The 144,179-nt window shown below is 41.0% G+C and overlaps 3 protein-coding genes across 5 annotated transcripts in view; 1 reads left to right on the top strand and 2 right to left on the bottom strand.

The window, feature by feature from the left end:
• LOC147898170 (putative mannitol dehydrogenase 1) overlaps positions 1-1,165 on the top strand; it is a 2,362-nt gene extending 1,197 nt beyond the window's left edge. Inside the window, exons 4-6 of the mRNA XM_087379873.1 lie at positions 50-335; positions 598-751; positions 839-1,165. Of these exons, the coding sequence (XP_087235999.1) occupies positions 50-335; positions 598-751; positions 839-1,044 (646 nt within the window). The 3' untranslated portion in view covers positions 1,045-1,165. The remainder of the gene's footprint in view (positions 1-49; positions 336-597; positions 752-838) is intronic.
• A 44,245-nt stretch (positions 1,166-45,410) lies between these two features.
• LOC147898169 (ubiquitin family protein) lies at positions 45,411-50,189 on the bottom strand. 3 transcript variants are annotated; one of them, XM_087379289.1, is made up of 8 exons: positions 49,996-50,189; positions 49,779-49,911; positions 49,575-49,657; positions 49,372-49,450; positions 49,180-49,289; positions 46,178-46,242; positions 45,782-45,900; positions 45,411-45,661 (listed from the first exon to the last, which is right to left on the bottom strand). In XM_087379289.1, exons 1-7 carry the CDS (start codon positions 50,065-50,067, stop codon positions 45,807-45,809), a joined length of 636 nt encoding a protein of 211 aa, XP_087235415.1. In that variant the 5' UTR covers positions 50,068-50,189; the 3' UTR covers positions 45,411-45,661; positions 45,782-45,806. The 3 variants fall into 3 exon arrangements, with proteins under 3 accessions (XP_087235415.1, XP_087235416.1, XP_087235414.1); XM_087379290.1 differs by having other exon boundaries at positions 45,411-45,900; positions 49,180-49,258; positions 49,537-49,657; XM_087379288.1 differs by having other exon boundaries at positions 45,411-45,900.
• A 24,869-nt stretch (positions 50,190-75,058) lies between these two features.
• On the bottom strand, positions 75,059-76,897 carry LOC147898168 (putative mannitol dehydrogenase 1). The gene is made up of 6 exons (XM_087378793.1): positions 76,818-76,897; positions 76,501-76,614; positions 76,100-76,327; positions 75,689-75,974; positions 75,364-75,517; positions 75,059-75,270 (listed from the first exon to the last, which is right to left on the bottom strand). Exons 1-6 carry the CDS (start codon positions 76,895-76,897, stop codon positions 75,059-75,061), a joined length of 1,074 nt encoding a protein of 357 aa, XP_087234919.1.
• Positions 76,898-144,179: the final 67,282 nt, after the last annotated feature.

Raw genomic sequence — 144,179 nt, 5'->3', positions numbered from 1 at the left:
GTGCTGCTCTCTGACTACTGTTGTATACTCATATTCTTTGTCGAATCAGATATGCGTTCAGCATTCCAGATAATCTACCTCTCCATGCGGCGGCACCCCTTTTATGTGCCGGGATCACTGTTTACAGCCCCATGAAGTATTTCGGAATGACCGATAGTGGAAAGCAGTTTGGCGTTGTCGGTCTTGGAGGATTGGGTCATATGGCCGTGAAATTCGGTAAAGCTTTTGGAATGGAGGTAACTGTAATCAGTACCTCGCCACGCAAGGAGGAGGAAGCAACGACGCATTTGGGAGCTGATCATTTCTTGGTGAGCAGAGATGAGAACCAGATGAAGGTGAGATACTCCCTATACTTTTTTATGCTCGACTCAATCACGAGTATAGTTGGGTTGCTGCCGCTCAATTCAGTAGAACATGTGTTGCTTCAATCGCTATCCGTCACAAAGTTAACTTGCTGATTGTATCATTTGTAAGCTTTGCTTTTGTGAATTTGTTAGCTTTGTTTTTGTGAAATCAGCTGACTCTATTTGCTTCAATCTTTAGATGATTACTTCTAGTATAGAAATCCAAGGTTGACGCGCGTGCTTTGGATTGCAGAAAGCTACGAAATCACTGGACTATATTATTGATACCGTTTCTGCGGTTCATCCTCTCGAGCCATTGTTGAACTTGCTGAAAGTGAATGGGAAGATGGTGCTGGTGGGGGTACCAGAAAAGCCCCTGCAGCTCACTCCGGGGGACATAATCTTTGGTAGAGTGTTTTGCATAAGCCCTAGGACTATTGTGAGTTTCATGTACTCATAATTGTAAGCAAGGTGTTGGTGTGCGCATGTTGCAGGGCGTCGATTTCTGGGAGGGAGTCTGATCGGGGGCCTGGCTGAGACGCAAGAGATGTTGGATTTCTGCGGAAAGCACAACATCACCAGCGTTATCGAGAAGATCCCCATGGACTATGTCAACACTGCCATGGACAGACTTCACAATTCAGACGTAAAATACAGATTCGTCATAGATATAGGCGGCACTCTCGCACCAACGTTGTAGTTCATCATCTCTTGACGAATCAAAACTCGCACCAATCATTCAGCAGCTGAGTACTGGGTAGGTCACGAAGACGATGGAGAAGGAAACTCATTAATGGGTACGCACACGCATATTAGATATGTCTAGGCTTGCTACCTTAAAGAAGTGGACGATCATTAACGCCTCTCGTTGGAAGATTGTTGAGAACCTCCGAAAGTACGTCCGGACATTCTCGTCTTTCATTATTTTTCATTGTTTTGTAGTTTTGTAAACTCTACTACATCTCAAACGAGAAAAATAGAACTTTGCAGTTTGTCTACTCTCATGTGATATCACGTGAATGCTCTAGCATTAGGGAGAATTGGGGTCTCAAAAAGCCTCTAATTAGTGTTTCCTAATTTTAAGGGATTAGAGAGGGATTTGAGATGTACCAATGAGAATGCTCAAAGGTGTGGAACAATGTCATGTTGAGGTGGCATGTGCATTTACTCCATAGGTGGATTCAATTTGAAAAAGAGAGAAGAAATACCATGGAATTTAAAAAGAGAACCACTTGGATTGGGAGGGAGAATCCTGTGATGCCATGTACCCAAAAATCCAAAAGGGGAGAGGTGTGTATTTAATGTATGTGCAAGTGGGTTTCAAACAGTTGCAAGTGGCAACTGTACACAGGCAGGTTGACCAGAACAACTGTCTCATGCGCTCTTGGCACATGTCCAATGTGTCACTTCATGAAGGAGATGTCCATCAAAACTTTAAGGCCTCGTTTGGCGCCTAGCAAGAGTTGAACCTTCGACCACTTGGCTCAAGGTCCCACACTCTTACCACTACCCTATTGAGCCAATAGTAACACTCTATATTTCCACATTAAATATATTCTAATACTAAAATTGCATATCCATCATAATTGCATGCAAAACCATGTACACTCTACTAAAATTACCTTACCCTCCATTATGATCCCTCCACATAGGATTGTATTAGAAGAATTAATCTTTCACTAATCCATTTCTTACGAGGTTCTTTTGAGATCCCAATTCTTCCCTAATGCTCTTAATGCCAAGTTCCTTTAGCGCTCATTCCATAAAACTCTTATTGGCCCAAGAATGAAATGAAGGGATTTTAATTATGGAATTTGTAAGCATTGAAATGATGGTTCTCATTAAAATTCCCTTGAAACTTTTTATAATTTAATTGGGAGTTTGTGACTAGATGATTGGCTAATATCCTATCACAAGCTTACAAGCTCAATTGGACGGTATTATGAGCTACCATGGATGGTATTATGAGGTACTTCAGGTTATGCAAGAAGGTATTGACATATCACAAGCTACTCATGTTGTAGAAGATACTTTATAAGGTACCGTGGTCACATTAAAGAGGCATTATATGGTGCATGGAGGTTACCAGAAGGGACCTTTAAGGTACAAAGGGTACATTTTGGGGTACAATTATAAGATACATTTTGGAGGGCTAGTACTAAAGCCTATAAGTTTGAACCTTCTAGAAAGGACCTTTTAGATTACTTCATGCAACTTTATGAAAAGCATTAAGGAGCTACAATATAAAGATACCATAAAGTACATGACAAGGCTAGGTGGATTTTCTATAGGACTCTAAAGCTCAGTGCACATGCTAAGACGATGCGTAGTTGGTGCTCATAGAGCATTTTTTCACATGTCTAATTAGATCCACTCCATTGAAGTATTTAATGGAGGTTTGCTTGGTTGAAAGAGAGGCCAAAGTACATGCAAGGAGCTTTGCAATGAGTCTGCATGTGAGAGCTGGTCCACCCATCCTTGTCTTGAACATTGAAGGCACTATAGTCCATCACAGGAAAAGCTGGCAGCTCTGTGCAAAAATTGAGCACTAGTGGAACCGTCCATTTTTGAGTTGCAAATTACAGAATCAACGGTGTTTCATCCCACCCTCGAAAAATGTGCCAACGTAAAAAATCATCCACCAGTCATGTGCTATTGGCATCGTGTGCACTAAACCTAAGGGTGTCATAGGGTGCCTTCAAATTTACCATGATGAACTCTAAGGGAACCACATTTTGGTGGGTTTCTTGATTTCCTTAAGGGATATAGAACATTATATTTAATATTTTAAGACTTTCTTACTTAGTTTGGAGTTTTTTTCACATTGGTCCTCTCAACTTAATCTTCACCTAGTAAACTCTGAAATTCAACGAATTTGCAACACATCTCTGCACAAACATGGCCTAATGGAACTAAAAATTCAGCCAAGAACTCAACTAAATATTGACCTACTAAATTTCAAATTTGAGTTCATTGCAACACTATGAAAGTCACCTCCATACTTTTCTTCAGTGTTCGAAAATGAAAATAGATTGACATATTGCATGGAAGTATCATCGTAACTTAAATAAAGTAATAGAAGAGTTTATTGAATTCAACATATAGGTACCATGTAATGGTACACCATTTTTTTGGAATGAGAAAAAGGACTTGTTATGCTATGCTTCTAAATCTTGTTTAGAGTCATTAGACTGTAGTATAACATTTTGACTTGATAGATTTAAGTTTACTCAAATGATATTGAATGTGTATGCAAATCACATTACTGATTATAACCATGCATTTTCTCTCATAACAACATTGAAAATGGCACACTCATTGGACCAAGACTAAATATTTCTCCAAAGAACACCAATTCATTGCTCCCATACAACATTGTATCTAAAGTTAACCCTCTTTTAGACTAAATATCTATTTTAGAAAACTAGTTAGCAATTGGAAAAAAGGCACTTGTAACAAATCTCTACCTTGCATCTTTAAACCCTGGAAACCATTTGTATCAAATTGAAAAAAAAAATCTTGTAACTTGTTTTAGACATACTAACCTATTACTCAACACAACCTCTTGCTAAAGTGAAGCCTAACAAAAATTTGTTGATGTAAGCAATACATTGTGTTAAAATCAAAGGTTTTACTTGACCAACACATTGCATATATTAGCAATAGGTTTGTATTGTACAATACAACCTATTGATCAAGCCAAAGAAAGAAATTAAAGCAATAGCTTATATTATAGTGATTGTCTCTATGTTGTGTTGCATGCAACATGTTGTGCAAGCAACACATTGGCAACTTGCGGCATAAATTAACAAAGTCTCTTGATTTAAGCAAGAGGTTATATTTCATGCCAATCTATTTCTCAAGTAAAAGGACGGTGAAAGAGCCAATCTAAACATATCCTCTTCTACAAATTAATGCTAGCAAATTAAGGCTTAAAATTTAGGGTTTAGGATTTAGGATCCTTAGGGTTTAGAATGTAGGGTTTAGGTCTTAGGATTTAGGATTTAGGATCCTTAGGGTTTAGAATTTATGGTTCTTAGAGTTCTTAGGATTTTGGATAGAATTTAGGATTCTTAGGGTTCCTAAGGACTTGGATTTAAGGTTTTAAGAGTTTAGGAAGGGTTTGTAAGGTTTTAAAGGCTTTATCATTTCTAGGGTTTAGGGGTTGGATAGGATGTAGGATTCTTAGGGTTTACTCTCTCAAGCATTTAGGATTGAAGGTTTTGAGTTTTTAGGATTTAGGGTTTCCAAAGTTTATGGTTTATTACAAAAAATCATGATTGTATGCCCTGCCCAGTATCGAACTTGGTTATGGAATGTTTTCACACTTCACACTTCTCATAATTTCACCATGCCCATGGTTATATAAATATGAATAGAAAATAATGGATTCTTAAATTCATGATACTACCAAAAGGGTGAAAGGGATCTCTCTAAATAGGGAAAATAGAAAAATATAAAATGGATTGAATCATAAGTCAATTAAGCATAACATAAGCAAATTACCTAATGAGTAAGGCAAGCATAAAATTATATGGCAAATTTTTTCTAAATGAGTATAAAGATATTCAAGACAATTCTAAGATACTCCTTCCCTAAATATGGTTTCATTAAATTAAATGATTAGAGTATGGGTAATCAAATCACATACCATTGGATAGGAACCAAGGATACATTTTCACAATTGCATTCATGCATCATTCATGATCTAAATTTTTGGCCCAATATAGGGGGAAAGTGATGTCATCGCATTGGTAACCTTTAAAAAACACCAATGAACTGGATAAATACATTGTTGGTAATAGATATGATACTATTGATAATAGCCATAATACAAGTTGTAATAGCTATAATACTAGCGATCTATTTAGTATTACCAATGCTCAAGGGGTGCAACCCTATGTATCACATGCATTCAAGGGGCATTTTAAAAACACCTCACCTAAAACTTTTCCCCTAATAAAGTGATCCCTCTTTACTTATGAACTAATGGTTATTTTTCTTAAATTGAGTTTTTAAATCCCTCCTATTATTGCAATCCTATTAAATTTTCTTCAATTTGAATTTTTAAACCCCTCCTTTTGAATGGATGTGGTACACTAGCATTTTATGATAGACACCAGATCATATTATGGCATTTAACAACAATAATACTTACTAGGTTTACTACCTAATTTTTTCTTATGACAGACACAAGCACTCTTTATCTAGCAAGATTATAGTCACAGCTCTTGCACCAATCATGGTGGGCTAAGGTGTCATGAAAAAATTATGCTGAGCAACAGAGTGTTCATTGTGGTTATAGACATGGTCCAGTACTCCAATGTTTAGGATATCAGGGTAATGGTTTACCACCACTACAAGCCAAAGACCGCAATAGAGATTACATGAGATAATGAGATTTCCAAGAAGTTATTTTTCCCCAGTTTGGAATCCTAGTGGTACTTTCCTTTATATTCATGTGAGGTATTAATTGTATCTAGAGAGTTTATATCAACATGAGTCTATGCTTCTAGGCTTTTTCTTTAAAAAACTATAATTATGTAGATGAGAGATACAAGTAGAATGCATATCTAAAAACATAGAGGCCTCACTCCTCGGAGAGGTTAATAAAAATTGTGTAAGAAAGCACATGAGTTCAACAAAATGAGATTTTTAATTTTGTGGAGTTACATAAAATATACATACATAAGGGGTTTTTCTAATGGAAAAGTGAGAAATTCCATACTAAAGGGGTGTTTTAATTATTAAAAGGGATACATAACTGTGCATCTAAAACCAAAAAATGTGCAAGTAGGGGGTTTTATAAATTACCCTCGAATGCACGTGTTATCTAGAGTTTTCATAAACTGACCTCCTCGAGCCTCACTCATTCATAGTCATGATGCTTCTGCACATACTTGCCTACACCATAACTTGCATGATCAGGTCTTGCCTAGTGTCCATTTTTCTAGACAAAAGTTGTAGTCTTTGTTGATTCCACTGTTTTGCCCCTAGGCATTTCATTATTGCTCCAATTTCCTCTCTAGTTCCAGTTCTTTCTTTGCTGGTTCTAGTTATTCCTCTACTGAATTTGGGCCACATTTTGTGCTATGGCCGGATCAATCACCACCTAGTTTGCTCTTGTTGCTGGAGTGTGATGTGCTTGTTGTGTCGGATTCATTCTTGCATTTGGATTGTACCAACATACATCTATTATGTGGTTTTTGTGACAAATTTCATTGCAAATTTTAGTGGTCAATTTCACCACACCCATGCTCTTCAATTTTTCTTCGAGCAATTTCTCCATTTCACTTAGCTTCTTCTTAGACTTCTTTTTCTCCTTCCTTGATTTTTTGGAATCCTTTTTGGTTGACTTATGCTTCCATTGTTGTTTCTTCTTTTTAGACTTGTTGTCCTCCTCATCCAAGTCAGTATCAGACGTATCACTATCAATCTCTTTATTTTCAACAAATTCATCATTGGATTGCTCTGTATATTGGATTCAAATTCACAATCTGAAGCATATTTATCTTTATTGGTCATCTTCTCAGTGACCCACATCTTGTATATTGGATTCAAATTCACAATCTGAAGCATATTTATCTTTATTGGTCATCTTCTCAGTGACCCACATCTTCCTTCTAATCTTGTAGTAGCATCAATTAATTCATTGAATCTGTTTGGGCATGAAATCTCTAATCCACTCATGACACTTCGGATCTCTAGTTAGAGTCCTTGCACAAATACTTGACGAGTGTCTTGATTGTCAGTCCTTTCACCAAATCCAACCATGCAATAAGATTATGGACTTTCTGAGCATTATTTTCCACAAGTAGCTTTTGATGTTTGAGTTTCCTTTTTTTAATTCAAATGTCAATCAGTAATTTTTCTTTATGGAATCAATGTAAAAATGTTGTTCTTAGGGTGTTGTAATCATAAAAATGACCAACACTGTATGGATTGAACCATCTCATGGCCTTACCGATTAATGTTCATGCAAAATTTTGAATCTTTTCTGCATCATTTGAAATTTGCTCAATTGACACTACATTTCAAACTGCACGTCTTGGTTGTCCAGGTCACCTTTTTTGTAATCTTGAACTCCACAAACTTACATGTCAAACTATTGCATTAGGATTCATTAGACAGACTGGTGGAGGTGGAGGTGGATTAGGTGGTGGGGGCAGATTGGGTGGTGGGTTTTGTCATTAGGAAAAAGCGAGCTCATTTTGGGGCCCTGTAAGAAATTCGTGATTTTCTAATTTTTTTGGCCTAAAATCAAAAATTTCTAAAGTGAGAACCTAGTGAGAATCACAAATGTATATGGTCGAGCATTCAATTCGAGATATAAATTGTGAGACAAATAAGCTGACATTTTTGAAGTTGAAACCAAAAGGTAATTTTTTTCACACAAATTCACCACTTAATCAATTGGAGAAAAAGAACACAATCACACTATGAGAGCAACAGCAGGTTGGGTACAATCTCCCCCCCCTAGATGAGTGGCTCATGCTTCCTCATCTAGAGTATTTATGATATTCCATAAAAGCACCAAGGAGCCAAAATTATCCCTCTCAACCAAAAATGAGGGATTTGCTTTACATAGCCATCTTAGGGCCCAAAATGAATTATGTCCACAACAAAATATATTGCTCAAACTTGCAATAATAAAACAAATACAAAATTGGTGCATGGCCATATATAATGCGCTGTGCGACACCTCGATTGGTACCCTCGCACTAACTCCAATTCTTGCTATGAATTCCATCACCTGTACTCAAGCCGCCAATTACATTAGTTATTAACAATTGATTGAAAGAATCACTGAATCAACCGATCCCAACATAACCACGCTCAAAGCACAATAATCAAGCACAACACCAATAACACTAGTGACATCAGTATTAACATGGAATCACCCACAATACCGACCATCTAGCATGGGAAAACACAAGCTAGTCAGGCATCCCCAACTAACCACACAAAGTATCCACTAGGATCCCCGCCACGTCCGGTGCACTCCTATGGAGTACTTTGTCATAGTCTCACTCGACTAAAAATAATAATGTCCAAAGCAAGATATATTAGAAATATAATTTCCGTAACATCCCTCTTGCTTGGATTGCAACTGACCTCTGTTGCGTGTTTGATTAGAGGAACTAAGGAGGTTTGGAAAAGTTTGAAAGAACCGCTCAGGCATCCACTGAGCATCATCTCTTGGATGGTTCTTAAATTTGAGCAAGTATTTAGTATAGACATTTCCTTTTCGGGTCGAGGTCTATTGATGATCAACAATGCATTCGGGTTCTAGAATTTCTTCTTAATCAACAATCAATGGGGCCTCTTCATAGATAGGATGAATAGGTAAAGGTCCTTTGAAGGGCTTTAAGAGGCTAATATGGAAAGCATTATGTATTTTCCAATCAACAGGTAATACAAGCCTATAAGCTAGATCATTGATTTTCTGAATCACCTTGAATGGTCCATAAAAACGTGGTGACATCTTGATTACTGGCCATTTCTCAACACTCTTCAATCTTATGTTCTCAATCCGAAGAAGTACATAATCGCCTTCTTTAAAAAGCATGTTTTTCCGTTTCTTATTAGCCTTTTTTGTGTACTTCTCTTAAGCTATTGCAATCGCTTCTTGAACTTCTTTGAGAATATTTTGATAGTTATGGGTAAATGCATCTGCTGCCTCCACTCTATGGGTCAATCGTGTGATAGGAATAGGTAAAACCTTCCCATAGATAATCTCAAAGGGTGCTCTTCCAGTTGCAGAATGAGGAGTATTATTATAAGCAAACTACAAGAGATGAATGTATTTGTCCCAAGTCTTTGGTTGACTTCCCGCATAAGCTTTTATCATATCTAGAATAGTACTATTTGTAACCTCAGTTTGTCCATTCGATTATGGATGAAAAGCTGATGAGAAATCTAACTTAGTGCCTAGATTACGAAATAATGCAGTCCAGAAATTACTACAAAACTTCGAATCTCGATCAGACACTATAATCTTTGGCAAGCCATGATGAACAAAGATATGCTTGATGAATAAATGTGCAGCTTGCTGAGCTGTTAAAGTCTTCTTGCATGGGATAAAATAAGCTTGCTTACTAAAGCGATCTACTATCATCCAAATCATATCATTTTGATTCACTGTAGTAGGAAAACCTGTTATGAAATCCATACATATTTGTTCCCAAGGTTGCATAGGAATAGGCAAAGGCATTAGCAATTCTGGGGTCTTTCCTTTGTAACTCTTAATCTTTTGGCAAGTGATGCATTTGGCTAAAAACTTAGCCACATCTTTTCTTATAGTAGGCCAATGAAATTCTCTTGCTATCACTTGTAAAGTGGCAGTCACTCCCCTATGTCCCATATATGGTGGTTGGTGCATTTCCTCCATTACAATTTGTCTAAAGGGTCAAGTGATGCATAATTTCTTTTGATAAAAGAGGTATCCATCATTGCATGAATAGTCCAACATAGGATTCCAATTGTTATTCTCTAATTTGTTCCATATATCGGAAAAGTCTGGATCCCCTTGATAAGAATTCTTCATACCTTCGAAAGGCTGGGTCTCTATAGCAGTAATGTGATTAATACTTGACTTTCTACTAAGAGCATCAGCAACTACATTCTCTTTTCCAGGTTGATACTAAATCATGGGCTGAAAATTCTGTATAAATGATGCCCACTTGATGTTCCTATCGGATATAAGTGGTTGAGTCAACAAATGCTTGATACTTTGCTGATCGGTTTTGATAAGAAACTCAGATCCCATCAAATAATGTTTCCATATTCGTAAGGCATGCACAACAGTAGTTAATTCTTTATCATATGTACTATAATTGCATTCTACTGGTTTTAATTTTTGGCTCTCATATGCTATTGGATGTCCATCTTGCATAAGTACGGCTCCAATTCCATATCCACTAGCATCGGTTACAACTACAAAGAATGGTCTAGAGAAATCGGGTAATTGCAACACAGGAGCTTGTGTGAGGTTCTTTTAAAGCTGTAAAAGATTTATCTTGACGCTCATTCCATAAGAAATGCTTAGCTTTTCTAAGAAGGTATGTCAATGGATGTGCAATGTATGCGAAATTCTTGACAAACTTTCTATAAAAGCTACACAATCCCAAGAATGATCTCAATTCATGTATATCTCGAGGTTTAGGCCATGTGACTATGCACTCAATCTTCTTTGGATCTACTCGAATTCCATCGACGGATACAATGTGACCCAAATACTCTATCTGATCTTGAAAGAAACTGCTCTTTTCAGGATTTATGTACAATTGATTTTCTTTCAAGAGTGAAAAGACTAGCTTTAGATGTTCCTTATGCTCCTCAACATCTTTGCTAAACACCAGAATATCATCGAAAAATACTACCACACAATCTTGGTGTTTAAGAAAGATTCGGTTCATCACTTTACTAAAAGTAGCTGGAGCATTAGTTAGCCCAAAAGGCATAACTAGAAACTCATAATGTCCCATTTGACTTCTAAAGGCAGTCTTGTATATATCCTCTTCTACCATACAAACTTGATGATAGCCAAATTTGAGATCTATCTTACTGAAGACCTTGGCCCCTTTCAATTTGTCCAAAAGATCATCAATCCTAGGGATTGGATATTTGTTCTTCACTGTGATTTTGTTTAGTGCATGATAGTCTATGCACATCTGATAGGTTCCATTTTTCTTTTTGACTAATAAGACAGGTGCTCCATAAGGAGAACTGCTGGGTCTTATCAATCCTCTCTCTATCAGTTCCTCCACTTGCTTTTGTATTTCCTTTTGCTCTAGCTGGTTGACTCTATAAGGAGCTTTACAAGGTGGAGTATTGCCCGGTAAGATTTCTATCCTATGATCTTCAGGTCGAGAACATGGTAGTCTAGGCAGTAAATCCTTTAAGAAACAATCAAAAATTTGAGAAAGAAACTTTTGGTGTGTAGTCTTAGTGTTTGGCTGAGTAGCCGTTACCGTATTCGCCAAAATTAGATATGTCTTCTCACGTTTTCTAATTGCTCTTTTGGCTTGTGTGTGGTTGAGTAAAGGACTGATCTCAGATTTCATTGAGCTTTTCAGACATATTTCTTGTCTGTCCTTCTCAATCCACATCTGATGTGAATCATAATCTATCTTAGGATTATATTGATGCCTCCATGGCATTCCTAAGATGATGTCCACTCCTTGTAGGGGTGCCACTAGAAAGTCTCGTGTATCCTTGTAGGGTTTGATTGAGATTTCAAGATTCTTGACTTCTCTAGTGCAATTTTGTTTTGGTAAAAGCAGCTTTGACCTTATAGTTAGATGGGAAAGACTCTAGGTTTAGCTTTGCTAACGTTCTTTCCGAAATGAAATCATGTGTACTACCATCGTCATGCAAAATAACAACCTCTTTGCCATTAATGAAACCTTTCATCTTTAGAAGAGCATGACAATTATACTTACCTCCCTCTTGCTTGGCTGCTTCGTCGTCAATCATGTGCACCTTCGCTGTCAGGGTCTTCTTTCTTTCAGGACATTCAATGGCTATGTGTCCTAGCTTGTTGCATTTAAAACACCTTATTTCTTTCTGTAGAAAATTCCCACCGTTTGGCTTCAAAGAAGAATCTGTCTTCCATGGTACAAAACCATTTGTAGATTTAAAGAAGGAATTTTTATCAAATCTCTTTTTCTTATGGAAGGGCACATGCCGTTCTGAATCTTTTCCTTCTTTTGGGATTCCATTCTTCCTTTCACAATTCATTGCAAGAGAAATTGCAAAGCTCAATGAGCGAGGATGAAACATGTTAGTGTGAGCTCTCAACTTAGACTTTAGACCTGCCACATTACTCCCAATAGATTAGGCTTTTTTTTTGTGCAAGGTTTTTGCAACTATGCGGGCTAGCGAAAAATCTCGAAAGGCCAAAGGCATAGGGCTGCACGCGATCAACTTTCCTTGCAAGGTGGTTTTAATGCATGCCTACTCTGGAATTTGCACACTGAGAGCTCTGATGACTGGGAATCGATAGGTTGAATGTTTTTCAGTGCCTGAAGTAGAGAGAGAGAGAGAGAGGAAAATCATGGCCTTTTGAATTCTTCACAGGACTTCTCTTTCCAAGGTCTTTTCTTCTTGAATTCACACGAGGAAGCTTCAATCTTTCCTTTTCTTTCATAGGAGCATGACCTTAGCTCTGATACCACTGAAACTAGAAGGTAATTCTTTTCACACAAATTCACCACTTAATCAATTGGAGAAAAAGAACACAATCACACTATGAGAGCGATAGCAGGCTGGGTACAATCTCCCCCCCCCTAGATGAGTGGCTCACGCTTCCTCATCTAGAGTATTTATGATATTCCATAAAAGCACCAAGGAGCCAAAATTATCCCTCTCATCCAAAAATGAGGGATTTGCTTTACATAGCCATCTTAGGGCCCAAAATGAATTATGTCCACAACAAAATATATTGCTCAAACTTGCAATAATAAAACAAATACAAAATTGGCCCATGGCCATATATAATGCGTTATGTGACACCTCGATCGGTACCCTCGCACTAACTCCAATTCTCGCTATGAGTTCCATCACCTGTACTCAAGCCGCCAATTACATTAGTTATTAACAATCGATTAAACGAATCACCGAATCAACCGATCCCAATATAACCACACTCAAAGCACAATAATCAAGCACAACACCAATAACACTAGCAACATCAGTATTAACATGGAATCATCCACAATACCGACCATCTAGCATGGCAAAACACAAGCTAGTCAGGCGTCCCCAACTAACCACACAAAGTATCCACTAGGATCCCCGCCATGTCCAGTGTGAGAGTGCTCTTAGCGAAAGCAAGAACGGAAGAGGGAGAGAGAGAGATAGAGAGCCACACAAGTTTTCGTGGGTGTAGAACCACCCTAATCTTCTTTTTCATTCATTTATATATGTGTTTGAGTATTGTACATAACCGGGGTAAAGGCACAGTGACCTTTAACCCCCACAACCTCCCACTTAAAGGACAATGTGCCTTTAAGGGAGAACAACCAGTGAGCATACTATCCAATGCCCATCAATACACGACAATACTCAAACCGCTGACTAGGTATACTCTTCATCAGCATATCTGTAGGGTTATCATCTGTATGAACCTTGACAAGCTCTATGCGCTTGTCCTCAAGTACCTCCCTGATGAAATGGTACTTGACCTCAATGTGTTTGGTCTTTGCATGAAAGATCGGATTCTGTGCTAGCTGAATAGCACTCATGGAATCACTATGCAATGTCGGTACACCTGTATGAATCCCCAAATCTCCCACTAGCCGATCAAGCCATATAGCCTCCTTGCAACCCTCTGTGGCTGCAACATACTCAGCCTCTGTGGTAGACAAAGCAACGCACTTCTGTGCGCGAGACATCCACGACACTACACCACCTGCAAAGGTGAACACATAACCAGAAGTGGATCTCCTACTATCCACATGCCCTGCATAGTCTGAATCTGTGTACCCAAGTACACGCATGTCTCCTTTACCAAAGCAAATGCACATCTCCTTGGTACCCTTCATGTACCTCATGATGCACTTAACTGCCTCCCAATGCCTTTTTCTTGGATTAGCCATATACCGGCTAACAACTCCCACTGCAAATGCAATGTCTGGTCTAGTAGCTATCATAGCATACATAAGACTCCCAACTGCTGATGCATAAGGAACCTTGGCCATCATGGCCCTCTCCTCATCTGATTTGGGACTATCTGTATGACTCAGTTTCACATATGGAGGCAATGGAGTACTCACTGCCTTCCCCCCCTCCATATTGAAACGCTGTAATACTTTTGTAACATACTCTTTTTGTAAAAGCCAAAGGAGTTTCCTACTCCGATCACGCATGATGCGCATACCAAGAATATGACCTGCAAATCCCAAATCCTTCATATCAAAGGACTCATGCAACTTGGCCTTTAATGCATCTAGCTCATAAGTATTCTTGCTAGCCAATAGCATATCATCCACATATAGTGCCAGGATTATCAGGCTACTATCCTTAGCCCTTTTAGTGTAGAGGTAGTGATCAATTTCACTCCTTCTAAAACCCTGGGACCGAATGAAAGCATCAAACTTCTGATACCATTCTCTAGGCTCTTGCTTAAGACCATAGAGACTCTTCTTCAGCTTGCAAACTAAATGCTCTTTGCCCTTTTCTTCAAAGCCTTCCGGTTGCACCATGTAAATTTCCTCATGCAAATCCCCATGCAAGAAAGCTGTCTTGATATCCATATGCATAAGCTCCATATCCTCTACTGCCACTAGTCCAAGCATGCATCTAAGTGTGGTCATCTTCACAACGGGAGAGAATATCTCATCAAAGTCCACACCCTTCTCTTGCTTGAACCCTTTAGCAACCAAACGGGCCTTGTACCTAGGCACATCATCACCTGTGACCTTCATTTTATAGACCCATTTACATGGCAATGCTTTCTTTCCATGTGGCAAAGAAACCAAGTCCCAAGTCTTATTCTTCATAAGTGAACTCATCTCTGATTGCATAGCATACTCCCACTTGCATTGATCCTCACGCATCATAGCCTCTCTATAGCAAGAAGGCTCCCCGCAGTCAGTAAGCATCACATAGTCTACCCCTGGAACAAACCTATCAGGTGGTCTAGACACTCTACATGATCTTCTCAAGGGCATTTCAGCTTGCTGTCCCACTTGCATATCAGCCACATTTGGCTCATCATTTCCACCAATAGATGATCCATCATCTACCCTTGATTGTATACCTGTGGGAGTACTTGTTGGTACCATTTCTTGCACATTTGGTGCATGGACAGCTTGCTGTCTATCAACATATGCAGGTGGATTCACATCTTGGAAAGTGATTCTCCTCATTTCCACATCCCTCATGGGTGCCTTATGCATCTTCTTCTCATTGAAGACCACATCATGGCTGCGTATGATCTTCTTTGCTTCTAGATCCCAGAGAGGATAGCCCATCTCTCCACTTTCACCATAACCCAGAAAGATGCATTTCCTAGACTTAGGATCTAGCTTCTTTCGAAGCTCTTTTGGCACATGTGCATATGCCTCACACCCAAATATATGCAAATGAGAGTAAGAGGGCTTCTTGGCACTCCATGCCTCTTCAGGAATACCACCATCCAAACTCTTACTAGGTGATCTATTGATCACATGCACTGCAGTCTTCATTGCCTCAGCCCAAAAACCACTAGAAAGACTTGCATTGGAAAGCATGCATTGCAACCTTTCTTGAATGGTACGGTTCATATTTTCTGCAATTGGATTTTGCTCTGGAGTACGAGGGGATGTGAGCTCCCTCTTAATCCCACGTGTATCATAGAAATGCTGAAAGTCATGAGAGAGATACTCTCCACCATTGTCAGTCCGTAGGCATTTAAGCGTTCTACCTGACTGATTCACAACCAAGGCCAGCCATTTCTGAAATACCTGGAACACATCACTCTTCCGAGCTATAGCATAAGCCCACACTTTCCTAGTTGCATCATCAATGAATGTCACATAGTATTCAGCCCCGCCTAATGACCGTGTAGGCATGGGACCACATACATCTGAATGCACCAAATCAAGCATTTCAAACTCTTTCTTTCCCCTTCTTTTATGGGCTGATTTAGTCTGCTTCCCATAGAGACAATGCTCACAAAATTCAAAATCAGAGAAACTCAAATGCGGTACATAACCCAAACGGCATAAGAGTTTCATTCCATTCTGGCTCATGTGCCCCAACCTGCAATGCCACAAAGAAGTGCTTGGCTGCTCGGTTATTGCAACAACATGATCAAATACCCCTAATACATGTAAGGGATACAAAGTCCCACACTTGGCACCCCTGGCCAAAAGCATAGAGCCCTTCTGAATTTTCCAATTCTGAAAGCCAAAAGTGGTGTGAAAACCAGCATCATCTAGTTGACCCACTGAAATAAGACTCTTGGTCAACTTAGGCACATGTCTCACATGTTTCAAAATAAATGCAGACCCATTTAGAACCATTCCCTATGGGGAGTAACATGGAATGAAGCACCATAATCCAAAATCCAATCCTGGGAATATGCATCATCTGAAGTGGTAAGCAACTCTGTAGATAAACTAGACATGAAGAGAACGTCATTGTCACTATCGTGTGTGACTGCATTGATCTCCTCGATCTTCACTTTTCCTTTGTCCTCCCTTGGACTCTCTTCCTTTTGATTTGCACCCCAATTTGCATTCTTTTTCTTATCCTTTTGCTCTCTTTTCAGCTTGTAGCAATCCTTTTTCATATGGCCCTTCTTGCCACAATGGTAACACTGAATGTTCTGTGCCTTGGATTTGCTACGAGATTTCCCTCTTTCTTGGGACTTCCCCCTGAACTGTGATCTGCCCCTTTGCACATTTAAGGCTGCATCCTGCTTGTTGCCATCCATAGACTTCCGTCTAATCTCCTCGGCCAACAAGCTACCCACAACATCATTAAATTTCAGTACTCCACCAGGTGCAGAGTTACTGACAGCTGTATGGAAGGTATCCCATGAGGATGGCAATGAACATAAGAGAAATATTGCCTTAGTCTCCGCATCAAAATTCATCTTCTGAGCTTGAAGCTGGCTGAAAATAATATCGAATTCATTCAAGTGAGAAGCAATGGAGACCCCTTCCTTCATTTGCAGCTCAAACAACTCTTCATGAGGTAAACTTTATTAGAGGCAGTTTCCTTCTCATAAGTGGCACACAGTTTCTTCCATAAATCTTCCGTAGTCTGCTCATTTACTACTGTGAAATAAACTGACTCTACAAGATGAAGTCTAATAGTAGACTTTGCTAATGCATCCAACTCATTCCAATCATCCTCAGACATATTTGCAGGCTTAGCTTCAATCCCTGCCAAGGGTTTAATTTGCTTCTTTTGAATAAGCACATCCCTTATCTATTCTTTCCACAAAGAAAAGTTTGTCCCATCAAACTTTCTAATGTTGAAAAACTCCTTTTCAGACATGGAAGAGAATGCCATAATCCAAATAAAGCAAAATCCCAAATGCTAGTGCATACAAGAGAGAATCACACCAAATACCAGGTGCACCCAAATGTGTATGCCACAATAGAGTGAAATATCACCAAAACTCAAAGCTCAAAGCATCTGACTCATGTGCATATACTATGCATCCATATGAGCAAATCTGGCCCAAAAGAAAATGCCAATAAGTGCCAAATGACTCAAGCATAAACACTGTCCACTGGCATATGCATCAATAATATCTCATCCAAGAGAGCATAGCACTATCAATGCATCACTTGCAATGTGTCAAAGCTTTCCCTCACCATAAAATAGCATCCATGTGCAAAGCATCCATAAAAATAGCATCCCACAAGGCAATTTGGGCCTATCAGCGCATCCAATAAGGACCGCAATGCGTCCAAATGGCCTATAAATCATCCATTGCAACCCAATGCATACCACGAATGAGCGCACACTGCTCAAACTGCAACCAGAGTGATCTGCATAAGGTATGCTCAAGAAATCATAGTCCCACGGTAACGACCGCTACTGAAAATAGAGCCTGAGATGCCTCAAAACATGGGCGCCATTGCATAATCAGAATCAGCAAGAAAATCTGTAAATATCTCTCTTCTGCCAGAACTCCAAAATCCCAACCGATGAGTGAGAAATGGGAGTCAACACTTATCCATTACCATGTGGCATAAATCTAAGGTTTCAAAACCTTAGAATGAAAAATGCATAACACAAAGAGACAAAATCGAATACACAGAGATCTATAACTCTGAAAATCCTCCACCGAATCATGCAAGAACTGACAGGTAAGGGTTTTTGGGCGTCCGAAACACAATGGGACAGATGGTTTTGGAAACTGTGGTCTCAATCACTGGGTCCAACACACGGGCTAAAAAACGTTTTTTGAAACAGAGCTGTTTGTAAACTCCACCGGAGTGTGAATGATGAGCAACATAGAAGTTTTAGGACCTCTTGAGTCCACCAGAACTGACAGATCTGCAAATGGTTGCTCCAAACTTGAGTTCCAACACTCGGGCAAAAAATGCAGGAACTGACACAGTGAGTCAGAAATCCAATGAAATGACCCCAGATTCAAGAATGAAGGTGTTTCCAAGCTCCTGAAGTGAAGTGGACACCAAAAGCAAGCAATAATTGCCTCTACAAGTCAATACGGAGTCTCTGTCATCGAACGGAACAGGGAAAATCTCAAAAAACGACTTTTTCTTTGAAAACTCTTAACAGGCTCTCAAAACCACTTCGCAAAGCCAAAGTGACTTTTCCAAAGGTTCCTCCAAGGTCTCTGCACACTCGGATGCAAGTAAAGTCACCCATAAAGCTTCCCACAGAGCTTCTCCTTCCTCCCACAGAGTTGCTGAGCTTCAAGCATTCATGCACGCTCAGCTAGATCACTCGGGCTCTGATACCAGTTGAGAGTGCTCTTAATGGAAGCAAGAACGGAAGAGGGAGAGAGAGAGATAGAGAGCCACACAAGTTTTCGTGGGTGCAGAACCACCCTAATCTTCTTTTTCATTCATTTATATATGTGTTTGAGTATTGTACATAACCGGGGTAAAGGCACAGTGACCTTTAACCCCCACACAGTGTGCTCCTATGGAGTACTTTGTCATAGTCTCACTCGACTAAAAATAATAACGTCCAAAGCAAGATATATCAGAAATATAATTTTTGTAATAGAAGTTCTCACTCGAGTGTTCTTTAGTGTGTCATAAATGCTATATCCAAGGACCCAAATGGGTTTTTACAATTTTAGTACATAACTTGGTGGTTTTTGCATCACCATTGTGGCCAGAGCAGGAGAAAACCCCCAAATGACTTTTAAATCACAAAATTTGGCCTCCTGGAGGGGTCAAAATGACTAAAACAGGCACCTGACAAGATTGCCCAAATCGCTTACTTAAGCACATTCTTGTCAGGCACCTCATTCGGTCATTTAACCTCTCTGGGATGACTTTTATGACACAGTAAAAAATGCTCAAGCGGGAACTTCAAAATGTTAGTTAATTTGTTTCGGGATTTGGTGTAGCATTTATGATACAACAGAAAAACAGAGTGGGAACTTCAAATGTCAGTGTGACAAGCGTCTCTAGAGAGATAAAGCCCTTTTTTTATATAAGAAAAGCATTTTCAATGTAAGTTGGCCTCTCCCTCATTGGAGGATCTCTATTTTTTGTCTAACCTAAAAGGTCCCAAAATGAGCTCTGTCTTTTCCTAATGGGTGGATTGAATCAAACGCATTGATACAGTAATAAACAAAAACACAACAAGAACAAACAAAGAAAAAACAAGATTTGAAGCTAGAATTCAGAATTTTGAAGAATAGGGTTTTGACATTTTGCGAGTACATTTTCTTGCGAGTTTGTCATTTTTTCAAGTATTTTTATGTGTGAATTTTATAGCTAGTGGCTAGTTATAATTCTCGCATATCACCATGCAAGTATAAGTAATAATAAAACCAAGCAATACATTTCTTAAACATAGGAAACACTCAATGGAAACCACGGAGCTAGTTCTATTAGAGGACAAGATCTCATCATTAATACCTTGAATCAATAACTCACAAAGGCAAGCAATCATTAGCCAAGCATTGTTGCATTCATGCATTTGTTGATCCAAGCATAAATAGCTTGAAACAATAGCTTGCTGGTAGGCTATAAAGGCAGGGTGCCAAAAACCTTTTTCGTAGATGGCATTTTGGGGTTTCATCTAAAGGTACCCATGTTTGCAGCCATTTTCAAGTAGGCCTTCTGAGCTCAAATCTAGTGTCAAAGAGGTCAAATTGTGCATGTATCAAAAGTTTTGTTTTGTTCCAAGGAATTTATACACCTTTGGCAACATAGGTCAAGTTTGGTTTTGTTCCAAGGAATTTGTACCAATGGAGCAAAGTAACAATGGTCATCCATAGGTCAAATATTTGAACATCAATAATTTCTAGTTTTGTGGGAGATGTGTTTGTTTGTATTGGGTCCTTTGCATGTAAGAATACAAGTTATGCATATAACATTATCTTAATTTTCTCCCATGCTAAATTCATAGTTTTGCTTAAATTTTCCCCTTAGGAAAAACATTCTGGTTGAGTCAAATCAATTCTTGTAGCTAGAGATCAAGGTGGTTGTAATATTTCTACGCCATAAAATCTTTAATAACATGCCATGAGCTATAGAGAAAATTCAATAAAAACTCACAAAACTTGCAAAAATTTACTCGCAAAATGCCAAGACCCTAAAGAATACAATGCTCAAAGTACCCCTGCGGAGTGCTACGATGCAATCGATGGGTCCTAACTGAACAATATTAATTGTATTTGAGAAGTCTAGAGTCAACAACTGACAACCACTTACATAGAGGGGCAAGGTGCCCCTTTTAAAGTATGCTTCCTACCAATCAGCACTACCTACCCAATATTGCTTAGTAGGCTATGGCTACAAAAAGCACACATAAAGCAAGATTGGCATTATGACCGGATCATGATACAATAAGGCAAGAAGAAGATAAAGTTATCTGTGAAGTCTTGGAGGCCAATTCATACATGCATCTACCCACAGATAGCTGAAGGAGTAAACATGAGGGAAGGAATAAACGATGATGAAGAGGAGGAATTACTTTGGAACAATCCCGGTATCATGACTTCAAGGTAGACATAGTCTCCATCGTCGAAAAATACCATTCCCCTCAGGAAGACCACCGCTATGGTCGAAGATGATCCAAACCATTTACCTAAAGCAATCGATTATTCTTTGATAGATATCCTGCACCTCATTCAAGCCAAATAGAACTTTTAAAAGAAATGGCACCACTTGAAGTGAGTGACAAAAGATGCCTTGATGAACATGAGCCTTGGCATAGAGAATCACGTGTGGATGGTCCGCATCAGCACCATATTTAGTCTAGAGTTTCGAACAGAACTAAAGGAACTCCTCGGCATGTTTACAGATGTTTTTGCATGGCTACGAAGGGGATAGACCCCCTTTTTTACCAGAAAAAATTCTTGTTGAAGGATACAAAGCCCATCCAGCAACATCATTACTGAATGAACCCAAAAAATTATGCAAAGTAGGTGAAGGAAGAGATCGATAAACTGTCGCAAGTGGGATTCATCTACCACGCAACCTAGATCTCCCCAATTGTAATTTTCCCAAAAAATAATAACAAGTTGCGGGTGTACGTTTATTACCAAAATCTCAATGCACCAATCCTTTCCCTCTTCCTTTTATGGATTCCATGTTGGACGCTACTACTCGCCACAAATATTCATTCCTCGATGGGTTCAATGGATAGAATTAGGTCTAGATGGTCGAGGAAGATCAAGAAAATATGGCATTTATCATTAAATAGGGAGTCTTCACATCCAACATCATGACATTCAGCTTCAAGAACTCACCAGCGGCATTCCAACGCTTGGTCTAGGAAGTGTTTGACAATATCTCAATTCCTTCATGAGGATATTCTTGGATGATTTTATTGTTTTCGGGGAGCAGATCCTACATATCACCCACCTCCAAATGTGCCCTACCAAATGTTGTGTTGCACAACTCTCTCTCCATCCAACAAAGTGTGTGCCTTCATGTCCAATAATGGACATATGTTTTGCCACATCATCTCAAAGGATGGTATCACCTTGTATCCCGATAAGGTTCAACGTATTTGCAAGGTAAAACAACTTGCAATGAGCAAGCAATTAGTTTGATTCCTTGGTCAAGTGAGGTGGTGTAGCCACATGCTCCAATATTTTGTAGATGTGGCTATCCCTCTAATTGTGCACCTCAATACCAAACTGCCTACATGGACACCGAGATTTTCGATCCCTCAAGCTGATTCTATTGGTGCAATCTTAATGCAGGAAAGGATAAAGAATTGGTTTCATCCGGTGTACTACACAAGCCTCCAACTATCAAAGCTAGAGAAGAAATACTCCGACGACAGAGAAAGAAGTGCTCGAAATGAACTACTCCATTAATAGGTTTCAGCACTACCTACTCAAAAACCCATTCGTCTTCCCCTTTAGTGTTATTGTTTCTCATCTCGACAAGCCTAAGTTGGCAAGTAATATTGCTCAATGGATATCGCTATTGCAAGAATTTGACTTTAGTGTCATTCATACGCTAGGAAGTTCACTCGTGGTAGTTGATTACCTATCCCGGCTAGACGGCGGTGAGAACCCCGACTTCTTCATTGATGATTTCTCAAATGCGGACCTATTCAAGGCAGGATGCATGCCATCCAATGTGCTAGACAGAGCAAAACTACTTATTCAAGACTAGGGAGATGCGCCAGACACTACCCCACTATTCATATCGATGTGGTATGATGCTTTGTACCAATTTCTACAAACCAGCATACCAAGCCCCATTACCTAAGCGCAAATGACTAGCTTGACGGAGCCAAAATTTTGAAATCATCCACGGATCCTTATACCATCTTGGTCTAGACAAGGTGCTTCATAGATGTGTTCTAGATGTGTTCCCCCATGAATAGCAACCGGTGCTATCGGAAGCACACCAACTTCTAGCAAGAGGCCACTTTGCTGGAGATACTAGTTATATGTGACACCTTTGCCTATGGAAAGCAGTGTGATGCATGCCAGAGATTGGTACATCCCACTATAGAGACTACATGCCGCACAACCCAGTTCTCCCTTTGGAGCCATTCCAAAAGTGGGGCCTTGACTTTGTCAGCCCATTCAAGCCCACTACCCACCCATTTGGTAATCACTACATCATGATGGCAACAAACGAAAGACAATTCAACTGCATTGACTGCCAAATTTCTCTACGAGTAGATTATCATGATGTCCAATTGAGATCGTGAGCGACGACCAAGGAGGCCACTTCATCAATGAAGTGATGAAGAAGATGATGAGGTGGCACATGATTATCCACAAGTTATCCACCATCTAGTATGCCCAGGCAGAATCCTCCAACAAGATCATGATGACAATCATGAAGAAAATTGTTAATGAGAACCACACAGATTGGGACCAAAAGCCTTATTTGGTCCTATGGGCTTTTCAGACAGCTTATAAGGTGGCAACAAGCCTCACCCTTTTCAAGGTGGTCTAAAGCCTCCCCCTTTCAAGATGGTCTATGGAATTGAATCAGCGGTGCCCATGGAGTACTTGGTTCCAAGCCTCAGGATTATAATCACGGAATGACTAAGCCTAGACAATTCACTCACACCACATGGAACAATCGTAACAGCTCAAGGAGCCTGGATTCATTGCAACCCATATTGCCAACATAGTGCAGTGTTGCCAAAAGAAATGGGTCAACCGCCATGTGAAGAACCAAATCTTCAAAGAGAAAGATGCAGTGTTGCTATTCTGGTCATCTAGAAAGGGTCCCAACCCACCCAAAGTTCTAATGGGCAAGACCGTACTGACGGGTGCATCACTTTTGTCATGGCACATTTTCACTTAAGCATAAAAATTTCAAATTCCTACTTGATGGCTAGTGCCTTAGGCCTTACTTTGGCTCCATGCCACCATATCCATTGCTCAAGAAATCAAAATACGAGCCTGTCATAATGGTCGCACATGTGGATTTAATTTGGCCAAATGATGAGTCACAAAGTGACAAGACATGCTCCAACTTAACTACATTTCGTGGGGTATCACATTCCAAAAGCCATCATCATTTGACATAGATGCAAATGACTCCTTGCCCTTGCATGCCCATTTTTCTGCACCTTCACTCATTCGTTTGGTCATTTGCAACCCTATGCATCACACTTCTACTCTTCCTACTCTTTCTACTCTCCAGGTTCTCCTAGATACATGTGCATAATCACACATCTCTTTCCCAACTAGCACCACCATCTCCATTAGCCTCACCATAGTTGGTGCCTCCATTGCCCAACCAACAGCCTATTCCACCAGTAGCCTATCCCTATCCTAGCAAGCTGACAATGTAGAGTTAGAGATCACCCAATAACAGTTGCAACGGGCATTTCCATTGAGCCAGGTCGCCCTTCTTTCCTGACTGTCCTGGCTCCGTTTCTAAACAAAAATCTGATTGCCCTCAATTGCCTTTCCTTCGCCTTCAATGGCTCGGTAAGCTCCAGAACAATGCAGAGGGATATGCCAGAATGTGTAGTCAGAAGCTCCTCATCCCTCCCATGGACATACAATGATATGCAGTCCAAAAGGAACGGCATGACGGAGGAGCATCTTCTGAGTCATTAGGAGAATGGTGCAAAGGTGCTAGCTCACGAGCCTTATTGATAGGTTCTCCTTCACCAAGCATCTTTTGAGACATTATTTGGGTTCTCACAGCCCTGGCTATGCCATAAATTGATGCGATTTCTTTTTCTATCAGTATTTGGGTTCTCACAGCCCTGGTTGAAAAGCCTTGTCGATTCTAGGCTTTTCAACCATTCCCTTGGGGGTGCCAAAGTGTTAACCAATCTGACCCCCCCGACCGGGTAGGCAACTCGGTAACACCGACAGGTCTAACCGTCGGAGTCACGAAACTCAGACTTGCCTCTAACAGAACCTTTAAGGCACAGACAACAAGGTGGCTAATATTCAATGCACTGGAACCCTTGGTTATAATAGTGCTTCCCATGTGACCATAGTAGCTATTTTAGGATAAGGCAGTTAAGTCAAACCCCACAGCACCTTATGATTACCATTGGTGGGAAGTAGACTTTAAAAGAGGTACCATGCCCTCTGTGTAAGTGGTTGTAAGTTGTTGATTCTAGACTTCTGATATACAAGAAATATTTCTCAATCAGGAGTCATTGGTTGAGTCGTAGCACTCTGCGGGGGTACTTTGAGCATTATATTCTTCAAAGTTCTGCATTCTAGCTTCCTACCTTGTTTTTTATTTGTTTGTTCTTGCTGTGTTTCTATTAAGTATTGTATTGACGTGTTTGATTCAAGAAACCCATTTTGATTCTGTACCGCTTAACACCCCATTTGCTTGCTTTGTTTCTCGGCTTGCAGCTGTAGTTTAGATGCAACGTTGTATCGATACAATCAATTAGTGTGGTAGACAAACCCCCATGAACTCGACTACCAAAATTAGCATGCCTAGCTCATGTGAAGGAACCCAATGATCACCATGCCATGTTGAGGACAAGTGAAGGGTAGCCACATGGTAAGTCTTGAATTGATTGCCATTAAATAACGTGGGAATGATGAATCCCTACAAATTGGCCAGTTAGGTGATGCCTTTGTGGAGAAGGCTACGACCGTTAGCATGAAGCGCCCATTCCATCCCAATTTGAGATTGGGCTTAAGGGGACCAAGATTGGCATTATACAAGAGAACAAGTATGCCCTTCTTAAGATTCTTTTGTACAATTTGCATGTCATGCCTAGCTTTCCAGCACGATTGGATTACTTGGGGGGTCTACACTGCTCATTCTCAAAGCTTATTGAGCTTTGCGAGATGTTGGAGTTGTTTGACAATGGCTTCATCTTCTTTGATGTGATTCTCAATTTCCATTCAAAATATTGAGATTAGAAATGCAAAGGGTACCACCACCTCAAGCCAACACCATATTAGTAATTTTGGGAAAATTCCAATTCCCATTGTTTTAAAAATCTAAAACATCAAATGTAGTTTGTTTCAATTGGAAGTAAATTAATAGAAAAAATCATATATTCGAAGTTGTATTTGAGTTTTTATTTGGCTAAACATGATATCATTCCATTGAAATATTGAGAATATTATATCATTTTATTCAAATATTGAGAAGTTGCATGTGAATTACCAATTTTAGATCAATTTTAGGCAACACCTTTGATATTCAAAGCTGATTCACCAATCCTAAAATGTATTAAAGCGAAATATATTAAATTGGGAGTATGCCAACAACATGACAATGGTGTTACATCTTAAAACTCTTACTCACAAAAAAACTCCTCTCCTACATGGATATCTCTAAGAGATTGAACAACACTAAACCCGAACATATCAATATGTAAAACATTTTGTTTGTCTTCTATCCAAGGTGGTACTCTAGGTTCATATGCATACATAACATTTGTCCTATCTTTACAATGAACAGAGCTATTGATGTATCTAGTAACCACATCTCCCACGATGTATTGTGTATCCTCTTTTGGTGTAACATTTGGATCTTTGAGGAGTCAATAGGTCCTAAACCTCAAATGCGAAGGTACAAACAAGCCATAACCTACCCCTGAGATCGATGATGTCTTCACTTTAAATTGAACATCATTGAGCTTGAATACAGAAGCAATTGTTATTGGGAGATCTTGATCCCACAAGCCATCATCTTAGGATCAAATTGAAGAATTACTTTATTCTTCACTTCTTTCGGCAAGTCATCAAATTCTATGCGAAAAGAAAAGGATAATGAGTTATTGAATACTTAAACAAAACTGAGAAGTAGAGGAAATTACAAAAATGATGCATCACAAATAAGCAATTAATATCAGTAATTAACATTTTCAAAGATTTATTGCATGTTAAATCCATGTAAAGCTTGTAGTCTATTATGTACACTTTGGCAAAAGTTCTAGTGATATACAGCTAAAGGTAACCCAATTTTAGGGCATACAAATAAGCTTGCATATCACTCAAAGAATTTTGCCACTTTATCCTCTTCAAGAGGTACAGTTAGAAGACTCCAAAGTAGCTGGACCTATTTCAAGCTCCTACTCTTGGACTTTTGATGATTGTTCCTCATTTGGCTCACAAGCATCTCCACTATGATTTCTATGTTGGGTGATCTCAAAATGACTTGAACTGGTTGAACTAAACTTTGGGCTTGGAGCAGATTCCTCCAAGAAGTGTTTTATGTAGTTAGTAGTGAAATCCTCCCACTCCAAAATCACTTCTTAGAAATATGCAAACTGATGATGATTGGTATGTATTGGTTTATTGCCATAATGGTCAAGCTTGATATTGTTTCTTATATCTGACACATCTCTCAATTGAAGGAGATAAGGGAGAAGTTCAATATCCAATATGTCATTAGTCTCATCTAGGTCAAAAGTATCTGGATATATATAATTTTCTTTAGGGTTTATACATCCCTTAAACAGACAATCATCAATCAGCAAAGTGTTACTAAGATTGAATTCCTTATCGTTTGCCCAAATGGCAAGCAAGGGCTTAAACCTACATTTAAGATAGGGCTTGCCCGATCTATATAACATCTCTATATGTGTTATTTAGCATTGATCTTGGCCTTTTACAGAATGGAAATTGTTTCTGTGCAACCTTCTCCATCAAGTGGACCATGTAATTCACATTCTTGGTAAATGTAGTTGACCATATGCCCAAATGAAAGTGCTCAAAGAGTCTATCCAGGAATTGAGCACATCCATTTCGAATCACAATGTAGGTTTGCTTCCAAATCTATATGCTTCAGTAATTATCAAAAGGTTTATTGGACTTGAGGATCAAAATTCCATTCAAGACAAGCACAAGTAATTTCTTTGTTCTCATAGATGGAGAACACTGCACATGTTCCATTCACTCATCAAATGTTTCTCTGTGTGGAATTTATATATGAAAGGGATTTCCATCTGCCATGGCATGCAAAAGTATCAAAGTGTGAAGTTAGGATTCAATGCATGTTTGCTAGGCTTACATGTAAAAATGTGAGCTTAAATCCACATTATAATTTCTCATTCACATTGTCCATGGTCACCTAAGTATTTTTGTGTATTAGATTATATCCTACAATCTTCACAGGTGTCTCATAACCACATGATACAATTTATATTTTCTAATTCGAAAAGGCATTGATCATAACACAATAGCAAATCCCACATTAAATTTATGTACAAAACATAATAGATGCCACATAAAAATATGAAGATTACAACTCAAAAGTGAATTCTATGTTACATCTCCAAACAGAAGATTGGCTTCAAAACTGATCTCAACATCTCATAGTCCACCAAAAGCGAGATGTTAAGATCGATTTTAAAATCAATCTTAGTCTGTCATCTTGCTCTCATGCTCCATGGTGCAGGAGATCATAAAATTGATTTTATAATTAATCTTAGCCTCTCGTCCTTTACCGAGGTTGAAAGACCACGATCGGATTTAAAACCGATCATATCCTCTCATCGTTGACGCACGATGATGGACTAAGTTAAATGATAGTTCTTAGCTTTATAAAAATATAAGAACATGCAAAATTTACATGAACGATTCAACATTGAAGACTTAATTACTTTCAAAGACACACTGTAGAAATAGCCAAAGAATATTTATTTGCAATTAAAAATATATTTTTTTAAATGCCTTTGAAACCACTATAGATTTACGGCTTCTGACCTGATTTTTTGGATGCTAGCATTACTTGGGCCAATTTTTTCAATGTCCTCAAGGATTCGTTTGTCTTGTACAATTGTCGGTCCTACTAACTGCTACACATTTGAAGTCTTCATCGTTGCACTATGCAATTCCTCTTGATTTTCTATATTTTCTTCCTCTAGGTTTACCCATACTCTCAATTCTTTGGATGCAGAAACCAGATTTGAGCAGTTGCCATTCACTTCAATCTCATGTGGATTCCTACTTACAAATACAAGCATCTTTCTCTTTAACTTGTTTGACTCTATGATGGAAACTCACTCTGTGAATTCATCCACAACACATTGATCTGGCCGATAGAAGTATTCAATGAAAGAGGAGATAAATTTTGCATCTGCAAGTTTTTGGGAGCTTCCTCCTCGTCAGTATAATCACTGTCTAAGGAATCCTAATCAAATAAGCTAAAACTAACAAATGGCTTGGTTGGATTCTCCTTCAATTGGTTTATTATTGCATCACAAGATACTTTGGAAACCATGCTAGCCACAATCGAATCTCCAAGGGCATCTTTAAACAAAGCACCTTTTGAAGACTACGTGTCATATGTACCCACCTGATACTGGAATTGCAAGTCCAACCCTTAGATTGCTTCTACCAAATAGGAAACATTTTTTATGGAAACAAAGGTGAGTAATCCATATTTGGGTGCTTCGTGTGTTACTTCATTTATCATTCCAAAGAATATTTCAAAGAAAGACCCTTCCAATCCTGCTTCAAGGTGCCTGCATATCACGAACAACTATGCCAATTCTTTGTTGTTCTACGTATTTGTTCACACTCTCCAACCCCTCCAAGCAAATATTTATAGTCTTCCACGGTATCTCCTTCATGCCCTAACTAGAGGCACCAAATTTCGAGGTATGTATTCAAGAAAGGAATGTCAATGCAGTTTGAGGTAGCATCACATCTGTTGGCTTACTGGGATTTAAGTGGTCTTTCAACCACTCATTGCAATACCCAAATATAATCTGATACATGCCATCAGTGATATCATAAAACAGTTTCAGCTCCTCCCAACTCTTACCTACATAGTCTTGTGACTTTGTCTTGAGGAAAGTGACAATCTCTAGAGGGTTGAAGGACTTTAGCACTTTTCATTTTCCAACACCTATCATCCATGGTTTTGATGCTCGTCGACTTGGAACCAAATAAAATCACCTTTCTCTCTAAGATTTCACTCTGCAAAGCCAATGTCATGGAGTCCTCCTTGCCTAACAAATAGCGGAACATTGTCGGTCCAAATATTTTAGTGCCCTTTGCTTAATTGATTTCTCCCACTTTACTGAAAGTGGGAAGTTGCATTGTGCTCAACTCTTGGACTGATACCTAACACTTTTGATTTGGTAAATTTCCCTTGACATGTCTATGCATGATTTCCATCCATCTTGGAAGAGATCATCTAAACATATAATCATATGAACATCTTTTTGGTTGAAATTCTTCCCAAAAGACGCATGCATAGTATCAATAAAGTCCACAACAATAATATAGCATATATAACACACTCCTCTCAAGTTCGATTTTAAAACAAAGCTTACACAAGGAAGATAAAGCAAAAAAACAACATAGAATGACACTCTTTTTATATAGATCGGCGGTTTCAAAACCGATCTTGTATCTGACAAAATATGAAGAGGGGAGAGGAGAAGAGTGGAGATGAGGAGAGAGGGCACAGCTAGAGAGCACACCACAAATGACTAACTGTACACTAGAATTAGTTGAAAAAATAGAATATATACAAACCCTTTTAGGGTTAGGGTTAGGGGATCTAACCCTTTCCTTTATAGCACTCTATAAGGTTAGTGCTATGCACATATGATCACGTGATGGTGCTATGCACACATGATCACATGATGTTGAGCATGAACTCTCAACACCTTCCCTCAAGATCAACATCATGAAGTAGGCCTTCCCTCAAGATGATGATTCTGGGGAATCGAAGAAGGACTGAGCATTACATTCCATCACACCCCTTTAATGGGAATGTCCTTCCTCTGCATCAAACCAAGAGCTAGTCGGTGTTTCTCGAATAGCTCTTTACCGAGTGGTTTGGTAAAGATGTCTGCAACATTTTCTTTGCTATCACAATGCTGCAGTGTGATGTCACCAAGTAACACTCTTTCTCTGATGAAGTGCTCTCTGACATCAATGTGCTTTGTCCTGGAGTGATATACTGGATTTTTGGCCAATGCTTGAGCCGATTGATTATCACAGTATATTGTTGTTGGCTTTGACTCATCAAAGTAATCTGTTTCTGACAATAGTCTTCTGAGCCATATAGCCTCACATGCACCTGTAGTGAGTGCTCTATATTCTGCTTCAGTCGAAGACAAAGAAACAGTTGGCTGTTTGTTTGACAACCATGATATAGCACCTTGACCAAGGAAAAATGCATATCCCTGTGTCGATCTCCTGGTCTCATGATCTCCAGCATAGTCACTATCACAGTATCCATGCAACCGTGGATGACTTCCTCTGTATTTTATCCCAAATTGTCTTGTACCTCTGATGTATCTCAAGACTCTTTTGGCTGCATTCCAGTGAGACTGTTTTGGATTTGCCATAAACTGTGCTAGTGAGCTTACTGCATAACAAATATCTGGCCGTGTGATTGTCAGATATATAAGAGATCCAATGAGTTGCCTGTAGTATCTGTCATTGACTGTAGGCTTTTCTGAATCTTTAGTAAGTTTCAAACTCTGTTCCATGGGAGTGGCTGCAATCTTGCAATCTGCCATATGAAACTTCTTCAGGAGACTGTCAACATATTTGAGCTGACTCATGAATGTGCTATCTGAATCTCTCCAGAACTCAATTCCAAGACAATAGTGCATAAGTCCAAGATCTTTCATGTCGAACTCTGCAGATAAGTCTTGTTTTAGCTTTCTGATGAAGCTATCCTTGCTTCCTGTCACAATCAGATCATCTACGTACAAAAGTGCAATAGTAATATCTTCCCCTTGAACTTTGTAGTAGAGAGTATGATCTGCATTTGACTTCATGTATTCCAGATCAGCAAAATACTGGTCAATTCTGCTGTACCAACTTCTGGGTGCTTGCTTTAAGCCATAGAGACTTTTCTTGAGATGGCAAACCTTGTTCTCCTGTCCTGGTTCAACATAACCGGCTGGTTGTTGCATGTAGACTTCCTCGTCTAGATAACCATTGAGAAATGCATTCTTGACATCGAGCTGATACACATTCCATTGACTGAGTGTCGCTAGTGATATCAAGAACCGTATGGAATCCATCTTTGCTACTGGAGCATAAGTTTCATCATAATCTTGACCATATTGTTGTGCAAATCCTTTTGCAACTAATCTGGCTTTGTATCTTTGAATACTGCCATCTGGATTGTACTTCACTTTGTATACCCATTTGTTGGCTATGGCCTTCTTTCCTGGTGGAAGGTCGCATAATTCCCAAGTGTTATTTTTATACAAAGCATCCATTTCTTCATTCATTGCAGTTTGCCATGCTGGCTTATTTACTGCGTCTTCGAAGTACACAGGCTCTTCTGTAGCCATGATGGTAGTCATAAGAGCATAGTTGGTGGTTTCCACCTGAATTGCTTTGCCTTTCTGAGCATATGTCAATCTGGCTGGTGGTCTGCTTTCCCTAGTAGACCGTCTGAGCTGCTGTGACGCTGATTGGGGTGTTGCTGGCAATTCTTGCTCTTCTTCATCAACCTGTTCTGTAGATGACTGTGAAGTCGATGCTTCTATCTCCTGTGTAGGTGAGGTTTTCCATTCTGATTCCTCATCGAAGATTACATCTCTGGAGATAATGACTTTGCGGTTGATGGGATCATACAATTTGTATGCTTTACTCTCGTCACTGTAGCCAACCATGATGCATTTGCGTGACTTCGCATCCAATTTCCTGCGATGATCATCATGTATGTGGGCATATGCTATGCAACCAAATATGCGGAGATGCCCAATGCGTGGCTTGTGTCCAGTGAATGCTTCATAAGGAGTCATTCCTTGTATCGGTTCGGTAGGAAGCCGATTAAGCAAGTAGTTAGCTGTAGCTATTGCTTCTGCCCAATACTGATTCGGAAGATGCTTTTCACTAAGCATTGCTCTAGCACTGTCTGCTAAAGTCCCATTCTTCCTTTCAGCTATTGCATTTTGCTGAGGAGTATCTGCACATGTGAATTGTCTTCGAATGCCGTGAGTTTTGCAAAAGTTCATGAAGGCTGAAGACATGTATTCACCTCCTCTGTCTGATCTCATGACCTTGATCTTTCTGCCTGTTTGGTTCTCTACCATGGCCTTAAATTCTTGAAATCTGGCAAACACTTCAGATTTCTCTTTCAGAAAGTAGACCCAACAATATCTGCTGTAGTCGTCGATGAAGGTCAAGTAATAAAGTGAACCATTGATGCTGTGGGTCTGGGCATAACCCCATACATCTGTATGAATTAAATCAAGAATACCTCGTGCACGAGAGGTACTTCTGACAAAGTTGGTTCGCTTTTGTTTGCCGAAGCAGCATGCTTCACAAACCTTTCCAAGAAACTGTAGCTTCGGAATCCCAATTGCCATATTTTGATTCCTTAGATCTAACAAGTACTTGAAGTTGACATGACCATATCTCTTATGCCATTTTGCAGATAGTGGCATCTGTTGCATTTGAGCTGACATGGCATGCTTATCTGGTACTGTAGCTAGCATCCTGTACAAGCGTCCTTCCTTGACACCTTTTGCTACTAGCTGACCTCTTTTGGATTTGTCTCTGATAGTGCATTCATCACCGTCGAAGATGACTTTGTAGTTGTGTTCCGTCATTTGACCTACTGACAAAAGGTTCTTGCTGAGCTTCGGAAGATAGAGCACATCTTTGACTAATCCTTTTGTACCAGTGAAATTATTCATAGGGATAACACCTGTCCCTTGAACCGGATTCGGTGTATTGTCTGCTGTATAGATGACATTCTTTTGACCTTCTAATGGCTTCATTTCTGTGAACCATTCCTGATGATTTGTCATATGAGATGATGCACCGCTGTCGATGTACCAAGGATCCTGTTCCACTTGGTCGACTTGATAGCTGAAATCCTCTTTGGGATTGAAATCAGTGTCTTGGTGCATTATATCAGTCTGATGCAATTCCTCACTTGCAAGAAACATATTGCCATGTTCATTTGCAAAATGACTGTGACTAGAATGTCCACCACGATGATTTCCTCTTCCTCGAGAATTCCCTCGATTACTGCTGGATTGACCGCCTTGGTCATACTGCTTCTTGCGGCAATCTCTTTCATAGTGTCCAAACTTGTGACAATAGTTGCATTGAATGTTTGACACATTGGTGGATGCATTCCCTCGTCCTTGGAATCTTCCTCGATTGGAATGATTTCCTCTTTGCTGATTTTGATGTTGCTGAGGATGCTGCTGATGCTGATGCTGATTCTGACTTTGATTTTGACCACTTTTCTGATATGATCTACCTCTGTTTCTGCCTTTGCCTCTGCTTCTGTCTGAAGCTGTGAATGCCTGATCATTAGAATGACCTTTACGTGCTTGAATGGCCTGAGTCCTGAGTTCTTCACCAAGTAGAACTGACTGAAGTTCTTCAAGTGTTGGAATTTGCCGTTGGATGGCAATACTCTGGACTAGATTCTCATATCCTTCTCCTAGTCCATTCAGGATTACTTGAACCATTTCTGCGGGATTCATAGTCTCTCCTGCTGCTGCAAGTTGATTGTTGTAGTCTTTGATGCGGAGTACATAAGCATGACCGGTTTCATTGCTGTTGCGGAAACTCTGGTTGATCTGGTTTCTCAAGGTGAGAATCCTGGATGTGTTCTTGGACTCGTAGAGAGCTGCGAACATATCCCATGCTTCTTTTGATGTCTTGACTGTGTTGAGCTGTGCTAGCATGACATCTTGCACATTCTGCTTGATCAGGTGATAGGCATACTTGTCTTTCTTATCCCATTCTGCTTGAGCTCGGGCAATGGCAGGATCTGCTACTGGTGCGGAAACTGTTTGTGTAGATGTAGATCCCGATGTAGATCCCGTTGCTGGTGCTGTGACAACAGATGGAGTAGAGCTACTGGTGGCTGGATCGGCCAATGGTCTAGGTATGGATCCATCGACATACTCCCATTTGTCCTGAAGCACAAGAATGGTCTCCATTCGGTATTTCCATGTACCGTAATTGGAGTTGTCTAACTTAGCAGATGCCTCCAGATTGAGGTTGCTAGTCGACATGGTGCAAACAATGTACTCAAAAAGTGTCCTGGAAAAACTCTGTATGAATCAACTGCAAATACACTGAAGATGCCAAGTGAAATCTCTGTACCGTCGGTGAAGATAGAACTGCAATAAATAAGATCTGACCTGTATTACAAGGCTTGTGGCAATGATGCCGGGAATAGCCAAGAGGCTTTACAAGGCTGAAAAATGATGTGCACGATGCCGTGAGATAGCCAAATAGGCTTTACAATGGTGGCATGTGTGTGTGAAATCAAGTGCTATCTGCCCACTGAATCAATCTGCAATGCCTCTGAACTCTGAAGTCTGCTCACTGAACTGATGACGTAAGATTTCAGGTAATGTAATGATGTGAAATCGGATGTGAGCGTATGGACTGACTCCGAGTAGGTACTAGTCGGGAATTTCGGGCATGGCTTAGATTGGCAACTTGGGGAATTCAAAGCGTCCCCTCTATGGCGATCTAGTCTACTCTGATCTAGATCTAAACCAACCGTCGATCGATGAAAGAGCAGCAAATAATTCCTTTTCCTTTGTTCTTTTTAAGTGCTGGGTCAGATGCGTCGATGTAGAGGCAAATGTGCGTGAAGGAAGTGGTTTTGTCGGCGAAGCTCAAATGTGAGTGTAACTTGCGCCGAAATGTGCGCGTGATGTAACGAGCGCGTAGAGCACAAAAAATCGAGCGACTTTCCTTTTTGGAGCACCCTCAAATTCTTCCTGGATCAAGAGATATGACTTGATCTAGGTGGAGGGGCAAAAGGAGTGCAAATGGTGCTCAATGATGATGTGTCACTGTGAGTCACATGCAGTGATGATGTGGCACTGTGCTTAGCAAGAGGTGTGCCAGTGAAGCTCTGTGCTGAGGTGGCAGTGCTGAGGTGTCACTGATGACGTGGCACTGATGACGTGGCACAAGTGACGTGGCAAATGACGTGGCACAGATGACGTGGCAGTGATGACGTGTCACTGATGACGTGGCACGTGACGTGGCAGTCGGTGACGTGGCAGCTGACGTGGCAGTCGGTGACGTGGCAGTGTGGATAAGGATGCCACGTGGCTGATCCTTGACCACACCTGTGTGTGTGGTGACCCTGGGTGGATAGGGTTGGTGATAAGGTAGATGCCACGTGTCACAATGACGACGATCGGAATCTTGGAAGATACCGACGGAATCTTGGGATTCCGTCGTCTTCTACGATCAACTGGTCGTTGGAGAAGCCGCCGCTGCGTAGCCTTCTTCCACCCTGTGACCTCCTCTTACGAAAGGCTTTCTGTGTATTTTCCAAATGGGAGTTTGGATCTTTACGTTCAAAACTTCGAGCTCTTCTTCCGTCAAATCTTTACGTCGAAGCTCTTCGGGAGCTCTTCCGTCAATCTCTACGTTGAAGCCTGGAAACTCTCCTGTCAATCTTTACGTGCAGCTGGAAGCTCGTCCGTGGGTCGCTACGGCGAAGCTCTGCGAAGGTTGGAAGCTCGTTCTGTCGGTTGTAGGGCTTGTTGCTGCGGTCGTCGTCGGTGCACGGAGCTATTGGAGGTCGACCGTGGAGCTGCGAATGGCGTCGTTGTTTGTGGAGGTGCTACAGAGGCGCTGCTTGCTGCGCAACTGAGCAACCTTCGTCGAAGACAGCAATCGGAGTCATTTGCAAAAGAATCGTGGGGTGCGAAAATGCGACGGGAGGATATTGCTTGAGCCTTACAAGCAAAGTCTTCATAATTTATTTTGGAGAAATGAGAGCGCATAGCAGATCGAAAGCTCTATGTACATATTTTGTTTTTCTTAGAGCTGAGATCTCTGCAGACTGAGTCCACCTTTTACTGGCGCGTTGTCGTGAAGATCGCTCGTCCCTTGAGGAGTTGAGGAGCTCGTTGCTGCTTTTCTAGAGTGACTTTGTTGATGAAGGCACTTGAAGTACGTTTCTTTCGATGGAAGGCTAGGGAGCTTGGAGTGACTGGCTGACCATGCTATTGAGGCGTATCAGCAATCGTGCAGTCTGTCTGTAGAGTCTGTCTGTAGAGAGTCGTAGGTGCTGCTTCAGATTTGCTGCTCATGCAGCTCGTGGCGTCGCTCCCTATAGATCTCTCTCTCTCAAACCTTTCAAATCTCTCCTCACATGGATCCTCACAAAGAAACTACTCAAAGGACTCTCTTACGCTCTCAATGACGGAAATCTCTCAAGAACAAATGACGGAAATCTCCGATGGACGGAAGTTTCTCTCAACGGAAGAGAATGGAACACTCAATCTCTCAATCTCTCAATCACTCTCACAAGAAGGATGGCGCCTCAACGGAAGGCAGAACCATGCTCTGATACCATGACAAAATATGAAGAGGGGAGAGGAGAAGAGTGGAGATGAGGAGAGAGGGCACAGCTAGAGAGCACACCACAAATGACTAACTGTACACTAGAATTAGTTGAAAAAATAGAATATATACAAACCCTTTTAGGGTTAGGGTTAGGGGATCTAACCCTTTCCTTTATAGCACTCTATAAGGTTAGTGCTATGCACATATGATCACGTGATGGTGCTATGCACACATGATCACATGATGTTGAGCATGAACTCTCAACAGTATCATCAATGAAGAATGTCACGAAGATAACAACTTTTGAAAATAGAATGATAGAAGAAATGCTCACATCCCATTCTTTTTGTGATTAGTGTCCTTTAGCAGGTCTAGCTTTAGTCTTCTCAGGTCTCCCAAATGCAACCCACTGACTACACACCTCCTTCAGTTGTTATGTGTAAGGCACATCCTTCATGTTCTTTTGAAGTTCCTCATTGGCCTTTCGCGAAATTAGCCAGACACATTTTCTTTGTACAATTCACAACTATTCTTGCGGTTCTCTTCGCATAAACTCTTTGATGTCTTGAATCGCTAGAAAATCACTCCATTGCCAAATTTTCACTACTTCAACTAATTGTTGCCCGGATAGCACCCAATAAGAGTATGTGTATATGTCATTGGATGACACTTTGGTGAGTGGAAATTTGGTATTTGGATCATATGCCATCACATCTACTTTGTGGAGCAATCCCTTGGGTTCATACAGAATTCGTTAAACAAATTGCAAACATGTTGTTCCTCGAGGGGCCTGTTTACACAATCAATTAGTGCTCCTGTACGATTCAATACAATGATTGAGAACCCCTCTAATACGAGAGGATAGTACTCTTGAAGATGGTCTCCCCCCTCTCCTTTCTCCTTCCAACCAATAATGTCACCCTTTGATGGTGGTATCCTCAATGGCTCCACTCCATGGATAGTCACCAAGACTGTTTAAGGTACCTCCCTAATATCTCCCAGTGTTACAATACCCTCACTTGAATTATTTTGGCATTTTAATGGTCTGACCAATTTTGTTGATCACATCAACAATCATGTCAAGATTTATTTTATCATCAATCATAATATTCAATCCAAACCCATTGCTCAGATGGGCGGTCCTACATCTAGTTTGCTTTACACTTGGATGAAGATACATATAAACATTCAATTTCTACAACATTACAACATCCAAGAGTGTTTTTAAAACATAGTCTAGCAAATATACACACTAATCCTTTTGCACCACAACTTATAAGCTTGTGGAGATCGAATATGGACTCTCACTATGTTTTAGAGCCATATGCAACTGCATCATATTGTATATCGTACTCACAAAATGTGATAATATAATAATCGAAACATTCAAAAAAATTATAGAAAAGTGTAAGCACAATGATGCTAAACATGCAACAAATGTCTACATAGCAAGTAGTTTTCTTGATATTGTCATTACTATTGCATCATCCCTCCAAAGCTTTCCAATTTATTAACACACCATCTCCACAAGATTGAGCTTTGGTGTCGTTAACAAAGTGTGTTCCCTGATTACTTACAAATTGCAGTGGAGGCCAAAGTGGGATATTATGTTCTCATATTGGAATTTAGTGGTTTTCCTCGCATCCACTTTTCTTGTGGCCTTGTCTTCTACCAACTTGGTAAAATAATCTATGACCACTATAATATAACAGAGGCCTAGGAGCATTTAGCAACTGGAATAATTGATCCCATAAAGTCAATATCCCACTTTTTGAAGGGTTTATATTAAAGGACTCCAGTTAGGGGCATGTAATATTGACTGTGGGGTATGGAGACTCGCTTAAGGGATCATAGCATTAACAAAATCGACAGCATTTGCAAAGAGCATGGGCCACCATAGTCTGACTTGCAATACCTTTCACGCTGTAAGCTCTGTAGAGAAGTGAACATTGACATTTCCCAAATGTGCTTCATGTAAGACCTCCACAAATTCATCCTCCCAAACATAGCGGTGCATTATGACATCCTTCCCCATCCGATAAAGCTATCCAGCTACTATTAATTGATATAGGACCGCATCCTTCATAAGTTTCCTGGCCCTATCGTTATAAAGGGCCTTGTCTTGGGGGAATCCATCGGCTCAGAACTGTCCAATCTCCTATGACCATTTTGGAACTAGACCGACCAAGAATAGTGGGGTATCTGAGAATCATCCTCCACTCTTATCATCACTGGTTCTCCATTGGAAATACGGGACATATGATCAACCATAAAATGCATGTGTCCCATCCTTATAGTGATGGTGAAATCAAACTCTAACAGGATGAGCATCCATCGCATGATACACCCAATCATACATGGCTTATTAACGAGATAGAGAAGAGCCTGGTGATCTACAAACAAGAAAAACTTGTTTGCTAAGAAGTAATTCCTAAACATTTTTATTGCATACATCATTGCAAGTCCTTCTCACTCAGTCATAGTATAATTCATCTCTGCATCATTCAGTTGTTGGTGGCTTGCATATCGGGTAGTCTGAATTGAACTCACCTAGTTGATGCAACACATACCCTATTGCAAACTTTGAAGCATCAATATGGACATGAAAGGTCAAGTCCCAGCTAGGTGCTCACAAAATCAAGGCTAATTCCAAGACGAGTTTGAGGGTCTCAAAGGAAATTTGGCATTCTGTTGTCAATTGAAAGATGATCAGCAACTTATACAAAGGGCGAGCAATCTCGATAGTTATAGATGAATCTGTGGAAGTTGACTTTTGCATTTTGTACCTTGCAATGGATGTATCTCATTCATTTGATCAGTGTCATCTTCAATAGAGCACATCGCGTCAACTTGCTGTGAATTTCAATCACTTAAAGTTGAGGAGGAAACTGTCATAGAAAATAAATTTCCATATACTCAAGTTTGTGTTGTGTTATTTCATGAGGATGATAAGGTAGAAGAAGGTTATCCAATATTGGGTATATTTGGCATGTGTTTATGCAAGTGTTGTCCGTTAAGGATAAAATATGAAGAAGTTGGATGATGTGTAAAGGAGTCTTTATGGGACATTAAGAGAGCTAGGTACAAGGTCGATGGCATGGAAAATATAGAAATGTGGGAGAGAAGTTGAGGTGGCAAGCAATCGCATGCCAACCCTACCGCCCTTGGATGAATAGTATGATTCTTCTTATGCCTTCATTCCTTCTCTCTTTTTTCCCTTTTCTTCTCATTCCCTTTCTCTCCCTCCTCGTGTTCCCTTATTTAATGTAAATACTCTTCCCTTCTCATTTTGTTGTGGAGTCATCAATTCACTCGGCTATGTTTGTAGATGGATGGATTGTTGTGTGGAGCAAGATGTGTTGTTGAAATGTTGAATTGTGAGTCCCTTTATGTTCATCCAAATTTTCTTTTCTTGCATCAAAGTGTGCAATTTGAAAGGTTAGAATAATGAGCACATCCAATTCCTCCTAAACTTGCCCTCAAAGTGTGCAATCTGAAAGGTTAAAATAACGAGCACATCCAATTCCTTACTTTTTTTATCAAAAACTCCATCTTGATTCCTATTATAAAATTTTGACTAGTGCTTCACTCATCATGATCTATCTTTTCAGCAACCATGCTTGCTTGGTTGCCACTTTGTGCCATCACTTAGCATATAAGCATTTCTCCTATTAGTTTTCTAAACTATCAAAGTATCATCTAGGGCAATGTATTGTTCATGCAAATTATTATAACTCTTTCTCTTGATGCCATATTCATTTCCGCCATTTGGGTAGCTATTTTCATGGATCATTTAGCCACAAAAAAAACTCTAGTAAACATTATTATATATTATACGCTAATGGTGTAACATGTATTTGAATTTATGATGGACACCGACCGATTTGTTATGGCGAAGGATAATCTCAATAGATAGGACTAGTTGAGCTAGAGCCATTGCTTCAAACGGCATCAAATTTGGACATGTGATACTTATTTTATTAATAAAGATATGCACACATGTGTCTAGGTCCTAGGGGCAATAGGAAGGGAAGGGTGCATTAAGGTGCATTGAATGGTAGATGCATGGGTCATAGGATAAGGGTAGGTGTAAATGAGAAGATGGAACTTAGTGATCTCAAGGGACATTAATGAAAGGGTATCACCCTTTCATTGTGACTCTCACGCAGCATTCTCTCTACCACATTGCATTCATCTGCCATCTCTCACACACCTTGCATGTAGGTCAAAAATAGAAACAAGTAATCTCACGAGGGCGCTCTTCCCCATTGGAGGGCCAATTGGCATTCAAATTCTGCATTCATTGCACACATTTGCATTCTTGAGAAGGCTGGTTCTTCATAGGTTTCAAATGTTTGGAGTAGCCAGAAGGGTTTCCTTGGGCCTACAATGAGGAGTGACTTTGGAGCTGCAGACAAGAGCTAAGAAGCTACCCACCTAGGCTGTACACCTAGGGAGTGATCTACATACACTCATCAGGAGCACACCTCAAGGATCTAGGAGTGTCTCAAACGTAGAAAGCATCTTTTGGTGAGGACAAAGGACCATGGTTTGGTAGGACTTTGGCCTTCTGTTAGTGTCCATTGGATGGAAATATTTTGTTGGTCCTATATCTCTTCTAAGCATTGCTTATTGATGTTCTGCACATCTATGTGAAGCACAATAAGTAAGGAAGTTTGTGATTCCATCCACACCATGTGAGCTCCTGGGCTATTCAATCAGTCTTCAGTCATGTGTACCCTCTATTGGTTAATTTCTAACACTTGGCACAACCATCACAGTGCAGCAATCTTCCTTGGTATGGCCAAAGATGCAAGCATTTGTTGCATCATTTCTCACTGGCTCCACGCATACTTCGGAGGCGCATCCATTTGTTAAAGTGCCTTCTTGAGTTGCATTGTAAGTGTGTCCTTTGTTGGAGTCGAGTTGGCCTTTTCCTCGCTCTTCTCAGTCGTCTTCTTTTGCTTGGCCTTGATTCAAGAACAATAGCTCAGTTGAGGATTTTGTGATAGGTCTTCATAGGGTTCACTATCTCTAGTGAATAGAGATCCATATCTGTGCCACTGAGTAGCCAAGAGTGTATCGCATCGTCATCTGTCGCAATCTCAACTGATTGATGAGGGCTCTTTAGCACAAAATCCTGGATCGCTTTGCCCTTCCTCTACTTCAAGTCATCGATCTTGGTGCACACAACACCCTTATTGACCTCTAATCGTCTTCGTTGCCAAGGTACATGGGAAGTAGTTCATATATTCTTCATAGCTTATAGCTCCATTGATGGCACACACTCAGAGAAGTCTTTGCAAGTGACTATAAGGGTCTTCCTCCTTTGTCCCTTTCAAGTCCTGAAACTTCAACTTGACAAGTTAGGAAACTTTTTACTACGGTTTTACCACCTTGGGGCTTCTGGGGCATGGTCTTTCCAACTCCTCACGCTCTAGTCTCTTGGGCATTTCCCTCTGATCGCCATGTAGATCCTTGGAGTGATTGAGGCCTTTCTTCGCCCGAACTTCCTGAATTTCTTGGTTCCCGGTTGGTGGCTTGCCTCCACTCTAGGGTCCACCTTGCCTTTGGTTGTGCATGCCTGCATTTGCCATCATGTGCTTCCTGCATCCAATCTGATGCGTCACTCTCAATTGGAGGCGAGAGGTGACTCGAGATGTCTCATTTTCTCTAGTCTTGTGCATCTCTACATAGGATGCACGTCTAGACTCAAGTTTTCTTTCCTCTGCTCTAGCATGTTGCTCACGATCAGAGGTAGGTCTAGAGACTCAAGGCTTGTCGCCTTGTATACTTGTGGGTAGCTTCGCTTGTAGCTTGGCTCATACACTTCCTCTCATGTTACTCGCAATTAAGACCCACTCTTGGCTCGTACACGTCATTCTCGGTTGGAGACGCATCTTGTCTTGAGGCTTGATACATGTAGAGTCACTGCCTCGCTAGTAGCTTGGCTCATACATGAGCTCATGGAAGTCACTTTTCAAAGAGGAGTGCGCAGGATCTTCACCAGCAGCGGTCTTAAGGGCCTTCCTACTTCGGGCTCAACTACAAATCTTGGTCAAAGAATGGGAACTAGTTCACTACGAGTCTCGATGTAGTAGTCAAATGATGCCTCTCTTCTAGCAAGATCAAGCCTCTTTACTAATGCTCTTCACTACACTACTCCCATTCTTTACCGTCAGTTATCCATCCCTGGCCTAGAGTTCATCTCCGATCTTGAGTCAATTTGATTATGCCGCATCCTTCTACCTCGGTGTAGGTGTTCCTCTCACCTAACGGCATACCTTTGTCGACGCTCCCAACATGTCTTGGACACTGCTATGGCTTCAAGTACTCTGCAAACTGCTTGGTTGCACTCCACCATCCAAAATCCAATAGATGTGTAGGCCTTAATGAGCTGCAAGTCTTCTTCCAACACTGAAATCAATCACTTTAGTAGTACACTACTCCAGGCATTGGTCACAGCTCATTCCTTGACAGCATGAGCTGGTGCACTTAGCAAATATGCTTTCTTGTGGCCATCAACTTTCAACGCTCATTCCACTCATTTAGCAATGCGTCCCACCATGATCGCCAAATCTTGGAAATGTTTTTCCCTCTCCTTGGCTAACCCACAGTCACATGCTTAGTATGGTGCGGGCGCTCACCATGATGCCCTCTATTGCACTTCTTGGCTTGCCTAATGTCCTATCCGTACTTGGTTGTAGGGAAATTAGCGTCTAGTCGCCCTGGCGGCATTGTAACATAGATAGAACCATATGGAGATAGGTGAATGAGCATGTAACAAAACCAAGAGAGAAGAAAGAGAGAGATGGGGAAAAGAAAGCTTGTATTCAATTAAAAGAGGGGCTCGTAGCCCATTACAATAGCCATAGCTACGTGGTAACCCATGCATATAACAATGCTCCGTGCAAACAAGTACTGGAAATGCTCACTACCATACCATCCTACCTCTCACCTTGGTTCTACAACAATGACAATATCAACATGAGCAATAGCAATAGCAGTGGAAAAGGCACCAGCTCATGTATCATTGTGCCTTATGAATTGTGTTGGTCCTCCATCAGTTTGGCTACCTATGCACCACCACCACCTCGTGATCCCCTTAGTGCTCTGTGATCACCTCCCACTCTAAACTAGCATGCCAACCCATCTATCCACTAGACAATGTGCACCTCCACCATCACCACCTCGTGATCCCCTCGATGCTCTGTGATCACCCCAGCACATTGCACTAGCGTGCCAGCCCGTCTATCCGCTCAGCTATGTCCACTCAACTACATCCCTGTCGCTCCTCAACCTGTGCCACCTCAACCATGTCCTTGGTGCCCATGGTCACCCAAGGTTAACAGTTAGCGTTATATTATTGTTCACCTTATTCCATGTGTCTACATAGTTTGTACGCTAAAGTTCAAACTCCAAACTAATAAATACATTGTATACTATGTTTTCAATCCCTTCAATTCTGTAAATAGCATGTAAATACGCTAATTCAAAAGATCCCTCTCCATTAACTTACATATTGTGTTACATAATTCAAAAGATCCCTCTCCATTAACTCGCATACTACATTACATAATTATGAACCCCCCACCTCACACCATGGTCAAAAAGCCGTATTAGCCACTTTCGTTCTCTCCTAACTTGATTATGATGGACAAAAATTTACTTGGCAATCTGTCTAAATTCTTGGTGAGCCTTATCAACCATTCTTCCTCTATTTGGTATGGATAATGTAGGATCATCTATCTTTCTTGCAGAAAATCTAGCAATGATTAGTTACCTTCTCTCAAGGCTCTTCGTGAGCCTCATCAACCATTCTTCCTTTGTATGCCATGGATAACATAGGACTATCAATCTTTACTAATTCACAAATAGTTAACCTATTCTTATAGGCCATGTTACCTTGCCAATGGATGCCACAAAGATAAAGGTCCATACATGTTGATGAGAATACCACTATGCCCATTAGATTAGACAATGTCCTACTATGGACATCGATTAGTGGTCTAGAGTGTTTGGACATACAAGGATTCAATTATGAAAACTTAAGGGTTTAATATGAGACATCTAGCTTAGTCATAGATTCTAATTAACTTTAGATTCAACTCCTCAAGATGGCTTAATTAGACGTAAGAGGGATCGTGAACTGAGGTCAATGAAAATCACAGCCCAATCTAACCAGTAGAATATATTCTTCAACAAGCCTTAAGTTTTGATCCCGCACGTAGATTTAAGAGAAAGCAAGATCCTGAAGGGAGTGTGGCAGCTTATATACATAATGGTGGCTGATTTGTGGACTGCCCAGCTTTTTGTATTATTTTTCAACATGGGCTGTACCGGCCGCAATAACACAATTGAAAAAGAAGCACCTCTAGAAGGGATGCATGAATTTGAACTCGCTACTTCTCTCCAAAATACAAACACATCAGAAGTGATTTGTGCAGCATTCATCCCAAAACCACTGAACGTTGAGGAACACTAAATCAATGCATGGATCTTTGAGATCGTCTTGTGCCAAACTCAATGGTAATGCATCTGGGCAATAATAGCTAGCGTAAATTATAAACTTGTGAGATACAACCTTTTAAGATATTCTGGTTTTGTTGTCAAAACTGACCAGCTCTTATATCTCTGTCTAGCCTGTCTGCATTTAATGTGCCTGGAAGCTCCCTGAATCCCTCGTTGAAAACTGAGTATGCACTGCAGTGGGAATGCCTTGATAATGTCAGCATGGAGAAATAGCATGAATAACCAGACACGCTATCCTCTCTCGTTTGTGTGACCACAGATCAACCCGTTCATAACTAACCTTCATCTAAATTACAAAGGTCCACCAAATCTCACATACGTAAAAAGCACCGCAAAAGTATTGCACAAGAAGGATGTACTTCATGCCTACTTATTACCACTGTCTTCTTGTTTATAGTAATAATAATAACAATTACTGATTCTTACCTACATTGAGGAAGGTACATACCTGACTTCACCTTCTTGTCGCTTCCCTAGGTTTAAAAAAATTACAGCAAAGGCTGTTGCAAGGATCTGGCAAACAAACAATCAGGTAAATTAATGCAAAAAGAATATTGAACAGAATCAATCCCTCTCCAAACTTTTTTCTCAATGCCCTCCTATTCATACAGAGGTCATTGTACTGATATGAACAAAATTCCAGCGGAATAGGGCAGAACCAAGCAAGAATGAAGCCAGTCCAACTTTTGAAGATAAGGTTATCTTTAGTCCTAACAATGCGCCCAAAAGCGACAAGGTAGCTAAACTGGCACCGTAACCCTAGAAGAGAATAAAATTACATCAATAGGCCCAAGCTGGATGGAAATTTGTAAGGTAAAATCTGTACGTCTGCCAGTACACCAGAAATTTGTAGAGGAATATAAGAAAGTGCTACAACTCTAATTATCTTGGCCATCTCTATTTAAAGTGACTTGTTATTTCACAAAAAAGAAATGTGGATTTTTCCAAAATCAAGAGTTTCAGATATGGTAAATACGAGAGTCTGATCCAAATAAAAAGACCTAAAATCAGAAATCTAATCCAAATATTGGTCTGTTGCCCTCTCTATCATGGAACCCAATGTGAGGCTCTAGCCTGCACTTTCTGGTGAGTTCTTCTAGCTATAGATAAGAGTTCTCTTCTTTTTCTTTCTTTTTTCTGGGGGAGGGAGCGCTGCCCTATAAGCGCTCCGAAGGTAAACAATGCATTGCACCTTTTGGACAAAGATAGCTAGGCCCTGCAATTCTCGTAGAAGCAAAGTGAAGGCTGAACCACATACTGTCACTCACTGCATCCTCCCAGATATACCATCTTCCTGTGGTGGTAAATGTTTCCATCTTTCTATATCACTTAATAAATAAGGGGGCAAAAATAGCAAGAGATAGGCAACCCCCTTCTGCAACTAGCTGACGATAAATGAGTCAATCCGGTCTAGAGCCTCCTAGACTTTAGTAATGCTATGTCTTCTTGGTCACCCAAACAGTGCTTTGGATTGGTTTCAAAGGATCCTGACTCAAATGTCTGGCAGGTACGTCTCCACATGTGTTGCCACCGAGAACACGAGTTACACATTGATGTGAGCAGTGATCTAGGCCCAAAGGGAACTAGAATCCCAGGAGCATGTCACTATATCCAACTTAGCCCTGTCTCTGCAAAAGATTTAGTACTGTTGCACTAATCTTGCTGCTTTGGTGGCAGTCTGTTCATGCCGTGCATCCTCCTGAACCAGTTTAACAGTCTGAGCCTGCTCCTGACATCCTACTAGGTCATGTTGTAGATCTGAGCTAAGCATCCTATGCCTTCATGTTATAGATCTGATACATCCCACTGAATCCTGCTGAACTAAGCTACAGAGATAACTCTTCATACTTAAGTGGCTTATCATGTTGAGCTAAATCTTCCTACTGTGCTGGCTAACCCTGTTGAGTTTACTCTTTTTTCTGTGCAGGATTATCTTGCAAAGCTAACACAACTGTGTCGTACCAACCAAACTGTCTTTGAATCAGCTCAAAAGGTTCTGCAATAACTTCAACAGTGTCCTGCTCATTGCTGTTTTGCAACTGTACTCTTCATGATTATCCTGTTGTGCTATACCTTCCTACTGTGCTGGATAATCCTGTTGAGCTTACTTTCTGCTGAAAGGGCTTATCTTGCAAAGCTAATACAACTATGTGGAACCAAACCATTCCGTCTTTGAATAAGCTCAAAAAATTATGCAATCTCTTCATCAGCGCCCTCCTGCTTAGGGTGGTTCTGCAACAGTTACAAAATAAGTGCCCTGCGACCTCCTGATACACTTCAATCATACACATGACTCGCAATTGCTACATGACTAGCTTCTTCTGCATATAATGTTCTCTAGTTCTCATAGCAATCTTCACCTTAGCATTTTAGGCTAACAACAATAGGTTGGCATACATTAGCACAAAGGGACAAGCTTGTGGCTGAATGCTTATTAGTGTTATAAGCGAGCTCTAAATGTGTAAGGTATCTTTCCCACTCAAACTGTTTCTTGGAAAATTATGCTGTTTGCTCAGCTTACTCATCCAACTCAAGACGATTTGCAGAACTCATACTTGGGAGTTGTTTCTAACTCTTTTGCCCCCCAAAAAAGAGTTGTGTTTAACTTTTGAGCTTTGGCAAACCGTAGAGTTCGCATAGCTCCTAACCAAAGACTCGAGCTGACTCAGAACTCTTAATATTTGACCTTGAAGGAATAAATGAGAGAGGGGACACACAACCCAATGTCCTATACCACGAGAGTTCACCTATCTAGATATTTAGCCCGAGTTGGCATAGGCCTGCTCAAGGTCCCGGTATCCCAAGGAGTCCATCTCGAGGGATGCCTGTAAATAAGCCCACAGCTCATATTTATAGAGTTAACTAGGGGTGACCTTATCTTAAGGGCACCTGCACACTGGGCATCTAACGCACCCCCCCCCCCCCAACCCCATTTTAGAGGGTCCACCTAACCCCATCATAAGGTATCATCATATGTCGTGGGTTGGTAGTATTGCACATACCATGAGATGTTTCGCTTTAAAGTCTATAGCTGGCAATTGAGTATTTCACAACCACCTCTCATATACTTGCTGCTTGAATGTAATTAAGCCAGAGTTGGTAGAGAAAGATAATCGTTTCTCCTCCGCTGGCAATAATCACGGACACTATAAGGGTCCTCGTATTACTTCATCACACTGACCTAACAATGGACATCCTCTTTTTAAAGGTGACACACATAATACTGCAAATTTGGTGTTGATCCAGACCCATATAGAAAATTCTAGATGCAAATTCAGCAGATGCGAGGCAATTCTGAAAGTGTGCTTAGGTAACAAAAGTGGAAGAGCAAGCTCACTACATTCAAAACTAAAGCAATCAGGATGGCAAGGGTTCAATGCCACTGGTACTTTTAGGGGAGGGATTCAAATGGAGAGGAGCGCTGTGTCAACGGGCGTGGGCATTACTTACATATAGAGGACCCAAATCCCATCTGTATGCAACCGGAGCCATCACAAGCCAAGTCATGATTACTAGCCATGCACGAAGACTGAGGGAAAAGACCAAGATCAATATGATGTCTGCTCCACCAAACACAACAAGATTTATAAGCAACCAATACGTCGACTGTACTCAATCTCCACTGTGTTCATAATAAAATACCTGGTAACTTGAGTTTATGTCGTAAGAAGTGTATAAGCTCCCGTTGAAAGTGAGTGGCAGTCTCTGGTACGCTAAATCTCTGTAAATGTAGGGCGTCAGAGATTCAATTATCTCACATCACTAACCAGAGTGAGCAAAGAGCAAGCTCATTTCAAGTTTCCGTACTTCTCAGGAAAGCAGTTCAGGTAAACTCGTTCGTTTACCAGTTCATCTTCATCATCCAATCCATCCCTGTCTTGGACATGCTTTGGAGGCGTCTTGGGCGCAACTACTGCAAATATGGCGTCTGCCTAATCATATTTCACAAAACGATATAATCTTAGTTATGACATCATGCTGTCACGAATATTCAGACCCAATGCAGTGCCGATGACAGCAGACATAGCAAAGGCCATGAAATTTCGTACCCCCGTCAATGAACTTTACAAAAGCTGGTTGATCCTTCCGCATGTCGTGCAGCGTTCTTCCCTTTAGCACAAGCTTAAGTCTCTCAAGGGGCATACCAGTCTCCTGCGCGATCAATTCTCTAACGGCTGCTACCTGTAGCGAGAGGAAGAGCGGAAAAAGGCAATAATAAGCAGGCGTGAAACAAAGATTGGAAGCAAAATCAACAAAAAGAGATACCTCGATGCTGGGGGGGAGGTCCAGAAAGCGGGGAGGACCGGGGCGGGCTGTTCGGAGGGACACGTTCACCATACTTTTGAGGTGTTGCAACAGAAACTGGACGACAGAGCTTGCGATCAAACGGCAAGCTGAAGCAAATGGGAGGGGGGGAAACTTCTGGATCAAAGGAAACCTCTTGTAAAAGAGATGGAACCCGCAACTTGGAAAGTTCCACGGGGAAACCATTCCTGCTAGGGAATGGGGAATGAGTGTAGCTGAATCTACAAGCGCCACGTGGCGTACATCGCTGGACAATGGCACATACCCGGCTCACGTGTTTGCCGATCCGTTGCCATTGCATGCTTTTGGCACCTGGTTGCCAAAAGCTGGGCGGAACTTATCGGAGTCATGAGCACATGTTCCAATTGACGTCAAAGACACAACGCTCTACATTTTTTTATCGGGTACCCATCTACCGGACCTTGCGTGCATGTGTAGTCCAATTGTGCATCTGTCAGGCATCTGATTGCTTCCCTGCTTGAACCTCGCCAAAATTGGTGCATGTGCCCGGGGTGAGAGCGAGATGACGGTGGGAAGCAAAGCACCACATCAATCCTCATGAAGGGAAAGGCCTATGCCCCTATCTTTTTACACTATAGTGACCAAAGCACATCCCACAAGCTGAGAAATGATACCCTCATTAATCAGTTAACCACCTTCATTTTGCATCATGTTCCTATGATGGAAGCAATGAGGCGCACCATGTTTAACTGAGATGCCCAATCTTGTGTGGATAGAAACCATGTCATCATTTGGATTCATGGCAAATAACCAAACCTAAATTTGATTTCAAGAGGTAATGCTCTACCTATGTATAGTCCCAATTTCCTTTTATAAAACATTTAATTCATGTGAAATTCCTAGATTTAAAAACTCGGTTAATTAATACGAAATTCCTAAGAAACTCTATGTGCGCCCCTAGACATAAGCATAAGGGTCTCACATGCTCCATCCCAAGCACACACATAAGATCATGAACAAATCATAGCCATTGGCCAATGTCTAAGATTGACACCTTACCCTTATTGTCCATGAACCTCCTATGATACAATACTTGTGTCTCACTTGTGTTAGCATAAGATGGGGTGGTGGGTTGACAATATATCATTATCCTCAACCCTGCAAGGGATACTTGCCCTTTGCATGGATATGATGAAGTAAGTGCTTGATAGGTCCCAAGATCCAACTTGGCCCTTATGTCTATGTGAAATAAATATGTATACAATCAAACAGAAGTTGCATCTTGATATATGGAATAAATCATAAGGATCTAGATACATGTCAAATTTTATTACATGTCAAAATAAATATATCTATAATGAATCATAAGGATCCAAATACATGTCAAATTTTATTACATGCCTTGATCTACGGGATAACTCATAGGGCATTCAAATACATGCCAAAATTTGTTAAATGTCAACAATGAAGGTCACTATAATAATTCTATTAATGCAACTCGGTAGAGAGGGTAAGCTACAATTTAACCGACACCAAACCTCTAGCCATGTTAAAACTTAGGGGAGGCCTAAAAAAATAACCCTCACCCTTGTGGACATGTGATTATAAGGCCACCTACCTATCCCACATATAAGTGCAAAAATTGTCACACTTTTCTCCTCAATACTAATGTTGGAAGGCATATAATTCCCAAGATGAGAGGCCCCTCACATCCTTGTGTACACTTTTGGCCTAATAGTTGTCATCGTGGTTAGTTCTATAAGCTCTCAAATATAATTATTTTGGTTAGCTAGGATTTGGGGTTTATTCCTTTAATAAGGTCTCTAAATCCACAATAAAGAGTTTTCTGAGGCTTTGAATGCCAGCCAGGTAGCCATAAGGCTTTGCTTAGGCTTTGGATGCCAGCAAGGTAGCCACAATTACTGGTAGAATATTCCTTGATTGAAAATTTTACTAGAGCAAGTGTGGTTTTATGAGCGAATACTTCTTGATATTGACAAACAAGTGTGAACCATCAAATCATAGGGATTTATGGCCCTTAGGTTAAGAATTTGTCTTAACATGAGGGTCTAAAACAAGCCCCCCCTAAAAAAGTCACTTTGCTCCTTTATTTCTCTAATATCTACTCAACCTCTTTGTTGGCTTCAATTCTTTGTTTTGCCTTACTTCTAATTCATTTTTTCAACTCAGTGTCAGCCCAATATCCTCTTCTCTAGTATTTATCTACTAGCACCTCTTTGTTGAGAGGATGATTTGCTTTGGTCAGCCGTCACTTCAATAGTTGCTTCGAAATCCTTCTTTACAATAAAGTTGGTAACTTAACTCCTCTTCTACCACATCAAACAACATATCTAGAGCTTATGTAGATCATCCCTTATTTTCCTCCTTCACCTACAAGTGAAGAGAGGGATGCTTAATTGGCTTGGATGTCTTCTTGCCACAACAAGCAGTTTGCAACACATTCTAGTTTGCATCTTTCCCACACTCTCTCCATTTATGCCTCCCAGTGTGAGGCATCCAATCATAGGTTGTATGGTCCTTCTATTAACTGTATGATTTAAGATGATGATATAAAAGCATCCCAATCCTTAAATCCTTTTGCAAGAAAATATGGTCATATATCATCGTTGCTCTACCGAAACTCTCTTCTTGGCTTTAATCCACCTTTCTAGTTCCTTCAAAGTAGTTCCATCATTCAACTCATGTAGTCCAAGCTCCTCTTTTGTCTTCTTTTAGCCATGGTGATATTTTCTATGATGTGTAAATAGCTAGAGGTTTCTCCATATAAAAAACCTCTAGTCATGGCCATTTTAACCATGGTTAAATGTTTTTTATCCCTCTTGCTTTTCCATAAACACCACTTGTTTTTTCATAGACGTTGCTTTTTTGCCCATATACCATGCTTTAGCTTTAAGGTAGCCTCTAGCACCAATTAGATGCTGCCTACACTTCTTGTATACATATAAAGATCAATTTTATGTAGAGGCCACCCCTCTCTATGTTTAGAGGTTTTCTATGCCTTGATGGTCTTTTCATGGATCAATTTCATGCTTTCTTATTTCAAGGTGCACTTTTAATGGAACTAATCTTTTGTGTGGTTAAATGGAGTTTAAGAAAACAATTAGTGGGAGTGAAGCAAGCTATTGAAGATGGTCTGAAGGATTTAGCTCCTTTTCGCAAAGATTAGTTTGTGAACACCATTGATTCAATGCCATTGTAGCTCTCTATGAATTGTAAGAATATCACATTTTTGTGTTTGTCGGGTCATCCCTCCCTGTGGCAGGGGGTGTGCTCTTCAGGATCTTAGTATTTGGTTCGCCATATTGAAAGTAACACCTCTTCTTGGGGGATCCCCTCTGAGTAGAGTTGTGATGTCTTGGACCTCCATCGTGCGTGCTCTAGTCTATCTCTACACATGTGTGTCCCCTACATCTTTGGCTACACCTCTCCTCATCATTGTCTCATCCCACTGACCCATGCTAATGATTATAATGATGATGATATATTGTCATCCTCAAGATGCCAATGAGACATGACCTATGGGACATAGAATAAAGATTACATAGTCTCCTCTAAGGCATCAAAGGTTTCAACTCATGCATTTTGTCAAGACTTCCTATCTATGCTCAAATAAGAGACATATAAAAGTACCTAAGATATGGGAATTGCTATGGTTGACCTCAAGAAGTTGGGGTACATTCTAATGTCAGCATAGGCTAGCCGTGTAAGGGTGAAGTCTTTCTCATGACCTTCACATAATGTGCATGCACAACCTTGTCTTTCTAGATGACTCCATGCTTCAGTTTCAATGACTATATATTGGGAGTGGTTGTGAAGAAGTGTAAAAGCTTGCCTTGACTTAGGTGGCATGGGAGACACAATACATGGTTGGGTGTGCCTTGATGTTGCTTGTATGTTTCCTAATCTATTAGATTGATGTGAGTGCAATAATACTTTAGTTTGCTATTCTTTGCATCCTCTCCATTGAGCATTCTCTCTTTGGTTGTGTAGCATGGTATCAAAGCATAGACGATTCTACTACTTTCCTTCTTCTTGCCCTTTTGGACTGCTTCCTCTTTTTGGTGTGAGAATGAGAGTGAGGAATTGAGAGATACGGTCCCCCTCGACAACGTTACGACTCGATGGTCTTTGATGGCTATACTCAACCACCTATATTAGCATTGGTCTACTCTATTCAGTAATGTGATACTCACCCACCTATATTAGCATTGATATACTCAACCACCTATATTAGTATTGATCTACTCTATTCAATAATGTGATACTACATGCAATTGTTTTCCCCACACGAGTTTCCTAGTGCTTTTTTGTTTCTATTTGAAGGCTACCAAGTCACTAGTAGTTTTTATGTTTGGATCTCTAAGTTTTGTTTGAGTAATTTAAAGCAACTCTAAAGGAGTGTTTATTGTTGGGTATTTGCCACTGAAGGTTGCTTGTTTTCTATTAGTGACTATTTGGAGGCTTCTGTTTCTTCTCCAATTTCTTATTATTTAGTGCAACCTTCATGTGTTGCTATTGTTTAGTGGCTTTACATAAGGATTGTGTTATATATAGCTCTTTTTAATTTATTACAAATAGTATCTTCCTGGAGGTTGTGGAGGTTGCTGCCAGGTTTTTCAATTTCAATGCTTTTATTGCCAAATTGTATAATCAATGGTTTTTTCTATGATAGTTGTATTCTTGTGGGAGACCTATATTACAACCACACTTTTGAAGAGAGAGAGAGAGAGAGAGAGTTTGATGCAATTTTAGCTACGAGAATTTGGCGACAATGCTAATTTGTTGTTTGTAGAGATTCCCTTCTCTTTGTATTGAAGCAATCATTTGCCTTGAGTTGTTTTTACAAAAAAATTAAAAAATGTAGAGAAAAATCTTGCATGTTCATGGAAGCCACTTATCTCCATGTGCACATTACTTGGTCATTATGTAAGGATGATCAAGATATAATGTGCACAAAATTCAATAAGGTCAAGCAACTTTACAGAGTTACATTACGTTTATCAACACACTACCCTCTTTATGTAGTGAGTTGTGTCAAATTAATACCATGTCTTCGATTATTATCCAAAACATAGTAATAAGCCTATACTTGATGAAAGCTTGTCCCATTGTTGCCACGTGATGTTAGTGCAGTACTCTACTCATTTCTTATTGAGGGGGAGTGCTGAGATTTGTACAATGAGGTGACTAGAGTGGTGAAATCCACACCCACATGATTGGTGGATGTGGATCATGGATAGGATTTGAATTAGAGGATGAGGACTTGGTTTCTACATAGTGGGTGGTAAAACCCCTTTATATGGTGTGGATCATTCTTAGCCTTTCCTGTTGTGAAGGTGATAGCTAATCTATTCTAGTCAATTGGGTCTACTTTTTGTGTGACCCTCCATCTTCCTATCCATAGATCACTCTCTCTTTGGTTTCATAACAAATCTGGTAGTTACCATTTGAGATGTCTTGTGCCTAATTTGAAAAGAGAATCTTGCTTTGTGCTTTGCAACTAGCATTCCAAGCACAGTGTGGTAGCTGGCACATTCCATTATCTTAACCTTAGTTACATATCTCAATGTCTTGCATGCTGATTTCTAGAAGCATCAGTGAGTAAGGTAGTCACCTTGACTACCAATATCATCTCAAGAACATTTTTTACACTTTCAATAGGATTGATATATGCTACCCCCCAAAACTTTCACTCCAACCACTATAACACTAGAGTGTTAAGCCTTGGTGTGCCATCTTTGTAGGTTTCTTGAGTTACATTTAGATTTAAACATGTTGTAGCTACTCCATCCTACCTAAAGTCATGCATTGCATCCATGTTTTCAGGCACATTGATACCAAATTATTGAATGAGTTGACTATTTCAATTATGTCACCCTTATATGTGAAGTATGGCTAGACCTTTGGTTGATTGGTTTTGACCACCCTAACCTTCGTTTTTCTCACATTTATTGAAGTCATTGGCTTTACAAAAGTCTTCAACAATGTGTAGGAGGCATTCGATCATGTCAACTTCATGTCCAAAGAGTACAACATCATGATCATATAAAATCAACACAATAAGATGTGCTCCCAATGTTGTTTTTATGAGCTTTTCATCTACTACCACCCACATAATCGCCCTCATCTATATTATATATACATAGGCGCAGATGATAGGGGACATCCTTGTTTTACGTCTAACTCAATATTGACTGAACAAGAGAAACCATCATATGTTTTGAGCATACAAGCACATGTTCATATAAGCATATGATTGTAACGGAATTGTAATTTGTTGTTCTTTTGGTGTGCCATATGCTCCCACAAATCCTTCGTGGGAGTAGAATTAAAGGCTTTTTCAATTACCACAAAGCAGCAATACAATGTTCGTTCCTTGAGTTTTCTTCTTCCATGATGACCTAAAACCATGGTTTATAGTGGTGATTTGACCAAAAACATGATTGAATAATGGCCCTTTTTGCATGCTCCTTTCTGCCTCATTTGCTCATCAATGGACCTTCTTTTCCATAATTGTGCCATATGAGTTTGCACAGGTGGAGCCTAGCATGATATACTAGTAGCTCTAGAGATACTTCTTGTTTCCTCATGTATATATAGGCTTGATCTAATTTCCTTGTCACTCTTTAGGAAAGCCATCAATAGTTGCTTGGTTACGTAGCATACATATGCATTCTTGAATTAGTGGGTCAGTCCATTTGATAAGACTTGATGACAAGTGGAGGTTATTTGTTGCCTTTCCATTATACAAAAAGTGCAAGCCATCCTTCACCTCATCGATGGATATGCTATCAACTTCATCATGTGACATATCTATTTACATTTATTCCACATTGAATTGTGTGTATAATGTTTGGGCATAGTTGAGAATGCCTTCCTTTGAGGAATTGCCAACAACTGCCTCTTTTATCCCTTTGAGATGCATCCATGCCTTTTTTGGGTTTTTTGCATGAGAGAACTAATTTGCTCTTCTTTTGTACAATTGTTTATCATAATTTGTACATACATTGGTCTATGATCTATGCTTATTCCGTATAAGTGTTTATTGTAATTTGTACATACATTGGTTTGGTGAAAATATAGATCATGATGACCCAAGCAATGACGAGCAATTTTATGATAAAGATCAAGATTAAAATGTTGACCAACAAGGTAATGATTTGGATGCGCTACATTTTGACATCTTCAAGGATACAAACTTGAGGATAAAGTTTGCCAAAAAAGGTGAGTATCCCACAATATGGAGACACTCTAAACTTATCTTGGTAAAGATGCTAGACTTTTGTTTTCTAAATCATTGCATAGGTACATAATCAAGGGCAGATGATGGATCATCTATTGGTGGAAACTATGAGGCAAATGAGGCTGATATGTAGGTGATACAACAAGCTGAAATGACCTTGAGAAGATCAAAGAGGAGGTCTATTTGTTCCAAGATCATGTGCATCATGTTTTTCCATTATTTCACCCAAATAAATTCATTCAATAAAGTCCAAGCCATACTCCCCATGGAGAGATTGTAGCAAGCAGAAGGATTGCAACTTTACCCTAATGCCCCACAACTCCTATCTCATATAAGCTAGAAGTCAAGCATAAAGGCCAAGTAATAATCCCCATGAAAATCACAATATGTAAGACAATGTTATTTTGAGTTGCTTGAATGATTGCAACTTAGCTCCGATGCCCTGCAACCCCTAGCTCATTGATAAGCTAGAACTGAAGCATCAAAGCCAAGCCATAGTCATCAAAAAACAAATAACATCATGTACATCATTTTTTCTTCATTATTTTGGCCAAAATATTTCTTTCCCATAAGACAAAATTAAAATCCAAGATGCTTTCTCTACCAAATTTAAGAAGGGACTCATAAATTTTTTGCAAAATAATTAGTATAAGGGGCAAGAGAGCACAGAGAGAGAGAGAGAGAGAGAGAGAGAGAGAGAGAGAGAGAGAGAGAGAGAGAGAGAGAGAGAGAGAGAGATTATAAATTGCTAAAGATTTATCTCTATCTTAAGACATTCCACAACCATATCGTTTGAACTTAAAGTGGTTAAACTAAGAACTCAAACTACCATCTTAGCTGAGGGATAGGCTAGAATTGCATACACCTAAAACATACACATTTCATGGGGATTATGGCTTGGCCTTTATGCTTGACTTCTGGCTTATCAATGAGCTAGGAGTTGTGGGGCATTAGTTGCAATCCTTCTACTTGCTACAATCTCTCCATCAGGATTATGGCTTGGACTTTATTGAATGAATTTATTTGGGTGAAATAATAGCAAAAACATGATGCACATGATGCAATACTTCATGAGGGTTATGGCTTGGCTTTTATGCTTGACTTCTAGCTTATCAATGAGCTAGGGGTTAGCTAGGGGTTGCAGGGCATCAGAGCAAAGTTGCAATCATTCAAGCAATTCAAAATAACGTTTTCTTACATATTGTGATTTTCATGGGGATTACGGATTGGCCTTTATGCTCGACTTCTAGCTTGTCAATGAGCTAGGGGTTGTGGGGCATTAGGGTAAGGTTGCAATCCTTCTACTTGCTACAATCTCTCCATGGGGATTATGGCTTCTACTTTATTTAATGAATATTTTTGGATGAAATAATGACAAAAGCATGATGCACATGATGCAATACCTCCAAGAGGGTTATGGCTTGGCTTTGGTGCTTAACTTCTAGCTCATCAATGAGCTAGGGGTTGTGGGGCATTAGATCTAAGTTGCAATCATTCAAGCAATGTAAAATAACATTGTCTTACATATTGTGATTTTCATGGGGATTATGGCTTGGCCTTCTAGCTTGTTAATGAGCTAGGCATTGTGGGGCATTAGGGTAAGGCTGCAATCCTTCTACTTGTTACAATTTCTCCATGGGAATTATGGCTTGTGCTTTATTGAATGTATTTGGGGTGAAATAATGACAAAATCATGATGCAATACTTCCATGAGGGTTATGGGTTGGCTTTGATGCTTGGTTTCTAGCTTATTAATGAGCTAGGGATTGTAGGGCATCAAAGCTTAGAGTTGTGGAGAATCAAGTCAAAGTTGTAATCCTTCTACTTCTACAATATTCTCATGGGGATTTTGGCTTAGTCTTTATTCATGAATTTTGGCTCAGAATCGAGTTATGAGTTGTGGGACATCAAGTCAAAAGCTACAATTCCTTGAAATTAAGCAACTTATTCGAACTTGATCATTTTGGACAAATGGTGTATCTCTACACCACCCTTACACGTGGAATATAACAAGCTCTTGAATTACTGGTATTTAAAGTGAGTGTTGAGTTAACTAGATCATTGTTGTTTGGAGATTATCACTTTCAAACTAACTAGTTTTTTAATTTCACTTGATCTTGGTAAAATATAGGCTTGGCTTTTATACTTGACTTCTAGCTTATCAATGAGCTAGGGGTTATAGGGCATCAGAGCCAAGTTGCAATCACTTCAAGCAAGCTATCTTTATCTTACATATTGTAATTTCTTTGTGATTATGGCTTGGCATTTATGCTTGACTTCCAAGCTTATCAGTAAGCTCAGAGTCGTGGGGCATCAAGGTAAAGATGCAATCCTTCTACTTGCTACAATCATTCCATAGGGATTATGATTTGCCCTTCATTCTTGGCTTTTGGTTCAACATTGAGCTAGGAGTTGTGGGGCATCAAGGCTTATATGCAATCCTGATATTTATGTAGAATTCAACAAACTCTTAAACTACTTTATTTTCAGAGTTATTTGGTAGGAATGACCTTTGAGTTATGGGCAATAGTGCTAAGCTACAATCACTTGAATTGTGAGGCATCAAGATGAAGCTAGGATCATCCATAGAAATGTTGTTTCAAGTCATTCTTCTTATAGTTTCATGAATGAAATGGGTAATTATGGTATTCTTGCTATGTATTATAGCTTGCTATTAGTAAGATATCATGGCTCCTGAAACATGAGGACATAAAAGTGATGACAGTAGAAGATATGTCACTATGTTATCAGCATCCAAATGGAAGTGCAACTTTTGTCAGGGTATATTTCATGGCTCGGGGACGAGGATGCGAGCACATCTCCTTGGTCAAAAGAGTGGAAATATTAGAAAATGTGATGGTCCTAATGTCCAATCAGCCATTGTTTCTCTTACAAGGGAAAGGCCTTCCTTGCAATTGGAGAGAATGCAACATGTTAATCCATCCAACATTCGTTCAATGTCACAAGTTCAACAGAATGAGGAGGTATTTACACTTTCAAAAACGTAGGGTCCATCCATTTTTTCTACTCATGAAACTCAAGATCCATCCTCCAATAACCTCATGGCTACACCAGAACTTCAAAGAGATGGTTGCTCCCATAGAGGGCCTATATATCAACAACCATCAATTGAGAAGTCATTTAAAGGTCAATTGATCGAGCAAGCAAAAGAGGAAGTTATGGATGCAATATGCTGTGAACAGGATTTCCTTTACGCATGGTAAATAGTCCACATTGGAAGAGAGCATTTGCTACAGTTGCTAAAGTTGGGCTAGGGTTTAAAATGCCATCTTACAAGTCAATGTGCACAAGTATGCTTGATAAACTCTATGAGAAGTATCAAGGTCGTGTACAAGCTATTGTGTATGAAGGCATAGAAAAAATGGGATGTACCATTGTGTATGATGGTTGGAAAAATGTTGCTCATCATCCGTTATTGAATTATATGGTTGTTATTCCACAAGGTGAGGGATTCTTTAAATTAATTGATTGCATAGGGAAGAAAAAAACAAGTCGCTTCATTGCATCTGCATTAGATGAGGTCATTGAGAATGTGGGTTCTGACAATGTGCTTCAAGTTGTAATGGACAATGCAAAGAGTTGTAGGAAAGTTGGAAAGATAGTTCATCATAGACATAATCATATATGGCCTGCTGGTTGCTCTTTCCATTGTCTTGATCTTGTATTGGAGGATTGGTACAAAAGCCCTAACACTACTTTTTTTAAAGCTGCCATTGATGAGGGAAAAAGAGTTGTGATTTTTTTCCTTAATCATGAACGCATTCTTGGGGCATTTAGGAATAGGCAAGAAAATAACAAGAAAGAGTTTATCAAACCTACTGAAACTAGATTTGGCACAAATTATTTGATGTTGACGCGTTTACAATATTTGCGTCCATTTGTGGTCGAGACATTATACTCTCGAGATGTGATTGCATGGCAGAAGAGAAACGTGAAGTTGAACGTCAAGAGTACATGCAAATTAGAAACATGAGTTAAAGTCAACAATTTTGGAAGAGAATGGATGATGCATTATCAATCATGAAGCTAGTTTACTATGCAATCTGTAAGCTTGACACAAAATCACCTATGATGGGGAAGGTCTACATGGTTTGGTGGGAAGCATCAAAAGCAGTGCTTAAGGATGATCCAAAACTACGTCATGAAGGACCCTTTAACCTAACAAAATGTTGTACTCTACATTCTTATCTTGATAAGAGATGGAAACAGGCTCAGTCAGACTTACATCATGTGGATCATGTGTTGGATCTTGAATGGTGGGATTATAGTCCAGAGACAATTGAGGAGACAATGCATGGTTGGATTAATGCATTGAAAAGTTTTTATGTGAATGATGTTTACTTTAACCAATTCTCTCTTGAGCTTGCAAAGTATCGCAACAAGGAAGGACTATTTGCAGATGAAAGGGTACATGAACAAGTGAAGTTACTTTCAAGATGGAAGTGGTGGGCACAATGGGGAGGTTCAACACCTCTCCTACAAGCAATAGCTATGAAAGTCTTAGTTCAAACTAATTCTAATTCTTCAAGTGAGAGAAATTGGAGTCATTATAAATATGTACATAGTGTGACTCATAATAGGCTCTTATCAACACGTGTAGAAAAGCTAGTATATATTTATGCCAATAGTAGGTTGCTTGATCAAATAACTGGAGAGAACTACAAAGAGACTATCCCATGATGGACAAATGAAGAAGAGTCAGCACACTCTGATCAACTAGCAAGCGAACAAGAAGAAGAAGAGGAAGAACATGGTGATGAAGAAATATAGAATGTAGTTCAAGTAGTTGAGGGAGAAGAACTGGAAGAGAACTCAGATGATGAAATTAGTTCACTGCTTGGCAATGCCATTTAAAATTTGTAATGCATTTTTTTTTTGGATGTTAAGATGTAACTTTCTATATTAAAGTGAATTTAAATTTTTATTTTTTGAATTGAGAGAATAAACTCAGTGATATTGTACATGATTGGCTCTTTCTACATGATTATGTACTTGTAGTGTACAATGTCTACTCATTTATTTGATTCTTAAATCACGAGTTATTTCTTACTTGTTATGCAGATTTAATTTGAAGAATCACTCCACTTTGTGCACATGGCATAAATGGCAATATATGTATAGAAGAAATGAACATGAGACAAAGGCTTGGACAAGCAGATAAGGAAAATGCAATACGCATATTGCGTATGGTGACACTTAGAGAGATTGGGTTACTAAATCAATCACAAATGGAGGAAATAATAAACAGCTCAGCAAATTTGCATCTTTTCAAAGATAAAATTATAGCTATAACCCAAAGAGAATTCATAGAAGAGGATTTAAAAGAACTTCAAGAAAAGCTTGATTGGAAGAATCAAGTCATGAATTGGATTGAAAGTTTTACAGGATGTAGCATCACTACATATGAGGAATCATCAACGACGATAAAGAACTCAATAAATGTTTCTAACTTGTATTTGTGGGATTCGGCGTGGAAGAATATGAAAGCAAAAACTAAGGCAGCTAAGAAAAGATTACTGGACATTGATGCAACACTTGCAAAAGCCAAGATGGCTTATTCTAAGTCTCAAAGAATAAGTGATAGCATTGGAGATGAGGAACACAGCCTAGAGCAAAAGTTACATGCATCTTATTCTCACTTTGAGAATTGCCATATAATGGTATTTTAGACAAAAAAGGAGATTATAAAGGGAGATAAGCTTGGTGAGGGAGCATATGGGAATGCTTATAAAGTAAAAATCATAGGAACACCATGGCTTATGGATTTTACTTGGTATGTAGGAAAACAAGTCAAGGGTCAGCCAACAAGGCAAGCTAGTGAAGCAAGACAAGAACAATCGATGCAAATTTTCATCCTGTTCTTGTCCATGTGATTGCAGCCACTAGTGTAAGACCTTTTTGGAATATTATGCCATTCTTTAATGGAGAACGCTTACACCAATTCATGCTTAAACTTCCTTTCAGCAATGGGAGTTACACGAGATACATCCATAGAAAAGGAATTGAAAAAAGAAAGTTTGAAAGGTTTCAAGGGAAGCTTCTTGAACTGAAGATTGCACCAAAGGACCTTGAGCGAATTTGCAATTTTGGTAAGGCTTTACCAAGCTTTTTGCATGCCCTTGTACAAGGAATGCACGCATTACATGACGGACAATGGATGCATACTGATTTGCATGAAAGCAACATCATCCTTGACTTCACTTCTAGTGGGGAGTGTAGAATAGGCATCATAGACTGGGGAAGGGCACTTGATGTAATGAGAAATAATGAAAAAGAGACTGATGAAACTTTCCAAGCTTGAGTTGCAATAGAAGTACAAAGGAGGTGTGGAATGAAGTGGATAGCCCCAGAACTGCATAATCCATTGAAAAGTGTACGCTATTCCCATGCAACGGATGTCTATGCATTAGGTTGGATTCTAAAAGAGATGTGTCTCTTTTATCAAGATTCTAGATACCTTCTTGAGAAGGTGTCTAGACTTCTAGATATCCAGCTTATAAAGAAGGTCAAAGAATGGATTATAGACAATGTGATGAATGGAGATCCATGTGTTTGTTACTCTTTAGAACAAGTGGACAGCTTCTTTGTAGGTCTTGGTTTCAAAGGGTATCTTGCCATGCGTCCTCAATATGAAATGGATCCTGCAATGGTTTTGGGAGCAAATACTTGTAACTAAATTATTCGATATCATGAAAAACATTTCTTGAGATGTTATCATATGAAAAATGATAGATCTTTGGTATTTTTCCATTTTGGTTAGATTGACATGTTGATTGAGTTTTTGAAATATAATACTCTTTATATAAATATTAAAATGATAAGGCAAATAGTATTATTCTTCAATTAGAAAGAATATTTTTGTGATAAAATCTTTCTTATGTTTCTAAGCATCATTAATTTTCCCTTGTTCATGTATCTATTTCTGCAATTTTGTATCACCCTTTTCAAAAGGGTAATTTTATAATAAACAACGTTGTATATCTTCGACATGTATATGCTTTTGTCACTCGGCTCAATTGAGTCCACACAATTTTTGGGAGGAGGGGGGGATAAGAGGAGGCCTCCTCTTCTCCCTTAATCTACCATTCTCTTTCATATTGGGAGGAGGGGGGGGATAAGAGGAGGCCTCCTCTTCTCCCTTCATCTACCATTCTCTTTTATATTGTCATTTTCATGCATGGTTTATGCTTTTCATTTTTATGCTTTGTTTGGGAAATGTATAACATTTGGAATGCATGATGTCAAGTGGCAATTCAAGAGGGGGGAAAAGGGGATAGTTAATACCACCTCAAAGAGTAACAAGGATTAGGTAAGGATGTTGTTGGCTCATTTAGCCCCAATGAAAGAGAGAACTTCTTTTGTGATTTTGATGAGCAAAGAGAGTAGCGTGAAGGTAGACCACCTACCACTATATCTATCTCACAAGGGTCTCATGAGGTGAGGGAGAGGGAGAGTGTGCATGATGTTGCTCTTCCATAGAAGGTGGAAGATGTGGTGTGGATGCTTGTCATCCCAAGATTCATCAATGCTACCCTACACCATTGATAGCCAAAACCATATCATTGTGGATCATAAAGGTAAAGCAATGATGAATCAGATGCATAATTGAGTAACTCAGCATTTAAGAAAGTAATGTTGGACTTTTGCCACTAGTCAAATAACAAAAAGATAGGGTTATAAATCCTTACAGGCAAAATAACCTGTGCCCAACTATCATTGGATACTAACAAAAATGGTTGCAGTCCTTAAATCTATAGAAAAGATTGAATCCTCAAGGCCTTGAGAAAGGGTGCAAGCAAGCCATCTTGGACTCATAACGATGATTGGAAGAAAGCAAAAAAGGAGATGAATGATGAGCCCAAAATTTTATGAGCGCGAGGTGGTTGTAGCTAGGAAGGCTTGGAAGGAAGGGATAGCTTCCTTGAAGGTTTTGTGAATTTACTAATATTTTCTAATTTTTGGTATGCTTCTCAAAGCAGCTAAATCATTTCATCTAACATGTATTCTTGTCAATTTAGTCTATCAAAATGGGATGCTCCTGTATGGATGAGGAATATATGTATGCATACGAACATGGTATGGAGGCATTGTCCAATAGCCCCATTTGTTGATGTAAGCTCTTTAAAATAGACATTTTATTTGTCATCAAGTGCTTACATCAAACAAATTACATGATGGACTATCCTCTAATACATGTGATTCTTAAACAGCCTAGAGATATGGGTGAAGCTTTGAACGAGGCATTGTAGGGTAGGGGAGCAAGTGGAGCGGCATAGGGAGGGGGTGATGATGATGAAGAGGGCAGTAGTGGATATGGAGACAACGAGGACTCAAATGGTGATGATGAGGATGATGGGTAGAGGGCTAGGAAGTAGCTAGGGATACTCTCATATAGATATGATCGATTTTATATGGTGCAAAGAATTTTGTACTAAAAAATATGTAATACAAACAATGCAATATATCCATAAATGGCTTCTGGCAATGGAAATAAAAGTTGATATCTTTGTTGAAAGGCTCTTTGGAAGTTTTATCAGTGTTCAAAATATTGTCAAAAAACACTCTTTGGAAGTTTTACCATCGCTAAAAATACCATTAAAATTTTCATTGAAAATTTTGTCAATAAAGATCTACAAACTTTCAACATCAAAATTAACATCAAAAGTTACTTTTGAATTTTGACGAATTTTTTAATATTTTTCTATCTAAAAAAATTTTAACATTTTTCTTTCGATGCTAATACCAATGAGAATATCCACATTTCCCCAAATTTAAAAAAACATTAATATAAATTCCATTGATAAAAGAGTCAAAAGAGGATCAATCTCTTGTAGTGAAATTTCTACTCACATCTTTAAGGTCATATATTAGAATCTCCTCTTCCGGTCCTACATACTCAATAATCCCTACCTCCAAAAGGTCCAAGACTATAGGATTTTTTTGGAAGCATAGTATTATTTCTTTTTTTCGGTCGTACATACTCAACAATCCATACCTCTAAAAGGTCTATGACCATTGGTTTTTTTTAAAAGCACAGTAATTATTTCTTTTAAATTAATTAACCAAATTAACTTCAACAATGATCAGTGATCTTATATATGGCCAAAATCACAAAATTAATGATCTCCTTCTGAGAAACATTGGAAATAATTTGTATCTATCAAGGCATACCATCAAAACCCTTATGATTCCAAGAAGGGGGTTCTAATGGTGTGTCTTGACATGAAATTTTTATCGTCGATGTGATTCTTGCCATATATTAAGACCATTGATCATTGTTGAAAATACGTGAACACAATATGAAGGAAATACTTACTATGCTTCTTACTAAAGGGAAATCGATATCCTTGCATCTTTTGGAGGTAGGAATACTCTTGACTATGTGGGACCAGAAGAGAAGTTGGGTTGAATTATTATAGTTGACCCAAAAGACCTGAGGAGAAATTTTTTGTCTATACACTTAGTTGTTGAGAGCACCATTCTTTGCATAATTTTTAGATTGGAGCATCATTTGTACCATTTGTGAATCATCATCATAGCACTTGGAAGATACCACTTGCATGGAAGTACAATTTTGAAGTAATATTTTATAGATCTACTTGGAATGAAAGGTTTTTAATGGTTTTCCTTGACAACTAGTTCAAAAGTAGAAATTGTCACCAATATTTGTGACCTTTTGTGATTTCGGTAATATATTAAGGCCACTCATCATTGTTAAACATAAGTGGTCAGTTGATATGAAATAAATAATTACTATATTTCTTGCTAAAGGAATGTTGATAGCCTCAGACCTTTTGGAGATAGGAATATTGTTGAGTATTTGGGACTAGAAGAATAATCTAATAGTATTTGTGTCAAGGTATATATCCATAAAAATATCCATAATTACACTAACAATTAATATTTTTCTTGCTAAAGGAATGTTGATAGCTTCTCAGACCTTTTGGGGATAGGAATATTGTTGAGTATTTGGGACTAGAAGAGTAATCTGACAATGTTTGTATTAAGGTATATCCATTAAAAAATCCATAATTATGCTAACAATTATAACAATAAAACAAATCATTTTCTCTATTTTGGTGTTTTGAGGCATTATTTTGAATGTTGGCATACTTTTGGATTGTGGTAGCTATGCAAGCACATCGCATATAGTAACATGAGAGCAAAGAGAATGACATTACAATGGAGGACCAATATGCTACATCACAATAGCTCTAATGCTCCTCAACATTATTAGAGATGTGAATTATCTCTCTTTAAGCATTTTTAGAGCTAAGTGATTTATCTCTTTAGGCATTTCTAGAGGGATTAAGTGATCTATCTATTCTTTACATCGTAACTCAATAATATGTATGTCACCCACACCCAATCTTGTCTCAACCTTAAAAAATCAAAGTTATACTCTCCCTCCTCCCTAAACTCCCAAAAATAAACTTAGCATCTTTGATATCTCAAAACTCGGGATTACTACACCCAGCACCCTCCACAATCATGCAATTATATAGCATCTCTTGCCATCTGGGTCAAATTTGTGGATACCTCAAGATGCACAAGCCTTACAGTTTTGATTTGCAATGTTGTCTTCTAACGTAATTATCTAAAACCATGTGGCTTCATAAAGCAATTCACTCCAATCCTAACTTCCACTTACATAGAACTTTAGAATTCTATTTGAGTACTACTCTGATGGTCCTTCTATCAGTGGGAAACAAATGCACAAGTTTTCTTTATGATTGAACTAAGCTACAAGTTTCACTAGATATCAAAGTTTTAAGACCATTATGCTCAAGCTCCATAAGTTTGGAGTACAATTTTTCAAAATGTTTGCCTTTCCAACCAAATGACAAAATGTTATTAGCTTGCCCTCAAAGGTATGCATACAATTGCAATACAGTATGGGAGACCCCCTAAACCATAGCAAATGTTCTCAATTGGTTGCAAGAGGGAGTCATAGAAAGTGACAACAAAATCATGCAAATGACAACACAACTTTTTTTAAAAAAACAAAAAAGTACATTTTTTTGAAATATGGAGACAAAATACACAATTTTATGTCAAACATCTTTTCTAAATAGCTACTTTTATGAAAAAAATATTACTTACACCTTGCTTGAAAGCCTAAAAACATTTCAATATTATGAATTGAAAAAAGTTTTCTAGTCTATAATTTGGAAAACATGACAAATTACAAAGGAGAAGAAACTATTCTATTCAAGTAGGAAAGCCATTGGACCTTTTGCTATAACATATCAATTGTTTTTCGACACTTAATTCTCCAAAGTTTGTAACAAAAATCTATACACAAGAATTTCTATAGCTTGCTACTTAAACATTTCTACACATTCATGAATCCTACTTTTCTTTTATTTTTTGCATTTTTAAGCATCTCTGAAACAATTTTCCCTTGAGCACTTTGGTTAAAAGAGTTTTATACCAATTACTTCCATAGAAGTAACAACCTTGTCCTCAAGTATAAGTTTTGTACCAATAGTCAATGTTTCCAAACTCCATGTTATATGTAATGTGCTATCCATAAACCTATTAGGAATTCATTTTCTTTAAAAAAAATATTTATTTTTATACAATGTTAATCTAATGCTCAAATTTAAGCATATTTCAATATTAACAAGCTAGGTAGTTATATGAAGTAAATGGCTATAGAAGAGGTTTGTTGCATATGCAAATATGTTTTTATATTTAAATATTAACTAAAGACGTTTATCATATTATATCATTTGGATGAAAAAGTCTAGTTTCGATCTAAATAGTGAGGGTTTTAAGTTTATCAATTTACTTTATTTAAATCCAAGCCGTCATGATGTGAACTTGGATTCTAGAATCCAAAATTTCATGATAGATTGATATTTCCATCCAAAAAAGGAGGAAAAAGAAGCATGGTCCAAAATGATTGAAATCTCACTTTCATCCAATGAAACTTTCAGTGCCAAAATTTTCCACCATGGGAAACATTTCGTCAAATATTTCAGTTGACAAAAAAAATCCCGTTGATGAAAATTTTTCCCATCATCAAAATCAGGATTCCAAAAGCCAAGTGGATTCTAAAATCTCAAATTCCATAGTTTTGGGAAAAAGTTTCCATCGACAGATTGAGATTTTCATTGACAACGGTTTGAAATTTCCATTGATAGAAATTTTAATTTGTTGACGAAAATCTCAGTCCATCCATGGAAATGTTTTTTTGTCAATGGAATTTGAGATTCTAGAATCCATTTGGATTTTGGAATTTTGGTGACAGAAATTTTTGACAAAATGTTTTTCCATCAGTGGGAAATTTTGGCACTTAAAGTTTCATTGGATGAAAGTGAGATTTCACTCATTTCGGACCACTTCTTTTTCCCTTTTGGGGATGGAAATTTCACTCCATCGATGAAAATATCAATTTGTCATGATATTTCGCATTCCAAAATCCAAATTCCCATCATTATTTTCAAACAACAATTGTTATTTTTTTCATGACTTAAAATTTATTTATTAAAACTAAAAATTATATAATTTTTATGGCTTAATTGAATAAAGTAAATTGATAAATCTCAAAATTTACTACCATCTAAATATTGACCATTAGGTTGAAATTGAACCATTTGGTCCAAATGGCAATAGACGAGATTAATTTCTTCTCTTAACTTTGACCATTTAGATAGTTTAGTTAATATCTAATTCTATAGAGATTTTTTGGTTTAATAAACCTCTTCTATGAGCATGGACTTCATATCCTTATTTATCTTATCATCAAAAATATGCTATGATTCAAATATTGGGATGAAATACAATGATCAAGATGAAATTCCTTAATTTATTATAGTTCAAATAAAGCATATTTTTGTATTTTTAAGTAAATGATGTATTATACATTACATAGTCATGCATGAATTACTAGTAGATCTTAAAATATTGGACCTTATCATTGACTTGGTTTTTTAATATTTTTTTGTTTGAAATGAAAAGCAAAAAACTCCCACCTTGAAACTAGCAATATGTACATTAAAAAACAAATGTTCAAATGTATACTTAGTTTGCAAAAGTTATGAAACCCGTTCTCTTTAATGTCACCAAAAGATTGTAAAAATGATTAAAATTTAGTAGCAAAAAATCTAGATAATGTGTTGCAAATGACAATGCATGACTCGTTATCATTTTTCATGACTTGTTGTTCTGCCTCCTTTGGTTTGTGGGAAGCTCCAGTAGTGCACTTTCAAATAAACAATTGCTTCCATATATGTGAAGAACAATTATTTGACGTCTTTAAATTTTTTTGGATATCCTACACACTCTAGGCTACATGCTTCATAGGAATTATAGCATTTGCACTAGTTTAATTATCTCATTTAAGATGCCAATTGTGTAATTTTTTATCTCAAATTCAAGTTTAAAATATTTAGATTACTTTAAACACCAAGTTTGTCATATTCCATTGAGAAATGGATAAGTTATGAATCGAGAAGTTAGTCATATGCAATATATTCCCTGAACTTCATAGAAAATGGATACACCCAATCATGCATTGGCCCGACTCCAGAGTGGAAATAAATTTTTTGACACTTCTTTTGTCACTTTGTCGATGAAAATATTGACTTATAGCAATTTTCTAGAAATATTATCGATGAAAATATTGACTAGCAATTTTATAGAAAGCTTATCAATGGAAATATTAATGAAGCAAAGCAACAGGATAGATGTGGATTGTTTGCCTTCATCTTGTGCATTTTTGTGATTGTAGGATTTTGTGGTATAGTGTAATAGCTCCACAGTTCTTCTTATAGATGTCTTCAAACTTGTTGTCCTCTGAAGACAACACAGGTAGAGGGAGAATTTACCAACATGTCTTTTGTGATTATGGATGATGCAAAGGCATTAAAAGGAGACTATGTACCATATCAATGACACACATAAAATGATATGGTTGCTTCCATCCTTTACCAAAGGTTCAGTTAAATGATGATGTACAACTTCCATTTTTCCAATGTTTGTAATCAATATGGGCAATTTTTTCTTGTACATGACTTTTTCAAGATGATTCAATAAAGTCTTTTCATTCAAGGGTAGTGAACTTATTCCAAGAAGTTTGGGAGCGCACACATTGTATAATCGTCCTCATGAATCAATGTTGTCCCAACAACATGAAAATGCTAAGGGAAGATCATGTGCAAGAGCAACAAGATAGAAGCATTGAAGAGTACGATGCATTGAATAAGGATGAGATCATGTAGGACATGATAAGCACTTACTTTGATCCTCCTTCACTGCAAGCTAAAAGAGATGCAAATGCGGATCAATTGGGGGGGATCAAATCCTCAACCATAACATGAGTCCTAAGGAGGAGGGCTTACGATGTGAAGCAAGCACCATGTTATATGAAGGGGTAAGAAAATCTCGTCTTGCAATCATTCTTTTGATGAGCTTTTGATCTTAAATTTGAAAGGCACCTATGAATGGTCAAACCTCGGTCAAACATGAGCATTTCAGCCCTCTTTTAACAAGAGTTTGGAGTGACTCCAAAAAATAGTTTCATTGCATGTACTTCCAATTTTATGATTCAAATACTTACAATGAATCAATATCTCAGATTTCTTCAAATGATACTGCCAAAAGGGAATATAATTCTAGATGCAAGAAAGGATGCAAAGAAAGACCATACATCACTAGGAATGGATTACAAGATGATGCATTCATGTCCCAATGATTGCATCCTTAATAGAGGAACATATAAATACTCTTTGCTCACAATGTGGTGGATCTTGATACAGGAAAGACACACAAGGAGATAAGATTCCAAGAAAGATACTACGACACATGCCCACCTTAACATGCATCTCACACATGTTTCATTGTGGATCATTGGCTAGACTTATGGATTGGCATTCTCACAATTACTGCATAGATGGAACATTAATGATCCTATTCAATGGAAAGGATTGGTGTAGTGGACATATAAAAAGGAAGCGGATAGAGTTTGGGCTTGAGCCTTAGCAACTATGGATGGTGTTAATCCATTTGGGCATCCGTCCCCATCATGACCCACATAACCAGTGGCAGTCATAATCTACAATATTCTTCCGTTGTTGGCTATAAAGAAGGGACATCTAATAATTGCACTCATTGTGTCGGGAAAGCATAAATGAAGAGCATGTGTGTGTATCTAGCATCTTTGGTAGATGCGTTGCAAATTTTATGGAATGGCATGGAGATTAATTATCTATTTCAAAATCTTATACCAACGTCATTTTTTAGAAAAGGAATTTTGATGTGGAGAATGCATGATTATCCCAGCTTGCACGATTGGTTAGGTACACAAATTCTCTTCCAGCCTCTCAATTCACTGAAATTGAAATGCAATCGATTGTGTTCTTTCACTATTTTCTTGTGTCCTATTTCTTTAATAGGTCTCCAAGTGTCCGGACACCATGCATGTCTAAATTTTGGAGATAGTTTGTACAATCAATACTCCAAAATCTTTGAAAGATAGTATTTGTGAAGCACACATAGTTTCTTCCTATGGACTATCCATATCGAGGGGTTCACCCATTTTTGGCAACGAAGAACTAGATCTTATTCCTCCAATCATGAATTCTTGAGATTAGGAGTATCGACTCTAGTAAATATTTTAGTAGCCTTATCGATGCTCAATGGAAGGATTTTTTGACATTAACAACGATGTTAATATAGAAAAAAAGAGTGATGCTTTTTTTAATGAATGTAACTATGGAACTATTATTGATGGTACAGTCTTGGGAAAAAAAACTAAGGTAAAAGTGTTAATAGTAAGCATCGATATTGGTGTGTATGGTAGTAGTGTTTTCTGGTCTAGAGTTTAAACACTTCTGTCACTGTGAGCTACACCCTTTACACATGTTTGGGATTGGAGCATCATTCATACCATTTGCAAATCATAATCATAGCATTAGGGTAATGCACCAATCATTAAAGCGTGGGAAATAAGCCACATTATTAATCTCAACAAACTATTCATATATATAACTTAATCTAAGGAGAAAAGTAATTGAAAGGGTTATTTCTTAAGCATAATGGCGGTGTACCCCAATCAAGCTAAGGGAAAAGGGATGACTTCAACATTTCTTCAAAAGGGGCTCCCCTCCCTTTTTCAATAATTAATACATTTTTGAATTCTACCTATTACTAGATTGTGTAATTGAATTGCTACATTACACACCTTGCAAAGGATGATAAATGATGTTTAATGATTTAATCCTCAGGTTTGTAAGCAGCTCTAACAATTATGAGTACATAATTATTTGAGAATTGCATTTATTTGTAATGTTGAACAAATTCATATGTGCTAGATAGTTTGAGACTCATGGCTCACTATTAAACACTATTAAAATAGTAGTTACAACTATTTTATAATCAAGTTTAAAGAGAGAAAAATCAATGTTTTGGTCCTAGATTAAGGTTTGAAATGTCTAGATTAGTCTACACATGAAATCAGCCCCATATTGCTAGAGGCAAATTAGTCATATGTACTATATCCCAAATATCCTCCCTCAAAATGGCTACATCAAAACTAACCTAAAAAGGGATGGATGAAGCATTGGAAAAGTTACTCTAACAATGAGGAAGCTACTTTGGGAAAGAGGAGAAGAGCTCTCTCTCTCTCTCTCTCTCTCTCTCTCTCTCTCTCATTTCTTTTATCTAGTTGTTGATCATTGCTTCACTATGTAGCTTGTGAAAAACAATGTATGGTTGTGTATTTATTCCTCCAATATGCAAGCTTTATAAAAAAATTGAATTGTGCTACTCTCCCCCCCCCCCCCCCCCCATATAAACATGCACTCATGAGCATGTATATTTACACATTAACACACAAATTTAAGCATTAGTAGTAACACAAACAATTGGATGGTCACATACTTGAAGGCTGCAATGTGCAAAGTTCTTGAGCTCTTTAAGGACTTCATCTTCTCTCTCTCTCTCTCTCTCTCTCTCACACACACACATACACACTCAGAATACTATGCTTTCCTCCTATCTTCCACATGATTGATATACATACTATGTTTTTGAATGCCTTCTTTTCAAAATGCTCATTTTTCCACATAATCTCACTAATTTACCCCAAAATTTCCCCTCCATGCTATAAATACATTTTTCTCTACCACTAGCTACCATATTCGCTCCTTGTGTGCCATTGCAGACATGGGATATTCAATATGCTTCCTCTTAATATATATTGAGTTTTCCAAAAATTAGTTCTTTCCTATGATTAAAATCTAGAAAGTCCAACAAAGCATGGCGCACATTGTTCCTACTATTTATGTTAGTCTACCAAGTCTTGTACAAATCCGGTGAAGTTCCTTTGAAGAAATGTCTTAACATTCTCAAAGCATTGAAATGAATAACTCTAGAAACTTTAAAAGATATTATACATAGAATTCTTAGTGTTTACTCCCTCACATTCTAGAATTTTAAGACCACACAAAAGTCTTACGAGATATGATAAATGGAATTCTTGCTTGCCTCTCCAAATTCTAAAATTTTAAGGACGGGGAGCTAAACTCTATGTGCTAGCACGAGAGACAAAGGAGCTTTAAACGAAAATTTCTGCCACGATGTCATAAGCCAGCATGACTAATTTCTAATTAAAGTTAGCAAGTTCCATGGTCAAGCTTTGACACGTCCCATTGACGGTATATGAAAATATAGTCTTTGTAAGAATTCAGCAAAGAGAAAGAAGAGAATAGCGCCGATCGTGTTATATCAATAAAATGAAGATACGCATAGTAGTCACAGAGATGGGGGTTATTACATTGTGGAGTTGGGTACAAGACTTCCGGCTACATCTATCACAAATCTGTATTTTACGTCGGACTTATGAAGTCTCTCCATGGCGCTGTTTACGTAGTCTATGGGGATCTTTTCGATAATGCTACTGATCTTCTTCTTCCCGCAGAAATCCAGCATCTCTTGCGTTTCAGCCAAACCTCCGATCATACTCCCTCCCACAAATCGACGCCCTGCAACAATACTTCGCTTATAACCATAACACACAACAGGCAATCACTGTAATCCGTCCTTTCATTCCACTCTGCTCCTGCAAAACACCTTACCAAATATTACGTCCATCGGAGCCACTTGCAGAGGTTTGTCAGGTACCCCCACCAGCACCATCTTCCCATTCACTTTCAGCAAGTTCAGCAGTGGCTCCAGAGAATGATCGGCAGAGACGGTATCGATGATGTAGTCCAGCGATCGCGTAGCTTTCTGCAATTGAATCACGGCTAACAACGTTGGTATTGCCCTAGTATTAACTACGATTGACGGGGAGAGCCAGCTGACTTCACAAAACGAAAGCTTAGAAATTCTCCCAGGGCTCTGAAATTCAGCGGACAGCGGACGCTTCGGAACAGATCAAAGAACATACGTTTGGCTTACCTTCATTTGGCTGTCGTCTCTGCTCACCAAGAAATGATCAGCTCCCAGCAGTGCCCTCGCTTCCTTCTCCTTGCTTGGCGAGGTACTGATCACAGTCACCTCCAAGCCAAACGCTTTGCCGAATTTCACAGCCATATGCCCCAATCCTCCCAGCCCAACAACGCCCAACTGGCTCCCACTCTCTGTCATTCCAAAGTGGATCATGGGGCTGTAAACAGTGACGCCTGCGCATAAAAGCGGTGCTGCGGCGTCGAGAGGTAGATTATCTGGGATCCGAAATACGTGTCTGATTCCACAAGATTATGGACATACAACCGTAGTTTAAAAAGCAAGAATCAAAGGCAGTTCTCCAGGCGGCATTTCGAAAAGAACGCTGACATTGGTGAACGAAGCACAAGCAAATGGGCTTACGTTTGTCGAACGACTATCATTTCTGAATAACCACCTTGTGTGGCTGTGCCATCCACATACACGTCGTTGTAAGTCCACACATGCTTCTCACAGTACTGTTCCACCTGCTTCTCACAAGCATCGCAAGCACCGCAAGCCCACACATGGCAGCCAACTCCAACAGCATCTCCCACCTTGAAACGTTTCACATTCGATCCGACTTCCGTAACAATTCCAACTATTTCGTGTCTGCAAAGCCGCGTTCATGAAAAATTAGTATATCCCACGAGCACCCTAGTCTCCAATGCCACGATTGGATACTCGTGTCTGAAACCTCTGGGTGGGAGCGCTCCTCTAGGCAAAGAAAAACAGCCCACTAAATTTCCCCGACAGCTTGTTCTACATCGGAAATCAAAGATTACCCTGGAACAATGGGGTAAGTCGAATTCTTCCAGGCATTTTTCACCTGATGCAAGTCGCTGTGACAGATGCCACAATAGTGGACTTTCAAGGTCACATCTTCGGGTCCAGTAGCTCTAGCATTCAAAGAGGAGGACATCAGCAAAGATTCAGAAGGGTTGCGAGACAGCATTCCTTTGCACTCAAAGCAATACTGCAGTAGCTTGTCGCCACTACGCAACTAAGAAATGCAAAATCAAAATTCAAAGGTGTGCTTGAAGACGCTAGATAGGAACACGCTCGTGTACGAGGGAGCAAACCAATTAAGGTAGAGTGAAACCTTCGAGTGAAACTGTAAGGAGCTAGGTGGCCGGAGGCATCTCGGGCAGCGTAACCCACGACAAGCCGCGAGGAGGCCATGACAAAGATGCAGAGAAGAAGAGGTGAAACTGTGGAGAGCAAGCTGATAGTAAACAGCTAGAGCTATGGCTATAGAGCTTGGAGAAGCACACTATATAGAGAATATGTAGACTGTTATGAAGGATATTGTAGGGGAGAAGAAGACGAGCTGCGCCATTTCTAGTTCAATAGCAAAATCCATGTGAGGGTGGCACGGCATCTACTCCCAATGACTACGACATGAAAAGTTCTGGTTAAAAAGTTCCTAAACTTCATTCATAACTAATAGAAGGGATCTAAAAATAGGGACATGGAAAGCACGCTTCATTTCCTCCTCAAGCATCCTTCTTCCTTCCTTTGCCAACCATTTTGATTCCATTGTTCTTGTTTATTCTCATTCTGAGGAATCATTGAAAAATTCTTAATTTTAGTGATATTGACATTCTCACAAAGTTTGAATGGGTAATATATGCTTTGTATGATTAGGAATTCATACTTTCTTGTAAGTATAAAAAATATTCATCGAGGGGCTTCCATTAATATTTATCTCCTTGCAAAGATTTAGGTGATTTGGATATCATCCTAATGTTTAGTAAAGCTTCGTCCTTAATTTTAACCATGCATTAGGCATAAGTGAAATCAATATGGGGCTTCTAACATATGTTTGTATGTTTAATGGATATGATACTTTGCAAAGGAATTAATTTAAATTACACACATTGGGAATGTGCCCATAGAGTCAGAAGGTGGAGCTAAGCAAATGCTTGGTGAAGTTATGTATGTACCAATAAGTATCACAAAGAACCTTGTGTCAGTAGGGAAAATGCTTGAAAGAGATTAAGAAGTTTGGCTCAATAAACATGGATGCACATTCTCTCCCCGCCCCCCCTTACCCATTAAACATGGATTCACATTCTTGGATACATGACATTACATGCGTGTAGTTGCTTGTGAAAAGAAAGTTGGCCACATGTTTAAGTTGAACGCTATTATTCCCAAGGAATGAAGAGGGAACGGAAGGATCATTTATCCATTCTATATGCTAACATTTTAGATCTTGAAATGTGGCACAAGCACATTGCTCACATGAACTACCAATGATTGCAAGGTGTTCAGGAGTTGTTACAGGCGTACCAATGTTCAAGGTGATCATGCCTTCATGTGTATGTAGTGCTTGCCAGTTTGCCAAGGAAGTAAGGAAGCCATTTCCTACTAAGGGAGAAAAGAGAGCACGGAAGGTACTTGAACTTATTCATTCAGATGTATGAATGTGGCACAAGTGCACTGGTCATATGAACTACCAATGATTGTTAGGTCTCCCAGGTTCAAGAGTTGTTACAAGTGTATTGCCATTCAAGGCAGTTGGATGTGTATGTAGTGCTTCCTAGTTTGCCAAGCAATCAAAGGAAGCCATTTCCTACTGAAGGAGAGCATGGAAGGTGCTTGAACTTATTCATTCCAATGTATGGATAGCCTCTGAGTCCAGTATGAGTGGACTAAAATATTATGTCTTATTCCTTGATGATTACTAATAGAACACTTGGGTTTATTTCATGCATGATAAGTCTGAGATATTTAAAAAAAATCAGTAGTTTAGAGCCATTGTTGAGTATAAAACCGAAACGCAAATCCTTTGTAAGTCATAGCCATTTGTTTAGATGGAGGGGGAGAATATATGTCTAAAGTGTCTACTACATATGTACAATACATGGCATTCAATAATATGTTTCATGCACATACATATGAGAACAGTTTAGAACCATTATCTATCTTCACCGATAGTTCAAAATTTTCACTTGGCATAGTTAGTGTATTTGCAGTTGATTCATACAGAGATTTTCATGACACTTTTGAGTACATTTCTTGCACCATGTCTATGACTAGCAACCTCAATCTGGAGGCATCTGCTAAGTTAGACAACTCCAATTACGGCACATGGAAATACCGAATGGAGACCATTCTTATACTTTAGGACAAATGGGAGTATGTCAATGGGTCTACACCTAGACCATTGAACAATCCAGCCACAAGTAGCTCTACTCCATCTGTTATCATAGCACTAGCAACGGGATCTACAACGGCATCTACAGCTACACAAATAATTTTCGCACCAGTAATAGATCCTACCATTGCCTGTGCTCAGGCAGAATGGGATAAGAAAGACAAGTATGCCTATCATCTAATCAAGCAGAATGTGCAAGATGTCATGCTAGGATAGCTCAACACAGTCAAGACATCGAAAGAAGTATGGGATATGTTCGCAGATCTCTACGAGTCCAAGAACACATCCAGGATTCTCACCCTGAGAAACCAAATAAACTAGAGTTTTTGCAATAGCAGTGAAACCAGTCATGCTTATGTACTCTGCATAAAAGACTACAACAATCAGCTTGCAATAGTAGGAGAGACTATGAACCCCACAGAAATGGTTCAAGTCATTCTTGATGGACTAGGAGAGGGATACCAAAATCTAGTCCAGAGTATTGCCATCCAACGGCAAATTTCGACATTGGAAGAACTTCAGTCACTTCTACTTGGTGAAGAACTCAGAACTCAAGCTATTCAAGCTCGAAAGGTCATTCTAATGATCAGGCATTCATAGCTTCAGACAAAAGCAGAGGCAGAGGCAAAGGCAGAGGTAGATCATATAAAAAAAGTGGTCATCATCAGCAATAAAATCAAAGTCAGCGTCATCCTTAGCAACATCAAAATCAGCAAGAGGAAATCATTCCAACCGAGGAAGATTCCAAGGACGAGGGAATGCATCCACCAATGTGTCAAACATTCAATGCAACTACTATCACAAGTTTGGACACTATGAAAGAGATTGCCATAAGAAGCAGTACGACCAAGGCGGTCAATCCATCAGTAATCAAGGAAATTTTCGAGGTAGAGGAAATCATCGTGGTGGACATTCTAGTCACAGTCATTTTGCAAATGAACATAGGAATATGTTTCTTACAAGCAAGGAATTGCATCAGAGTGACACAATGTACTCAAACACTGATTTCAATCCCAAAGAGGACTTTAGCTATCAAGTCGACCAAGTGGAACAGGATCCTTGGTACATCAATAGCGGTGCATCATCTCACATGACAAATCATCAGGAATGGTTCACAGAAATGGAGCCATTAGAAGGTCAGAAAAATGTCATCTACACATTAGACAATACATCGAATCCAGTTGGGACAGGTGTTATCCTTATGAATAATTTCACTGGTACAAAAGGATTAGTGAAAGATGTGCTCTATGTTCCAAAGCTCAGCAAGAACCTCTTGTCAGTAGGTCAAATGACGGAACACAATTACAAAGTCATCTTCGACGGTGATGAATGCACTATCAGAGATAAATCCAAAAGATGTTAGCTAGTAGCGAAAGGTGTCAAGGAAGGACGCTTATACAGAATGCTAGCTATAGTACTAGATAAGCATGCCATGTCAGCTCAACCGCAACAAATGCCACTATCTACAAAATGGCACAAGAGATATGGTCATGTCAATTTCAAGTACTTGTTTGACCTCAGGGATCAGAATATGGCAATTGGGATTCCGAAGTTACATTTTCTTGGAAAAGTTTGTGAAGCATGCTGCTTCGGCAAATAAAAGTGAACCAACTTTGTTAGAAGTACCTCTCGTGCATGCAATATTCTTGATTTGATACATACAGATGTATGGGGTTATGCCCAGATCTGCAGCATCAATGGTTCACTTTATTACTTGACTTTCATCGATGACTACAACAGATATTGTTGGGTCTACTTTTTGAAAGAGAAATCTGAAGTGTTTTCCAGATTTCAAGAATTCAATGCCATGGTAGAAAACCAGACAGGCAGAAAGATCAAAGTCATGAGATCAGATAGAGGAGGTGAATACATGTCTTCAGCATTCATGAACTTTTGCAAAAATCACGGCATTCGAAGACAATTCACATATGCAGATACTCCTCAGCAAAATGCAAGAGCTGAAAGGAAGAATGGGACTTTAGTAGACAGTGCTAAAGCAATGCTTAGTGAAAAGCATCTTCCGAATCAGTATTGGGCAGAAGCAATAGCTACAGCAAACTATTTGCTTAATCGGCTTCCTACCGAGCCGATACACGGTATGACTCCTTATGAAGCATTCACTGGACACAAGCCACACAATGGGCATCTCCGCATATTTGATATACCCACATACATGATGATCATCGTAGGAAATTGGATGCAAAGTCATGCAAATGCATCATGGTTGGCTACAGTGAAGAAAGTAAAGCATACAAATTGTATGATCCCATCAACTGCAAGGTCATTATCTCCAAAGATGTAATCTTTGATGAGGAATCTGAATGGAAAACCTCACCTACATAGGAGATAGAAGCATCGACTTCACAGTCATCCACAAAACAAGTTGATGAAGAAGAGCAAGAATTGCCAGCAACACCCCAAGCAGAGCCATAGCAACTCAGACGGTCTACTAGGGAAAGCAGACCTCTAGCCAAACTGACATATGCTTAAAAAGGCAAAGCAATTCAGGTTGAAACCACCAATTATGCTCTTATGACTACCATCATGGCTACAGAAGAGCCAGTGTACTTCGAAGACGCAGTAGACAAGCGAGAATGGCAAATTGCTATGAATAAAGAAATGGATGCTTTGTATAAGAATAATACTTGGGAATTATGCAACCTTCCACTAGGAAAGAAGGCCATAGCAAACAAATGGGTATACAAAGTGAAGTACAATCCAGATGGCAGTATTTAGAGATACAAAGCCAAATTAGTTGCAAAATGATTTGCACAATAATATGGTCAAGACTATGATGATACTTATGCTCCAGTAGCAAAGATGGATTCCATATGGTTCTTGATATCACTAGCGACACTCAGCAGATGGAATGTGTATTAGCTCGATGTCAAGAATGCATTTCTCAATGGTTATCTGGACGAGGAAGTCTACATGCACCAACCAGCAGGTTATGTTAAACCAGGAAAGGAGAATAAGGTTTGCCATCTCAAGAAAAGTCTCTACGGCTTAAAACAAGCACCCAGAAGTTGGTACAATAGAATTGACAAGTATTTTGCTGATTTGGGATACATGAAGTCCATTACTATTGCACTTTTGTACGTAGATGATCTGATTGTGACAAGAAGCAAGGATAGCTTCATCAAAAAACTAAAACAAGACTTATTTGTAGAGTTTGACATGAAAGATCTTGGACAGTTTATGCACTATTGCCTTGGAATTGAGTTCTGGAGAGATTCAGATAGCACATTCATGAGTCAGCTCAAGTATGTTGACGGTCTCCTCAAGAAGTTTCATATGGCAGATTGCACGATTGCAGCCACTCCCATGGAACAGAGTTTGAAACTTACTGAAGATTCAAAAAAGCCTATAGTCAATGACAGATACTATAGGCAGCTCATTGAATCTCTTATATATCTAACAATCACATGGCCAAATATTTGTTATGCAGTAAGATCACTAGCACCGTTTATGGAAAATCCAAAACAAGTCTCATTGGAATGCAGCCAAAGAGTCTTGGGTATTAGAGTTACAAGACAGTTTGGATAGAATACAGAGGAAGTCATCCATGGTTGCATGGATACTGTGATAGTGACTATGGCAGAGATCATGAGACCAAGAGATCAACATAAGGATATGCTTTTTTCCTTGGTCAAGGTGCCATATCATGGTTGTTAAACAAACGGCCAACTGTTTTTTGGTCTTCGACTGAAGCAGAATATAGAGCACTCACTACAAGTACATGACATGAGGCTATATGGCTCAGAAGACTATTGTCAGAAACAGATAACTTTGATGAGTTAAAGCCAACAACAATATACTGTGATAATCAATCAGCTCAAGCATTGGCCAAAAATCCAGTATATCACTCCAGAACAAAGCACATTGATGTCAGAGAGGACTTCATCAGAGAAAGAGTGTTACTTGGTGACTTCACACTGCAGCATTGTGATAGCAAAGAGAATGTTATAGACATCTTTACCAAACCACTCGATAAAGAGCTATTCAAGAAACACTGACTAGCTCTTGGTTTGATGTAGAGGAAAGACATTCCCATTAAAGGGGTGTGATGGAATGTAATGCTTAGTCCTTCTTCGATTCCCCAGAATCATCATCTTGAGGGAAGGCCTACTTCATGATGTTGATCTTGAGGGAAGATGTTGAGATTTCACACTCAACATCATGTGATCATCTGTGCATAGCACCATCACATGATCATATGTGCATATAGCACTAACCTTATAGAGTGCTATAAAGGAAAGGGTTAGATCCCCTAACCCTTACCCTAAATGGGTTTGTATATATTCTATTTTTTCAACAAAATCTAGTGTATAGTTAGTCATTTGTGGTGTGCTCTCTAGTTGTGCCCTCTCTCCTCATCTCCACTCTTCTCCTCTCCCCTCTGCATATTTTGTCATAAAAGATTATGAGGCTCTGCAAACTTCTCCTTCCTCCCCACCTCAAAATGTCCAGTGGCACCCTGACTTCCAATCATTTCAAGAGCTGCTAGATAATGCACTTATGCACCACTGGAAGTGCCAACACGAGGGCTCCCACCTCCATCTCTACGAAATCTTAGAGGTGCACCAATTCATCACCCAGTCTTTTGACGACTGGCGACGCGCGCATCCAAAGTGCAAAAGAGGAGGATATAATGTTGCCCTTGATGTTCCAGTCCCAAGGACCGATGCAAATCCCAGTCTACAGCCTCACTGGCACATTTCCTTCTTAAAGTTAGAGGAGTTTTGGCGGTACTACTGTAGTGCCCACGTCAATCACCCCTTGTATATGCCAATGGAGTGGCGATGGGGACTTGGGCAAAATTCCAAGAGCTCGAGCAAAAGCACCCTAATATGTTGTACAATTTTCCGAAGTACAACTTCCCCAAAGAGATTCCCCAGGAGGAATTTTGCTTTCGCCTCCAATCATTCAGCGACACGTACAGCTCGGTGCTCGATCCCACCGTCGTGGTAGCAGTCTACTTCAACTGCCTCCTCCTCTTACTCTGTGACCTCCCTGCCCACAATCGCCCCGACGACTATCTCCACAATTTAACCAATCAAATTGTCTTCAATCTCGACATCGGTCCTACGCAATTTTGGGACCTCTGCCTCTACCTCCACGTCCGCAATCTCCATGGACACCACATCCGCATGTACAAGGATATGCACACCACCCATTTTTAAAAGTATCGCATGTACCTCACTCGGCTCACTTCACACGATAGCTGGACCACTATGTAGTCCTATAGACAGTCCTCACACACCTCCTCCAGCGCAGCTGACAGATCAGCAATAGGAAGGGGGACATGTGAACATCCATGGAGTATAGTCACCAAATGCAGGGAATCAGTAATTAGAGGTGATTACGCTTCATGATTTACTTCAATAGTTACAGGCATGGAAGGAGTACAATACAATCTCAGGGAGTTTGAGCCCCAAATCCCCCAAGGCCAAAGATTGCAGGCAACGAGCACAAGTTCACAAGTTGCAAGTTCCAGCTCACAAATTGTAGGTTCCAACTTACAGATTATGGGTTCCAGCTCACAAGTTGTAGGTTCCAATTGCAAGTGGTTAAGTGTCTCGCAGGAGTTAAGCCTTGCCACCACAGGTTTTGAGCCTCCTATAGGGGGTTTGAACCCCAAATAGCTTAGGGCTTGGAGGCACGAGGCTAACAAAAGTGCTATTTGGGAGCCGGTAAGGAACACCTCCTCATGACAGGCTTGTCCCAAGCGGTCTTAAGAGCCTTCTAATGTAAAGAGAGGGAGAGTGCTAAAAGGAAAAGGGTTGGTCCTCCCTCCAAAAGGTGACATGTATAAAAGGCCAAAGGTTTGACTTTGGTCTTCATTGTTATTTGCACAAGTTTGAATACAAGCTCCCTCTTCTCTTCCAAGAGTGTTTTGGGTGTTCCCTTGTTTCCATTGTAGTGCCCTTGTGTTTGCCACTCCATCTCCCTTCACTCTCCTCTTCCCTTCTCCTTCTCCCTCCCTTATCCCCTCTCCTCTCCCCTCTCCCCCTTCCCTCTTTCTCTCGTGGAAACACATTGCAATAATTTGGAGGCCGCTTGAGTGACACATGTGGATGGCTCGTGCCTTGCATTTCTCTCACAAGGAGTAGCTTGGAGTGGAGGCTCCATCGGCATCTTTTCAACATCCCCACGACATGTCAGTCACCGTTGAGACTACACAGTGAACATCTCTACTAAATTGATTGCTCCAAGTGGAAGCTCTTGCTTATCAACTTCCGATGATGACCCACTTGATCGTTAATCTATAAAGTTAAGAGATACTGTGATGCCAAAAATTGATATGTTTTATTGGGCATTGGTATTGCTTTTCTCTATGTCTTATGAGCATGTGAGTATCAAGTGATAGCCTAGTGGCTCTCACTGATTTCTATTTTCTAAGATATTGTATGGGATTGAGAGGATGAGTGGAATGGATCATTGTAAATACCATGTGTATAAATACCTTGGTATGGGGTGAGAGTTATTTGTGTATGGGATATTATGGGGTTTTTAGAAAATAATAGGAGTGAGTCATATAAAGAGGTAGGCCTCATGTCCATGTGTTCCAATAATATAAGAGAGATCACACGCCAAGCATGTGGAAGGCATGTGGAGGAGTGTGGAAGAGTGTGGAGTCAAGAGGAATCCTTCTAGAATTCCTATGTGGAATAAAGAGGATGTGGACATATGGGAAAGAGGGGGTCCCTATGGGCTCCATGTGGGAAGACTCTTGATTTTCTCAATATTTTTAAGAGTCTTGAGCATCTTTTGATGGGACACATAGCAAGAGTAGCCAAAAAGGACGTGGATGGTGACATATGGGCTTATGTGATTGATGGGGAAAGGAATCTACAGGCAACAATTATAAATGAGTGAAGGAGGGTGACAAAATCTCTTTATAAGGAGCCCTCCTCTCCCTTGTTCAACATCTCTTCCACCATTGAGCCTCATTCTGCTGTAGCTCTAGTCTCCTCAAGCCTCTTCCATGATCTCTCTCTCTATCTCTCTCTCTCTCTCTCTCTCTCTCTCGTAGAAATTCTCTTATGTAGGCTCTTGAGTCCATCTCTCTATGAGTAGTCTTGGAGCTCCTGCTCCCTCTTATATGTATGGAATCTCTTTTTCTCACTTGCGTGTATAGCATATGGAGTTGCATTTGAGTAGAGTCTCACTCTATTGGAAATGAAGGTCACTTTAGATTACCTCCCTTAAGTCTTCTCTCCTTCGATTGTTCTTTTTTTCCTTTCAAAGTCTTCAAAGTGCTTCTTACTCGGCCGCTCATTGTTTACACATGGTCCACCCATTTCTCAAGCCACAAAGGGCATTCATTCCTCTCTCCTAGGTGACCTCTATGGGCTTTAGATCATTGATAAAGTCTAAGCATGGAGGGAGTATTCTCTCAAGAGTGCTATACCATTGGCTTGCTTTGACATCCAAGCTGAGACCAACGCATTGTCGATTTCTAGGTCCCTAGGAGCACCAAAGGCTTCACAAATTTGCTCAAATCGCTCCACGTGGAGACCAGGTCTCCTTCTCTAAGGAATTCGGTCATTAACTTGGAGATGGCGATGGGTCAACTCCTTGAGGGATTTGCAATCCTTGCAGGGAACACTCGGGCGGATGGAGATGGTGTGGCCCCCCTTCCTTAGGCATTCACCAAGATGTGCATTGCCTCATCAGTTAACACTCTTTGGGAAGCTGGGGGGGTGGTGCTACTATGGGCCTAATGGGACACATGGGTAGTCGAAAGCCTGGCCCTAGTAGTGGTATCCATGTAGTTACTGGTACCAAAATTGGAACTGATGTGCCAAGGCCTCTATTCATTGGCATAACAGGTATGGATGGAAACGGGTGTACTCCAGGATGAGGTGGGTCATGGGGCATGGGCATGGTGGCTCCATGCAATGGGTGATAGAGTGGAGAGCATGTGGAGCCCCATAGTTGACGAAAGTTGGTGACACATGGGCTGTTGAGGGTTCATAAGGCACCCCTCCTTGGAAGCCTCTCACATCCCCTCGGCTGGGGTCTTGCCCTCAAAATTTCCTCATCCATGGATCTTCATCATCCATGTGTTCCCATTTGGGGGTGCCTTGCAAAGCAGGAAGGTCCTGGGTCCAGGAAGGTGGTTTCCATCCCGGTCTACATTTTGGGAGCTGGATGTTGCTAAGCTTCCCCTCCTGGAGACAAGCTGATGAAGGGGTTCTCCATGTCTGCCGACTCTGTTCGGCCTAAACGTCCGAACATGTTGGAGAACATATGTCTTAGCCTAGATGCTACCAAAGGTGCGGAGAGTTGGGAGCGGCCACACTAGTGAATGGGGCTTCGGAAGCCCTTGGACCCAAGGGGTCTTGCATTACCTCATCCAAGCTTTCCATCTCATCAGAGCTAGATAGATCTTCCTGTCAGGGTCCTATTACCGAGTGGGAGCTAGGAATCAAGCTTTCAGATCCCCAGCTAGGGCAAAAGGTGGGCTGAGCGTAGCTCGAAGCACTATCTTGTGGCGTGGGATCCTTGGGCAAAATTTTCCTGGACCTCAAGTGCATGTATGAAACCTCTAACTAGCCACACTCAGGCTGAACTCTAGTTCTGAAATTTTTATACTTTGGACTACCTCAGAGGTATCCCGATGGTCATAGGGATAGCTCTATGGCAACGGTCATAGGGATAGCTCTATGGTGATGGTCATAGGGATAGGTTATCGCACCGGGTGACAGGATACTAGGAGAGCGGCGGGATAGGCGTAACATGCTAGTCAGCAGGATAGATAGTGCCACGTGTTTCACGAGATAGGATGCAGGTGGTATCCCCATGGACATAGGGATGAGTTTAAGACAATAGTCGGAGGGTTAATGGGATCAACAAGATAATGACTAATGCACCGATCGGTGGAATAATTATAGCACGAGCGTGGGGATAGAAAATAGCGGTGGTCAGAGGGGTAATGGGGTCAACATAACAATTATGGCAATGGGTGGGGGGATGAGCTTACCGCACCGATCGAAGGGATAATGGGGTCAGCATTATAATTATGGCCACGGGCGTGGGGGTGACTGAAGACATCGATCGGTGAGATAAAGTTATAACAACGGTCGTGAGGACAAACGCTGGCCAACAACTATCAGGTCGGCAGGATAATTAACTCTGACATGCATTTAATCAAGGAGGTGAGTTAGGTCGTGGTCAGAAGTTAGGTCGACGGATATGGCTATGGCACCGAGTCAATGAGAATTGACCAACGGAATATAGTTATGGCACCGGTCGATGGGATATCTCTAACGTGCCGCCCCGTGGGGATAGAGAGACACACTGTCACCGACTTATTTTTTGTGATTTTTGGGAGATTTTGAGTTTTTATTCTAGTTTTTCTATGTAAGGGGGGTGCTACGCTACCTAGTCTACCTACTCAATGAAAAAAACTTGAAAGAAAAACAACTTTTGCAAGCCAAAATGCAAGATTTCTTGAGGGGTGAGTTTTACCACACAAAACAACTTTGAAATTAAGCAAGAATCATAATTTTTTTTTGTTTTTTGTGTGTTTAGACATCATACACTCCTTAGCAATCTTAAATACTATCTAACTACCAACTCAAAATAGTAAAAGACATGAAAAACAAGCTTCAAATGATAAAAAAGACTCTTCAATAGAAAATGACAGCTTTCCTAACTTTTCCGTCCAAAACTCTCACTTCTTTACCCTTTCCTCTCCTACAACTCTACTAACAAAGCTCCAAGTTAAGCTTGAAGCCTTGTGCAATGGGTAGATCATGAAAGAAGACTAGTGCAATGCAAAAGCATACCTATTCCCCAGTAACGGCACAAAAAATGTGTGGTTTCGACAGTGACTCATGTGTTGTGGGGATGTTAAAGAGATGCCGATGGAGCCTCCACTCCAAGCTACTCCTTGTAAGAGCAATGCAAGGCACGAGCCATCTGCATGTGTCACTCAAGCAGCTTCCAAAATTGTTGCAATGTCTTTCCACGAGAGAAAGAGGGAAGGGGGAGAGGGGAGAAGAGAGGGGAGATGGGAGGGAGAAGGAGAAGGGAAGAGGAGAGTGAAGGGAGATGGAGTGGCAAACACAAGGGCACTACAATGGAAACAAGGGAACACCCAAACCACTCTTGGAAGAGAAGAGCGAGCTTGTATTCAAACTTGTGCAAACAATAATTAAGACTAAAGTCAAACCTTTGGCCTTTTATACATGTCACCTTTTGAAGGGAGGGCCAACCCTTTTCCCTTTAGCGCTCTCCTCTCTTTACATTAGAAGGCTCTTGGTTCCGTAGGGTGCTAAGGCATATTGCTATTCCTTCCATCTCTCACTACTAGTGGAAATAGCACTTGTGTTAACCATATAAGAGCACTTGGGACAAGCCTGGCATTAGGAGTGGCTCCCAAATAGTGCTTGTGTTAGCCTCGTGCCTCCAAGCCCTAAGCTATTTGGGGTTCAAACCCCTTGTAGGAGGATAAAAACCTGAAGTGGCGAGATTAACTCCTGTAAGACGCTTAACCACAGCTTGCAGTTGGAACCTACAACCTGTGAGCTGGAACAAGATCCAAACCAAATGCATCATTGTTTTCCCTTTCTAACTTTGGTTGGGCTTCTCTCACCCATCCATCATCAAATGAATCCCATGCATGATACACATGTTATGAAGAACCAAACAAGCGCCAACCATCTTCGGCACATTCTGCAATAGCATGTCACACCATTTCCGCAAAATCCTAAAGCGAGCTTTCAACATTTTAAAATATCACTCCACACGCATCCTCGAACTAGATTGAATGTAGTTCCAGAAGTACTGCTTGCGGGATAGACCGTCTTTACTTACTTTAAAGGGAGGAAGCATCCAAAACTTGGGAGGATAAGCATAGTCACCAAGCAAACAATAATGTCCCAACATGTTTTATTCACAGCTTTTTCCTAGATCACTTCATTGAAACACATTCCAATCATGCATAGACCCTGCCCAACCAATGTCGTAATCCCAAACCAAACAATTAGCAACAACCGTCATTTGCAAGATGATAGAATGAAACCCCTTTAGTCCTCATGATGCTCACGAGGGTCATTAATTGGAATATGACTAACAAACACAACACCGTGTAACGCCTCGAATCCTTCAGCCAAAAGACGTATCCTTTCTGAGGATGGTCATTTAAAATAATAAAGGTCATGGAGTCCACATGTTGAGATGGCATCCCAGAATTCCATGACTACCTTCTAGCATGAAGTCCTGGAAATCCCATACAAATCTGCTATTACTTGTAAGTTGGATCCCATACACATACATGCTTCTCCACACTAATCGCCTTTCGATGGTGTAGAGCTACACATACACGCTTCTCCACACTAATCGCCTTTCGATAGTTACTACCGTTTCAAGTGAGGAGCAAGCTGTTCAATCAAAAAGTGAAAGGTTTCCTTAATTAGGCAGAGCATGCTCTTAAACATCTTGTCCGAATAGCTACCAAGCAAACCACGCTCCATCAATGTTTGGGGTCTAGGGTAAGCCCAACATGAGCATCGCTCATGCCTCCTTTGGGCAATCCAAGCTTTCCACACAGGCTCAACTCGAGCCATGCTTTCACTCAACATGAGAAATCGATGCATGCATATCTCATCCTGCTCATAAGAGGATGCTCTCAACTGCATCAACGCAATATGGGACATGATGATTGCCAATGAGACAAGCCACAACAATCAACTCGTCTTCCATCCCCTGCAAGAGATGGTTGTACCACTGAATTCAGAAGAATGACACCACAAAACTTGCGGCATACTAAAAAATGCAACAATGATACATGTATCATCATCAAACCAAAGTAAAACATTTACACAAACAATCACATGCACAGTTCGAAGATATAACTACATGTTGACCATCATGTGAATGCCATATGTTCTCCATAGCTGTCAGCAATCGACCTGCTACATATATTTCTGTAAACCTAGAACGTGCTGCAAAACATTTGTATAAACAGAGAACCAAATGCAAACATTTGTCATATAAATTGTATTACTGCATAAATTCGCTGTAAACAGAGAACTGCAAGTTGTTGTCATATAAATTGTATTGTTGCATATATTTGCTGGCTGTAAGCATAGAGAAAGGGGACCTGCTACTAATATTTGCTGCTTATTACATTATGTCATTCCAGAACTTCAATTAAAATGGGCTTCTAACTGCCCTTAAGTGGACAATAAAACATTTCCAAAGCATATCTCAGTTACCAAAATAGTTTCCAAAGAATTTCTTAGTTATCAATCGAGAACAACAATTAAAATTAACACTGTAGGAACACTTTTATGTCTGTGTTTTATTTTAATTGTCATTCCAGTCTAGAAACATTATGTCATTAGTTACTCCTTAAGGTTTTTCATTACATCTAGAAGGCCAGTCACAGCAGTCTTGTGACTTGGCCAAGCATTTCCAATGTTTGGGATTCTGCTGCCTTACGACCCACAACAGAATCCCTTTGCTGATCCACCATCATTTTTGTAGTGTTCGCCATGTCAACAAGCGAGTCCTCGATCTTTCGGTCTTTGCGCGGTCGAATGTTGGGACATTTTTCTTCGCTGGTGCTTATGTTTTGATGGAGGGTTCTATGTTCTCACCTTCATCAGCTTCCCAAATTGGGCTGCCAATGTTTCCACCCACTACCGAAGCATAGGTGTAGCTAACCACATTTGGCCGGCTATGCATGTACTCATCCATGATATCAAACCACGGACATGTTACCTTTTTGTCATTTCCAGAGATGGAGTTATGCACCTTATCCTTCTTGTATTCGGCGTACACTCGACCCCATCTCTTCCTACAACTTCCAACATCTTTGTCACAGTCTAGAAACAACGCAGCAAGTTGAGTGGCAACTTTTGACCATAAGTCAACCCCTTGCTTTGGAGTTTTGCCAAACTCATCATGCATTGCACCACATATGTGGATCAGCTGGACAACCCAGGCATCCTTCCAAAACTCCCTCTTCCGTGTTTGTTCTTCCATGTCCTTCTTGTTTGCTGTTGATGCCTTTCTACCTCTCTTGAGTTTGGGGCTTTAGTGGCAACCTTAATCTCTTGCACCTCCTCGTCATCGCATTGTTCAGCTCTGCGTTTCACAGAAAGCTTGGTGACCTTCTGTGGAACTGACCCCCCTTCCAATTCAGTTAACCCTTCCGAGGGTGTAGATAGGACCTCCGTCCTTCCCTGTGATGGCTGCGAGCCTTGGTTCACAGGCTGGTAGCCAACATGAGTGGGCCGTTGGTATGGCCTAAATGCAAATGGCGAACTACCAAGAGGGGACATAGGAACAGTCCCAGCAACATGAGGGGGACCTGAATGCAATGGCGACCTATGGGCTGCCGGAGTGACTGGCATGTGCATGTCACTAAAGTTGGATGCATGCGAATATTGAGAGAACAAGGGCGTGAACTCGACGTCCTGTGGGTTTTGAGAATCCATATGGGGATTATTCAACCTACAACACGATGATGAAAAATTATGAGAGACTAATCGCACTATGAATTCAAAAAGAACAGACTAGCAAACGTTACATAGTTAATAGAGCACTATATGCATTCGTGTACTGATAATGCAGTAGGCAACCTTGCAGTAGTATATAAACCATTACAAAAAAAGCTACAAATGTATAACCTGGACAACATAAATATGATTGAGCGGAGATGGGACACTTACCATTTTCGTTAATAGAGCAACATGGGATACTTACCACAGGCTTTAACTGAGCACACAAAGGATAATTACTGACTGCAATTTTTTAGCACTATCTGGTTGAAGAGTTGAGCTAAATATGGTGCTGTTTTTTGCCTCAAAACTATGATGGAGATGGAGCAGGGTGCAGAACTGAGGTTGGGATGGAGATCTTGTTTGGCTGCAACTAAGCTGAAGATGGAGCTGTAGTTGCATGCAGAACTAAGCTTGCTGCCATTGCTTACAAGAGTTGGCAAAGCTGCTCCAAGGCTGACCGATCCAAAGACTCCAACGACATAAAGGGAGTGAAAGGATAATTGTGTTCACAACCAATCGTATAGAGAAGCTAGATCCATAGTTGCTAAGGTTGGGGAGGATGTCTACATGTCCTATTGCTACCAGAATGAGGTATGGTGGACTAGCCCTATTACTTCAGAGAATCAAAAAATGTGCTTAGAAGTTAGTCTATCGAACATATGAAAAATACATCCATTTTATCGCGTTTACTTAAAAACATTGGGTGAGAACCATGTAGGATAAGTCTTAATGAACTGCCTTCTTTAGCACATGAGCCATAAAGGATTTTCAAGAAAAGAAATAAGAGAAAACTATCTATAACATTTGTTCATCTAATTTAGCCGCATTATTTTCTTGAAAGTAGCAGCTAGCCTAACTGCTTTCTTCAAGTCTACTACTGCCAAAACCCCAGTGCTTCATCAAAGCTTTTACAAGAGTAATACAACTACTTGGGGGAGTCGCACACTGGACCTTATCACAATCCCCAATATGAATCTCTCCAATGGATGTCTTGGCTGGTGTATTATAGATGACCTTCTCAGTCTATGGAACCAATAGTTACTTCACTATAAGCACTTCGAACGAAAAATGCAAGTTTTCAATTACAAGTTCAACATTAACAATTTAGTTTATTCAGTTGTGTGATTTTGCAAGACACTGTAGGTGACGTCCATGGCTAAATTCCATCAAAGAGCTCAAGCTTTTGTGAAGCCTTTGTTTGTCACTACGTATGTAGCCAAAGGAAGATGCAACAATGTAGAATTCAAAATCAAAGCATCACCTGAAGTTCTAAATGCATAGCATGCCATAGTGCCCTTCTTCTCAAAGCCTTCAAATTGTTGCAACAAATGACCACAAGATCTAAATAAGATGCATTCTACTACATCCCAATCAAAACGCAGTGTAGGTTTGATTAAGCATGCACACCATAGAGTCTTGCACCAAAGGTAAGAGCAACAAAAAGATGAGTAGAGGATGAATTCTATGAAAGGATAAGGACAATGACAGAGCCCCATACTTATAAAAGCTCTCAAGTTTGGGAGATCTTTCTTATAGACCCACAACACCATAAATTTTGCCTGCAAAAAACAACAAGACTCATAAAGACCAAAGCCTAGCTACTAAAAAATGGCTCCTACAATGAAAACTATACAAGCCAACGCAGTTTACGATGTATTAGACTCATGGCATATTGTTAAATTCATCTCATACTCAAGAATTTGACATTTATTCTTATTAAAGGGAGTTGGCGCCCTAGGGTGAAGGGTGTTGTCCTATGTGGCCCAATAGAATGGACACTTACACAAAAAAATTGTGTAGGCTACCTACTCCATGGCAAACTATCAAAATTGTGCACTAGCCGCACTATTAGGTTTCAAACCCTTGCCACCTCATCTGAGAGTTCTGCCTCAGCCATTACACTAATCAAGAATTGGTGACATTTATGGGTAGCCCACAATATAATGTATGGACCTTGGATGGTGTGAACCACAACACCTTGCGGCCATCTGGGAGCTTCATTTTTCTCTCCACAATGGGCAGGTGGTTAGAACTGCTCTAATGCTCCTCGTACCTCAACAATTGATGGCTGGGGTCACAGGATTGTTGATCCACATCGTTAGATCAACGGCTAGGGTTGTGAGAGTCTTGATCCACGCCATTGGTTCAAAACATTTCCATAATGGTAAAACACATCGTACATTCTTACGTTAAAATTTTTGTTTCCCTAACCACCATGTGCTTCCCCACCTGTCCATGAGGATCGAAAATCGACAATGGTCATCGACAAGAAGTTGGACACCAGTGAACCCGTCTATTAGTTGGTCATCGATTTCTCAATTTTCTCCTCAAAACCAACTCTAGCTCCACTGATTCCCCTACTCCATGAAGATTGGATGATCCTTTGGTTAATTGCCATTTTGTTGTCTATAGTGTGGGATTTTTTTGGGTCTGAAACCCATTGAGTTGGGATATGAGCAAGTGACTGTAAATGGTTGAGAGATATTGAATAGAATCAAAGTGGAGATTATAAAGTGTGAGATGGATGAACCAATCGCACCCTAAAGGTGATTGGAAAGAGTTGGTTAGCAAGGATGTAAAAAGAGTGGTAGAATCAATGGGAGCCTAATTGAAATTAAATATTTAGAGCGAGAGAAAAGAAACTCATGAAGGTCATTTCATAGCATAAAAAACACTAGCTCATAGCCATGCAACCATGCTATTGAATTTTCAGACATGACCTTGTGGGCGATAGGTGATTGTGTGAGGACACAATGGAAGCTGAGAGTGTGAGAGGGAGCTTGAGAGACACAAGTTTTGGTGGGTGCAGAACACCCTAATCTTCTATTTCATCCATATATATATGTGTTTGAGTATTGTACATAACCGGGGTTAAGGTACAGTGGCCTTTAACCCCCACAACCTCCCACTTCAAGGCCAATGTGCCTGTAAGGGAGAACAACCAATGAACATGCTATCCAATGCCCATCAATATATGACAATGCCCAAACCGCTAACTAGGTAGACTCTTTGTTAGCATAGTTGCAGGGTTATCATCTGTATGAACCTTGACAAGCTCTATGCGCTTGTCCTCAAGTACCTCCCTGATAAAATGGTACCTAACCTCAATGTGTTTGGTCTTTGCATGAAAGACCATATTCATTGCTAGGCAAATAGCACTCATGGAATCACTATGCAATGTCAGTACACCTGTATGAATCCCCAAATCTCTCACTAGCCAATCAAGCCATATAGCCTCCTTGCAACCCTCTGTGGCTGCAACATACTCGGCCTCTATGATAGACACTTTTAGATAATTAAAAGCAATCAATAGAGCTACTTAATCTGTGTTTCTTCATTTTAGTAATAGTCCTATGTCAGTAGTTTGGTAATATGTCTTTCTTAGTAGCCATTGAACATTTTTAATCACATTGAAACTTTTTGTTAAAAATCATTATTTGTTTTCTCTGTCTCTTAGCACGACAGAATTTATTAGTATTTTGATTGAAACTTTATCTTTGTTAGACAAATAATTTACATTGTATGTGACAGCATTATTAAAGGAATACAACAAAAAATAAAGAACTTTATATACTTTTTAATTCATGGTAAGAAATTTACGAAAAGCTATAAATGCTTGCTTATTTATGAATAATTTTGTGTGAACAGAAGTGTATATTGTTTCAGACTCAAAGAGGAAGAACGTTGTCACTCAAGAGGCTTCCCCTTCAAACACCCATGGTACTAGTCCATCTTTAATCAATGGTGTTGCCTCCCTTTTATCTTCTCCCCTCCCTATAGTCCAAAACAAAACTCCTGTGAAAAGGGGTTTCATTGAATCACCTAATTTTGTTGAAAAGAAGCCTAAGATTGTTACTGTGAAGGAGGAGATTCCATCATCCTACCCTTCCATGGACACTGTCCCTTTCCCTGCCTTGTATGAAGTAGATAATTGGGTGGAAGAAGAAAACAATGGACCTGTTGTGAATGCTATCCTACTTCCCGACATTGACTTGACTGTCAAGAATGCTATTTTTGATGGAAAGGTTCTTAGTAAATATGGAACTTTCATGCTGTCAAATGTCAACTATCCAAAGTGCCTAAAGGTGGACCTTCTTGATAGGAAAGGTATAGGATGTATAACTCTACACATAGAGGAACTGTATTACACTGATTTCATTAGATTCCTCAAGGTTGGGGATTGCATCTGTGTAACCAATTTCTCAGTATGCATGGAGGCACTACTAAGTATAGCATAGCCTTTGACCCCTCTACTCATATTGAGCATATACCCCCTTTCAGTGTCGTGTTTGAAATCTATCCTGAACAAAAAATCTCAGAATATAAGGAGAAATGCAAAAATATAATTAACAAAGGTGAAGGAAATCAGCTGCCGTTAGCCACATTGGTTGTCACAATCATCAAGCTTGGAGCATCATACAAGCAACGTGATGAGCTCATAGTGGGAGACGGAGAGTATCTCGAAGATCTTATCTCAGTAAGTCCTTTCTCTTTCATGTTATAATTTAAGTCTTTTCACTAACGTACGTAACATGTGGAAAGAATTATTGACTGTGTGATTGTACCACCACACTTGCAGCTCACTTTTTGGAACAATAGGCGTGGAGATTACGTCAAAGTGGCTGAAAGGTTTAAGGTCTTTGGTGAAGCACAATTTGTTCTTCACAATGTTGGTTGCAAAAAAAATACGCAGCGCATTGCATTAAACATGCTTGACATTACTATTGTTGCACCAATAAAAGATCCAAATTTGACAATATTCCTTCAAAGAGTATTCACCACACACATTCAACATGTTGGCTATGGAAATCACGTCTAACCTTAAATTATTTATTACAACATAGTGTTTCCAAATTGCAATTTCTTTCCTCATACATAATTTACTAACTACATTGGTTTTCATATAGCTTCTTGGAACACTATTTGTAACAGGTGTTAATGCTGCTTTATATGAGTCTACATGCTCTGTCTGTAAAGAGACCAAAATCTCAAGGGAACACGAGAAAGTGATTTGCTTGGCATGTAACAAAATAACTTCACTAATAAAAATTCTAAAAATTAAGGCTCTTATAAGAAGCACAGAGGGAGCTACATTTGAAGTTATTTTGAAAGACAACATTGTGGACAAGGTATTGCAGCTACCTCGTCCCTTTGTGAACCTTCTTCAAGACAACCCACACTTGCTCAAGTCTTATCTTTTCAACAAGAAAGTTGAAGGTCGCTTCTTAATCAATATGTTTGGAATTGTGACTGCCTATATTGCACCAAAGGTGGAAGAAGCCCAAGAGGCAATGTAATCAGAAGTTTTATAGCTTCATGGTCTATTGTATTCAAACTTCAAATGCAATGAATTGATTGTGCTGGTTCTCAAGAGTTATTCTCGCCTTCTTTATTCTTGGCAACAAACAAACTTTGTTGATTGAGGCATTAACATATTTCTCATTCCTTGTATTAGAACTTTACATTCAATAATGAATTTGTGTTTGTAGTTAAAGAGTTTTAACATTTTTTCTCAAAATTAAAATAAGCCTCTTTTGACGTAAAAAGTCCATGTAGTAGCATTCCTTTTAGTGAGAATAGTAAAATCTTATTCACTTAGCGCACATAAAAAGAATTATAAAAAATCTTTGTGTCATATGCATATTGATGATGAATTTGTGTCTCAATTTCTAAACAATAAGTGCGTCTTGCTTTGCATATCTTACTAACATTTCACGTTTCAATACAAGCTCTTAAATTACATGTGGATCGTAGACTTGCAAAGATGTTAGATTCCAACACTGAAGAATGGACTAAGTGGAACAACACGTTCTTCCAATCACCTATGTTCCAAAAAATTTATCCTGAGATCATAGGCGCAAAAGAATATCTTCTTCACTTGCAAAAAGAAGATATGATCTTCTCGCCATATGACATCTTCTAATGTCTACCTTAATAAAGAAATTTGCTTTCAAAATAGAATTGTTTCACGAAAATGATGATATTGGCTACCAATGCTTTGAGAATGTTAATTTAGCAAGCAACAAAAGATTAATACAAATTGCAATACAACATCCACAAATGAACATATTTCCTTGCACAATAAAAACCAAATTTGATAGAAGGAAAATATGGAGTAATGAAATGGAAGAAAGCTTGAAAAGTATTTGGATGAAAGAGAAGAAGTGTTCAATCAAGAAAATGATGATCACAATGAGAAGTTTTTACCCTACAATAAATATATCTTATACTTCCATGAGAAGAAAAGTTTCCCAATTAAGAAAGTCTTTGATTGAAACACAAAATCATCACACTAATCATGCCCACCAAGATAACACCAGAATTAGAGTTGAATCACCTTCACACTTACATCAAAAAAGGAAACAAGGACGTTGCATCACTATTGATGAAAACATCAATGAGACTATTTACATCTCTATGTTCCAACACTATTCAAAACATGTTAAAAAGTATTTGAAAGGTATAAAGGACACTCCAACAAAAGAATGCTTCTCCTGCAAAAGAATGGTGGTTAAGAAGAATAATATTTACCTTTCGAAAGCATATTTCAATTGGATTTGTAATAAAAAAAGGTATTGTAAATACGCTCTTTAAGGAGAAAGAATACAAAATATGCCTTGATTGCAGTAAATCAATAAAACATAACACTATTCCAAAGTATTTTGCTCCAAAACAAATTAATATAAACCAGCATTTGGTGGCTTTAAATCAACTAAATGAAATTGAGGAACGACTAGTAGCTCCAAGAATCACATTCACCCAAATAAGAGATTTGGGTTTCAATGGACAACAAGGAGTTTTTGGGAGTATCATAAACATGGTGGTTGATACCAACAAAATTCAAGTGTTCTTCCACGATTTTTGGAGGACGAAGCATCAATAACCGTTGGGATTAAAAAAAGATTGGAATACAAAACCACTTATGCAATAGGGAAGGTTCGTCCAAAAACTCTAATGTCAAGGGCTCTTCATGTACTAATTCATAAACCTTTGTATATTCAAAACAATGTCACCATCAACCATGAGTGGTATCAACATATACTGAGCTAGCAAGAGGATGACTCCAACACAAACACAATAGAAGATACAAATAGAAGATACAAATAACAATGAAGAGAATCACGAAAATGCCAATATTGACACTGACACATTGGTTCATAATATCATTAGTGCAAAACAAATTATTGACTACGAAACAAAAGTGACATACATTGCTCCTAGAGAGAATCAAATGCCAATGGGCCTTTTCCAAGATAAGCATAGTGAAGAACTAAATTAAATCTTTGAAATTCTTGCACAACATTCCAAACTTGTTCTTCAAAGCAATCAAGGTTCTCATACATCAAGTTATGCAATCTATATGGGTACGATTGAGGAAAGGCATATTGCAAAACAAAGTGTTGTATGCTAAAGATGTGAAAAACAATACAAACATAGAAAACATTCTACAATCTGGAATAGGGTATTGAGACTTTGAAAGCTTGTGCACTTCACCTAATTACAAGGAGAAACTAAGGAAAGACACATTTGCAATGATGAGGCAATTGGAGCCACCTACATTCTTCATTACATTCTTGTGTGCTGAACGCCTATGGAATCCTCTAGTGAATGCTCTCCAAACAAGATACAATTGCAATAGTTACACAACGAACGTACCAACAAACAAAGACATCAACCAAATGGTGCATAAAAACCCTACTTTGTGTGCTAGGTACTATGTTCACAAGCTACAACTAATGCTCTCACTTATCTAGAAAGACTCCACAATACTAGGAAATGTTGAAGATTACTTCTCTGTAACTGAATTTCAAAGTAGAGACAACCAACATGAACATGGTATTTTGTGGTTGAAGAATGCACCAACATACAGCTCTAATAATAATGAATAATTGATACATTTCATAAATGAACACATCATATGTGGCAAGAAATTTTTGAATGACAACATTAAAGAAATACAAACACATCAACATACAGCAACATGTAGAAATAAAGAAAAAAACAATTGCAGATTTAACTATCCAAAACCACCATTGAATGAGACAATGATCCTAACGCCTATGGACAATACAAAAAGAACCAAATATCAGCAACTACACAAAAAAATAGAAGATGAAATTCTCAAATTGGAACCAAAGACATTAACTTCATTTAGCGAATGGTTGGAGATTTTAAACATGGACTTGCATACGTATATTCTTTCACTACAATCAAACATTACAAAAAAACCTTTGTTCCTAAAATGTGACCCTAAAGACATATTCACTAATGCATTCAACAAAAAAATAATTTACTTGTGGCAATCAAACATGGACATACAATTCATTATGGATCCCTATGCAACGACATCCTATTGCACATTTTACATGACTAAAATGGACAACATAATAACACAAACATTGAGAGAAACAATGAAAGCATGCATGCAACAAAACTCATCAACACAAGAACGCATGCGAAAAATGGAAAATGCATTTCTTCACTCGCAACAAATGAGTGCACAACTTGCTTCATTCATTACTTTATCTTTGCCTTTACATAGATCCACAAGAGATTTTCAATTCATCAACACAAATGAGAAACAAAAAAGAGTGTTCTTACTAAAACAAAAGGACAAATTTCAAAACCTTCCCAATGAGTCAACGGACATATCTTATAAGTCAATAATTGTTAAATATTCAAAGAGATCTCAGATGGACAACATATGCTTGGCAACATTCACATTAGAATACAACCACACAAAACACATATACAAAAAAAGAAAGAAAGCCAAGATAATGAGGTTTGTGAAGTTTAATAAATTCAAGGATCCAGAGAATTACTACCGAGAACAATTGCTGCTATACTACCTTTTCAAAGACAATGAGAACCAAGAATTACTAAAACATGGAAGTTGGCAAACGGTGTACTATGCAAACATATAAACTATTGAAGAAAATAGAGAGAAATATAACTATCAATACAATGAAACAATAGAAGAAGAGAAAATAGCACATGACACAACACAGAATGAAGATATTGATAGCAACCAATACATTGTACAAAATGAAAGCAACAAACAATACTACGACATTGCATTGGACATGCCTAAATTGCAAAAGCAAACAAGGACATGCAATTTTGTGATAAGCATCAAACAACAAAATTTATTAAATAGCAGTGAATTTTTCAAAAAGCTTCGCACTTTGAACAAAGAGCAGAGAGCACTATTTGATGATATCATGTTGCGTAAAAGATTGCACCCTTCTACAAAATTGAATTTGTTTCTCACAGGAGGGGCAGGAAGCGAAAAAACTTATTTGCTTCTTCTGCTCGTGCACACTAAGCTCACTATACGAACAAGTACAACTCATTGTTTTTTACGAGATCTCCTTGGTGGGAAAGAGAACTATGGACTTTGCAGACCTGAGAATGAGGGCATTGAAACGCAACCACATCGAATATTTTGGCAACATTGACGTGATCACTTGCAGAGACTTTTACCAAGCAAAGCCCGTGAAAGACTCCTAGGTTTTCAAAAAGAATACGACCTCCAATCTATGGCTAGTACTTATTGGCACACAAAACCACAATGCTATGAACTAAAACATACGATGAGACAAAGTAACAATAATTTCATAAATGCTTTAAACTCTTTTAGAAATTGCACACACACATAAGAACAAATTGATTACAATAACAAAAATTGCTTGCATCCCATACCATCAGACCACACCTTCCCACACCTATACTACACAAAGTCTGAAACAAATAGGCACAATAAAAAGGTATTGGAACTATCTTGCTGGAAAAAATACATTTTCAAAGCGATTGATCACTTCTCCGAGTCATTGTGCACAACTATAGAAATAAAAGAGGGAATGTTAATTGAACTTTGCTCCAATAATATCAACCATCAAGACGGACTTGTAAATGGGGTGGATGGAATTTTCATGGCAGCTTCCAGTTACAATGGAAAACAAATTGTATGGATATTGTTTCCACTAGAAGATATTGGCTTTCAAACTAGAAAAGATAATCAACAAGCGTACACGACATCTATAAGACACCAATGGACACCAATATTTAGAGTAACAAAAGAAGTTCAGATAGGTCCTTCAAAAACAAGCATTCTTACATGCGAACAATTTCCAATACAACCAGCAACAGTAAGAACAATCCACAGGGCTCAAGGACTAACAATGGAAAAACTAGCGTTCTTCCTAATAGGAGTACGTGCACATGGGTTGGCCTACACAACTTTATCTAAGGTTAGAGAAATAGAAAACCTTTACTTGGTGGAGCCATTGCAATTTCAAAACTTCAATGTTGACAATGACGTCAAAAAAGAAATGGACTGCCCCTCCACTCATGCATCTTACAAGACAATATTGCAAACACGCTTGGAAGATTCAAAGAATAACACAATCCTCATTCAATCGTTGAACACAAGATCCCTACCAAAATATGAGGAAGATCTGAAAGCAACAACACATCTTATGAATTCTAATGTCATTTGCTTACAAGAAACACGAACAAAAAGCCCTAACAAATTCTTTGGTTCAAAATTCCAAACAATTTGTAACTATTCACACTGAGGATCATGCACACTTGTTCGTAAAGAAATAACGATAGTAAGAGAATACAGTTACAATGAAAAAGGATTAGAAATTACAAGGATCGAGATTCAAAAAAAAGCTAATACGTACACAATCATCAATGTCTATAGACCCCCATCCACTAAACACAACTTTTTCATGCAATACCTTCAACAATTACTTGCTGCCACAACCAATACACAATCTAACACAATTTCAACATTGACATGTTGAAACAAACACCCGAATCAATAAACCTTCGAAAGATGATGAACAACTTCAACTTCAAATTACAATTTCAAGAACCAACAACTACTTATGGATCTCAATTAGATCACATATGGACAAACAATAGCAATCCAAACATAAAAGTAGGAAATCATTCGCATATTGGAATGACCACTCAATCACGTACATATACACATAACTATCTCTAAGCAGGGCCTTAGTGGTTTGCCACCTTGTTTTTATATGGTGATGGGGTTCAACTCCCCACTCTCTTGAAAGTCGTGTCAATGATTGCATGAGGATCTATTGATCATTTATGTTGGGCAGCAGTTGACTGTTATTGCAGGTGGCAGCAAACCCTTGTTATTGCAGGTAGTAGTAGCAAACTGGCGTTAAGCACAAATTTAATGCTAGTGAACAGGTCTGCAAGTTTTTGTTGAGAAGCAGCGAACTTTTCTTGAGCAGGAAGTGAACTTTTAGTGAGCAGTTAACAATTGTTCATGTTGGGGTAAAGAGAGGCAGGTGCAAATGCCAAAGCCAATGCCTTGAATACTGAGCTGAGCAAACTGAAAGAGGGGCTGACTCCAGCTTTAGCAGTTGGGAAAAAGGCGAGGGATGAAGCATATAATGTATATGTATCCTTGCAAGCCGGCAACTCAGAGAGAGAACATGACAAGTGGGAAGCACAAGCAGCTAGAGCTGAAGCAGCAGAACAGAAAGCAGATTCTAACCTTGCACTAGCGAAAGTTGAAGCAGCGAGAGATGAACTCCAGGCAGCATTAGAAGGAGCACTTGCGGGCAATGCTTGAAATGCCGAGAGCAAACTAAAAACAAACCTTAATTGTGGGGAAGATGGTGAGGCTTCGAAGACGCAAACAACCTTTGCTAATAGAACAAGCACCTTCCCTTCACAATCTACAGAGGAGGGTGAGCTTGCCGAGTTGAAGAAGGAGAAGGAGAACAAAGCTCTGGGAATGATGAATTGAGGATCTTTAGTTGGGCGGGGGTTGAATTGAGGATCTTGGCTCCTGAGAGAGAGATCTTGCGGTGTTTTGAAGAGGCAGGCAGCTATGGACGATGATGAAGATGGCGGTGCTTCTGCGCGTCCAGGTCTGGTGCTTTCGCTGGTTTTTCAGCATCTCATCTCCAACTACTCTCAAGCCAAGCCAGCCATCCACGCTCTCGCAAGCCTCTCTTTGGTTTGTAAGGCCTGGCACGCCGTCGTCACCTGCAATCGCGAAGATGCCATCCTCTGGGAACCCCTTGCGCGCCGCCTCTCGCCTCTCTTCCCACAGGATCTTGCCTCCCTCCTCTTCTCCCAGACCGCCCACAAGGCTTCTTGGCGATATGCATGCATGCTGCACTGTGGATGGTCTAAAGCTTTCTTGGCTCCCCTGCAGCAATCACAGCTGCAACCGTTAGTCTATGAGGAGCTTTCAGAGCTGATTCCCCCCCCCATCCCCGATGGAGCCCATCGTCTATTTGTCTTTGCTGTGAGATCCAGGTGCTCCTGCTTTCCCACCATCGTCGAGCAGCGCCACGCTGCAGACCTCCCGCAGCTACAGGATGCGGTCATCGCCTTCGACTGCAGTGGACACCTCTCCATCCTCTCCGCCTACACAGAGCCCATAGAAGTGGGCTGCCGGAAGTTGTTTCGCGGCCTCGATGGAACATGCCAAGTAAGTGGCCATTGCGTTAAAGCCATGCATTTCAGAAAAGTTCGCCGGTCTCATCTACGGAAGATCTACAATGACTATGAAGAGAATGAACCTTTGCCAGACAAGCTTGAAGAGAAGGAACCTGTGAACAAGCATGATGATGAAGTGTTTGTTGTCCACAATCTCCATGGAGACCTCTCGTGTGATCTTTGGAATGTTCCTGATGAGCCCTTCCTCTATGCATGCTGGGGAAGCCTACTTGTCTACTCTCCTTGGCGCAGCCCTGGTTTTGCTTCCACCATCATCAAATGCATTGAAGATGGAATGGATGGAACTGAACTATGGTGCGTGGACATAGATCTGGTACCTAAAAATTTGGAGGTCAATGCTTGCTATGTAGCCATCCTCGCACATGCACTGATGACCTCTGAAATCCTTATTCTCAACATCAAAACAGGAGACAAGGTCCAATCAATTTTGTCCACAATGTTCAGTACTCTGTTACTCACCGACACTCTTCTCATAGTGAATACAGGCAGCAATCCGGTTACTGTGTATAACCTGCCAGACTTGGAGGAACTGTATGTCCTTCCATTTCTACACGATCGAAAACGTATTCCCTCTTACTTGGCTTTGACACCCTGTGGAAGATTTTTAGGACTATCCACTAGTTTTGGAGAGCTTGTGCTTTATGACATGGTTGCAGGCTGCATCAAATACTATGGGTCAAATGGGTTGGGACCTCACAAAGAATGCAAGAGGGAAGTGGGTGATGGTGTTTGGCTTTGGTACCGTGATGTCGAATGGAGCTGTGAGGTCGATGAACCTGGCAAACAGGTTGATGAGAAGATTCTTTATTGGCAGCTGAGTGAGCCAGAACCAGCGTTTTATGAATTGCATAACCTTGACTTGTTTAAAGAAGTGAAGCAGAAAGTTATATATTGAGGGAAGCAGATCTGATCCTTCACATAGCTCTGATTTGTAGAAGGCAATCCTTTCTTGAACAAAATGTTTTATATTTGTTTACTGGTCTTTAAGAAAGATAGCAAAGTAAAGAATTTATTTCACAGGCTTTTTTGAGAAAAGGTGTTCTTTTTTATCGTAAGAATCAATTCCAAGACTTGATTGGGCTATGTGTGTGTGGGGGGAGAGAGAGAGAGAGAGAGAGAGAGAGAGAGAGAGGCTAGTGAGACCCACCCTTCAGGATCTTTGGGGCTGGCAACCACTATTAACTCATAGTTACCCCTTACATCCAGTGAACGAAAATATTAGAGACTTTGTTATGTAGTGAGTAGTAGTACTTGTTGGGCTAGCCCTAGAACCTTGTGGCGGTGCTCCAAAACCTCTTTTAAGTAGCTTCCTAGCTTTTTGGCTGGCTGCTCCAGCAGATTTTTTAAATTATCTCTGCTGTCCCCATAACCTTCTCTGATGTGTGTGTAGGCTCTACACCTTAGGAGTATATGCTGCTCATTTTCTACCTCCCCTGTGGTCTGATAACACCCTTCAAACAGGTCACCCTTTGCTGTACTCCCGAACAGTCCGAACCTCCTCATGCTCCTCTTCAAACTGCTCTGAACAGCAGCCCAACATCTCATAGCCCACTGGCTCCAAGCGCCCTTCACAGCTTAGGTCTCTAGCCAACCTTTGGCTCTGATACCATGTGAGAGAGCAGAGGCAGCAAAAGAGAGCACAAGTACAGCGTACTGAAATGCGAGGCAGAGAGAGAGAAAAGTCTGCACAAGAACTGAGGAAAAATGCCTTTACTTAATACTGTGGGCAGAAAACCTCGAACAAGGATGAGAAAACATGAGGGGAGGAGCCCTATCTATAGGGCCACCTCTCTAGCCAACCTGTCCGGGGCGTGAACTGTGGCCAACCCAGGGTTGGCTGTAACCTGACCTGCTGGTCGGGTCACTGACCTGCGCTTGGGGCCTAGTTGGCCCCGAAAGTGAGGCGCAAGGTGGTGGCTATATGGCACCCACCTGGCGGAACTGAGGTGCCTATGTGTCAGCAGCCTGCCAAAAGCCTGGGGGGCGAGTGAAAAATCCCTGCACACTGCCTGCCCTGATCTGTAGCAATCCGCCTCCCTGATGGCCTTCCTGAATCTGTCCCCTCTACCTCACATGGGCGGGCACACCCACAACAATGACCCTCACTCTATGATACAAGAGATGCTACCTCTAACATTCTCCCCTCCAAACAATCTGCTGGCTGGATTGCATTTGGTGTGACCGTCCTTGCTGTTCCAGATTGAGTCGCAATCTCTAGCCAACCAACTGTGTATGCTGGCCTCCCTGCTGCTCTCACAAGGGATACGAAGACCCCAAGGCTGGGAGGATTTCATAGGGCCAGAATCGTCCAACCAACCAACTGACCCAGTCTATAATCCTACAGGCTGACCGACTTGCAGATGCAGACCCAAACTCCTCCAAATGCTGTGCAAACCTGCCACATGGCAGCGCGCCACTTCCCCACTTGTCTCCTGGGTGTTCCTTGCATTGACCTGACCTCTCCAAGTATGTCCAATCTGATTCTGGATGCTACACAGCTATGCTGCTCTGTCTGCAGACCATTTCAAGCCCACAGAAGACCTCCAGACATGCTCTTGATGCTGCACACGTCTGCAAACATCCCCTGGATGCTGCAGTCTGCTTGCAGACCTTTGACATGAACCTGACAACTGTGCATTTGCTGTACTCCTGCAAAAGTCAGAGTCATCTCCAGTCTTTTGTGCGGCCCTTGTTGTCACATGGCAGCTAGGATGCTGCCCATGTGGCAGCCCTGCCAAAATGGTCACTTTTTCCCCCGTGGATGCCTATGTGGCACTCTCCCCATTTGGGCGCTCACAGGTGGGACGGTGACCTACAAAAATCCAATATAGGACCCGTTTCCTTCCATCTCTGTACCTGTTTCGGTCAGAGGTGCAGTTCTTGAACTTGACTAAGGACCCACCGAGGCAGTCAACAGGATTGCCAACAGGTCACTCAGGTTTCCATTCAGCTACAGAAAGACGAGCGCGACAAGACCATGTAGTATAGTCATGGATTGTGAGCAGACATTCAATGGTATGTTCACAGCTTCAGGCCTGTAGTATTTGACAGTGCTTATGCGCTCACTCAAAAGTTTGAGCTCATGAGTAAGGACCCAATTCCAAATGACCTCCCAACAAGAAGATCTAGGAGACCTCCGAGTCCACAACCAGTGGCACAACTGGTAGCCAGCCTACAGCCACAGCCAACAGCAAGTTTGGAGCTTCTCTCAGCGCAGAGAAGCTGTCACATGCACCCCTGCACTAGGATGCATTGTGACACACTGGACTCCACATTAAGTGCATAAATGTACAATAGTAGTTACCTTGATAGGTACTTTTGTCGTATACTGTGCCCTTGTGTGAGCCCTTGTCCGAGGACATGCCAGACACGAGCTACGTAGATCGACTCCTAGCCTTAGGATCAAAGTCGCATGCTCCTTGTATCCATTGGAGAACTAGTTGGATAGTTAGGTTTAGCCTAGATTAGTAGTTAGGAGGCAGCCTTAAAGGCCACTCTAGGCAGGTCACGAGGGCCAGCTTTGGGGCTTCCTTGGCAGCCAGCAAAGGTCAAAAGCTACTTGATCAAAGGCTGACCAGTCAGAGACTGCCTGGTCAAAGTTCGACTGACTAGTCGAACCGACCAGATCAGATCGGTTGGCTGACTGTTCAACCGATTGACCAGCCTGATCTGGTCCTATATAAAGGGCTCCTTGAGCCCTTTGCCTTGCACCTACTCAGCCCTGCTTCAGCCCTTTGTGCCATGCCAAGTGTGCTCCAAGGACAACAGTACGCACAACTGTACCATCTGCGATTGGAACCAGCCAGTCAACACAACGTTCAGCTGGATTAGACTACAAGCAGGGTGAAGGTTTTGATAGTTCTGTTTCAATAGTGTATTTCAGTTTCAGTTCAACAATTCTTTCCTATATTTCTCTCAGCTCGCTGAGTCCCTTTAATCTCAGTTCATTCTCTCACTCATGCAGTAATCTTGCATGCCCATGATGGACAGCACTAGCCTCACAGAAGTGTCCATCATCAGTGTGGATAGTGTTGCGGTCTTGGTATTGGTTGGAGCTGCCTCTTAGGTCTTTTGTGTGTGTTCTATGTGTTCACAGTGTTTTCTTCTGAGTTGCATTCCGTGCGCTCTAGAAGAGTGTCTTTTGTATTTCTAGTTCTCCAAATTAAAAGCAAATTCTCCCCTATATTGGGGGAGGAGGCCCTCAATGGGTACAGGGACCCAATCAGTTATCGACTCTCTTTCTCTTATCCTCATCTCTCTCTATCTCTCTCATAAGTGAAGACGGCTCGTGGCGAAGAAGACGGTCTTATGAACCCTGCGCACAGTAACTAAGACAACTACTGCTCCAACTCCTCCTTCGTAGACCAATAAGGAGCTTGGAGGGCTGCCTACCTAGGCTGACATTCAGGGCAGCAAGGTTGAGAAAAACAGTCTAGATAGAGAGTCTACATACGCTCGAGGTCGAGCACGCGGGCTCAGAGATCTAGAAGTGCTTGACATCTAGTAGGAGAACCTTTTGGTATTGTATCCTGTCCTACTTTGTGGACGGACGGAAATATAAAGTGTTGTTTCTATATTTGTCTTTGAGCATTGTCAATTTATTGGCTTGCACATCTATGCACATTAAGTTAAGAAGTTTGTGATTCCGCATCCCAAACCACACTGTGTGAGCTCCTGAGCAATACTATCAGTCTTTCGCTCTGCGTACCCTCTGTTGAGTCATTTCTAACAATCTGATGGTTATTGGACTTCCTCCAAGATGCACCTTGCTCAGGCTTGTGTTACTCATTTTGCCATTTGGAAATTTGGAATGTCACTTATAGGAGGCTTTGTTAGCGCGACACAAGCTTTTACAACACGTCTCTCCTATCATCACTCTTGTCCAGGCTATGTAGCTTGATGCACCTTTCAAAGAGAGGGAGCTCTTAGATGCATTAAAATCATATGGTAAATGGAAGTCGTGGGAGGAGACTCGGGAGAATTGCGAAAGGAGAAGGGGTTTGATTTAGATATTTTTGAAGATGAAGAGGTAGGTGATGAATCTGTCTTCGGGTTGGGATGGTCATACTATAGAATATTTCCTTGCATATTGGGATGGCCTTAAGCCTGTTTTATTGCATATGATAAATTATTATGCTTGGGAAAATCAACAAATGCTAGATGCTTGGAAGAAAGGCATAATCAAGTTGCTCCCAAAAAAGCACCCCTGTAAATCATTTGCTGATTGGACATCTATTACACTTATGCAAGTCATTTATAAGATAGTTGCTAAAATGGTGGTTGATAGAATAAAAGGTTTTCTATATGATGGTCTGCATCCTACCCAATATGGCTTTGTATCTCTTTGACATATCATGGACAATATTGCCAATGCTTATATTGGGATCGAATATGCAAATTATACACAACAAGATATGCTCCTGTTGCAAATAGACATTGCTAAAGTGTTTGATTCAATGTAAACCATGCAATGTTTGGGATTTAGGGATAAAATGCAGCATGTTATATATTGGTTGTACTTTGACAATAAAGCTACCTACTTTTTGTCTCATGACATTTTGGATCACTGGACTTTGCATCGATCAATGAGATAGGGAATGCTCGCTCAGTGCACTGCTCTATGCCTAACTACTTGTTTGATGCTCCGGTATGAGGATTATCTTGTGGATACTAATGCATTGCATGATCTAGAGCTATTTGGCAGAAAGCACATGATTGTACAAGCCTATGCGGATGGTTCCTTCTTCACCCCAAAAAATACGGAGAGGGATCTTTTGTAACCCATGAGTGCTTTGTCCTAGTATGGATTGGCTACTGGCTTGTAATTAAATTTTCAAAAATCAAAGCTTCTGTCTTTGCATGCTAAAGACTGGCACTGCTCTCTATAACCAACCTGTCTACCATCTAGGTTATCCATTGGGTTGGATGGTTAGTCGTCGCGAACAAATGGATTATGTACTTGCAAAGCTTAAAAAGAAGCTGGAATATTTGATGTTAGCCACCTAGCCACTGCATCTTTGTCTCTGCATTGTGCAATAAATTTTAGTTGCCTACATACAGCTCTTCTTGCCTTTGATCATGTTTGGTGAAAAGGATATTGCATCTTTTTGTTCATCCTCATGGAGATTGTCTGGCGCTCGAAACGTGGCTTTACTTTCTATGGAGCACCTTTGCTCGCCAAACATGCATGGTGGTTTGAATATTTTAAAATTTCACATTCACATTTTGGCACATAAAGAAAAGATGCTACTGTAATTTTTGTAGGGTAGCTAGCCTTGGGTTGCTATGATGTGTCACTTACTTTTTTTTTGACGATTACTGCTTTTGGACACTGGCATCCGAATGAATAGGGATTTTGCTTTGGGATTTCTAGAATGTTTTCAGATTGGAAAGAAATTCTGTCTCATGTCAAATGGCAGGGCCGTACCTCCTCCCTTGATGGAAATTCTTTGTGGGATGAAAGTTTGCATTGGTCAAAGGTGTTTGATCCTCCCCTTGCTCTACAAGAATTGAGGCTCTCTTATTTCATTTCCTCCAAAGGGATTGGATTAGGTTGGTGGGTGATGTACTTCATGTAAATGGTACATTAATATATTTTTCATCAACAATTAGACAGTATGGCTTGGGGCTACGTTATAGATCCTTTTGGTATTCTCTTTCTTGAATGCTTCGATATTTCTTACTAGTACCAAAGTTGGAGCTCTCTTATCGCCTTACAGATTGGGCTCTACATTGCTAGGATTCTAGCACTCACTCTCTGTTATTTGCTAATGTATCGGTGGCTAGTTTTTATAAGGCCTTGCTGCCTCCACCTTGGATTTCAAATCGAGGAAATCACGTTTGTTCTATGCATCATAATGCCAAGGCACAAAATATTGTGACAGCTTATGTTCTATAAATTGCCTCTTCGAAACAAGTGTTTCTATGGTGGGCATTTCTTGGACTTATAGCGTTTGGTCAACTCCTAGCACGTAGACATATTTCTGCGACAGTTTGTTACAGATGCTTGTGTTGGGACATTTGTGATCAAGGGCTTGCTCTAAGCCTCATGTGTGCATCTAGCAGCCACATGTTTGTGTGTGTGTGTGTGTGTGTGTAGTATAGCACACTTAGTGCTATGAGGCGTCTAGTTTGTTGCTATTTCTACAAGTACTTTTTTAGAAAAATGCTTTGTTATGGTTGACCAAGTCAACTTAAACTCGAGGGTTTTATTCCAAAAGCTTATGTACATAGTGGATTGGGTTGATATACATATGTTTGGATGAACTTCCTTGCTCTTTCAATGCTTCATATGTGAAAGCAAAAGAGAAGAAGAAAGAAGCACCTAGATATGTCGATAGAAAAGTGACAAAGCTTGTGAAGGAAAAACCATATTATTACCTTGTTGCAAAAAGTTTAGGCTTCTTTGATTTCTTACTTGCAATATGCACTTATATGGTTGAGATTTATAGCCATTTGTAAGAGAGTAGACACTGCCTAAATCATAAAGGCAAGACCCTCTCATGGCTACCTTTAAGATAGACAAATTCAATGGCCAAGGCTTCCATACTTGGCAAATGAAAATTAAGTTTGTGCTTATCAAGGAGAATTTTTGAGATTTAGTCAAGCCAGGGAATCACATTTATCAGAAGAGGGTGAATCCTCTACTACCAAAGGTAAGGAGAAGGGAAGTGACTCTACTTCCACAACACCAAGAGAAGCTAAAAGGCTAGAGAAAGCCTTTGCAATTATTGCATTAGGTTTGGGAGATGATTATGTGCATCATATTTTAGATTTGGAATCTCCTTATGGGGCTTGGCATAAGTTAGGTGTGCTATTTGGTGCTAGCTCTTATTACTCTAAATTGACTTTGAAGATTACGTCTTTGTACTAAAGATGGATGGAGACTCTGTTGCAGCACATGCATGTCAAGCACTTATGGTGAAGTTCTCAAAAAGCAAGTACAAAGCATGTAAGCATTGTGGCAAGACCAATCATCTTGAAAAAGATTGCTGTAGGATCAATCCTTGCACTTACTGTGGAAAAAACAATCACTCTGAGAAGTTTTGGAATGAGAAGAAGAAAGGCAAGGCAAATATGGTTGAAGTAAGAAGTCCATCAACAAATGAAGAAACAAATTTTGTTGTAGACAAAGATAAAGATTGGGCCTTGTAAAGTCCAACATCTTTGAACTTTTGTCATCACTTGGTCATGTAGTGAATTTTGAGGTTCTCTGCCTGGAGTAATACTCCAAAGAGAATGTTATGGTTATGTGTTGTGTTTGCCTCCATGGTACCTCTTGCAGACATGAGAAACTAGGTCCACACAAAGGCCTAAGATTAATCCTTGTACATGCAAGGGAGATAACCATTTGGGGGGGTCTATCCCATTTTTTGTAAATCTCGACCCTTGGGCACCCTGCTAGCATGTGATCCTAGCCATAGATTTATCTTTGACCACCATGAGATGGCATGTGAAACTATATGACTAGATGTATCCTTGACATAGCATGAGGCAAGCCCTTGAGGAGAGGTATGTTGGGACATTTGTGATCAAGGGCTTGCTCTAAGTTGCATGTGTGCATCTAGCAGCCACATGTTTGTGTGTGTGTGTACTATAGCACACTTAGTGCTATGAGGTGTCTAGGACCATGACACAGGTGGTGATGTAGTACAAGGCGCCCTCTTGAGGAGGTGCCAAAGATTTGGGAAGTCCTTATGATGTAGGACTGATTGCCTTTCATGTAGGAGAGGTGCTTATGATCTAGGACACACTCTCTCCCACTCTATAAATGAGAGGCTTCTCTCTCACAATCAATAGAACACACATTTTAGTCTTCTCTTGTGTTCTCGACTCTTGTCATGATGCATCTCTTCTCCCCCACAACGTCCCAACAGCTAGACTTCAAGGATCCCTTGCTTCATATCATTTGGTATTGCCCTATCACTCATGGCTTTCTGTTTCTACTACAACAGTGTCTTTGAGCCATATTTCCTTCAGCTTGCTTTGGCAAGCTCCTCTGGCTATTTGCGATTTATTCGCAGAGACATGAATTTTCTCCTTTCTTCACTTGGGTTAGATATTGGGGACTCTAGACTCTATGGAAAGACAAAAATCTTTGGAGATTCCACTTTCTCTAAGTTTCACTTTTTTCGGATGTCACTCATGAAATATTTTTATGATTGTGTTTTTGTTCTTCAGATAGATACCTCTGTCTACTTGTCTTATATTGAAAACTTTTGATGTTTGTAATTGCATGTTCCCTCTTTGGGTACTGCTTCTTGTAATATAGAAATACATGGACTTCACTAACAAAAAAAAAGTGAGTGAGTGAGTGTCCTAAACCCTAAACCCTAAACCCTAAACCATGTGTATAAGGATCACTCAATGCTCACAAACATTAAGATATTTTTTCTATCTATTCGAGACACCATGGGCTTATAAATATTAGCATTGGTCCATTAGGGCATCTATTTAATGGATTCGAGGTGGGTGTTCATAAATATAAAATTCAAATGCTATGAATTTGAAGTAGGAGCTCACAAAGGTTAAGTGCATATTATAAACATCATAGTCATAAAAAAGCTTTTTTTGATATATGATAGAAAATAAAATTCTCCTTTAGTGCTAGCCTTTGTCATGGTTGAGTTTGCCCTTCTTCTTCATATACTGACAGAAACTCAGTACGAGGATCTTTGTATACATGGATGCTCTCTTTAACTTCAAGTTCTAGATAATAAATACAATCTTGTGGATCTAAAATGGTCTTTGTTCTTCGATATGTCTTTGCATTAGGAGTTAGGGCAAAAGCTACAATAGTTGAGTAAGAAATTATGGTAGCCAGAGTCGAGGTGAAAATTGTTTTTACCTTGGGAAACTCTACATACAATTGTACCCCCAATGGTAGAACTAATTTTAAAGATGGGTTGGGCGTTCATCCCAACCTAACGTGATGAGAGTTTGAACTGAACAAAACTAGAAGATAGTTGAATTGAACTGGAAGACAAAACAAAGAGCTGGCGCTGTGACTTGTGAACTAGAACCTGATGATGGAACTGGAGTAAACCTGCATACTGAACTGAGGCACGGCCTTTTATACAACATGGTCTAGTACTCCTGGTGGTGGTGTGAAGTGAATTTGTTGGTAGACAGTGCAAGCTTGAATTATTGATTTCTTTTGTTGGTTATTGCTTACCACTGAGCTAGGTGAAGAAGTGAAAGGGAAGGGGCCAAGTGGCAAAGAAGGTAGAGAGGCTCAAAGAAGGTGGGTGGGCTAAGAGGTGGAGAAAGTGGGTGGGCTGAGGGTGATGATAGGATGAGAGATGATGCAAGTAGTAACTGTGCGTGTGTGTGTGCGAGAGAGAGAGAGAGAGAGAGAGAGAGAGAGAGAGAGAGAGAGAGTCTCTTGCTTCATTGATTTCACTTGAGAGTGTTGACCATTTGTTCCACTTTAAATCTAGTTGTGGGGTTGGCAAAGATGCAATACTGTTGTGTAGTACCTCATGGATGACTTCTTGCTTTTCATTGCCCTTCATATCATATCATGAACTCTCCTTTCTAGAACTACAAGCTAGAGCTTGAGCTCTTTAGCTTCAAGTTCTAGATAATAAATACAATCTTTGTGGATTTGAGATGGTATTCATTCTTTGATATGTCTTTGCATCAGGAGTTGGGAAAAAGCTATAATAAAGAGTAAGAAATTTTGCTAGCCGAAGTCGAGGTGACAAATGTTTTTACCTTGGGAAACTCTACTTACACTTGTATCCCACTAGTAGAGCCGATTTCTAAGTTGGGTTGGGGGTTCATCCCAACCTAAGGTGATGAGGGATTGAGTTGAACTAAACACAAAGACAGTTGAATTAAATTGGAAGACAAAACAACGAGTTGGTGCTATGACTTGCGAACTAGAACCTGACGCTTGAAGTGGAGTAAACCTTCAAACTGAATTGAGACAGGGTCTTTTATACAACATGGGCTAGTACTCCTGGTGGCGGTGTGAAATCAGTTTGTTGTAGATGGTGTGAGCTGAATTAATGATTGTTTTTGCTAGTTGCTTGCTATTGAGCTAGGTGAAGAAGGGAAAGGGAAGGGACTGAGAGGTAGAGAAGGTGTAGACCATTTTTAATCTGTCAAAACCTGTAGTCAAAGGGTGAAATTTGTCTTGAAAAGACATAAATAGAAGCTATCCTTTTGCCATGTAAAATTTAAAGGGTGAACTTCTATAACTCTTTGTACCCCTCAGCTTATGTGTTTGTCTAAGGATCATAACTTGGGTTACCCTCCCTCTGAAGTCTGATATTGCATATGTCATTCTCATCCCAATCAACTTACTTTGACAGTCTGACTATAGTTTCTACACCATCTCAGCCAGCAGTGCCAATGATGTATGAAATTTCTTTGCCTGCAAAGTCAAATAGTATTTAGTCCACAGTGACCACTCAGAGTAAAGGTAAAGAGAAGGTCCTTGACATAGTGGATACAACAACTACCAGAGGCAGCGCTGAGATCCTTGAGAGTTCCCATTCCAATATCAGAAGACCTCACGACCAAAAGGCACTTGAGAGGTGGATCTACAACTATGCATTCATGGCCAAAGTGATGGAATTCGATGAGCCGACTTCCTTCAAAGACACAGTGCAAGTCCCTAAGTGGCAACAAGCAATTAATGAAGAGTATAATGCTCTCCTCAAGAACCAGACTTGGACCTTGACAGATTTTCCTACAGAGAAGAAGCCCATAGGTTGCAAATGGGTTTACAAAGTCAAACTCCACGCAGATGGTGAGGTTGATAGATACAAGGCTAGGCTGGTAGCCCAAGGGATATGCCCAATGGTACAAATTATGAGGAGACCTTTGCACCGCTTGCAAATATGACTACCATCAGGACAACCATAGCTCTTACAGATCACTTTGATTGGACCATCCACCAGATGGATGTGAAGAATGCCTTCCTCAATGGTTTTTTGGATGAGGAAATCTACATGGTAGAACCTCCAGGATAGCTGTTAGCAGGATGGTGAAGGGGAAAGGAAGAGGGAGAAGAACAACAGAGAGAGGGTGAGAGAGAGAGAGTGACACTCAAGATGCGGGTGTGAAGTGATGAGCCACACCACAAACTCTTAAGTTTTATTAGGATTAGGTTTTCCCCCTATGACTGTCTTAAGACAGTCATAGGTGTCATATCTTTAATAAAGGGGTGGCAATGTGCCTTTACCCCAACAACCTCCCACCTAAAGGCCAATATGCCTAAAGGGGAGAAAAGAATAAAAAATTACAGCAATATACAGTTACTGTATACAAGACCATAAAATAAGAGTGGTCTCATCCTAATCCCATGATGTGGCGGCAATGTGCAAACTGCTCTGTAGGCAAGCTCTTAGTGAGCAAATCTGTAGGATTGTCATCAGTATGCACTTTCACAAGCTCAAGTCGCTTGTCTTCCAGTACCTCCCTGATGAAATGATATTTCACATCTATGTGCTTGGTCTTTTGATGAAACACCGGATTCTTTGCCAACATGATAGCACTCTGACTATCACAATGCAAAATTGGCATATCTCCTGTAATGCCCAAATCTCCCACCAGCCGAGTAAGCCATATTGCTTCCTTGCAAGCCTCAGTGGCTGCAACATATTCAGCTTCAGTAGTTGACAGTGCAACGCATTTCTGCAACCGAGACACCCATGATATAGCACCTCCTGCAAATGTGAAAATATAACCGGTAGTAGATTTCCGGTTATCTGCATTCCCTGCATAGTCTGAATTTGTAAAACCATGCACCAATGCATCCTGCCTACCATAGCATATGCACAAGTCTTTGGTACCCTTGAGATACCTCAAGACACCTTTCACTGCTTCCCAGTGCCGCTTGCCTGGATTTGCCATATACCTGCTGATGACTCCCACCGCAAAAGCAATATCTGGACGAGTGGCAACCATGGCATACATCAAAGAACCAACTGCAGATGCATACGGAACCTTGGCCATTTCAACCTTATCATCATCTGATCTAGGGCTGTCCTTACTACTGAGTTTTAAATGTGGAGGCAACGGGGTACTAATAGACTTCCCCCCCTCCATTTTAAACCTCTGCAGTACTTTGTCAATGTACTCCTTTTGTGACAGAAACAAAAGTCCCTTGGACCTGTCACGAGTAATCCGCATGCCAAGAATATGGTTTGCATCACCCAAGTCTTTCATGTCAAAAGACTTATGCAGTTGTTTCTTCAAAGCACTAATCTCATGCTGAGATTTACTGGCAATCAGCATGTCATCCACATATAGAATGAGTAGCATCAAACTGCCATCCTTTGCCCGTTTGGTGTACAAGCAATGATCGGTCTCACACCTATGATACCCTTGGGACTGCATGAAGGCATCAAACTTCTTGTACCATTCTCTTGGTGCCTGCTTGAGTCCATACAAGCTCCTTTTGAGCTTACACACAAGCTGCTCTTTCCCTTTAACAGCATATCCCTCTGGCTGACTCAGGTAGATCTCATCATGGAGATCTCCGTGAAGAAAAGCAGTCTTCACATCCATCTGACATAAATCCATGTCCTCATGAGCAACAAGAGCTAACACTGCTCTCAAAGTAGTCATCTTGACGACAGGGGAAAATATCTCATCAAAGTCAATGCCCTTCTCCTGCTTAAATCCCTTGGCAACCAATCTGGCCTTATACCTCGGTAAAGCATTTGAATCCACTTTGACTTTGTAAACCCACTTGCATGGCAAAACCTTTCTGCCTGCAGGTGGCTGCACCAAGTCCCATGTATCATTTTGAAGTAAGGAGTCCATTTCTGACTGCATGGCTTTCTCCCACTTCCTTTTCTCTGTTCTTCCCATAGCTTCCTTGAAGCTGGAAGGCTCACCACAATCTGTCAACATGATAAAATCAGCCACATTATTGGCTCCTGGAACAAACCTAGCAGGAGGCCGTTGTACACGGGTGCTCCTCCTAACAAAATGTTCCGGATTAGGCTGCTGTCCAGCCTGTTCGTCATGCATGATGGGTGGCTGTACCACCATATCTGGCTGTTCTATAGCCCCATCTGCTGGCATATCTAGTGGTGCATCATTGGCAAAATTATCTGGCTGATTTCCAGCCTGTATACCCTCTTGAATAGGGTTATCTGCAGCAGCCTGCTGCTGCATATAAATGGGCATTCTTTGCTGTCCAACATCATCATAAATAACCCTCCTGTATTCCACAGGTTGCACGGGTTCCTTGTGTACACTATCCTCTTTAAAGATGACATCATTGCTGCGTATAATCTTCCGTTTAACAGGATCCCATAACCTGTACCCCATTTCACCTTCGTCACCATAACCCATGAAGATGCATCTGAAAGACTTTGGCTCCAGTTTGGTGCGCAGTTCTTTGCGTACATGAGCAAAGCACTCGCAGCCAAACACACGTAAGTGCTTATATGAGGGTGGCTTGCCAGACCACACCTCCTCTGGCACTTTCAACTCCAAAGCCTTGTTTGGCGACCTGTTAATAATGTGAACTCCTGTTTGCACGGCTTCTGCCCAAAAGCCATGGGGCAATGCAACATAAGACAACATACATCGAACCTTCTCTTGAATAGTTCGATTCATCCGCTCACTTACACCATTTTGAGATGCATTATGAGGGGCTGTGAGTTCCTGTTTGATGCCCTTAGCTTCGCAAAACTGCACAAAAGCATGTGACACATACTCACCCCCATTATCGGATCTGAGGCATTTCAGCCTGCGACCTGTCCGATTCTCAACTTGAGCGACAAACTTCTTGAAAGCATCTAAGGCATCGCTCTTATGCTTCAAGAAATAGAGCCACACTTTGCGTGTGGCATCATCAATAAAAGTAATTAAATACTTTGCACCCCCTAGTGATAACTGTGGCATCTCACACAAATCAGTGTGCACTAGATCAAGCGGTGCTCTATTCTGGGGAGTTCTCCTCTTATGAGGAGTCACAGAATGCTTGCCAAATATGCAATGATCACAAGTAGGCAAATCTGAAAAAGAAAGAGACGGCAGATAACCCAAACGTGATAGTTCTTGCATTCCTTTAACGGACATGTGTCCCAACCGGCTATGCCACAATGAAATCTTTGGCAGCTCGGTTATGGCAACAACATGATTACCTACACTAGAAACATAAAGAGGGTACAAGGTATCACTCTTAAAACCCTCAGCCACTATAGCCTAGCCATCAGTAATCACCCATTTGGAATCCCCAAATGTGGTGTGGTAACCACTGTCATCCAATAAGCCAGTGCTAATCAGATTTTTCTTGATTTGCGGCACATGGCGAACACCATCAAGCATAAATGTGCGTCCATCAGGGAATACTATCTGTATACTGCCAATCCCTACAATCTGACATGCATAGTTGTTCCCAAGGTGAACAACTCCATGAGTACCTGTGTAGGAAGTAAACCACTCCCTATGAGGAGTAACATGAAAAGAAGCACTTGAATCCAAGAGCCAGGTGTGCATGTCATGGCCATCAATAACCAAAGTATGTGCAATTACAGCAGAAGAGCATAAAACATCATGTCTGTCACTGTCACTGTCCTCTGCTGCAACATTCACTGCATCCAAGTCATCTACCTTGGCCTTGCCTTTGCCTTTGCTTCCACTGCCTGCATCCTTTGCTTCAGCCTTCTTGGCTTTTTGATCCCGTATAAACTTGAAGCACTTAGACTTCACATGTCCCTTCTTGCCACAATAAAAGCATTCAATATCCTTTTTACCACGGGACTGACTGCGGGATTTGGACTTACTAGCAGATCTCCCCTTCTGTTGAGTCCTGCGTCTTTCCTGTACCTGCAAAGCATTTGAAGACTTGCTGCCCGCATTATTTTTCCTGCTCATCTCCTCCATGAGGAGAGAGCTCTCTACATCAACATATATAAGAGTGACATTCGAATTGGACAAGGTGGTCTTGAAAGTGTCCCAACTCTCAGGAAGAGTACACAACAAGAAAGTAGCCTTGAACTCCTCATCAAGGTTCAACCCCTGTGCAATCAGCTGTGTAAAGATGGCATTGAACTCACTCAAGTGTGAGGTCATAGCTGTACCTTCCTTCATGCGAAGATCAACCAGCTTCTTCAACCAATACACCTTACTGGCTGAACTCTTTTGGGCATACAACTCTGCTAGCCTCTGCCATACACCATAAGAGGTCTTTTAAGCCTGAACATTGTACACAAGAGAATCACTGAGAGTAAGCATGATAGCAGCCCTCGTGGGCAGATCTAGCTCCTCCCACTCATCATCTGACATCCCAGATGGCTTGACACCCTTCACCCTTATGGGCTTAGAAATCTTCTTAAGCAGAAGTACATTCAAACACTGTTCTGCCCATAATGCATAATTGTGTGCCCCTTCCAACTTCTTTATGTTCAGAATTGATGATTCACTTCCCCCTGATGCCATATCAGATAAGGAAAGTACCTGACTCCCTGTAAGTCAAAAAAGACTGAATAAAATTCTGATTTCTCAGAAAAACCTGCTCTATCAAGAGCCAGGAGCACTCACAATAGTGCTGTTTTTACTGTCAAAAAATCTGCAGCAAAACAGAAAAAATTTCCCTCCAGTTACTGTACCTTCTGACACACTGTACTGTGCTCAAATAGGCATAAAATAGTAATTTCAGAATGCTGCAGCTGTTCCACAAGTGCTTTAACAATGCATCATCAGCTGACAAAGCACAAAACACTGCTGTCCTGATCACTTCTCCCACTTCAGATGAGGTATTGCACTGATTTTATATGCATAAACCACTTGTCATACACTGTTTTGTTCACTGAAAAAGAAGCTCCAGACTCTTCAGCCTGTCACAAACCTGCAACAGAAAATGGGACAAATCCTAAGCAATCACCCTTCTGCCAAGGGGATAAAAGGCATCTGAAGGTCTCTGACAGTAACCCAAGTGCTGTCAAGCAAAATTTGGGCAAAAGCCCCTTGATTTAACACCTGTACCAAGTGAAAAACACCTCAAAAACTGAGGTAGCATACAAAAAAAAAGCGCTCTCCTGGCACTTTCACCTGACGATGCAATGCATAAACAGCCCTGTGTACACAATAACAACACAGATCCCAACGTACAGACACTGAAGAGAAAATCTTTTGAGCACTGTCAACGATGGACAGTTAGGGACCGAGTAAACTCAATGCGCCCTGGCCAAGCGTGGCTCAACTGAGATTTTCCAAGGTGTCGTACACAAAATGTGACCTGCAAGAAATGTCACTGAATACACTGCGGAAACAAGACCAATGTGGGCTCCCTGGCTCCACACTGCTTCAAGGCATACACTGCATAGACTTCCAGGCAAAAGCCCATTGAAAATGTCACCCAAAAGCTGAGATTTGCACTCAGCAAAAGCATAAAAGTCCTCTGCAAAATCAAGGCATTACCTTCCCAAAACAAGATAACTGTGCAATCAACCACACACTGTGGTACTGGTCACCTCAAGCACGAGGGAAACGAAGGTACTTGCTGTACTTTCAAAACACAGTTTTGAGAACTGAAAAATGATCCTGAATGAAGAGCAGAGTGCTCTCTCTCCTTCTCTTTTTCTCCCAAAAAAAAACTGATGTACCTGCTGTACTTTTGTACCTTTGTATACTGGCAGCACTGTAGTACCTGCTGTACCTGTGTACTTGTGCAAGGTACGAAAAAAAAATTTCAAAAAAAAAGCCTTCCTTGACGCAGATCCCTGACGCTACTCCCAATCGAAAAAAAAAAGGCACCTCACTATCACAGTCCATACAGCGGTCCATACAGTACGATCGACAGTACGTTGTCCGTACGGCTGTACGGACGACCGTACGTCCGTACACGACTGTACGGCGCGAATCGGCTCCAGCTGCTGCCCGCGCGTTGCCTGTGCCCACGCGTGCGCTACCTACGCCCACGCGCTGCCTGCGCCCACGCGCTGCCCGCACGCTGGCCCGCGCTGCTGCCTGCGCTGCCCCTCGTCGCCCCGCGTTGCTGTCCCACGCTGCAGCCCTAGCTGCTTGCGCTATGCCAAGGGCACAAGTCCCGAGGGAGGTAGAGGGTATGGTAGGCAGGGGTAGAGGGGGAAGAGAGGCTGGCTCTGATACCAGTTGAAGGGGAAAGGAAGAGGGAGAAGAACAACAGAGAGAGGGTGAGAGAGAGAGAGTGACACTCAAGATGCGGGTGTGAAGTGATGAGCCACACCACAAACTCTTAAGTTTTATTAGGATTAGGTTTTCCCCCTATGACTGTCTTAAGACAGTCATAGGTGTCATATCTTTAATAAAGGGGTGGCAATGTGCCTTTACCCCAACAGATGGAACACAAGGTCTACAGGTTGGAAAAATCACTCTATGGTTTGAAATAGGCTCCTATGCATGGAATGCAAGGATTCATTATCACTTTCTAAAATCTGACTTTCAGCCATAAAAATCAAATGCATCTCTTTACATAAAAAATACTACAAAAGAAATCCTTCTTGTAGTGCTTTATGTTGATGACTTGATCATCACCGACTCCAATGGACATCTCATCTAAGATGCAAAGAGTCAGCTTACCTCAGAGTTTGACATGAAGGATATGGGAGAACTCCATGAGTTCCTTGGGATAGAAATATGGAGAAATGACATAGGGATTATAGTTTTTCAGGGCAAGTACACTCAAAAGGTACTTAAGTAGTTTTATCTACATGACTACAAGCCACTCCCTACTCCTATGGAATGCAATATCAAGTTGCCACCACTTGACACTTCTCCTGCTTTAGATCCTCTTCTATAGTACAGGAAGCTCATTGGTAGCTTGATCTACGTGACTATCACTAGGCTAGGCATCTTCATATGCACTTGGTGTGCTTAGTTATTTCATGCAAAATCCCAATAAGACTCACGTCTTTGTAGCAAAGAGAGTACTTAGATACCTTCATGGTACGTGGGACCATGGACTACACTATGCCAGATCATCCAACTTACACATCCATGGTGGTTACATAGATGTTGATTGGGCAGGAAGTGTGAATGACTGAAGATCCACCAATGGTGGATACTGCTTCAGTATTGGCTCCATAGCTTTATCATGGCAAAGCAAGAAGCAACCCATAGTGGCATTGTCTTCCATCGTAGCAGAGTATAGAGGATCCACCAATGTAGCATGCTAAAGCAATGTAGTTCAGAAGGCTTCTTTCAGAGATTGAGATACTTCTTGGAGACCCTGTTGTGCTCTATTCAGATAATATGAGTAGCATTCAACCGGCAAAGAACCCAGTGTTCCATGCCATAACAAAACATATTGAAGTGCCTTATCACTTCATCTGTGAGAAAGTTCTTAGTGAACAAATCGACTTGGTACATTGTCGGACATAACGACAGGCCACAGATTTCTTTACCAAGCCAATTTCCCTTGATGAGTTTGCACAATTTTGACATTAGCTTGGTCTTCACCAATTTCAACTTAAGAGGGGGAAGTGAAGGTTAAGTTGTACACCTTTGTACCTACCTTTTTTCCACTGTGCTCTTTTTGCACTCTTGTGCATCTTTTCTGATCTTTATTTCTATTGCTGTTAGGCAACATTCAGAAAATACAAAAATTGTGTTTTGTAAAGCACCCTCTTCTTATGCAGTGCAATTTAAGAGGGGGGGTTAAGAATGGTGTAAATTGCACCATAGGGTTATGGGACAAACCCTAAACCTAACCTTAACCCTAAGGGGTGCATGTATATATTCCTATTTTCCAAACAAATTATCGTACAGTTAGTCAATCTTGTGTGCAGTCCTCTCTCTCCCTCTCTCACTTCCGTTATCATATATTCGATGTGATTGGCAATGGGCTACAAGTTGAAATAGCAATTGGTGTGGGTTAAAGTTTGTGTGAGTTGATTTCAAATGACACATAAAATTTATAGGATGGATGTTGCTTGAAACAAGTAAGTGTACTTTGGATTATCTTTTGGAAATTCCAACTGGATGGTATAAGAATTACACATGCAAAAGTTTTTTTTCGAAGAGTTGCTACTCCTCCCCGCTCCCTTGCTGCACCCTCTCCCTCAGCCCGTCCCTCCCTCTCTCCCTTGCCCTCAGCCCCTCCCCCTCCCTCAGCCCCTCCCTCCCTTCTCCTCCTCCCCTTTAGCTCGCCCCCTTCCAGCCCCGCTCCCTCTCTTCCCCCTCTCAGCCTGCTCCTCTGCCCCCTCCCTGCCTGCTCCTCCGCCCCCTCCCTGCCTCTCCACCCCCTCCCTGCCTCTCAGCCCGCCCCTTCCTCTCCCTTTCCTCCCCCTTCCCTTCAGCCCACTCCCTCTCCTCCCTCTCTCAGCCTGCTCCTCCACCCCCTCCTTACCTGCTCCTCCACCCCCTCCCTGCCTCTCAGCCCCTTCCTCTCCCTCTCCTCTCTCTCTCAACCTGCACCGCCCCCTCCCTGCCCCTCCCTCTCCTTCGTCTCCCTCTCCTCTCCCTCTCAGCCTGTCGCAGCCCCCTTCCTCCCTCTCCTCTCCCTCCTCTCCCTCTCTGCCCCCTCCCTGCCCCTCAGCCCGCCCCCTTCCTGCCTCTCCTTCCTCTCCCTCTCCTCTCCCTAGCCTGCCCCCTCCCTCCCTCTTAGCCTGCCCCCTCCCCTTCAGCCTCTCAGCCTCTCCCCTTTACCCCTCCCCTCCTCGCCCCTTCCCCCGCTCCCTCCTCACATCCTTTCCCCGCTTTCTACCCCCTATCTCTCGCAGCATTTTTTGGAGCAGAAAGAGCCTCCAAATTGTCAAAGTCGGCCTCCTCACCTCGATTGGCGATCGATACTCCGTCAGCCAATCCTACTCCACCTCCACCGGCGGCGAAAACTATTACCTTTTCTAAAGACGAGTTGCAACAGTTCAAGAAGGATGTAGAGATTGAATGCTCTACCACATTGCTAGCACGCATCTTCGGGTCTCACCCCTCCAGATCCCAAGCCAGAGATTGGATGCTTGCGGCTCTCCCCCCAGACCTCACTCCACGATTGTTAGATGTTCGTCTTCTGGGACGAGGTTTTTTCCAGGTTGTTTTTGACACTCCAGAGGATGTGAGCACTATGCTCAAAGCTGAGTTTTTACACTTGGGACACAGGAAGATCTTCTTTGAAGCCTTTCATATTGGTTTCGGCTCTCCCCCCAGACCTCACTCCACGATTGTTAGATGTTCGTCTTCTGGGACGAGGTTTTTTCCAGGTTGTTTTTGACACTCCAGAGGATGTGAGCACTGTGCTCAAAGCAGAGTTTTTACACTTGGGACACAGGAAGATCTTCTTTGAAGCCTTTCATATTGGTTTCGACCCAGTGGAGGCAGATAAGGAAATCCTTTCGCTCTTCATCAAATTTCTCGGGCTTCCCTAGGTTTACCATCGACTTCTTTCTGTTATTAGGGAGCATTTTGGTGCAGTTGCTGAGATCCCACCCCTCCCTGGGTTGCCATTGACTGCAGCAAAGGCAACCAAGGCTGATGGGGTACCTAGAGTTAGGGTCCTCTGTAAGGATCCTAATCTCAAGATGGATCATGTTATGATCCAGCGCCCGGATGGTTCGTTTTTTCGCTAGAGAGTAGAGATTTCAGGCAGACAGGACCAATGCAGGATATGCAAGACCATTGGACACTTTGCCAGGGATTGCCCCAAGAAGAAGAAAAGGCCCAAGAAGCCCTCTGGTACAGCTAAAACCCCATGGCCTTGACAAGGGGGACAGGGGGGTGGTACGGGTCTAGCACTTGCTCCTCGACCTCAACAGAGGGGTGGTACAGGTCCAGCACCTGCTCCTCAACCTTCGCATGGTAGTCCTCCTTAGGATGGTGGTGGTACAGGTCCAGCACCTGCTCCTCGGCCTTGACAGGGGGGTGCTCCTTGACCCCCACCTACCTTAGGGGCACGCGACACTCTCCAATGGGTTCTGACACGTGTGCAGATCCCTCCTTCAGTTCACGAGGGTACATTAGTGGACTCTGCTTCACCTCGAGCTGTCCCTCCAGTCTCACCTCGCACAGTCCGAGACACTGAAGCTTCGACCTCCTCCCCAGTTGTAGCTTCTTCCCTAGATCCAGCAGTGCCAGACGCTCTTCTTGAGGCAGTAGAGGTCTCCGCGGCTAGGTAGACACAGGATAGAGAGCAGTCCTCACTTCCTCCCTTGGATAGGGGGAAGGGGATGGTTTACACTATTGATCCTCTTCCCTTAGAAGGGATCCTTCGCACTCTGGTGTCTGGCTTGCTTCACAGGAACTCTTTTTCAGCCCTAGCAGATGGTTCAGATTTCCCAGAGGAGGAGTTTGTGCCCGCTACTTTTGGGGAGCCAGTGATTGGGTTTCCTGTTGACAGGGCTTCTTCTTCAGGTGGCAGGGTTCTTTCCCCTATTGATTTTCCCCGCCACTTGGTTCCATTCCTCCCTCCTTGAGCAGGAGGTCTTCCCTTGTTGAGGGGTTTGTTTCTGCCACTAGGTCAGGTAAGGTGTTCAACTCTACATCCTCCCGTCGATGAGGATTATTAGTTGGAACACAGAGGACCTAGGTGGCATCCCACATCGCCGTCGTAGACAGCTGATCCGGGTCAGCTTCATCCAAGTGTTACTGGGGGTTCCATTGATATCTTATTTATTCAAGAACACAAGCTGGATTCTAGAAATTGTGCCAAGTCAGGCAAGTTGCTTTCTAGCCATACTTTTTGGTCGCCTGCCTTGGGCACTAGGGGGGGCACTTCTATTTCAGTTTCGCAGTCAGTTCTCCCCTTAGTTGTTGGACACGGAGTCATTATTCCCTCTAGAGCTCAGTGGATTATTCTTTTGATTGGAGGGCGTAAGGTTGGTTTCCTTAACCTGTATGCCTCCAACATTAGAGGGGAACGTGTCCTTATGTGGAAGAATTTGCTCTCCTGGTCCCCCATTGCGGATTCATGGGTGATTGGAGGTGACTTTAACATGGTCGAGTTACCGTCAGACAAAAAAGGGGGTAGAGAAGGCAGACTTCACTCTTTGGAGAGAGCAGCTTGGGATGCCTTCCTTTTTCACTTCTGTGGCAGAGATACTTGGTGGGATGATGCCTTTCTTATTCAGCCACAGTCCCTCCTGTTCTCTTGGTCTAACAGGAGGCAGTAGATGCCTATTCATGCACGCATTGATAGATTCTATGTAGATGATTGGGCACTAGACAGAGGTGGATCGGTATGCATTGCTGCTGGGGCTTCCACTTCAGACCACTTTCCTGTTGTGCTGGCTATCTTAGAGCCTCACTTGAGAGGCCGGTCTACCAGCATCAGGATTCCAGATGCCTTTTACACAGAGGAGGACCTTATAGAGGCAGCCCTATAGATATGGGTTTCTCATGTCCAGGGTGGGCAGCCATATCCATCACATGTAGCTGCTGCCCTTTCTGGTATTAGTGACTTCTACCGCTCAGTTGCTTGTACCAAGAGACGAGATATTCTCAGACGTGAGATTGGTGTTCGCCAGCATGGCAGCTTTGCAGAGGGAAGAGCAGAAATGGCCTTCAGATGCTTGGATTCAGGAGCGCCTTGCTGCAGCAAGGGCTCATCAGCAGATATTGCTTGATCAGACGCTTGATCAGACACTTGATCAGACAGTAGAGTAGTCTGCCTTTCATGCATGGGAGTCCTTCTGGATTCAGATGGGTGGTAGAGTAAATAAACACTTTTTCTCTACTCTTGGCCCTAGACATAGTAGAGAGAGTGTATCCCAGCTTATTGACTCACATGGGGTTTTACAGACAGAGCCTAATGATGTCTTACGCATAGCTTCAGATTTCTATGCCTCCCTTCTTACTGCTGATCCTGAGACACATGATAGAGAGGATGCTAGATAGGCTATTTGGCAGAGCATCCCTGTGTTGGTGAATCCGTGTATGCATGTTCTACTCGATGCACCTTTCACCAACACAGAGTTCAGGACTGCATTTTCAGCCCTTCACAAGGGCAAGTGCCCAGGTTCGGATGGCCTCACCCCGTCTTTTTTCATTGCATTTTGGGATATGATAGGAGACTATATTACTTTAGCCCTGTAGGCCATTTGGGACTCTGGCGAGATGCCTGGGTCGCTTACAGAGGGTCTCATCCACCTTATCCCAAAAGGAGGTTGCAGAAATTTAGTGTCCCAGTGGAGGCCTATCACACTTCTAGGGACTTGTTACAAGATTCTGGCCAAGGCTATCAGCCTTCGATTGCAGCCCCTTCTCCCTGATCTTATTCATGACACTCAGACGGGATTTGTGCATGGCAGAAGCATTTTTGATAACATTTTCTCTTTCTGGGAAGCTTTAGAGTGGGCCATGCAGAGAGTGGCCAGAATCTAGCCATTCTACTTTTGGATTTTGAGAAAGCTTATGATAGAGTAGATTAGGGGTTTTTGGAGGGCACCCTTCTACGCTTTGGCTTTACTGATGCTTGGATCAAAGGTGTTTCCTCTTTGTACAGGTCAGCCCACAACTAGGTACTTATTAGTGGGGTAAGGGGTGAGAGATTTCAGATTTTGAGATCAGTCCGTCAGGGATGCCCCCTTGCTCCTTTCCTTTTTTGTTCGTGGCCGAAGCTATGAGTATCTATGTTAGATCTCAAGCTGACATCTTTGGGCTGAGACTTCCCATCAGAAGGGAAGAGGAGCTACTTGACAGTGAGTTGGCAGATGACACAACAGTTTACTTGGATGCCACTCCACAGACGCTCACTTCTTTTAGGACAGCATTGGATTTATTTTTATTGGCGAAAAGGGTGCAAATAAATTGGCATAAATCCAATGGCTTTTGGATCAGTGATGAGGACACTCCAGTTTGGGGGCTTGACATAGGATTCACTTGGGTTCAGGGGGTGAGCCTATCAGGTATTTGGGCTGCCAGGTCGGCTTGGATATTTCTTCCACGCAGCAGTTTGCTCCTGTTTTGGAGAGCATTAGGAGGAAGCTTCTTTTTTGGAGCTCAGCCAAGCTGGATCTTGCCTCTAGAGTTATGGTGGTCAACCAGGTCCTCTTGGCCACGACTTAGTTTGTTTGTTCATGCTGGTGTCATTCTAGGGACTGCATCCTTTAGCTCAGAAGACCGATCAGAAACTTTCTTTGGAGTGGGCTTGATGGCACAGTAGATGCCTCAGCCAGGGTGGCTTGGGAGACCCTCATCCTCCCTTCACAGGAAGGGGGTCTCAATATTATTGATCCAGATTTACAGTGCAGAGCTTTACTTTGCAAGATGGTGGTGCGGGGACTTATGCCAGGGCAGGAACCATGGAAGGACTTTCTTATTAGCAGCATACAGAGGTGCACACCTTCTTCAGGAGGAGATTGGATGAGCAGTGTTAGGTGGATCTTCACCACAGCACACCTCAGATCACCTTCGTCCCCTCTCATGGTTGCCATTCTGAAAGCTTGGGCCAGTTTCAGAAGCACTCTTCAGAGGATTCCTCCTTCCTCTCGGGAAGAGATTGATAGGCAACCCATCATGTGGAATGACAGTATTTTAGATGATCATGGTAGACCACTGGGGGCCTCACTCTACATGCAGTGGTCCAGGTGGGAGAGGGGACCTGCATCATCTATGGGGTCTTGGAAAGCTTTCCGCAGGCTTCTAGAGGAGACCAAATCAAGGTTGACAGGACATCTCAGAGGGAGTGCAAGGAGGATCTTGTAGATTAAGGCAGCCCTTCCAGAGGTTTGGGTTGACACAGATGATATGCCACTCACTTCCTCCACTTGGGTAGGTACTTTTACGAGAGGCGGTGTTCCGCTTCATGTTTTGGCCTTTCAAGATGCACAGGAGGATGCTTTAGTTTTTAGTGTCCAGGATGGTGGCAGATTGCTTAGGTCCACAAAGGACATCTTGCTTGAGTCTTCTTTTCAGCCTATCAAGGTTGTAGGTCTTTTGGTGCAAGGATAAGATTCAGAGTGGTTCCTAGACCCAGACCCCTAGCTACTCTCCACCGGGTCTTGGAGGCTCTAGCTCTATGGGGGAGTTCCCATCAGGTATTTGCATTGGGACCCCAGAGAGTGGGAGTGGACTGACGCAGGGCATCGAGAGAAGAGCATCCCCTTCTTTCGTTACACGGTCAGTAATGCCAGGAGATATGAGCTCAGTAGTAGAGGTTGGAGACCTTCCAGAGTTCCTCATTGGGAGACATTTGATATCACTGCAGATCTACAGAGGTGTTTTTGGAGGAGACTCTAGAAATCCCACAGGAATAGAAAGATCACTATCTTCTTTTGGCTTTCTATCCATGGTGGGATTGCAGTGAACCTTTAGAGGTCCAGGTTCGGAGCCGGCCCTACTTGCCCTCGATGCCTCTCTACTTCGGAGACTATTCAGCATTGCTTATGGGATTGCAGATAGGCAAAGATGATTTAGATGGGGGTAGCCAGGATTTTTAGTCTTTTTGCCCACTCCCCATTTTTTATGACATGGGGCTCAGTGGCTTGGCTTTCTCTTACAGGGCCTCAGGTATTCTATGAGAGATTTGACTCCTCTCAGGCCATTTCGGTTCGACGTCAGCGGACTGAGTCCTGTTCGTTGAATGTGGTACCACACCTTCCTTTTACAGCTATACATGCCTCTGTGGATACTTCTTGGGAGATTCTAGCGAGCATAGCATCCTGGCATATCTGGAGAGCCAGATGCACAGAGGCTTTGGAGGGTACTCGGGTTCATCCCTCGCACACATTGGCTAGTATCTGGACAGACACACCGTACATACTTTGATGGCCGTATGGACGCATATGCAGGGAGACTCCCGTGCAGCCTTAGCTAGGAGGGCTTCTTTCTTCAGGGAATGGAAGGATTCTCCTTTCTTCTCTGAGACTACTACAGGGTTGAGGTGGCACTTTCAGCCTTAGCCTTGGTTGTTTTCCACCTCACTCTGAGGGGGTTTTTATTTATCCTCATGATTTCATGATGTATTCCGCTTTGAGCTTACTCTCGTGGGTTTTTTCTCTTACTTAATAGAAGTCTCTTTCTTGGAAAAGAATTACACATGCAAAGTGTTGACTTGATAGATATGCATGCATTCCACACAGTGATTTTAAATGGGGTGTAAATTCTTTGGTGCTTGTGGCATGGTCTTACTGGGTGTTTATTAGGGTATTTCATGATTTAGTTTGGAGTATTTGTGCAAGTACCCATTAAATTATTGTGTAAGTGGAGTGCCCATTCATGAGTCCTTTGCATTTTATTTGTCTAAGCTTTTACCTAGAGCCGAGGGAATCTATCAGGGCCTTGGTGGATGTTTTGATATATTAACACATAGCATTTTTGAGAAGTTGATTAAAGGCTTCCCTCATTTGAAATACAATTGAGACGATGATGTCCTTTACTTTCAATGCGGTACATTTGAGTGGGACACTAGTATGGGCAAGCGGTACTTCAATGTAATGGCTACCATGTGTCGTCTTGGAGTTTTGAAATCAATAGATGTTAGTGACAATTCCATAGGATGGGGAGCATTAAATTTTATTAGAGCACAAAATGAGCTTGTGCAAAGGAATTTAAAATTTTGTTTGCTCTTGTGCAACGAGAAGTGATTTTAGTTATTTTGCACATGGATGAACTAGCAATTGAAGGGATTGGGCTCAATGAGGATTTGTTAGATGTATATAGGGAACTATCGTACAAAGAATGAACAAATAAGAGGATGTCTTGATGATTCATATGTAGTTAAAAGAACATGAGCCACGAAGGTTGGTCAGCTGAGTTGTTGAAATAGATTACAACAATTTGGTCAGCTGAGTTGTTGAAACAGATTACAACAATTATAGGAAATATCAAGCAACATCCAGTTTGCATTTTTAAGTGTATTCCTAGTTATTCATTAAAGTTCACCTAAATGTTCCATGCATATCTTGCAATGTATGTGTAGGTATGGAAGCTAAAAAAGATGCAAAGGAATGGAAAAAATTGTTTGCTCTTGTGCAATGACAACTGATTTTAATTCTTTTGCACATGGATGTACAAGAAATTGAAGGGATTGGGCTCAATGAGAATTTGCTAGATGTATTTAAGGGAACTATCATACAAAGATTGAGCACATAGGAGGATTTACAGAAAATATCAGGCAACATGTAGTTTGCATTGATGTCACTACTCTCTCATATGAAAAGCAGGCACTTTGGAATGCTATGTGGGAAAGACAAAAGGCATGTGTAGCCAAAGCCAAAGTCATTGCATTGGCCAAGACAAAGATGGACATAGAAGAACCTAGATACCATCCAACCTTCATAGCAAGTCTGTCGACCTATTTCTACCCTATAGTAAGAGATAATGACTTTCTTATGAAGCCTTCAACAAGCAGCTACGTTGTATGGTTGCACAAAACAAAGTATGAAGTCTTTGCTGACCAAAAGGTTGGAGTTGGTTCATAAGGGCGGCTTTTTTTTTTGGCAAAGAATCAAGGAGTTATAGGTTTAGATTCATCTAGCTAAACCTTTTAAAGGAAATGTAGAGAGAATCCATGCAAATAAAGTACAATGTCCTTGTCCACATGCTTGCTATGGCAATGTGTCCTCCACATTGGGTATTCATGCCATACATCGATGGGGGGACATCCTATAGCTTCCACTATGAATCGTGCAATGGTTGTAAGAGTTGTGGCCTTGGTGCGGGCACAAGATGTCAGCACTCTAATAGAATGCATCGATGTTGTAGGAATCATAGTCAAAGAGTGTGTTCTAGTGTATACTAGGAACTATTTCATGAGTCTTTGTGTGAGAGATTGGCATGTGGCATCTTGGGTTTTATCCCATGTACATATGGTACTTGAGTGTATGTGTGTCCACTCTATATGAGTGTTGTACTTTCACTTGTCACATCGATCAACTCAAATGGATCTTTTTGGTCATGTAAGTGATTTCCTTTGGTCCTTGCATTTATTTCAATTTCCATTTCCTTTCATTTCTATTTCAAGTTGTGCTTCCTTCCTTCTAGCTCCCTTTCCTCCTTTCCACCTCCTTCCCTTTCCTTCATGTGGTATCAGAGTCATGTCCCCTTTCTAGCTTTACCTTCCTTGGGCAAACCTTAGGAGTGAGGTAGCCTGAAAAACGAAGCTACCTTCTCCTAAAGGGTAGCCCTTCCATCAAGCTCTTCCCTAGCCTCATCATGGAGATCGAGATGCCAACTTGGAGGAGTTGCTCATCATCGACTTGTTGCTAGCTGTCAGTGCCTTTGCCCATGCAATAGCCTATCTACATGCGCCTCTCCTTTTCTTGCCCACACATCTTGCTACTAATTGCTCCATCTGCCCATGCAATAGCCCTATGCCTCTTCTTGTCCTACTTGCACTGCCTCTTTTCCTTGCCCGTTGCCTCCTCTTCGCTCACAACTACCCGCTACCTTCTCTTATGCCCGCTACCTTCTCTGTGCTTGCTCGCTGCCTTCTCTCTACTTGTTGATCATTTGGAGCTACCACACCATGACTTCTCTTTCCACATCCCTCATTGTTGAGTTCAAGGGCGAGGGGTTTCCCATTTGGCAAACAAAGATGTAACTGCTCCTCATGAAGGAAAGTGTAAGGGACGTGATTGAGGATGATCACAACCATGCCACAACAATGGATCTTCAACAACTCAAGATATGGACGCAACAAAACTCAAGAGCCATTGCTCTTATTGAACTTTTCCTTGTCTACTCTTTGATTTTCATCATATCAACTTCAAATTGATAGCCAAGGAGATTGGGAGCATCTTGAGAATATTTTTCGTGATAAAATCACTAACTCCAAGGTTTCTTGAAGCTTCAATTTTATAAGTTAGAAATGGAGGATAATGATGCATTATGTGCACACTTGGAAAAAATGCAATCCCTTGTTTAACAACTTTCCAGCCTAAAGTGTTCACCTGATGATGAGGACAAAATGGCTATCCTCGTGAAGAGTATGGACGGAGTCTCTTGTTTTGAGAACACTCTTAAATTTAGGCTTGCATCGACAACCTTTGATGATATGGTGACGATCATCTAAACAAAGAATCTTTGCTCTTTACATCAGGCATTGAAGAGGCTCTTGCCTCCACCAGTAAATGGAAGCACATAAGAACATCACGTGCAGATATTGTAAGCGCAAGGCCGATATTGAAGCGCATCGCTACACAAAGAAAGCAAAATAATAAGACCAGCATCATGCCAACTTGGTTGAAGGAGAGTAAATCCTAGAGGAGATTCCAGTCATCAACCAAGCACTATCTACCCATGTCATCGTCAGTGAGGATGACAATCCATATGTATTCTGATTTCTCTTATGTGAGTTAATAAAGGTCCTCTACCTTGAGTAGTCCCTCTAAAATGACATATGCTTTTGTGGCTTTGGAGTCAATAAGGGTACTTTGCCTTGGGTAGTCCCCCAAAATATGATTGAATTGTGTGTTTACTCTTATGGCTATGCGAGATTCCTACCCAGTTCAGAGAAAGGCGTGGTGATGAGGGATGTCATATCCTATGAGACTTGCACACAACTCTTGATGTTTAAGATAACCCTGGAACCCACTCCTATCATGGTACATGCACTGAATGGAAAAATCTCACCCTCAATGGGTTGTGTGGAATTGCCCATATTGGTAAATAACCATAGCATTGCTAGCAAATGTTATGTTATGCTTGCAGGTGTCATGGATGAATAGGTCATTCTCGATAAAACTTGGTGTTGGGTAGTCAATTGCCAAATTGATTGGATCTCAGACCCATCGACAATTGGTAAGACCAACAATACACCAACCCCAGTCAACAAAGCTGCCAGTCCACGAAATACAACCAAAGCTTCCTCGTCCGTCTCTGCTGATATCAAGGCAGTGCCGACAAACTTCAATGTAAATACCACCACGACATCAAGAGGACACATAAACAGGCCACCCATAGATATACCTTCCACATCAATAGCCCCTCCCTCCACCCCTTTCTCTAAGGGAAAAGAAGCCCATGGGACTCCAAGAGGAGTGCCTCCTACCCATACTCGACAATCTTCAAAAAGTCAATCTCAACATGCGGCTAATGGAAAAAACAATGAAGCTAGCCAAGATGGATTCCTAAGCGACTACTCCAAGCTCAATTTTACTACGAGGGCAATAGGTACATCTGGGTGCCTAAGACCCGCAACCTTGCCACTCCACTCACCCTTGGAACACCTAGTGAGACCAAGCCTACAGGATCATCCAATGGCAAGGTAGCGGTATCACTACAAGAACCTTTATCTAACACGGGGGTAGAATCATAAGAACCTACTTCTAGCCAATCTAGGAATACTCACACCAAGGCAAGAGGGAAAGTGCCTCCACTCTACCCATGAGTGTTGCAAGCAAGGCCGTCAGCCCCAACTGCAACATAAACATAAGAACCTGCTCCTAAAGAGGAAGTAGCTCGACAAGAACTTGTTGTCACAGTGGGGAAAGTTGAAGCCCAAGCCTCCAAACTGGCCCGATGGGTTCCCAAGAGAAAGTCACCGAGTCCAACCTTTGCTTCTTCTCCCACATTGGCAATTGTCATGGTTGTTACACAAAAACTTGCTCCTAAAAAAGGAGCAGTGCCACAAGAACTCACCATCGCCTCCATGGAGAAGTACCAACCACAAGCACCAACATTTTGACAAGTGCCATGGAGTCCCATGCACTACCTCAAGTGTATCAGAACCTTCAAGCCATACTACTTCTGATAGATGCTGGTGCCCAACCCATGCAACTTGAGAACGATGAGCTGAGGGCATCATGCGTTCATAACTCCAAGGCGCAACTCTCTGCCCTCTTTGCCGATGCATTTAGCAAATATGAGGTTTGGAGAGACACCAAGTACGCTAAGTGTTGAGAGTTCATGCTCAACATCATGTGATCATGTGTGCATAGCACCATCACGTGATCATATGTGCATAGCACTAACCTTATAGAGTGCTACAAAGGAAAGGGTTAGATCCCCTAACCCTAACCCTAAAAGGGTTTGTATATATTCTATTTTTTCAACTAAATCTAGTGTACAGTTAGTCATTTGTGGTGTGCTCTCTAGCTGTGCCCTCTCTCCTCATCTCCACTCTTCTCCTCTCCCCTCTTCATATTTTGTCATGGTATCAGAGCATGGTTCTGTCTTCCGCTGAGGCACCATCCTTCCTGTGAGTGAGAGAGATTGTGAGATTGAGAGTTCTCTTGAGTGATTGTGAGATTCTTCCATTCACTTCCGTTGAGAGAAAATTTATGTTCATTTTGGAAGAAATTCCATCCACTTCCGTTCATTGAGTGTTCATTCCTTTGAAAGATTTCATTTCTTGAGAAAGAGAGTATTCCTTGTTTATGAGAGAGAGAGAGATCTAGATCTTAGTCTTTGAGAGAGAGGTTTTGAGAGATCTGTGAGAAAGAGAAAGAAGCTAAGCCTCTCCAACAAAGCTCCTTTGACGACGGCTCTACATAGCTCCCTAGCTCGTCATCGATCCGCCAAAGCAGCTCTTCATCAACAGAAAGCTCCCTGCAAGCACAACACTTTTTGGAGGTCGGCCGTCATGAGCGCTGGTCTCTACACAGTCGGAGCAACGATCTACTCCAAATGCCTCGCCAACTAGCCCATGGGCTGCTCCATACGTAACTCCTCCATGCTCTTAGCACCTGCCTCTTCAACACGCTCAAGCTACAGGCCATCCGACTCCTCACTGGCTCTAAAAGACTCCCAACAGCCAGACCAAGGCGCATCCAGTGCCAGCGCCAACGCCATCAATGAGCTGACGGCTCCTTGCTCATGCGTTCTCGTCCGGTGTTAGCTCCATCAACGATCTCTCCATCAGCGATCTCCTGGCCAAAGAGCAACCCCGACTCCAAGCTCATAGCCATAGCCTCCAAAGGTGACGCTCCAACGAGCGGCAACGAAGAGCAGCGCAACCCAACCAAACGACCTCCGACTGCCTCTCTAGTGCGCCAGCAACCTTCTCCAAGGACGGCCGACTCTACTGCAACAACGACAACACAACGAAGCCTTGCCACCATGCTCCAGCTAGCCCACGCTCCAAGCCACAAGCTCCCTTCGACAACCGTCCCTATCGCCATATTTCTTCTCGTGCAGCGCTGGCTACTAAAGGCTAAAAAAAAGCTCACAGAGCTCTAAATGACCGCCGACAACAAGCTCCTACGCAGCCTCCAAAGAGCTCAAAGCTCACGATCGGCCGCCATAGCTCCAACGAAGGGCCTCCATCAACAATCTGCTGCATCTAGCTCCACGCACCCAGGCGACCTCCGCCAACGACACCCTCTACATGACATTGACGGAAATTCGTAGGCGGACGGAATCTTCTTAGATTTTGTCAAAATCTTCACACAATTCCGGCTTCTCAGAAAGCGACACGTGGCAAGATAAGATAGGTCTCCAGTGTGCCACGTGGCAACCTTATCTCCAAGTGCCACATCATCTGTTACGTCACCAGTGCCACGTCATCATCGGCTGACACATCATCAGCCACATCACCTACCACATCATCAGTGACACGTCATCAGCCACATCACCTGCCATGTCATCAGTGACACATCATCAGGCCACATCACCAGGCCACATCACCAGGCCACATCACCAGTGCCACATCATCACTGCCACATCACCACTGCCACATCAGCAGTGCCACCTCAGCACTGTCCCCTGTAGGCACAGTCCCTTGCTAGGCACACTGTGCACACACTACATGTGCACACTCCTGCCACCTCAGCACAGAGCTTCAAAGGCACACCTCTTGCTAAGCACAGTGCCACATCATCACTGCATGTGACTCACAGTGACACATCATCATTGAGCACCATTTGCACTCCTTTTGCCCCTCCACCTAGATCAAGTCATATCTCTTGATCCAGGAAGAATTTGAGGGTGCTCCAAAAAGAAAAGTCGCTCGTTTTTTTGTGCTCTACGCGCTCGTCACATCACGCGCACATTTCGGTGCAAGTTACACTCACATTTGAGCCTCGCCGACAAAACCACTTCCTTCACGCACATTTGCCTCTACATGGACGCATCTGACCCAGCACTTAAAAAGGACAAAAGAAAAGAAATTCTTTCATCGATCGACGGTTGGTTTAGATCTAGATCAGAGTAGACTAGATCGCCATAGAGGGGACGCTTTGAATTTCCCCAAGTTGCCAATCTAAGCCATGCCCAAAATTCCCGACTAGTACCTACTCGGAGTCAGTCCATACGCTCACATCCGATTTCACATCATTACATTACCTAAAACCTTACGTTCATCAGTTCAGTGAGCAGACTTCAGAGTTCAGAGGCATTGCAGATTGATTCAGTGGGCAGATAGCACTTGATTTCACACACACATGCCACCATTGTAAAGCCTATTCGGCTATCTCACGGCATTGTGCACATCATTTTCAGCCTTGTAAAGACTCTTGGCTATTCCCGGCATCATTGCCACAAGCCTTGTAACACAGATCAGATTTTATATACTGCAGTTCTATCTTCAAAGACGGTACAGAGATTTCACTTGGCATCTTCAGTGTATTTGCAGTTGATTCATACAGAGTTTTTCAGGACACTTTTTGAGTACATTGTTTGCACCATGTCGACTAGCAACCTCAATCTGGAGGCATCTGCTAAGTTAGACAACTCCAATTACGGTACATGGAAATACCGAATGGAGACCATTCTTGTGCTTCAGGACAAATGGGAGTACGTCGATGGATCTATACCTAGACCATTGGCCGATCCAGCCACCAGTAGCTCTACTCCATTTGTTGTCACAGCACCAGCAATGGAATCTACATCAGGATCTACATCTACACAAACAGTTTCCGCACCAGTAGCAGATCATGCCATTGCCCAAGCTCAAGCAGAATGGAATAAGAAAGACAAGTATGCCTATCACCTGATCAAGCAGAATGTGTAAGATGTCATGCTAGGACAGCTCAACACAGTTAAGACATCAAAAGAAGCATGGGATATGTTCGCAGCTCTCTACGAGTCCAAGAAAACATCCAGGATTCTCACCCTGAGAAACCAGATCAACCAGAGTTTCCGCAACAGCAGTGAAACCGGTCATGCTTATGTACTCCGCATCAAAGACTACAACAATCAACTTGCAGCAGCAGGAGAGACTATGAATCCCGCAGAAATGGTTCAAGTAATCCCGAATGGACTAGGAGAAGGATATGAGAATCTAGTCCAGAGTATTGCCATCCAATGGCAAATTCCAACACTGGAAGAACTTCAGTCAGTTCTACTTGGTGAAGAACTCAGGACTCAGGCCATTCAAGCACGTAAAGGTCATTCTAATGATCAGGCATTCACAGCTTCAGACAGAAGCAGAGGCAAAGGCAGAAACAGAGGTAGATCATATCAGAAAAGTGGTCATCATCAACAAAATCAAAGTCAGAATCAGCATCAGCATCATCCTCAGCAACATCAAAATCAGCAAAGAGGAAATCATTCCAATCGAGGAAGATTTCAAGGACGAGGGAATGCATCCACCAATGTGTCAAACATTCAATGCAACTACTGTCACAACTTTGGACACTATGAAAGAGATTGCCATAAGAAGCAGTACGACCAAGGCGGTCAATCCAGCAGTAATGGAGGGAATTCCCGAGGAAGAGGAAATCATCATGTTGGACATTCTAGTCACAGTCATTTTGCAAATGAACATGGAAATATGTTTCTTGCAAGCGAGGAATTGCATACAATGCACCTAGACACTGATTTCAATTCCAAAGAGGATTTCAGCTATCAAGTCGACCAAGTGGAACAGGATCCTTGGTACATCGACAGCGGTGCATCATCTCATATGACAAATCATCAGGAATGGTTCACAGAAATGAAGCCATTAGAAGGACAAAAGAATGTCATCTACACAGCAGACAATAACAGTCATCTACAGAACAGGTTGATGAAGAAGAGCAAGAATTGCCAACAACATCCCAAGCAGAGCCACAGTAGCTCAGACGGTCTACTAGGGAAAGCAGACCTCCAGCCAGATTGACATATGCTTAGAAAGGCAAAGCAATTCAGGTGGAAACCACCAACTATGCTCTTATGACTACCATCATGGCTACAGAAGAGCCAGTGTACTTCGAGACGCAGTAGACAAGCCAGAATGGCAAACTGCTATGAATGAAGAAATGGATGCTTTGTATAAAAATCACACTTGGGAATTATGCGACCTTCCACTAGGAAAGAAGGCCATAGCAAGCAAATGGGTATACAAAGTGAAGTACAATCCAGATGGCAGTATTCAGAGATACAAAGCCAGATTAGTTGCAAAAGGATTTGCACAACAATATGGTCAAGATTATGATGAGACTTATGCTCCAGTAGCAAAGATGGATTCCATACGGTTCTTGATATCACTAGCGACGCTCAGTAAATGGAATGTGTATCAGCTCGATGTCAAGAATGCATTTCTCAATGGTTATCTAGACGAGGAAGTCTACATGCAACAACCAGCAGGTTATGTTGAACCAGGAAAAGAGAACAAGGTTTGCCATCTCAAGAAAAGTCTCTACGGCTTAAAGCAAGCACCCAGAAGTTGGTACAGCAGAATTGACCAGTATTTTGCTGATCTGGGATACATGAAGTCCAATGCAGATCATACTCTCTACTACAAAGTTCAAGGGGAAGACATTACTATTGCACTTTTGTACTTATAGAGCACCATAGGTGAATAGGCCTCATCCCCTCGTCGGTTAGTTTCAGGCACAATCATCCGCCATCCACGGGATCCCTAAATAATCAGCCCCCTCACTGTTTTGACCCTAACACACCTCTAGAAAATGTCAAGAAATGTTGAAAATTTCAAAGAGAACTCCAGAATGTCCCACCAAGAAAAAGCGTTGCATTAACTATAACCCCACAAACCCACAGGGTTAATAACGTGGTGCACATCGACCTGCTAATGCAGCACATGCAGGGATAGCAACACAATGCACACCAAGCTACTAAGGTTGTACACATTGGGCTACTAAGGTTCTGCACACCAAGTTACTAAGGTTGTGGATGTCGGCTTGCTACAGTGTCCCCACTAGGATAGTTAAACGCAGTGTACGCCGGCTTAAATTTCTATATAACCAAAACCCCTGGGCAAAAATCTGTTGCGTTAGCAGTTGTACCCAAACTCTTACAAATTTTCTCCAAAAATTTACTAGTTGTAAAATCTGACTTCCAAGCCTTCCTACCTGTTGTCCAACCCCCCAAACTGTTAAATTCTACATGAATTCATCTTCAGAAAGATCCGATGATTCCTTGAGTGATATTTTTGCAATTCACCTTTCCTTTGGCCCCATGGAGTCGAGCCAAACTTAGGCCCATACCCCTAGCCTGTCTATCCCTTCCACCACTCCCTCCACTACTGCTATCAATCCATCTTCCCCCCTATCTACCCCGTCATCCACTCTTCCTATCTCTCTACCCCTCCTTGGTAATGTGACCCCAAGATGATCTCATCGAGGAAACCCAAGCTCAACCCTGCCCTGAAGAGTCTGGTCAAGCCTCTACTTCCCGCCGAGGAAAACATAAGAAAGTCATCCCTACATCCCCTCTCTATATTCAACACTCTGTGACCACCACTAAATACTTCTCGTAGAGAGAGATAACCATGCCACTGATCCCCAAGTCATGAAGAAGGGTGGTCTATGAAATATGCAAAGAATCCTGTCAGCACCCTTCCAGATCGTCCTCGCCTGTCTGCACTCTCAGAGGCAATGCTGAACTGACTCAACTACTGTGTGGCATCAAGACATCGAATCTGGATTTCTGAATCTCCTATCATACGAATACCTATTACTAAGCTTGTGACGACCCAGAAGTCAAGCCTTATCTCTAGGTTGTTGGCTTGATCCACCTTGTAGAATGCCTCCCTACTATTGGACCTGAATCTAGTGACGTAGTTCATTGATAATTACAATCATTCAATGAAGCTCACCATTTTCACAGATGAACAGGGAGTGACACATCACTTTCAGTTGAGTATTGATGCCATCAGAGCAGTATTTGGGTTTCCAATGATGACCGAACCCTTTGTGAAGGTCAGACACTTGGAGCAAAATATCTCTCAATTTGTGGATTATGACACCAGATGTCACAAGGGGGGTATTCCATTCAATGACATCAAGAACCCTACATATGTGAAGCTAGATCATGTACTCAATCTTCTCACCAAGGTCAGCATGTCCGACCATCATAATGTGATGGTTGGCAATTTGATGCTATGACTTATCGAGTTGGTCTAGTTCCGGGCCAATTGGGCCAATTATTTTTACAAAGAGATGGATGTATAGTGACATAAGCCCCAACAAAAGATCGGCAAGCCTGTGTTGTTCATGCCCATCATCAAGCATATTATGAAGCCAAGGCATTGGCCCGCCGACCATTACGAGGCAACACACCACATCACCCGGCAAATTCTGCAAGCTCCTGCTCTAGTGGCATCAACGGCAAAGGAATAAGAGCGACAATGAAGGTTGCAGGAGGAGGCAAGGTCAGACTCACTATGGGAGCAACATAAGCTGGAGCGGGCTTAACAAAGGACTACATGCACTGGCCAACAAAACATCACTTTGTCTCTTACGGCACCTCAACTGGCCACCCCTTCTATCATGGCTACACAAGCACAGGGCCACAGGCACAGGGCCAACAACAAGAGCAGCAACAAGAGAAACAAAACAAAGGGAAGACCAGATCGGCGGGGATCAAATCTACGATGACATTCTCAACTTCAAAGACACAGCCGGCCCAATTACACAGCCTCAACAGCTAGTCCCTAACATTTCAAGGCAAATCGCCCCCTTGCTCTCCTCACTTAAGGGCAAGGCTCCTATTGGAGAAGCCACAACACCCTCCACTACAAATTGGATCGATGTACACTGCGTAAACCCTGCTTATTAGTTATCATCGTTAGAATATCGTCGGTTGGGGGAGCAGGCACGAGTGCATGTCAAGTTGCTGGAAGACAGTTTTACGGACTTCCTGGTATAGGGAGTTAATATAGCTCACCGTATCTTCAAAAGGCAGCAGGAGATCAACGCAGAAGCCTCAACCACACGAGCCCAAGATTGAGAAAGAATCCATCAGCTCATAGAGGAGCTCCGAATAGCACGAGGTTGCATTATCAATTTACAGGCCGCGGGTGAAACCTAGAAGAGACGATAAGGAAAGCAAGGGAATTGGCCGCAGTTGTAGGAGCAAAACAAGGCACTGGAAAAAGAGCTGTTAGTGAAAACAACACAGGTAGACACGCTATTCATGGAGGCCGAGCAAGCTTTGGACCCATATCATAGGGACGCAGAGAAGACTCAGAAGGCGATGCATTGATAGATAGAAGCCGTGCATGAATCTAATTAAGAGAAACTTGAACGATACAATCAACTATACCATCAGCTAGAGCGCA

Source organism: Dipteris shenzhenensis, chromosome 9 (genome assembly GCF_047967505.1).
Source record: "Dipteris shenzhenensis isolate YYH24624 ecotype China chromosome 9, Dip_SZ_1.0, whole genome shotgun sequence".
Lineage (NCBI taxonomy): Eukaryota > Viridiplantae > Streptophyta > Polypodiopsida > Gleicheniales > Dipteridaceae > Dipteris > Dipteris shenzhenensis.
This window is presented reverse-complemented; position numbering and strand designations above follow the sequence as displayed.

Coding starts and splice junctions, on each gene's coding strand:
- LOC147898169 (XM_087379288.1), bottom strand. CDS start 50,067: ATGGTGAACGTGTCCCTCCGAACAGCCCGCCCCGGTCCTCCCCGCTTT. Junction 49,658..49,778: donor TGTAAAGTTCATTGACGGGG/GTACGAAATTTC, acceptor ATGATTAGGCAG/ACGCCATATTTGCAGTAGTT. Junction 45,901..46,177: donor CGACAAGAAGGTGAAGTCAG/GTATGTACCTTC, acceptor TTCCCACTGCAG/TGCATACTCAGTTTTCAACG.
- LOC147898168 (XM_087378793.1), bottom strand. CDS start 76,897: ATGGCCTCCTCGCGGCTTGTCGTGGGTTACGCTGCCCGAGATGCCTCC. Junction 75,975..76,099: donor ATGATAGTCGTTCGACAAAC/GTAAGCCCATTT, acceptor TTGTGGAATCAG/ACACGTATTTCGGATCCCAG. Junction 75,518..75,688: donor GAGACGACAGCCAAATGAAG/GTAAGCCAAACG, acceptor ATTCAATTGCAG/AAAGCTACGCGATCGCTGGA.